Here is a 137,745-nt window from a genome sequence, read left to right as displayed (position 1 = left end):
TGTCATTACTAATGACCCAGCCTTGTGATTAAGCCTTGCAGTTATTAAGCAGGCAATGATAGGTGATTTAAATAACGTTGGGAACTAAGTCAAGAATGAATTAAGAGATTACACAAGGCAAATTCACAGTGCTACTTTTCATTTAGAGGTGGTACTGGTGCTTCATACTACTGGTGTTGCTTCTTCTTCCTCTGATGATAGTGATTGTGTTTTTTCTTCTTCCTCTGATGGTGGTGGTGGTGCTGCTGCTTCTACCCTTCTTTTGCCTCTGCTGGTGGTGGTGCTGGTGCTGTTTCTCCTTCTTCCTCTGGTGGTGGTGGTGCTGCTTCTTCTTTTTCTTCTTCTTCTACTGACCCTGGCAATTATATGAACCACCTAACTAAACATATCCTATTCTATCCAATCCTACCCTATTCTAACCTAGCCTATCCTAACCTTCCTATCCTTAACCTGCTTGAGTCAGTCAATTTGGTGGTGCTTAAAGTTGTCAGGGCCAGTTCGGTGGTTCATCTTCCTCCTCTGCTGCTGATGATAGTCCTTCTTCTTCCCCTGGTATTGGTGGTGATGATCCTTGTTGTTCTTCCTTTGGTACTGCTGGTGATGCTTCTTCTTCCTTCTCTGCTGCTGCCGCTTCTTCTTCCTCCTCTGCTGGTGGTGGTGCTTTTTCTTCGTCTGCTGGTGGTGGTGGTGCTTCTTCATTCTCTGCTGCTGCTGCTGATGCTTCTTCTTCCTCTGTTGCTGCTGCTTCTTCCTCTTCCTCTGTTGGTGGTGGTTCTGCTGCTTCTTCTTCCTCTGCTCTTCTTCGTCCTCTGCTGCTGCTGGTGGTCCTTCTTCTTCCTCAGCTACTGGTGGTAGTCCTTCTTCCTCTGCTGCTTCTAACATCCCTATACTAATTCCACTATCCAAGACACTGATATATATTAAAAACAACAGTGGCCCTAATACTGATCCCTGTGGCACCCCACTAATTACATGACCCTACTCGGATTTAGAGCCGTTTATTACAACTCTTTGTCGCCTGTCGCTTAGCCATGACCTTATTTAGCCCAACACTTTCCCATCTATCCCCTGTGCCCTAACCTTTCTCAGGAGCCTTTGATGGGGTACCTTGTCAAATGCTTTACTAAAGTCCAGATATAAGATATCATAACTATCACCATTATCTACTGCCTCGTAAACTTTACTGTAAAAATTTAACAAGTTCGTCAGGCAAGACTTCCCCTTCGTGAAGCCATGCTGTGATTGATTTATCAAGTTATGTTTGTCTAAATGCTCCCTAATGTTCCTCGCTATTATTGACTCCAGATATTTTACCCACAACTTCCTCTGCTACTGGTGGTGGTCCTTCTTCTTCTGCTGCTGCTGCTGCAGGTGCATCTTCTTCCTCTGTTACTGTGGTGAGCCTTCTTCTTCCTCTACTGATGGTGGTGGTGGTGCTGGTGGTGTTTCTTCTTCTTCTTCTGATGGTGGTGGTGGTACTTTTTCTTCTTTCTCTGCTGGTGATGCTTCTTCTTTCTCTACTGGTACTGATGGCGCTTCTTCCTCCTCCTCTGCTGCTGCTGTTTCTTCTTCCTTTGTTGGTCGTGGTGGTGCTGCTTCTTCTCCCTTTGTTGCTGCTGGTGGTGCTACTGCTACTGGTGGTCCTTCTTCTTCTGTTTTATCTGCTGGTGCTGCTTCTTCCTCTGCTGCTGGTGCTTCGCCTTCTTCCTTTGCTGCTGGTGGTGATCCTTCTTCTTTCTCTGCCGGTGGTAGTGGTGGTGGTCTTCCTTCTTCCTCTGCTGCTGATGGTGGCTTCTTCTTTTTTCCTGCTGCTGGTGATGGTGCTTCTTTTTTCTTCTTCCTCTTCCTCTGCTGGTGGTGATGGTGCTGCTTCTTTCTTCTTCTTGTTACTCTTACTGCTGCTGGTGGTGCTTCTTCTTCTTCCTCTGCTGCTGCTGTTGGTCCTTCTTCTTCCTCTGCTGCTGCTGGTGATGCTTCTTCTTCTTCCTCTGCTGTTGCTGGTGATCCTTCTTCTTCCTCTGCTGTTTGTGGTGGTGCTGCTTCTTCTTCCTCTGCTGGTGGTGGTGGTGCTTCTTCCTCTGCTGGTGATGGTGATAATACTTCTTCTTTCTCTGCTGGTGCTGTTTTTTTCTTTTTTTCCTCTATTGCTGGTGCTTCCCCTTCTTTTTCTGCTGCTGCTGGTGGTCCTCCTTCTCCCTTTGCTGTTTCTTCTTCTTCATCTGATGATGGTGTCTTTTTCCTCTGGTGGTGGTGTTGATCCTTCTTCTTCTTCTTCTTCTTCTTCTTCTTCTTCTTCTTCTTCTTCTTCTTCTTCTGCTACTGGTTGTGGTGGTCCTTCTTCTTTCTTTACTGCTGGTCGTGGTGCTTCTTCTTCTTTCTCTGGTAGTGATAGTGGTGCTCTTCTTCTTTCTCTGATGGTGGTGGTGGTGCTTCTTCTTCTTCTTTCTCTGGTGGTGAAGTTGGTGCTTCTTCTTCTTCTTTCTCTGATGGTGGTGGTGGTGCTTCTTCTTCTCATGACCCTGGCAACTAACTATACGGACCACCTAACTAATCCTATCCTATCTTATCCTATCTTAATCTAGCCTCTCCTAGCCTTCCTATCCTTAAACTGCTTGAGTCCATCAGTTTGATGGTGCTTGTCAGTTCGGTGGTGCTTCTTCCTCTGCTGGTGCTGTTTCTTCTTCCTTTGCTACTGCTCCTTCTTATTTCTTTGCTGCTGCTGGTGGTCGTTCTTCTTTCTCTGCTGCTGCTGGTGGTCCTTTTTCTTCCTCTGCTGCTGGTGGTGGTCCCTCTTCTTCCTCTGCTGATGGTGGTCCTTCTCTCCTGTTGCTGCGTCTTCTTCCTCTGCTGCTGGTGCTTCCTCTTCTTCCTCTGTTTCTACTGCTGCTACTTCTTCTTCCTATGCTGCAGGTGCTTCTTCTTCCTCTGTTGTTGCTGGTGGTGTTGCTTTTCTTCCTCTGCTGCTGGTGCTTCTTCTTCCTCTTTCCTCTACTACTGATGGTGGTCTTTCTTTTTCCTCTGGTGGTGGTGATGATGATAGTGCTGCTTCTTCTTCTTCCTCTTCTGGTACTGCTTCTTCTTTTGCTGCCGGTGGTGATGGTCCTTCTTCTTCCTCTTTGCTGGTAATGCTTCTTCTTCCTCTGCTGCTGGTGATTCTCCTTCTTTTGCTGCTGGTGGTGGTCCTTCTTCTTCTTCCTCTGCTGGTGGTGGTGCTGCTTCTTCTTCTTTCTTCTTCCTCTGCTACTGGTGGTGGTGCTTCTTCTTCTTCTGCTGCTGCTGATGATGGTGCTTCTTCTTCTTGCTCTGCTTCCTGGTGGTGGTGGTAGCTCTTCTTCTGCTGCTAGAGGTGACTTTAGTGCTCCTTCTTTTTCTTCCTCTGCTGCTGATGGTGATGGTGGTGGTCCTTCTTCTTCCTCTACTGGTGGTGGTACTACTTCTTCCTCTGCTGCTTGTGGTGGTCCTACTTTTTCCTCTGCTGCTGGTCGTTCCTCTTCCTCTGCTGCTGCTGCTGATCCTTCTTCTTCTGCTGGTGGTGGTGGTAGTGGTGCTGCTTCTTCCTCTGCTACTTTCTCTTTCTGACCCTGGTCACTACATGGACCACCCAACTGAGTGCTTCTATGCCAACCTATCCTACTTGAATAAGTCAGTTTGGTAATCCTTGTAGTTTCGAAGGTGGGACAAAGGGTGTTGAGGGCAGTTCTCCCCTGGGCAGCTCTCTCCTGAACAGTTCCATCACCATACTGTGTGTCTTGTAGGCACACATGGTGATGGAATGGATGCTCTTTGAAGTTTTTTTGCAAGTTCCGAGTGGAGTCCAAACCCATGCTTCCTTTCTCGCCTAAATCATATCCTATCACTCTACCCACTGGGCCACGAGGACCCAACACTTTTTTTTTTTTTTTTTTTTTTTTACAAAGTTGGCCTATTTCCGTATCTTATGTTCATGTTAATTCATATCAAAGGAAAAATGTTGTCTATTATGATGTAAATATTTTTCTGCCATTTTTTTTTTTATTAATCAATTTATTTATTTATTTATTATTATTATTATTTTTTTTTTTTAAGTTCCGAGTGGGATTTGAACGCTGGTACCCAATATTCAAGTTCTCAAGACCGTCACTCTATCCACTGGACCATGGGACATCCATCCAATCAAGAGTAAAGAAGATATATTTGGACACAGTATTACCATGTGTTCATCCCGCGCCAAATGTTCCACAAGAATAACTGCTGTCGATTTCAATGTGAACATTCACATTCACAACGATAATAAGATATAATTAAATATTGTGGACTTGTGGGAGTATAAATCATGGCGTGAAAATAATAGTAGGTGAGATTAAAGAGCTTCAGAGTGGTGAGGATTCCTTGAGCCTTGTGGGAACCCTTCCTTGTGTTGCACCACCATTACACCATTACACCTATCCATTCTGCAGCACGAGAAGGACTCAGCCGAGAGATCCACGGATTGCTTTATTTGTAATTCACGCCGTCTCAACATGGAAATAAATTTAGGTCGTTCAAAAAAAGATGGGTGATTGTACCTACAGCTTTAGTTACTGAAGGGAATGGCGGTATTTTACTCATTCTATTAAACTTAAACTTAATGCATAGATCTATTATTTTTACAGCCAAGTAATACACAGCGAAGTTAGTGAGCATGATAACTCAAGAAAATGAGCTCACAAATGGTGCAAGTAATGGTAAACTTACGCGAGCGTTACTAAAATTTCCCTTTGCCGCTGAAGGCGTCACCGTCGCGGCAAGAGCAAAAATGTAACATTAAGTGGACCGTTCTCCTAGTACACAGTCCTTGGTACAACGTCTAAAATCAGGGTTAGCCATCCACGAAAATCAACTTCTTCATAGGTTACCTGTATCAAATAATTAAATTATGAGCAGCAGCAAAAAAATATTTTTGTACCAAATTAACATGCTGTACTTGAGTAGCACTGAAAGGTGAAAGAGATAAATGAATGAGAACTAATCCACCATTACCGCTACTCATAATACATGCACTTTGTCGTTTTGTCTTTTTAATATGATCTACTGCCCACTCTCGTCTTTCCTCACATGCGTAGATCTTTGTACCAGTTTATGAAAATTACATGTTAAGAGATTAATCATTGTACCGAACACCGCAGCTGCTCTGGTGGTGATATATTCGTAATACCCAGGAGGTCAAGGTACATGAACATCAGAAAAGAGAATAAAGAGAATATAATTGGTTTGTCGCTTCCGTTGTGAAATATTAAGTGAGTCTCCGGCGATATCGTTTTCCTATTATGAAAATGTGAAAGTGCCCATCTCCTATTTTTAACTGAGAAGAAAAAAATGAAACGAAAGAGAACGGGGAAGCAGGAAGCAGTAGGTGAAAAACAGAGATTAATAATATAATAATAATAATGTTTGAATGATTATTGAGATATGTAAAAAAATATATTTTTGGACTTGAATCCTGTCACATTATGATGATTAATGAGTTAGTTATTAGCCACACTGACTATGAATGATTGTGATTATAACCACTCTCTCTCTCTCTCTCTCTCTCTCTCTCTCTCTCTCTCTCTCTCTCTCTCTCTCTCTCTCTCTCCATTTGGCCATATCATATATCATACAAGTAAAAGGTTTATTATCTCAGTTATTTCAAGGCGGATCTCCTTGAACGGATAATCATTCTTATTTAAAATTTCTTTTAATTAAATTGTTTTAGGACACCACGATATTTTACTAAGATGGACCAGTGAACAAATCCACTAACCATACAAACATGTAGTATATGAATGTAACAAATATAAACATTTAAGAAAACTATCGTTCACTGTAAATATGTAATATGACAAATATATGTTATAAAATCACATAATTACATAAGTAAGTAGTAAAATCAGGCGGAAATTTAGATGTAATTGTTAAAGATATGTGTCTTTACCTTCAATTCAAATGTTACATTATTTTCTATGGATCTCAATTTTTCTGGTAAACTGTTCCACTTAAGACATCCTAAGTAATAAATCTTTTAGAAGTTTCTGATCGCGGTTGTGAAAGTCTTAGTAGATTTTAATTTATTAGTGTTGATTATGTGCAGTGAATATTCTATCAAATATTACAACGCATGGTGTTTGTAGTTAACTAGCGCTCTCTCTCTCTCTCTCTCTCTCTCTCTCTCTCTCTCTCTCTCTCTCTCTCTCTCTCTCTCTCTCTCTCTTTGAACAAATTAATAATTTCAGCTTCCTCGGAAAAGAATGAGTGATCACAAGAATACAGTAGAATAAATTAATGGATAAAAGACAGAAACAAAAAAGCATGATAACCGAAAAAGTCAATTCGTTATTCAGTCACTTAGTATGCCGCTACAAACATTCGCATCTCAGCCAAGGTAAAAAAAATATGGATACGTATAAATGAATAGATAATGATGCAGATGATTACCCTTTGCAGTATAATTGACTTTAAGGAGCTTCATAAAATCAAGGCCCCGTCCCACATGCAATATTTGAGGGAGCCTTGATATCGGGATACAAAATGCTTTTTTTTTTTTGTCTATGCATGTAATTGGTTTCAAGACATTTATTTTCTTATTATAGATAATCACTGAATTTTCCTTTAGAGACTGCCACCTCAGTGTGTTTTTTTTTCTCTCGCCCTTTCAATACCCTATGCCAGTGTCCTTAAATAAAAAATGTAAAAAATTAAAAAATCATACCCATTTAAAATTCTAGCTCCAGCCCTCACGCGGGAGAGGCTCAGGACCCCGCCGCTACAGTCACTTGTCATAACACTTTCACGCCATCTCGGATACTCACCACTGCATCAAGCCACTTCAGAAATAATCCAGATATCACCACACCTCAATCCTTTCACTTCTGACAGCCACAGGCACCATCCCCGAACTCAGTGCCTTCCTGGTATGTAAATCCATCTCATGACATTACCTCCGCCGCGCTACGTACCAGGGAGTTTTGCCCGCCACCTGACGTCATTACCAGTGCCGCAGACGCTCTTACTGATGACACAAACTCAAATCATGTAAGAAATTTTAGAAAGTTAAGAGTAACTGAGTCTCAGAGGGTCACATAACGCGCAAGATTAACTTAACTTGATGCACAGTGGTCGCTTCCCTGCCACCCGCAACCTAATATTGTCGAGCGACGGGGCGCCCTACCAGTTTCTGCTAACGCGGCCAATTCGCCTCACCGGACGGTATAATTATCCAACAAGCCCGAGGCGGAGGTAGCTCAGCTTGGTGCTGACTCGGAAGCATTAAATATTCGAGGCAACACTGCCACTGCACGCTCGGGGACAGAGGCGGTGAGGCGGCGGCAGGCCGCAGTGATCGGGGCAGGGAGTGGGGTGTCTACGGGCTAGTCCATTATTAACTAATTTAGGCGCGATCCGGCACTGTACATGGACAGGAAACTATAAAGAACTCTGAAGCCGATATAGCATTTCCCATCGCTTGATAAGAAAGGACGAAATCAAGGTCCGACTTTTATGGGAAGGAAACAAAAGAGAAGAAGAGCTTTTTTTTTTTTTTTTGTCAGTATTACACTACCAAAAATTTCCTCACGCTCATGCAAATGGAATTTTCCACGTTCTCACTCACACTTAACATTCCTCTCTCTCTCTCTCTCTCTCTCTCTCTCTCTCTCTCTCTCTCTCTCTCTCTCTCTCTCTCTCTCTCTCTCTCTCTCTCTCTCTCTCTCTCTCTCGTGTGTGTGTGTGTGTGTGTGTGTGTGTGTGTGTGTGTGTGTGTGTGTGTGTTTGAGTGTGTGCGTGCGCGCGTAGGTGTGGGTGGATGTGTTAATTAATTAATTAATTAATTAACAAATAAATAAATAAGTGATCCTCTCGCATCTCTCCGATTTATGGTTGCAGCATAAAAAGCTCGTGATGATTTTTTTCATTGCTAATTTCTTATACATATCGAATTCTGTCTATAAACGGGAGAGTATTTGCTGCATGAAATATTTGGACTCGCTGCATGAAATACTCGCCTTGAAAACTAAAGCCACGGGGCGCCTCTGTACTGCGTGAGTTGAACGGCGCCGTGGACACAAGTGAGGCCTAGATCCCTTTTCACAGGACCCCAGTGCTGAGTGGCCAGTCATGTTCAGTAAGAGTGATCTCACTGACTGAGCAGCCCTCGGCCCCACCAGTGAGACATGCTGCACCGCCGCCAGAGTACAGAATGCAAGTTGCGCCACATAATCATTTGTCGCCACCATATTTGCTCGTGAGGCAACGAAGAGACATGTACTACGTCAGACACTTCCTCACGTAGTGATATCACACGAACACACCAAAACATACTTGCATGAGACAATGAATTTACACACACACACACACACACACACACACACACACACACACACACACACACACACACACACACACACACACACACACACACACACACACGTAATTGTTAGATATTTCCTAAATAATTTTGTCGCTAAGAATAATCACTGTTCATTACTGATGGTAAACCAACTTACCTTCCTATTCCTAGTTCCCTATGTTTTGTGTATGGTGAGTCTGAAGTGAGTTTAAGCTTATCAACAGCTATTCGAAGAGCAATGGGTTCAGTGGCTACATTAACCAAACAAGTTTGCAGCAACTCAAGTAAAGAAATGAAGAATCAGCAATTTTTTTCCTTCCACTTACAGTCACCAAGAAACAATCATCCCTTCTAGTTTCTTAATTAGTAGTACATTTAATTTTTCATAATGAGGTTCTTGGGCATAAACTGTTTGATGTGTCAGAGGACCTTCTAACCATCCTAATAGTTACTGATTTTACGAGTTGTATGAGCTGTATTGCAGCGGCGGGGGGAGGTAGCAGTGTTTGTAGTAGTAGTAGTAGTAGTACTAGTAGTAGTAGTAGTAGTAGTAGTAGTAGTAGTAGTAGTGGTGATGGTGGTGGTGGTGGTGGTGGTGGTGGCGGTGGTGGTGATGGTGGAGGAGGAGGAGGCAATGATTAAATTTACGTTTCGCTGGTAGTGGAGGTGTGGAGAGGTGGCGTTACCGTAATGACTGACTATCTCTTTGTCTACCTGGCTATTTTACTCGTATATTTTCCGCGTTTCTGTATGTTTGTTTATGTGTTTCTGTTTTATTGGCAGTTTGTTTCCGTTTCTTTGTATGGTTGCTTGTCTGTTTGTGTTTCTGTATCTGTCCCTCAAGGTGTTCCTTCCTTCTGCTTATCTATCTTTGTGTTTAGTTTTTGTGTGTTTAGCTAGCTGTCTGCTTGTGTGTGTGTGTGTGTGTGTGTGTGTGTGTGTGTGTGTGTGTGTGTGTGTGTGTGAACATATTTTGTTGTCTGAGTGCCTACTTTGCATGCCGACTGTCTGCTTGTTTGTTAGTTGTTCGCGTCTTCATTAGTGTGTGTGTGTGTGTGTGTGTTGATAGTTATGTATTATAAGAATCAAAGACAAAATACTAATATTTCACCATTTCAATTCTCCATTTTTAAAGCACAACGAAAAAGTTCCCGCTGATATTTCTTTAACTATGTACTATATACATAGTGCACAAAATAAAGTAAAATAAATTACATTACAAGAGCATATTCCAGGGCAAAACCCTCATATTTCTAACTAAACTCTGCCTCACACTTTAAACTTTATAGCACAGTCCTGGAGCCTAGAGCCTCACATTCCGTAGAGAGAAGGGTCTGAGCCTGTCTCAGCATCCAGCAACGTAAAAGGTCGTGTTAATCGATTTCCCGAAAGCTTACCACTGGCGCAAACCTGACTAGTTGCGTCACTTGGGTCTTGATATTGTCAACAGTAATAATCTGATTCAGGAATTTACATGAATATTTGAAAAAGGTAATCTTGCAGACTCATAACGCTGCACTTAATCTTTCATTAACTTATTGGCATATTTATTTTTACTTAAATTATATTTGTTACCTGTATAACAAAATTCTATAGACAACAAAAACTTTTAATTAGTCTCTAACTTAATGACTCTTAAACTGAATCAAAGTCGACAATTTTTTTTTCTAGTTCATAACGAATCATTTATGCAATAAGATAATAATGTAAAATACCCGTTAATTCTCTAACATAACAGTACAATCCACAACTACACCAATGCACTGCCTCACACACGAACCCAGCCAACACACCACCAACCACAACCACTCCCCCTCGAGACCTCCACCAGCGCCACATTCGACATAATTCTGAGAAAAGCATTAGTGGGCCCCTTAAACCTCTTGCTGCACCATTTACTTATTTGCTACAGGGTCCCTATCACCTCCTGCTCCTCCTCCTCCTCCTCCTCCTCCTCCTCTTCCTTCTCCTTCTCCTCCTCCTCCTCCTCCTCCTCCCCACTCTCGGCCTGTATTTTCAGTGTGGCGTTTGCAATAACTTGAAATAACTCGCGCCTCTCTGTAACGACGCACTATGTCCTTCGTATCGCGATGGCTTCCGCTCACACTGACGCGCCCCATTACACTCGACGCAGAAACCCGGACGTTTTCACTCCTCGCCCCACGTGCTTTCACTTCTATAATGCTTTTTTTTTTTTCATCTCTCTCTCTCTCTCTCTGTCTCTCTCTCTCTCTCTCTCTCTCTCTCTCTCTCTGAAAGAGCGCAAATGGATGAAAGGAAATCTAGAAAAGGACCCTCGATATGAGAGAGAGAGAGAGAGAGAGAGAGAGAGAGAGAGAGAGAGAGAGAGAGAGAGAGAGAGAGAGAGAGAAAGTGTGTGTGTGTGTGTGTGTGTGTGTGTGTGTGTGTGTGTGTGTGTGTGTGTGTGTGTGTGTGTGTGTGTGTGTGTGTGTGTGTGTGTGTGTGTGTTTATGTGTGTGGCTGGGTGGGTGGGTGGGCATGGATGAAGAAGAATTTGTAAGCTACAAGGAAAGCAAGGGATCAGAATTGTCCTCAGGCCGGATTACTCTTTTGGTACCGATTCAAAGTGCCTTAACATACGCTCCAACTTTTCTGCATCAATTTTGCAGCACTCGTAGCCTTGGATCTAATTTTCAAACCTATCGAACATCAACCTTCCTCTATTAAACCACATCTTCTTTACCTCACCGAAACGTAGGTATCTTAAATAACTAACAATAGCCCCTTCTCTGTCCCCTCCTAATTTATCTATCCTCATTTTCAATCCGAAGCTGGAAGTTGCTTAATGTGCCCAACGACCTAACTTGCTCTCATGCCCATTCTCTTAAATCTTTCGAATTTTCTACCTCCTGGCTACGACTGCAGAATTACTCTCAAACTAAATATATATGTGTTGTATACCTCTCACCTAACTCCTCTGATTATAAAAGAATCTCTGACTTTTCAACTTTCAAAGTGGAACACATCCTGACTCTTTCCTTTAGCAGGGATCTCCATTTATGGAAACTTCAATGCTCACCGCCAGATTTGGCTTTCCTCTCCCTTTACTGACCAATCTGATTAAATAGCCTTTAACTTTCCTATCATTCTCGTGCTGTACATGATAGAGAGGCGGCCCACAAAATGTACTCGAACCTTCCATCACGTGAATCTCATGCACTTTATATTTCGACCCGGAATCATGCCAAGTCTGTTCTCCAACTTGCCAAAACTCTTTCGTCAATAATAAAAAAAAAAAATCCTTCTAGATTAAACTCTGCTCGTGTCTCCTGGCATCTAGCCAAAATTATCTCTAATAACTTTACTTATTTATCTTTCCTTCCTCTGTTTCAGCCTCATAACACCACTACCATCTTATCTCTAAAGCTGAACTCTGCAAAAAGCCCTACATTATATGATTCAGGGTTTGTTCCTAACTCTTCTCCACCCTCTTACTGTTTTTTGCACCCCATTAAGATTTTTCCATGTCCTTGCTGGCCTTAACCCTCGAAAGGCTTATGGATCTGATGAGATCCCTCCTATTGTTCTCCAATACTGTGCCTCCGTGCTTGCACCTTGCCAATTCAAATTCTTCCAACTCTGTCTATCAACATCTACCTTTCCTTCTTGCTGGAAGTTTGCCTACATTCAGCCTTCTCCTAAAAAAAAGGGTGACCGTTCTAATCCCTCAATGTACCGTCCTATTGCTTTAATTTCATGCGTCTCTTAAGTTTTGAATCTATCCTCAACAGGAAGATTTTTAGACATCTATCACTTCACAACCGTCGAGACCGCTCTACCAGTGATCTTCTGGCTTTCCTCACTGAGTCTTGTTCATTCTCTTTAAGAGATTTTGGTGAAACTATGTAACTACCTATCCACTCATTCACACACGCATACATTCGCGTGCGCTCACACACACACACACATACACACAAATATCCATTCATCCATCCACCCATTCATCCACTAATCCACTGACCCATCCATCCACCCACCCACCCACTCACTCACTCAACCATCCACCAACCCACTTAACCATTTATCCAGCCTCTCTCTCTCTCTCTCTCTCTCTCTCTCTCTCTCTCTCTCTCTCTCTCTCTCTCTCTCTCTCTCTCTCTCTCTCTATATATATATATATATATATATATATATATATATATATATATATATATATATATATATATATATATATATATATATATATATATATATATATATATATATATATATATATATATCGCAATTGAGGTAATTTCAAAGAATTAATATTAATAAAAATTCTAACATATACAAGAACTTTGTTACAATTCTAATGGCAGGACAGCGTCTTGTAGCCTTTAACTGCCTTGCTTTTTCCAGTGGCTAAAGCGTTGAGCCAAGGTAATGGTGACATCACCACTCTTCACGTGTGTGTGTGTGTGTGTGTGTGTGTGTGTTATATTGTATATACTATCCTGAATGCTTAGGTGAGAGAGAGAGAGAGAGAGAGAGAGAGAGAGAGAGAGAGAGAGAGAGAGAGAGAGAGAGACTGCGTGTGCTGTGTTCCACGTCCCTTCTTCACATTCACTTTCTGTCCACCACCTTTACCTATTAGCTAATCCACGTGTTTTATATTTGCCTGGTCATCTTTTCCATTCTGGTCTGTAATATAATGCATGTACGGAACACTAGTGGGATTTGATATACATACAGTCTGGGATGTAATAATGTTATTGAATGTAATAACGTTATGGTAACGTTATTACGTTACCATAACCAGTTGTGCCGGAGACAGTCTTTAGTCCAGCACCGCTGGCATGCCCCACCAACAGCTGTGAACCCCCTGCTCTGCCAGCAGTCCCCGTGAAGTCGTCTGAGCCTATGGCCTCCTTCTCACTTCCTGACACACTGCTTCGGGAGGCCATCAGGATGCGGTCACTCGCTTCACACACCTGCACTGGAACCTTCATCATGTCTGCTCAACCAACTCGCGCTCATACTATGGGAGTCTTAATAGCGCAGTGCCCTGCCTGACCCCACACAGCACACACGCGGCAGGCAGCAGTCGTCACCCCCAAGACCGACAGGAAGGCGGCCCATCACTCAGGCGCCACCGCCACCCCTTCTCTCATCACGGCGGTGGCGAGCCGCTTCTCCTCGGGGCCCAAACCAAACTTTCTTTCTCTTCATGACTTTCCCTCCTCCTTCACTCCTTCACTTCCTTCCTCATTCTCACCTTCCCCCGGCACCTGCTTAAAACCAGGAAGTGACACCTCTCTTTCTTTCCTTCATTCCTATACCTATCCCCCGCCTTGACACGGTGGCGGGGCTGGATGCGAGGTGGGTAGCATCTCCTTCGGCGGCTGCTACCTCTGAAGGGTTCGGTGTCACTCGCCTCGTGAACCAAGCACTCCCACACGCGGCGCCACGCCACCTCGTTGTTGTGGCGCCAGTACCAAGAAAACAGTCTGTCATCACCTATCTTTGACTACATGTATCGGAACAAAATTATGAAACTCAGTCCCCGTACAACTTATCTTTCTCTGTGTTTGTCTCAACTTTCATTTGCTTCTTCTACTAAGTAGTCAAGCTTTATTACTTTTCCATAAGCCAGCACTGTTCCCTTTACCAAGGGCAGGCACCGCTTATGCACTTAAACGCTTCGAAGTCTTATCACGACAGCTTTAAGCAGCTGTTTGAGGAAAGTTTTGGTATCTCCAAGTGTGTTTTTATGATTCTGACGAATTCCATATCTTCAATTATAAACACAAAACGGATCCTGACTGGTCATCTTTGTGGCCTTTGAAAAACAGTTCTTAAGAGACAACGAAGCAAAGCAGAGGTTCTGCATGGAATAGGGAGTGAGACGTACCTATATATATATATATATATATATATATATATATATATATATATATATATATATATATATATATATATATATATATATATATATATATATATATATATATATATATATATATATATATATATATATATATTTTTTTTTTTTTTTTTTTTTTTTTTTTTTTTTTTCTCATACCCTTTAACTTTGCTATCAACCACGACTTTGAGCAACTACTGCAAAAACCCTACTCGAATTCATGACCGTGTTGGAGATACGCCCAATATTCTTGACCTTTTCCTAATTTCTAACACTTCTGCTTACGCTGTCACTCTGTCATCTTTGTTGGGCTTCTCTGATTACAACTTCATATCTGTACCTTGTCATTTCGCTCCAATTCCTCCTCAGGATCCCCCAAGATCGAGGTGCCTCTGTCGTTTTGCCTTTGCTAATTAAGGAGACCTGAGGAGATATTATTCTGATTTTTTTTTTGGAATGACTACTGCTTCCATGTCGGAGACCCGTTTCTGTGTGCTAAGCGCATAACAGAAGTGATAGTTTCTAGCATGGAGGCGTACATTCCCCTTTCTTTACCTCGCTCTAAACCTTCCAAACCTTAGTTTAACACGGCCTGTTCTTGCGCTATACATGATAGAGAGGCAGCCCACAAAAGATACTTGAGCCTTCCATTACCTGAATCTCATGCACTTTATATTTCTGACCAGAATCATGCTAAGTCCGTTCTCCAACTTGCCAAAAACTCCTTCATCAGCAGAAAATGTCAGAATCTCTCTAAATCTAATTTCCATCGTGACTTCTGGAACCTCACCAAAAATATTTCTAATAACTTTACTTTCCCTCATCTGTTTCAACTTGATGGCACCACTGCCATCTCATCTATCTCTAAAGCTGAACTTTTCGTTCAAACCTTTGCTAAAGAAGCTACATTGGATGATTCAGGGTTTGTGCCTTCCTCCTTTCCGTCCTCTGACCATTTCATTAAGGTCCTTCGCAGTGATGTTTTCCATGCCTTGCTGGCTTTAACCCTCGGAAGGCTTATAACCTGACGGAATCCCTCCTATATAGATTATTCTCTGCAACTGTACCTCGGTGCTTGCACCTAGACAAGTCTAACTCTTGCAACTCTCAATCAACAACTACCTTTCCTTCTTGCTGGAAGTTTGCTTAAATTCAGCCTGTTCCAAAAATAGATGATGGCTCTAATCCAATCCCTTTAATTTCCTGCCTCTCTCTCTCTCTCTCTCTCTCTCTCTCTCTCTCTCTCTCTCTCTCTCTCTCTCTCTCTCTCTCTCTCTCTCTCTCTCTCTCTCTTGATATATATATATATATATATATATATATATATATATATATATATATATATATATATATATATATATACGAGTATATATATATATATATATATATATATATATATATATATATATATATATATATATATATATATATATATATATATATATATATATATATATATATATATATATATATATATATATATATATATATATATATATATATATATATATATATATATATATATATATATATATATATATATATATATATATATATATTTTTTTTTTTTTTTTTATCCATTTATTTATTTTTTTTTTTTATCTATCCCTAACATAAAAATTTTTAAACATCTATCACTTCAAAACCTTATATCTGATTGCCAGTATGGTTCCGTCCCGGCCGGCCTATGGGTGATCTGACTTTCTATACTGAGTCTTGATCATCATCTTTTAGGGATTTTGGTGAAACTTTTTAACTGTTGCTTTAGACATATCAAAAGCTTATGATACAGTCTGTCACAAAACTTTGATTTCAAACTACCCTCCTACAGCATCTACCCTTTTCTCTGTAACTTTATCTCAAGTTTCTTTTCTGGCTGTTCTATTGCTGCTGTGGTAGACGGTCACTGTTCTTCCCCTAAGTTTATTAACAGTGGTGTTCCTCAGGGTTCAGTCGTATCACCCACTCTCTTCCTGTTATTTATCAATGATCTAAGACAAACTTCTTGTCCTATCCACTATTATGATGATGATACTACCCTGCATTTTTCCTCGTCTTTTCATAGACGTCCAATCCTTCAGGATTCAAACAGCTCACGCAGGGAAGAACGCCTGACTTATGATCTCTTTAAAATTTCTGATTGGGGCAGAGCAAACTTAGTAATTCAGTTCCTCAAAAACTCAATTCCTCTATCTGTTAACTCTACACAACCTTCCAGAGAACTATCATCTCCTCTTCAATGACACTCAACATCCTGAACATCCTCGATCTGTCCTTTACTTATAATCAAAATTGGAAACTTCACGTCTCATCTCTAGCTAAAACAGCTTTTATGAAGTTCGATGTTCTGAGTCATCTCCGCTAGTTTCTCTCATTCTCTCCCCCCAGCTGCTAACTCTGTAAAGGGGCCTTATCCGTCCATGTATGGAGTATGCTTCACTTGTATAGGGGTTTCACTCATACCGTTATTTTAGACAGGGTGTAATTGAAAGCTCTTCGTCTTATCAACTCCTCTCCTTTAACTGACTGTCTTCAGCCTCTCTCTCATCGCTGCAGTGTTGTATCTCTTGCTGTCTTCTACCGTTATTTCCATGTTAACTGCTCTTCTGATCTTGCTAACTGTATGTATCCTCTCCTCCCGCGACCTCGCTGCAAAAGACTTCTTTCTTTCATGCCTTTTTTGTCCACCACCAGTATTTTCAGTCATTCATCCCTTTCTCTGATAAACTCTGGAACTCCCTGCCTGCTTGTGTAATTCCTCCTTCCTATGACTTGAATTGTTTCAAGAGGGAGGTTTCAAGACACTTATCCTCCATCATGTGACTTTTCTTTCGGCAGTCTTTTGGGAACCGGCACATAAGTGGACCTTTTTTTTTTTTCCTAATATTTCTGTTGCACCCGGCCAGTGAACCTCTTGCATTAGAAAAATAAATAAATAAATAAATCTCTTGCTAAAACAGCTTCTATGAAATTAGGCATTCTATTCACCTCCGCCAGTTTTTCTTACACCCCCCAGCAGCTAACTCTGTACAGGAGCCATACCCGTCTATGTATAGAGTACGCTTCACATTCATGAGGGAGTTTCACTTATACCTCTCTTTTAGACAAGGTGGAATCAAAAGCTTTTCGTCTTATCAACTTCTCTCCTCTGACTGTCTTCAGCCATTCTTATTGCCACAATCTTGCATCTCTTGCTATATTTTACACTAATTTCATGCTAACTGATCTTATCTTGCTAACTGCATGCCTCCCCTCCTCTCTCGGCCTTCCTGCACAAGACTTTTTACGTACTTTCTCTCACCCCCATTCTGTCAAACTCTCTAATGCAATAGTTGACCAGTATTCTTAATCATTGATCCCTTTTTCTGGTAAATTCTAGCACTCTCCCTGTTTCTGTATTTTCTCCTTCTTATGACTTGAACTGATTCAAGAAACTTACAGCCATAGCATTAAATTCCCCTTCCCCGTCCCATCCCCGATCTCACCCGTGAGGCTGGAGCAAGTAAGAACAACCTTGCCCCCTTCCTGTGTTTGGGGTTCACCACAGTGGCCAAGACTAATTCTGGTAACCCTTTCAAATCAATAATTCTGAGAAATGAGACAATGAATGTATTCTTCGCTTACATTTTCACTAATATACACTATATAATGCAAAATATTCCATAAAGTTGATGATGTACAACAAAATAGCAAATTAAAAATTCAAAAATTTGTTGGTGACCTTGAAGATCACTCGCAGGGGTCTCAGAGGCTAGCTAGGCCTACCGATATGAGTTGCCAGTTATGCCACGCTGGGTGGTTTATGCATTTATATACACCATTGTCTATTGTTTCCCAATCACGCTTTGCCATAAACACTACTGGCAAGAGGTGCTCACTGTGTGTGTGTGTGTGTGTGTGTGTGTGTGTGTGTGTGTTCTTTGAGAAGCTGCACACCATTGTCTGGTATAATGTTCCCCCCACTCTCTCTCTCTCTCTCTCTCTCTCTCTCTCTCTCTCTCTCTCTCTCTCTCTCTCTCTCTCTCTCTCTCTCTCTCCAGGCAAGATCGAGATATATGATTACGTTTATGTCGCTAGATGGGCATATTGTCAGTGTGTGTGGTGTGTGTGTGTGTGTGTGTGTGTGTGTGTGTGTGTGTGTTATCTAAGGAAATGTATACCATTCTCTCTCTCTCTCTCTCTCTCTCTCTCTCTCTCTCTCTCTCTCTCTCTCTCTCTCTCTCTCTCTCTCTCTCTCCAGGCAAGATCGAGATATGATCACGTTTACATCGCTAGATGGGCATAGTGTGTGTATGTGTGTGTGTGTGTGTGTGTGTGTGTGTGGTATCTATGGAAATGCGTACCATTCTTTCCAGTGTTGGAAAAAACCCGGTTTAAAAAAAACCCAAGTCACTTTTTGGGGGGATTATTGTTTTTTGGGAGATTTTACTTTTTTTTTGTTTATTCTTCACATTTATATGTAAATCAGTTTAAAAAAAAACTATTAAAAAGTAATCTAAGAATGAAATAAAAAGGCTGAATTTTTTTTTCTTTCATGTAGGAGGGGACCGGCCAAAAGCAACAAAAATATAATAGAAAAATATCTACTGAGGTGCCGGTCGTCAAAAATTACAGGATAAATGTATTGAAACCTCCCTCCTGAAAGAGTTCAAGTCATAGGAAAGAAGAAATACAAAAGCAGAAAGGGAGTTCCAGAACTGACCAGAGAAAGGGATGAATGATTGAGAATACTGGTTAACTCTTACATTAGAGAGGTGGACAGAATAGGGATGAGCAGCGAGGCCGCGAGAGGAGGGGAGGCATGCAGTTACCAAGATCAGAAGAGCAGTTGGCATGAAAATGACAGTAAAAGATAGCAGAAGATGCAACATTGCGGCGATGAGAGAGAGGCTGAAGACAGTCAGTTAGAGGAGAGGAGTTGATAAGACGAAAAGCTTTCGATTCCACCCTGTTTAAAAGAGCGGTATGAGTGGAAGCGTACCTCATACATGGATGGATAAGGCTCCTGTACAAAGTTAGCAGATGGAGGGTGAAAAAAAAAAAAAACTGGAGGAGCCAACTCAGAACACCTAACTTCATAAAAGCTGTTTAGCTAGAGATAGGATGTGGAGTTTCCAGTTTAGACTATAAGTAAAGGGCAAACCAAGGATGTTCAGTGTAGAAGAGGGGGACAATTGAGTGTCATTGAAGAAGACTGGATAGTTGTCTGGAAAGTTGTGTTGAGCTAATAGATGGAGGAACTGAGTTTTTGAGGCATTGAGCAATACTAAGTTTGCTCTGCCCAAATCAGAAATTTAAGAATGATCATAAGTCAGGGGTTCTGTGGCTTCCTTTCGTGAGCTGTTTAAATCCTGAAGGACTGAACGTCTATGAAAAGACGAGGAAAAGTGCAGAGTGGCATCATCAGCGTAGAAGTTGATAGGACAAGAAGTTTGGTTTAGAAGATCATTAATTAATTAATATGAAGAGATTGGGTGACAGAACCCTGAGGAACACCAATGTTAATAGGTTTAGGAGAACAGTGACCGTCTACCACAAGAGCAAAAGAACGGTCAGAAAGGAAACTTGAGATGAAGTTACAGAGAAGGATAGAAGCCGTAGGAGGATAGTTTGGAAATCAAAGCTTTGTGCTAGACTCTGTCAAAAACTTTTGATATGTCTAAGGTAACAGCAAAAATTTCACCAAAATCTCTAGAAGAGAACCAGTAAAGAAAACCAGATCACCAGTAGAGCGGCCTTGACGGAACCCATACTTGGCGATCAGATAGAAGGTTGTGAAGTGAAAGATGTTTAAGATTCCTACTATTCAGGATAAATTCAAAACTTTAGAGAGGCAATAAATTAAAGTAATAGGATGATAGTCTGAGGGATTAGAACGGTTACCCTTTTTAGGAACAGTCTGAATGTAGGCAGACTTCCAGCAAGAAGGAAAGGTGGATGATGACAGACAGAGTTGGAAGAGTTTGACTAGTTAAGGTGCAAGCACAGACACATTTTCGGAGAACAATAGGAGGTGTAGTCGCCAGCTGTTTCGCCTCACAAGGTCCTGTGAGGCTGGTGGCGAGAGACTAATATGAAGCATGTGTAACACTAAGGAAAGAGTAGAAATTAAGGAAACTGCATTCATTGCAGTAGTTAATTGCAGTAGTGAAGTTGTGTGAGAGGAACTAGCTGTGGAGAGCTTAGCTGTTGAGAGGTAGTGAGGGTTGTGTTTACGTGGAAAAGTTGATGACATAGCGCGAAGGGTAGATAAGACACAGAGGGATCTCTGTAGAGGTATGGGTCAACCGGGGTCGCATATCTGGCCCAGCGGCCTCAGAATGGGGCAGATTGTGCCCAGTCTTCAGAAAGAGGGGTGTTGCGACTTGCTCTGTTTGCTCCATAAACCCTAGACCCTCAAACGCCGACCCTCATAGTCGTAAGTGTTGCATCGTGGTTAATTAGCAGTAACTGCTACATGTCAAAATGCACTGAAAATTATTATACATGTATCGCATTTGTTATTATCGCACTTTATTATGATAGAATTCTGTCTCTTTATGACGTCTATGTGCCTTAAGTGCATGCGAATGTTTTATTGTATTTCAATACTCCTCGCTCTGATGTCAAATTAATTGTCACTACAGGTTAACCGCATTAAAGCGAGTAAACGACTGGCTCGTTTAACATCCTGATTCCTTATAGGCGTGACGGCGTCTACAGAGGACCATTAGGTTCATAAGCTTTCTGAGGGTTAAGACAAGCGAGGGCATGGAAAACATCGCTGCGAAGGATTTTAATAGGTAGCATGAAGTAGTCGTCAAAGGATGGAGGAGAGGAAGGAGCAGGCCCTGAATCATCCAAGGTAGATTTTTTAGCAAAGGTTTGAGTGAAGAGTTCAGCTTTACAGATGAAGGAAGTGGCAGTGGTACCATCAGGTTGAAATAAAGGAGGAAAAGATGAAGAAGCAAAGTTATTGGAGATGTTTTTGGCTAGGTGCCAGAAGTCAAGAGATGAGTTAAATCTTGAAAGATTTTGACACTTTATTAATGAAGAACAGACACTTGCTTGGGTCATACTGATACAGGTTGGTCCAGTTTGATAAATCCTGTGTTAACTTGTGCTTTACAGGAAATGAACGGGTCAGACTTAACTAATTTTACACTTTTTATGTATATGTACATACGAGTATATACACCTTATTTATCAATATGATACACAAATAAGTTTTGATATGTAAAATAAAAAAAAAAATAAATAAATAAATAAAAAACCTTGGGCTGTTTTTTTTTTGTGGGGGGGGGTTTGGAGGGATCTCTCTCTCTCTCTCTCTCTCTCTCTCTCTCTCTCTCTCTCTCTCTCTCTAGCAACTCATACCGGTGTAGGTTCACTCGAAGGTCTATCCAGATCTCGGGATCAGCGCATGCGTGAATAGCCTGCCAGATGTACGGTTCGATGCCTTATTTGCGCCCTGCCGTCACGGAGTGAATGAACATCCTGCTCTTCTGTGGGTTAATTCGGTAGATGTTATATTCGGCTCATGATTTCTTAGGAAGATTTGAATACTAAGATACATTGTTTTAGTGTCTAATGTTATTGTTCTTAAATTTATGCCATCATTGTTGCCTCAATAAAGTCCTCTCTTGATGTCCAGTGAACCACACTCGATAAGGGACGAATTCACCTGTAAACACTATCACCTCTGCGCTTTTGCCATGTTTAGTGTTTACAAGCGAACTCCTCCCTTATCAAGTGTGGTCCATTGGAAACCAAAAGGAAGACTTTATTGAGGCAACGAAGATGACATAGAATGTAAGAACAATAACAGACACGAAAATAATGTATCTGAGTATTCAAACAGTCCCAAGAAAAATATCATCTACCGAATTCATCCTCAGAGCAGCGAGATGCTCACTCTGTGACAGCTGGGCGCAAATGAGGCATCGAACCGTACATCTGGCAGGCTGTTCACGCAAACGCTGATCCCGAGTTCTGGATAGACCTCGAGTGAACCTATACCGGCAGCTGGAGGCTGCACTGCCTCGGGGTATGTGTACAATCACATGGGAACACCAGTATCTCCAGAAACATTACAAATATATCCATTTAAGCAAAGTCTGAAATGTTTTTCCATTATTTTTCACTACTAAAAATGCATTTCCTTTTATAAAAACCGATAAATAATTGTATTGTTTCCAAAAAAAAATACGAAGGGAAGGCGAAGGTGTCCTCTCTCTCACACTGTCCAGTCAAAATTTTTTCTACTCATTCCCGCTTCATCGCCACAGTTTTAAACACACTCGCGGGGATGGGGGAAATTAATATTATCACAAACGGCCAAGGCAAAGGGAGGGGGACAGGAATGGGAAGGGGTATTTTAATACCATGGCCGTCTCTCTCTTCGTCGGTACGTTTCATCTCTTGCTATCTTCTATAGCTACCTTCAACTTCACGCTAATTCATCTTTAGATCTTGCTAATTGCATGCCTTCCCTCCAGCGGTTTCGTTCACAAACCTTTCTCTTCTATCTCACACCTATTCTATCCATTTTCCTAGTGCAAGAGTTACTGGGTATTCTCAGTCTTGCATCCCTTTTACTGGTAATCACTGAACCTGCCTGTCTGCTTCTGTATTTCATCCTACCTATGACGAACTCTTACAAGAGGGAGATTTCGAGACACTTATAATATTTGGATTTTCCTTTGTACTCTTTAGAGATTAGCGCCTTCGATGGATTTTTTTTTTTTTTTTTTTTTTTTTTTGCTGCTCTTACCCTGATTCCATCTTACACAAAGAAAGATGATAAATGAACAAGTATACAGATCGTCAGATGAAGAGCACCAGTCTTGCCCATTCCCACGCCATTCAGAAACAGGAGCGCTTCGGAATCTGAACACAGTTTCTCATCACACCTAAATACCAATTCCTGCTGAATGAGACTTTAATTAGCAAATGAAGTGCACAGATAAATAATAATTAATTAAAGATATTATGTATTATGGATTATCTGTGTTCTAATTGCTGCGCGTGCCGTTGTGAAATACTTACATTATTGCCTTTGTGACAAGTAATTATCATAAGAATTCTTACAGAGATTACCTAGTGAGTATATGTTTGTACGCACATGTATCCTGCTGATTTCATGTGAAAAAATACATTAACATCTTTGTTTTGTCAGTCAGTCTCTCTCTCTCTCTCTCTCTCTCTCTCTCTCTCTCTCTCTCTCTCTCTCTCTCTCTCTCTCTCTCTCTCTCTCTCTCTCTCTTCTATGGGCTAGATAAAGCACTTTTGGTAATCACAAAGGAATACGAAGGAAAAGCAAACTGCAACAAACATGACTGTTATCCTTTCCAAGGCAATTTATTACAAGCTACATTGTCTAATCTAAAGTGAGAAATGTAGCATATTAAAATTTTAAAAAAATGGCGTGTACAATGCAAAAACCTCCTCTGATCCTACAATGACACGAGTGAGGTTGCTGTCATCTGTTATCGTACTTCTCACCTTGTTATTTCATCCTTTCATCCGCGAATAATTTGAAGGGGTTGAACTGCATTCCGAGTCCCTATTACTAATTCGTCTATCTTTCAATTTATTTTAAAAAATTGTTTATATGAAGATCATGCTTGCAACTATTTTTTTCTTCTTCCTTTCTTCGTATTCTCACACTTTGCTCCTACAGACTACAAGAAAAGACAGCTAAGTGCCCTATTACCTTATAAGGATCCATATCTCCATGAATATTTCACACACAAAATTCTCCCCAAAAATAATTCTTCGTGACAAATTCGATGACGTTAAGCAAGGTTAGATTTTTGGTCGAGGGGATTATCACGGTAGGAATAATTTTGCATGAAAGTTTCATGGAAGAATCTCAATGCCAGAAGGACTAACGATGCGTGCACTGATAGTTAAGCCGTAGATAAGGGTGCCTCCGATCTTTCAGTTACAAAGCAGCCGGTGTGGTTCAGCAGTTAAGACACTAAAGTTTTAAGTTCGTACAAACAGCTAACACACATCACCTTCCCTTGCAACTTGATCGGTAAAGGACATTTTTAAGAACCTAAGAAACGGTACACTGGTTGCCCGGACGCCCGAGCTGATCTACTGTAAATAATCTTTGCAACTTAGTTGTTGTGGCATTGCCAAGTTTCACATGCACACACACACACACACACACACACACACACACACGCACCTCAGTTTTACCTTTTATTCGAGGATATGTCATACAGAGGAGCAAAAGCGACGACACTTCGCCTTCAACTTAAATCTCTTGGGAATTAAGCCTGACACCCTTCTTGTGACTTTAAGACAGTTGCGACGTTTTAAAACCAACCAATCAACAAACCAGCAAACCAATCAACCAACCAGCCAACCAATCAACCAACCAACCATCCAGCCAACCCACCTACCAACCAACCAATCAAACAACCAACCAACCAAAGAACCAAACAACCAACCAACCAGCCAGTCAACCAACCAATAAATCAATCAGCCGACCAACCATTCATCCAAGCAATCAACCATTCAACCAAGCAATCAATCAACCATTCATCCAAGCAATCAACCATTCAACCAAGCAATCAATCAACCATTCATCCAAGCAATCAACCATTCAACCAAGCAATCAATCAACCATTCAACCAAGCAATCAATCAACCATTCAACCAAGCAATCAATCAACCACCAAAGTAATCAGCCAAAGAACCAAACCAACCAATCAGTCAGTCAACCAACCAACTAACCAATCACTCAGTCAATATATATATATATATATATATATATATATATATATATATATATATATATATATATATATATATATATATATATATATATATATATATATATATATATATATATATATATATATATATATATATATATATATATATATATATATATATATATATATATATATATATATATATATATATATATATATATATATATATATATATATATATATATATATATATATTTTTTTTTTTTTTTTTTTTTTTTTTTTTTTTTTTTTGCGAGACAAGTAAACAATTAAACTGAATGAGACATATAATTTAAGCTTTACATAACCCACACAACATTCTAAGAGTAATCATCCGGGTCGAGTGAAAGTTTTTTTTTTCATTCCTTATAAACTATTAGCTCTCTCTCTCTCTCTCTCTCTCTCTCTCTCTCTCTCTCTCTCTCTCTCTCTCTCTCTCTCTCTCTCTCTCTCTCTCTCTCTCTCTCTCTCTCTCTCTCTCTCTCATGGAAGATCCCGTCATTATGATGTGAAGCAAACGTGCTTTGCTAATCATGAGCGGACTTATTTAAAGTGCCGCGTGTTGAGTGGTCAGAGGTGCAAGAGAGGGGAAGCTTTTACATTCATTAATTTCCAACTATTTTCTTTTCACTAAAATTGCAGTATGTACAAGTATTTATATTTTCTTTGCTCCTAAATAACTTCATTCCACCCATTCTGGCACAATAAGTCTTTGTGCTGTATGTTATCGCACATCGTAAGTTCTCTTTCTTCCACAAGCATTTCATCAGCAACATTTTTCCTAAAGTAATTTCCTCTAGTAAATTATGTAAGCTTACCTTAAGTTAGGTTGTGAGAATTTATCATTGAGGAAATAGCTTTGAGGGAAATTTTTAAGAAGCAATTTTCATGGATGGAATTTCTCTGGACGTAATTTACATAAATGCGATTAACATTGCACTTTCTTCATTCAACATCAACTCTGTTAACTTTAAAGTGTCATTATAATGTTGGCAGGCTTCTTTCACCTTTCCCAGCAACGTCTCACCACAAAGGACATACTAATGCTTTCTTCTTTATACAGAACTGTAATACGAATGGGTAAAATCTGGCTTGATTTTCCACTGATATAATTTTAGTTAGTATATTGTTTTACAGTATAAACTATAAAACCTCTTTTTGACCTTTGAAAAGTACAGTACTCTACAAAAGTAACCATTCAAATACGTTTTTCGGGTTAAAACTTTTCTTGGCTAGATTTCTACTTATTTATTTATCTATTTATTTTATTTATTTATTTATTCATTTATTTATTTATTTTACCGAGTAACACAATAACCTTTTCGACCGTTGCCAGCTCTTACTTGTGTTCACATCTACCGTCACCTTTCCCCTTACACTCCCCACCCACTAGCCCACACCTCAAAACCCCAACAAGCTCACTCTTATTCCTCTTCTCCCTCTTCCCTTTAATGCTTCACTTTGATTCACGCTGTATTTGGTACACAGCCTGTTTTGTGCCTTTTGATATGCCACACTCATGTCCTCCTACTCAGAGTCATTTCTCAAGCCTCTTTCTCCATGTCACCAGCATGCTGTAAAGTTCCCTTCTCTGCACCCGCGACGTGACCGGAATGTTGTTGAACTCTGGCGAAAAGAATAAAACAACGAGTTGTAAACTAAACTCCAATTACACAACTATTACAAGGAACTACGATCCTGTCTTTTATAATTAAGTGCCTTCTGTTCGTAACCCTGTGAGCTATTGCGTGGAGGTTTAAGATCTTTACACGCGGCAATGAATCTTCCTGTAATGTTGCCACTGAGGAAAATGAAAATATACCAAGGTTGCTTTGCATAAAACTACTAGGTTACCTTAAAAAATCCAAGGTTCCTAAATCTACCTCTAATAATGTCCTAATACAAAATAGGTGAAAATAAGTTGTACAATTACCTGTTCCGTCTTTCTCCTTTTATCTTCGTAACGCTTTCGACATTTACCCATTCTTAACCTCTGAGATTTTTTTTTTAGATGGCTCCCATTCATAGCAAGGCACATCCTGTCTTGCTATGGACTGTATTGCCAGAAGCCTGTTTGCTACCGTGCTAGTCTTAAGTCTGTTTGCTTGCTTGGTTTCCATGCTATTTAGTTGAGAGAACACTCTCTCAGTTAATGCTGAAGAATGAGGCAGTGCCATTAAATCACGCATAAACCTTGCGTTAGTCAAATTTAAAATAAGAGAGAGAGAGAGAGAGAGAGAGAGAGAGAGAGAGAGAGAGAGAGAGAGAGAGAGAGAGATGCAGCTGTCTTCCGACCGGAGTTATCATGTCGCCACCCAGGAGCCGTCATTCTATCCGGCAAGACAAATTTTCGCGCATTTTTTTTTTTCTTTTCAAATCATCAAACTTTGACTACCTTATATTTGCTCTAATAATTTATGTACCACTTTCATCTTTTGTCATATTTCACATAAGAATATTCTAATTTATTATATGCTTTCAGATTTTGATTTTCGCCCTTTTTATGATGTCTATTTTTGTCTGAAGTTTGTGGGTTAAAACTCCAAGATTTACTGGATTCTGACATTAAAACTCCAAGACTCCAAGGTCAAGGTAAAAACCCAAGATCTTTTATATAAAAAAAATAAAATAAATAAAATCTGTGGCAATACTGCTCCTGCACTTCTACTGTAGCGCTCAGGTAAGGCTTGAATGTTGGACTTTTTTTTTGTTGTTGTTTTATGGTTACAAAGTCCGTAACGGCTCGAAATAAAACTTTTGTCGGCACCAAGATTATTTTCACGGCACTGCAGTGGTAGGGAGGCAAAAGAGAGGCTGTATCCCTTGAATCACCACTCCAGTGTACACCCTCGTCGCGCTGTTTTTTTTTGCGAGGCTCCCGAAACCGAATTACACTGGCAAGGATGAAGAGACATTTCTGACACACACACACACACACACATATCTAAGTCTGAGTGAGCTAGGTTGCGCGATATGCTGATGGTACTCGCATAAGGTGAGATTCAGTTATAATATAGTAAGTCACTACAGGGAGTCCTGTCGGTTAACCAGAGTGGTGCGAGCGTCATACACATACAATGAATGTATGTGTATATTATATATCTATACTATGTACACTGAATGAGAATAATGCTTCAAAACGACCTGCTAGTCTTCTGTTATACAAACTGTCGTGATACAAAAATGAAGCTGCCTTCGTCAATCATGCTGTACATTCGAACAAGTGAAAACAAAAGTGATCCATCCTTAACATTTCAACTTTGAGGATGATCAGTTCCTACTCTGCACACTCCTCCCGTGCACCAGTCACACCAAAACACACCTCCCATATACCGCGGTCACACCACACACTGCTTTCATACACCACAGTCACACACACACACACACACACACACACAGTCACATCAAACACACCTTCCACACACCACAGTCATACCACACACACTCCCATACACCACAGTTTCACCACACCCTACTCCCACACACCACAGTCACACCACACAATGCTCCCACACACTAAAATCACACCAAACATACCTCCCACACACCACAGTCACACCACACACTGCTCCCACACACCACAGTCACACCAAACACACCTCCCATACACCAGATTCACACCACACACTGCTCCCACACACCAAAGTGATATGGTGGGTTCTCTCCCCCCTTCTAAAGCAGGCTATAAATACCTGCTTATTGTAATGGCTGTCACAACAAGGTACCTTGAAGCCATAATCCTTTGGAACACTCACTCCAAGGTAGTGTTTAAGGCCCTATTCAATTTCTTTACTTATTTTGGACTGCCTTCTGAGGTACAGTCAGACCAAGGGATCAAATTCACTTCAAAAGTGTTTGCTGAAACCATGACAGAGTGGGGGATTAGGCATGTTCTCTCCAGTGCCTTCCACCCTCAGTCACAAGGGACCTTGGAGAGACATCATCAAACTTTGAAAACCATGTTGAGATTCTTCTATTTGGACCATGATAAGGATTGGGATGAGACAATCTCTTACATAATGTTTGCTGTGCGAGAGGCACCCACCATTTTGTTGGGGTTCTCCCTGAATCAGCTTATTTTCGGGCACCATGTGCATGACCCATTAGATGTGATTTGGGATGCCTGGTGTCACCCCTGGTCTGGCCTGTTGGAATCTCTGTTGGAAATGGGGATGTGCACTCAGGAGCAGGTGATGAAAGCTCTTGAGGTGGCTCAGTTGCACCTGGGCCAGGCTCAGAGTAATATGAAGATGTACTATGACCAGAAGGCTAAGTATCAGTGTTTTGCTCCCAGGGATGAGGTGCTAGTGTTACTCCCAATCCAGATACAACCACTGGCTGCACGCTACAGTGGTTCCTATGTAGTGGAGAGGGGAGTGGATGAGTTAGATTATTTGGTTGCTACTTGTGATTGGCAAAAGCAGGCTCAGCTTTGCCATGTCTATATGATGAAGCCTTATTAACATAAGAATTGCCAGCAAGACTACTTAGTTTCAGCCATGGAAGAGGTGCCCTTAGCTATGTTTCTGGGAAGTGATGGAGAAGAACCTGATAATTTTGGCCCTGAGCCTGTTGTGCCCATGGAGTATTGAGAGCAGAATAATGCTCAGCTCCTTAAGAAGAGAACAGAGTCACCTGGACCTAGCATGCCAGCATGAAATGTTAAACTGTTTTGGGAAAATACCCCTCAGTCTTCATCAGTACTCCTGGAAGGACAGCTCTGGTGAAGCATGATACTGATGTAGGGAATGCTACCCCTGTCAAGCTATCTCCCTATTGGGTGAATCCCCATAAGCAGCAGCTACTGGAGGAGGAGTTAGACAACATGCTAGATCAGGTCTTACTAAGTTGAGCTATAGTAAGTGGAGTTCACCTGTCACTCTCCAGCCTAACCATAATAGCCGGGTCAGGTTCTGCATTGATTTTAGAAAGGTGAACTCCCTGTCTAAGGTTGCCACTTACCTCCTGCCTAGAGTAGATGACTCTGTGGACTGAATTGGGGCAGCCACATTTATAACCAAAATTGATCCTGTCAAGGGGTACTGACAGGTCCCCCTGACTACCTGGACAAAAGAGATTGCTAGTTTCGTGGCCATTGGTGCTGTGCATCAATGCCTTATAGCCTGAAAAATGCCCAGGCCACCTTCCAGTGGTTAATGGAGTGAGTAGTAGAAGGCTTGCTACACTGCATTCTCTATATTGGCGATGTAGTCATTTATGACACCAACTAGCATGACCATCTCACTAACATGGAGGCACTGTTTGCATGACTCCAGAAGGCAGGCTTAGTCATCAACCTTGATAAATGTGAGTTTGTTAAGGCCTGAGTCCAGTAGCTAGGATATGTGGTAGGTCACGGCTATGTGACCCCACCCAAGGCCAAAGTGGAGGCGATCAGGCGATTCCCGACCCCAACCTCTTGCCGAGCTCTCCAGAGGTTCCTCGAGGTAGTTGGATACTACCACCAGTTTGTCCTGGGGTATTCTATCGTAATGGCCCCCCTGACAGACCTCCTGCAGAAAGAGTGTCATTAGGAGTGGACCAGAGAGTGTGAGGGAGCTTTTATGAAACTAAAAGCTGTGCTGTGCAACCTACCAGTGTTGAGGGCACTTGACTTTTCATGACCCTTTGCTTTAGCCACTGATGACAGCTAAGCAGGAGTGGAGGTTGTGTTGCTGCAGCCAGATGATAATCAAGTCAGCCATCCTGTTTGTTATTTTCCAAGAAGTTTACCCAAAAGAATTACTCTGTTATTAGATAAGAGCTCCTTGCTATAATTTTGGCCCTGCAGCCTTTCAAGGTTTATGTGCCTGCTTATGGCCCCAAGGTGACTATTTTCCTGGAACATACTCCCTTGCAGTTTCTGAGTCACTTCAAATTTAAAAACATAAAACTTACCTCGATGTCAGGCACATTAAGGGAGCCAACAATATTGTAACTGATTTGACTGTCACAGGCCTGGACCTAAATTTTGTTGTCAATATATTCCAAAAAAATTTATTAAGTCCTCAGACTTCTGAAATTTTTTGGGGGGGAGGGGAGAGAGAAGATGCAATGAGCTGCATAAATTATTAGAAGATGAGTAAAGATGAGATGAGATGAAGAGAGAGAGAGAGAGAGAGAGAGAGAGGGGGGGGGGGGGGCTGGTGAGTCCAATGCAACAGAAAGAGGGGAGGTGGGTAGGGACTGTCTGTTGAGTAGGCTACAACAGTTATTTTGTTTATTTCTCCACATTCCCTTTTCAACATCACATAAAAAGTACTATAATTTCGAAGAGTAGAAGCTTGTGCACATCATGAGACAGTTAGATTGTAACCAAGCCCTTCAGGGAAATACACCAAGCAAAAGTAACATTACTGTCACTGTTCCCTTGTAGTGAGTGAGCAGGTGGGTGGTGTTACATCATTCCCCCCAAACAGTCTCCTATTCCCCCCTCTTCTTTGTCATGTGACTTCCCCCCACTTTGTGAAAGGCATGAGTTGAGAGAGGCATTCCATTGTTCTGAGGAGTCAGTTGGGTCTAGACATTCACACAGACAACAATTAGTGAATGCAGAGCAAATCCCTGGCATGAGATAAGGTGATGTTTACCTGTTTAGCGGGTGCTTGTTAGTTAATATTATATATGAGATTGCAGCAGCACCGCCCTGGCGAATTAAGTAGGTAATGCATCAGTCATAAGGGTTGTGACTGAATGTGAATGTGCCAGAGAAACCTTGTGGTAGTTGCGAGCTGTTCCATGCCTGTCATTGTGCGGTGTTTTTTGTGTAACATTTTGTTGTATCGTTAAATGCTATTGAGTTTCACAGTTCTTTCAGGAGCTCTGAATCAGGGGATTATAGTTTGTTTGTTGTACAGTGACATCTGTTACCTCCTTGAGGTTGTATGCAACCTGAGAGGTTGCGTACAATACTGCTCATCTGTTGGATGCGATATTCTATAAGCGCAGGTGGATTTGTTTGTTGTTTCTGTGAGGGCGGAAGCTTGTAGAATATTATAAGCCTTATGACCATTTCTCAGTTGTTGTAGCTGTGCTTCCTAGAACGTGGCTTTTGATTCTTTCCCAGCAAATGCATGTTCACTGTCTGTTAAGATGTATTATACCTTTCTCTGTGCTTGTGTTAAGGCAGAGTGGCAACCTCATTGTTTAATTTTTCTACAGGAGAACAGATGGACCCTGCAAGTGATTGTAACCCTGCACTAGTCTATGCTGGAGATAGACTAGAGGTAGTGGCAGCCATCAGGGTGGTTGAACCTGGAGTTGCAACCATCTCTTTAAGTGGTGCAAGAGACCAGAATGACCTTGTAACCTGTAGTCTAGCCCTGCACTAAATACATAAGGGGTAGTTTAGAGAGGTTTGACGAGTTAAAGGCTGCTGTGAGAAGGACAGGATTTGTAGTCATAACAATAAATCTACACACACACACACACACACACACACACACACACACACACACACACACACACACACACACACGCACAGTAAAATCCCTCTTATCCGGCATTCGAGTATCCGGCAGCCTCAAGTATCCGGCACAGTTTTCCCCGAGCCTTAAAATCAATAAAAAAATCAATGTGTACTCATAAAATCATGCGTAGGCATACTTTATCCCTTCGCCACCAGAGCGCACTGCTTCGCGCCACCCGCAGCCCACTGCATTGTGTTTACTCAGTGACTCAGTCCCGCGTGTGCACTGTTTATCGCTTGACGCCTTCATCATGCCTAAAGTTGTAGAAAAGAGGAAGCATGTTGTGCTTACACTTAAGCAGCTGATCAGATCAGTTGCTGATTAAGATCAGCTGATCTTTGTTATGGTAAGATGCGTGAGTGTAGGGTGGTGATTGTGGACATAATTTCACTTCTATTCAAGTATCCAGCAATATTCAAGTATCCGGCATGTCGGTGGTCCCGTTGATGCCAGATAAGAGGGATTTTACTGTATGTATATATATATATATATATATATATATATATATATATATATATATATATATATATATATATATATATATATTGTTGTGTAAGGTGTAATTAGAGAGAGAAAGGCGAAGGAGATGAGAGGAAGAGGAAAGAGAGAAAAAAGGTTAGAAGGGACGGAGATGCACAATGTACAATAAGTGTTGCTTGTCCTAAGGTGAGGCAAGTACCACGATGTTGGGTGCTTACAGATTCTGTGACTCCTAGGGTCAGCTGCAATAAGGCAGGCCCATCACAAGATGAGTGCCATGTTAGTATTGATGTTGCAGTGGGGGAAGAGTGCCCAGAGGCCTGTCCTGCTGCTGATGAGGATCTGCACAAGTCAGAATTGGTCTCCTGTCTGAGTCAGTGTGCTGGGGCTGACTGCAGAAGTGCAGAACCCCCACAGAAAGCACCTGACTTTGTTGAGAGTGTTGCTGAGGGTGAGACCGAAGGGCTGAGTTTGGATTGTTTGTTCACTGGCTTACCTTAACCTGTGAAGCCTCTCAGAGGTGATCCTCATGCAGAGTTGTCACCTGGAGTTGAGGGTGTGGGTGCTAGTACTCAGTCTGCACCCTAGCCTGTTGTGTCTGGTGTATTAGGGGTCACTGCCAAGGGCACAGAGACTCCTGACCTATGCTGAGGAGGTGGGAGTTTCCTCCCCTGCTGAGTGTACCAGAGGAAGGGAGCAGGCTGCTCCCTTGCCAGAACCAGACATGGTGGGTGCTTGCTCACAAAGTGAGCTACCCATGTTGGTAGCTGTTGATAGTGCAGCTGCTAATGTATCCAAGGAGGGTTCTGCCCCACAAGGATTTGATGCTCCACTACTTGCCAAGGCAAGAGTGAATGGCAAAGAAGCAGAGGGTGATAGCTATAATTTGTCTAACCCATGGAGAGAGGAGGATGGAGGTTTGATGCTCCATTTTGATGTGACATCTGCAGTTAAGGAGGCACAGGTGTTAGGAGCATGTAGCAGCCTGGTATTTGGTAGTTTTGAAGCCAGGATGACTCAGGAGCAGTTAGCATGGTTCTGGGGGCCAGGTGTGGTCCTATTTGTTGAGCGTAACCACTTGGATCAGGCTGGCAAGCCTGATGACCCCCTGTCTGGGAGCTCTCTCCATTGTGATATGGCGAGTGTCATTTTCCCTAGTGTCAGGTTTGTGAGGGAGTGAATTTCAATATGAAATACACACCAATCTGATGAAATGGTATAGCATCTGTATAATCTATATAGTATAGTATATATATATATATATATATATATATATATATATATATATATATATATATATATATATATATATATATATATATATATATATATATATATATATATATATATATATAAACACACACACACATATGCACACACATAAAGGTAAAGAAATAAAAGAAAAGAAAATAGAGAAAAATAGTAAAAATGAGGGACTAAATGTGATGTATACCAACATAGACGGATTGATACACAGAAAACTGGAATTACGAGACTTGAAAAGAGGAAAATCCGAATGTGGTGTGTTTAATGGAAACAAAACTAAAAGAAGAGAACCAGATAGACATTAACTACAATAGTCATTAATTAGACAGGGCACAGAGACAGGATTGATAAAGCAGGTGGAGGTGTAATGATAATAACAAGAAAAGAGGTGAAGACATAAATAATGAAATATGGAGAAGGAAAAGCAGAATTAGTGAGCGTTAACTTGGAGGACAGTAGTGGAGAAATACTAACGGTAATTACAATCTATGTACTACCCAAAACAAATTCTTGGAACAAGCAAGAACACATGAAAATAATAGAAGATACCATTCAGTGTTTGAGTAAATTAATCAAAAGTAATAAAAGAGTGGTATTGGGTGGTGACTTCAATTGCAAAGAAGTAAATTAAAGTATTTAAATCAGGAGGAAATGAGACTGCGTGGAGAGAAAGATTTCTGAAGCTGACAATGGAAAACAGTCATGCAGTGGGTGATTGAAAATACAAGATATAGGAGAGATGACAAACCAGCAAGACAAGATCTAATACTAATGAAAGGAATTGACCTAACTAAAGTACTAAGATATGTGTGCCCCATGGGAAAAGTGACCATGTAATGATAGAAATAGAAACTGATAATGATGTTACTGAAGAGGATGAATGATGGAGTGGAAGGCAGAACCAGAAGCAGGGGTGATACTGAGAACTTTATTCCAAAGCCTGGATAACAATAGCCTGGCCTGACTGTGGCTGGCCAGAAACTGCCTGCCTGGTTGCACCCCTCACTGGTGCTGCCGTATGAGAAAACGTGTTATACAGGAAATACAGACTCCTGCACTCCCCCTCAATTACAGACATGTAATGATACCCATACATTGGAGTAAGAAAATAGCATGAACTAAAGGTGGAAAAAGTGAACGTAACATAAGACATCCCTGGGGGAAGTTTACAGTTATGACCTAAGTGCCTTGGGGAATGCCTGGTGCATGTTGGTCTGGGTGAGGTGGCTTGGGCTGGTGTGGTGGACCCTGGCGACACCTGTACTGTGGCCAGTGGTTAACTGATGAGTGGGTGGATGTGACATCTGTTTCTCACTGTCGTTTTGCCATCCTGCTCCATTAGGTAATGCCGTGGTGCCATCAACTCCACCATGGTACCCAGACAATCCCAGCACCCCTTTGTTGGGTTTTTTGAATGCGAGCTCACTGCCCAGGTTTCAGAGGAGTGATGCTGTGGGCTCACTGGTTGTACTGGAGTGAGACACTGGTTGCTGTGCAAGTCATGACCCGTTCTTGGATGCACAGCATTTTGTCCCAATGTTCGTCGATAAGATATCAAAACCTCTCCACAGGTATGGCATTCCTCAGCTGCCTGCCTGTTAGCAGTTGAGCAAGGGATGCCTGAGAGTCCTGCAAGGGCATGTTAAGGTATCTAGGGAGCCTTCACAGGTTAAGTTGCCTCACAGTAGCCTCTTTACTGACTTGATAGCTGCTCCTGCACACCTGTTAGACTGGGCATAGTGGGTGGAGGAGATTCACTTCACTAATCACTGAAGAATTCCTTTGCCTTGTGACTTCTGAGATTGGTGCCTCCATTGCATGACAGCTCCTTGGGGATGCCGAACTGAGTGAACCACAGCCAGAATGACGTAAGAAGGCAGCGAGTGGTGGTGGCACCACCTGACAAGTGGTCCACCTCAAGCCAGCCTGTCAGCCTGTCGGCATAGGCAATATAGGTGTTCTCTTCTAGTTGAAACAAATCCAGCACCACTTGCTGGAATGGAAACTGGGATGGTGGGGTGGGCAGGAGCAGTTCAGCTGGTTGAATGTGTGTCTCACACACCTGACACTGATGACACTTTTGTTCAACTTCTGCATCTATGCCAGGCAAGTATACGGATTGCCTGACCCTGCAGAACATGGAGTCTCTGCCCTGATTTCTGGTGTGAAGGTTGTTGAGCACCATGCATCAGAAGGTGGCTGGGATGATGAGGTATGGGAATCTCTTGTCACTTGTGTATAACCTGGCAAGACAAGTGGCACCACATCCTGAAATAAGGCTGGAGGGCAGCTGGTTTGGAGTACTATTCAGTCCAGCCACTGTTGGACACACATTCATGTAGCAGCTGGTATTCCTTGTCCTTGAGTGCCTCCACCTCTACTTGACATAGATCTACCATGTGGCCATTGTCATCCTCAACTGCCTCTGCAGTCATGATTATCATAACTGCACACACCACTTCATCATCAGCTTCATCAGACTCTTCCAGTGTGCTGGCTAAGGCTGGATAACGTGAGAAGGCGTCCGCAGCACAGTTGGCTTTGTCCTTGACATATCTGATGCAGAAATTGTACATGAGAGTCCTTTCCTTCATGGTGAGAATGCAGGGGTTACTGATGTCTTTTAATTCCTTGTCACCGAAGATTTTGGTAAGGGCTTTATGGTCTATAATGAAGGTTAGGTTCTTGCAGTCCTGGAGGAATGGGACACCAGCTAATCCTGAGTGTTTCCCCCTACAGTGCCCTGTAGTTTTTCTCTGCTGCAGTGAGGTGCCAGATGCTGAAGAGAACCAATTTCCATCTCCTTGTGCAGCACATAGGGGCTTCCAAGGAGACATACTACCAGTGCTGCTGCATAACAACGAATCTTACCTCTTGCCGGCTGTAGTCTGTGAGCACAGCTGTGGGGCAGGAAGTATCATAGTATCCAAGTCCTTCTGCTGCCAGGTTCCCTATCATTTCTTTTGTCCCAATATATTGTCTTTCCAGAGGTTTTTCTCTGGAGCTCTCTGAAGGGCTCCATGAGGGGGCTACTGCCAGGAAGGGCACCACTTGGTTAACAAGGCTGAACCATGATTGCATGTCTGTCAGGGGCGAGTTGGGGGCTGTGGAGAACTCGGTGGTGCTCCTGACAAGGTCATGACTGGGCTGGTATATATATATATATATATATATATATATATATATATATATATATATATATATATATATATATATATATATATATATATATATATATATATATATATCCCAGTCCAGGAGGTACCTGGCAAATGTGACGCTCCTCCTGCAGAAGCTGAACTTGTCAGGTCTGAGCATCATTCTGTTGTACAGGCACCCCTGCAGTAGACTGTAAGTATGCCAGGCCTCCTCAACGCTGTTGTCATGCAGGAGTATGTCATTGATGCACTTCAACTTCCTGGGGATGCCAGTGATTATGTTGTCAAACCACTTTGTGAAGGCATCCTGTGCTGCACAGTATCCCATGGGGGTCTGGTAGTACTGGAACCGTCTCCAAAGGGTGATGAACGTTTTCAGCTTGCAGCTTTCACTGTCAAGAGGAATTTGGTGGTACCCAGAGTAGTGTCCACCACCGTCTTGAATGTGTGTTTGGGGACGCTGGTGATGAAGTCAGATGGGGGCCTGGTGTGGTGAGTCTCAAGGAGGCATGCTTGGTTGAGTTTTTGGAAGTCTACTGTTCTGCATGGCACACCATTTTTCTTGAGCACTACCACCATATGTGCACACCACTCAGTCAGTTCCCTGGCAGGCACTTCCTCAATTATGCCCCTGGTGATGTCATCGTTGAGCTGGCACTGCACCTCATTATAGAAATGGTGAGGGATGGTGCAGGCACGTGTACTGCATGGGGAAGTGCACCAGACCATGGATGGATGTGATGAGTGGGCTCATGTATTTTTGGCAGGGATGTGCACTCCAGAGCAAACACCGTTCACACAAACTACTCCAGGAACCACTTCTCAAAGCATTCCACATTTTCTTCCACCACCTTGTATGGCAGCATCACTGGGCAGCTTCAATAATTTCACACATGCTCACTTTGTCACTCACAGAATGAAGACGTGGGAAACACCATAGCATTTCCTCTTCCATGTGGTGATCACTTAGCCCCATGACCACTTTTCTGCTCAGCATTTACTCGGTGAGTGACTTATCACACTCAGGGCACCAGAAAGTGCACTCGGCCACCATGGCCTGACGCTTCACCACTCATGCATCAACACTGTTCCCAGGTGCATGGGGATACAAGAAGAAATCCGTCCATGCCTCCACCTCGCACCAGGGGCTGATCAATCACTATGCTTCTCACCATGTCTATCGCTGCTGAGGTTCAGAGTTGTTTGAAGATCTGCTTGTCAAGGCAGGCATCGATGCACTGCTGGAGCTCTCCACTGCACAGGAGTCTCATGTATGAGACCTGCAGATAAGGCCATAGTCCTCCATGCTCATGGCCCATGCCTCAAATGCTGTTGGTGACATGCCTGGAACTGCAGTCCCCAGTCCAGATGGAGGGACTGGAGAGTGGGTTGACTGTGGTGCCACCCAGGGACACAGACCCTACAGTCCCTATGGCTGTCCTGTGGTGCTGCCCAGGGACATGGTCCCTATGGCTGTGTTGTGGACATTTGTAGCCCTGGAAAGGGAGCCAAAAGCATGTCCTGGGAGCCAGGATCCCTGGGACTGTGTGGACACTGCTTGGTGGAATGTTGTGCTAGAGGGAGACTGCTGCTGGTAGCTTGGTAGTAAGAAGAGCACATGGCCACCAGCCAGCATGCCTCTCTCTCCCGATCTCTCCCTGTGGTACTTCCTCGGGGTTGGGTGTTCATGTGTTGCTTCTCGGCACCTACCTCAGATTGATACAATGCTGTGCCATATTGAGGTGGAAGGAGGAACCAGAAGCAGAGATGATACTGAGAATTTTATTCCAGGGCTTGGTATAACAGCAACCTGGCCTGACTGGCTAGCTACACCTTTCACTGGTGTTGCTGTGCAGGAAAACATATTGTGCAGGAAATACAAACTGCAACAATGAATCATACAAAGAAAATGGAAGGAACTATGGAAAAGCAAATATAGATGATCTTAAGAAATTTTATGAAGAAATGGACTGGATAAAGCTGAAAAGAGAAATAAATGATGTATTAGATAAGTATTTTTCAATTTTTTATTGACATCTTGACGTCTCTTTTAGGACTGACGCCTAAGTGGAATTTTTTTTTCCAGTTTTGTTTCCCTTGCCCAGTGATCCTTTTGCTAAAAAAAAAGAAAAAAAAAAATTTTATGGAAATACATGAGAAAGGAATAAATAATTATGTCCCATTATACAAATCTAAAGAAAAAGGAAAATGGGTGGTTCAATGCAAGATGTACAAGTACAAATAAAAGAGACAAAGCATGGATAAGAATGAAAAGAAACTGAAACCAAAAAATAAAGACTTTAAGATAGCAAGAAATGAATATGTGAAAGTAAGGAGAAAGGAAGAGAAAGGGTATGAAAAAGATATAGTTGAAAAGTGCAAGAATGAACCAAAACTGTTCTACAGATTCATAAATGGAAAAAATAAACTAAAAGGAAAAGTAAAAAGATTGAAAGATAAGAATGAAATATAGAGAAGATCCAAGAGACATGAGTGAATTGCTAAACAAAAAAATATCAAAAAGCTTTCACAGAAGAATCAGAATTTAAAGAATCACAAGATGAGAAAACAAAAAAAACAAATAAAGGAAATTATAGTATTTAAACAAGTTTATAAAATGACAGAAGAACTGAAAGAGAGGATTGCAACAGGACCATATCGTGTATCAGGATTCATCCTAAAAGGGTGCAGGAAACAATTAAATGAACCAGTATATGACATAATTAAGTGCTCATTATCAACTGGAAGAGTGTATAAAGAATGGAAGAGAGCAGACATAGTGCCAATTTATAAAAGTGGAAGGAAAGAAGAACCACTAAACTATAGACCAGTATCAATGATCAGCACAGTAAGTAAGATCCATGAAAAAGTGATGAAGAAGCAGTTTCTAAAGAAAAAAGTGATAAAGAAGTAGAAGTTCCTAGAAAAACATGATATAACAGAAAAACAGTATGGTTTTAGACAAAAGCAATCATGTGTAACTGATTTGATGAGCTTTTATTCAAGAGTGACTGATATAACACAGAAGAGGGATGGATGGCTACACTGTGTGCATTTTGATCTAAAAAAAAGCTTTCGATAAAGTTCCCCACAACAGGCTATCATGAAAGCTAGAAAATATAGGACGATTAAATGAAGAAAAAAATGGATGGAAAGTTTCTTAAAGGGAAGATAAATGAGAACGGTAGTAAAAGATGTAAAATCAAAATAGAGAAAAGTAGATAGTGGAGTACCATAAGGATCAGTGCTGGCACAAATACTTTTCCTGATTTACATAAATTATATGCCTTTTTTTTTATGTAGGAAGGACACTGGCCAAGGGCAACAAAAATCCAATTAAAAACAAAATGCCCACTGAGATGCCAGTCCCATAAAAGGGTCCAAAGCAGTAGTCAAAAATTGAAGGATAAGTATCTTGAAACCTCCCTCTTGAAGGAATTCAAGTCATAGGAAGGTGGAAATACAGAAGCAGGCAGGGAATTCCAGAGTTTACAAAAGAAAGGGACGAATGATTGAGAATACTAGTTAACTCTTGCATTAGAGAGGTGGACAGAATAGGGGTGAGAGAAAGAAGAAAGTCTTGTGCAGCAAGGCCACGAGAGGAGGGGAGGCATGCAGTTAGCATGAAAGATCAGAAGATCAGTTAACATGAAAATAGCGGCAGAAGACAGCTAGAGATGCAACATCGTGGTGATGAGAGAGAGGCTGAAGACAGTCAGTTAGAGGAGAGGAGTTGATGAGACGAAAAGCTTTTGATTCCACCCTGTCTAGAAGAGCGGTATGAGTGGAACCCCCCAGACATGTGAAGCATACTCCATACATGGACGGATAAGGCCCTTGTACAGAGATAGCGGCTGGGGAGGGTGAGAAAAACTGGCGGAGATGTCTCAGAGTGCCTAACTTCATAGAAGCTATTTTAGTTAGAGATGAGATGTGAAGTTTCCAGTTCAGATTATAAGTAAAGGACAGACCGAGGATGTTCAGTGTAGAAGAGGACAGTTGAGTGTCATTGAAGAAGAGGGGATAGTTGTCTGGAAGGTTGTGTCGAGTTGATAGATGGAGGAATTGAGTTTTTGAGGCATTGAACAATAACAAGTTTGCTTTGCTCCAATCAGAAATTTTAGAAAGATCAGAAGTCAAGCTTTCTGTGGCTTCCCTGTGTGAAATGTTTACTTACTGAAGGGTTGGACGTCTATGAAAAGACATGGAAAAGTGCAGGGTGGTATCATCAGCGTAGGAGTGGATAGGACAAGAAGTTTGGTTTAGAAGATCATAAATGAATAATAAGAAGAGAGTGGGTGACAGGACAGAACCCTGAGGAACACCACTGTTAATAGATTTAGGAGAAGAACAGTGACCATCTACCACAGCAGCAACAGAACAGTCAGAAAGGAAACTTGAGATGAAGTTACAGAGAGAAGGATAGAAGCCGTAGGAGGGTAGATTGGAAATCAAATCTTTGTGCCAGACTCTGTCAAAAGCTTTTGATATGTCCAAGGCAACAGCAAAAGTTTCACCAAAAGTTCTAAAAGAGGATGACCAAGACTCAGTAAGGAAAGCCAGAAGATCACCAGTGGAGTGGCCTTGACAGAACCCATACTGGTGATCAGATAGAAGGTTGTGAAGTGATAGATGTTTAAGAATCTTCCTGTTAAGGATAGATTCAAAAACTTTAGATAGGCAGGAAATTAAAGCAATAGGACAGTAGTTTGTGGGATTAGAACTGTCACCCTTTTTAGGAACAGGCTGAATGTAGGCAAACTTCCAGCAAGAAGAAAAAGGTACAGTAGATGTTGACAGACAGAGCTGAAAGAGTTTGACTAAGCAAGATGCAAGCATGGAGGCACAGTTTCGGAGAGCAATAGGAGGGACCCCATCAGGTCCACAAGCCTTCCGAGGATTTAGGCCAGCGAGGGCATGGAAAACATCATTGCGAAGAATTTTAATAGGTAGCATGTAGTCAGAGGGTAGAGGAGAGGGAGGAACAAGCCCAGAATCGTCCAAGGTAGAGGTTTTAGCAAAAGTTTGAGTGAACAGTTCAGCTTTAGAAAAAGATGTGTCTGAAGGAGTAAAGAGTTACATGAGCTTGTTTGCAGGCAATTCAAAATTAAAAAGATATATAAGAAACAACAAAGGGTATGAAATTCTAAAAGAATATTTGAATAAAATCTGGGACTGGAATAAGAAGTGGGAGATAGAATTTAATGTGAAAAATGTCATGTAATGGAAATGAAAAAAAAAGTTGAAACCAAAATGAACATACAAAATGGGAAATAAAAGAATAATAAAAGTACAAGAAGAGGAAGATCTGGGAGTGATAATACAGGATAGTCAACAGTCAGCATATAGATTTTTTTTTTTTTATGTAGGAGGGGCACTGGCCAAGGATAATAAAAATTGCAAAAAAAAAAAAAGTGCTAGTCCCCATAAAGAGTTGAGAGCGTCAGTAAAAAATAAAGGATAAGTGTCTTGAAACCTCCCTCTTGAAAAAGTTCAAGGTAGAAACACAAAAGCAGGCAGGGAGTTCCAGAGTTTACTAGAGAAAGGAATGAATGATTAAGAATACTGGTTAATTCTTGCATTAGACAGGTGGACAGAATAAAGGCGAGAGAAAGGAGACAGTCTTGTGCAGCGAGGCCACGGCAAGAGGGGAGGCATGCAGTTAGCAAGATCAGAAGAGCAGTTGGCATGAAAATCGTGGTAGAAGATAGCAAGAGATGCAGCATTTTGGTGATGAGAAAGAGGCTGATGACAGTCAGTTAAAGGAGTTGATAAGAGGAAAAGCTTTTGATCCCACCTTGTCTAAAAGAACAGTATGAGTGGAAACCCCCCTCCCCGCCATACATGTAAAGCGTACCCCATTCATGAACAGATAGTAGGGGGGACGGGGGGAAGAAAAACTGGCGGAGGTGACTCAGATATTCAGAGATACAAAATTATGGGAAATATTGGAACAGCATTCCACTACTTGGAAAAAGATAGGGTGAGAAAGATAACTACCACTATGATTAGACCAAAGTTGGAACATGCCGAATCTGGTCTCTCCAGAAGAAACGTAAAAAAAAAAAAAAAAAAAAAAAAAAAAAAAAAACTAGAAAGGATATAAAGGATGGCAACGAAGATGGTTCCAGAACTGGAAGAATTACGTCATGAGAACAGGATAAAATAAATTAAATTGGCAACATAGAAACAAAGAAGAGAAAGGGGAGATTTAATACTAATTTATAAATTGCGGAATAGAATGGAAGAAACAGGTAATTAGAAACTACTGCTAAGAGAAATAGGAAACACCACTTACACACAAGGATCCAGAAAAAAAAAAAAGATGCTTGAGAATGTAGTATTGCCAACGAGTGTGCACAACTTAAAAATAATGATAATTAAATGGAGATGGGACCACACAAGCTTATTTCAGGCCCTGTAAATTACAACTAGGTAAACACAACTAGATAAATACATCCTCGAACTCTTTTTCTCTTAATAACATTTAGGCGTGTAGCCTTCGCATGGACGGTTTGTTTACATATCTTTTGTTACTTGAAAGGTGTTGGCTGTGGCTGAGGCAACAAACAGAGGCAGTAAATATACACGTATCACGTAAGTACTGTGGATAGAACATTGTGTGGGTGTTGATGTTGTGCACCAGGATAATGTGTAATGGCTATCATCATCAATCAATAAGACAGCTAGGAGAAAATTAGTCTTCCCCGCAACACGTGCCACACTCGTCGGCAGGTAATAGCTGCAGGCAAGACAGCTTGATGAGAATATGCTAATTATTAGTTTTATTAACGCACTTGCGTATTTTTCAAAACTATATTTTCCTGATATATATATATATATATATATATATATATATATATATATATATATATATATATATATATATATATATATATATATATATATATATATATATATAATGTAAATATTTTCATTTACACCATAACCTCCCCCACTGAAACTAATCTAACCTATCTTAGCTGGGAGGTAGTGGACACCTATCAGGGATACTAATCTAACCTACTGTAACCTAACCCCTGGACACTCCCCCTGCCATCAGGGATACTAACCTAACGTATCTAACAAGATTTGGGTCTAGGGATTTTATTGAGGGGAAGTGCCATGTCTATTTAAAAAACAACTGATCTCCCACAGAAACTCAGCGATAAAATTTCTTAGAATTCAATAAGGTATGCAAAAATCACATTTCCAATGTTGTAGAATATGATGCTATAAATCTAAATATAATATCATGTTTAACTTTGCTTTGAAAAAAATCAAACTGATCTGCCTCACCTGTATCTTCCTTAAGACAGGTCAGCAGCCATGTCTGTGATTGCATCATAGGACATCACCAGGACTCAGATTACAATCTCATAGTCCTGAAGAAAGAAGAAAGAATCAGACTTCTGTTTCTCTGAGAAACCACCATTTTTCCCTATGTTCATATGATCTTTTATAGGAAGAAAGTCCTTCTTTCCAAAAAGAAACATACATATTCCTTCAAAACACAGCAAAATCTATAAAAAAGATATAGTTTCAACCTTTTAGGTGATAAGCTTTATTAATCTAACATAACTAACCACTAACCCAATCAAATTTTTGCAATAAACATAACTTATTGAGTAACATTAGGATGCTTACAGAACAGTCCTACATTACATGTTCCCCCCAAAAATGTAACATTTGATAACCTTTATCTCCACTCTGTCACACATGAGCAGATTACTGTTCTTGGTGGCACATAATGCTCGAAAATACTTTTATATTCCTATAACTGTGTTTCACCACATCTAAGAAGTGCACCTTGCAACCCCTGTAAGCCATAACTCGCACTGAAAGCAGAATCCCACCCCGCTGGTCCCTCAGGCTGGCTCTTTTAATTGCTTGAACATGGTTTGCAAAAATAGTTATGTAGCATGAAAAATTAATTATATTGTTTCTTTTGTCTCTGCTAATTCTGTCATTTGCATGGTGGCATGCATGGCAAGCAAGGGGAGGCAGGATCCCTCAATGGGCCCTGCCATGGGGAAGAATGGCTGCTGCAGAATAACATATTTATATTCATCAAAAAATTAAACTGCAACTTTTAACAAAATAAGAGTTTCCAAGAGTGATGGAAGTAGGTAGAATGCATATATGAGTAAAGGAAAACAATAAATAAGATAGTAAATGATTGTACATGTCAGTACATATAACGAATAATAGCCCACCTATTTATTACTATAGTGTATTTACAGGATAACACTAGCTCACAATCAATACTTACTGTTGCAATTAAATTTTGTAATTTCAGATATAATTAGGAGCACAGTGCTTTAAAACTTTGATAGTGGAAATCATAACTCATTGGTAAGGATCCCAGTGAAAGGGAACAATTATGAAATTGGCCTTAAGGATTTCATTTATATATTTATTTATTTATTTTAGGGAAAACCACATTTTGATTTCAAGATGACTTTTTTTCTTATTGACAAATTTTGATGTTTTTTTTAAATAAATATGATAACAATTGAAGAACAAAAATAACCTATATATATTACCAAGATGATAGATATATTTCATGATGGTCTTGCTCATCACTTGTAGCACCTTGTCTGAAATCCATTATATAAGTTCTTGCAATTGCCACACTGATCCCCCTGACTGCCATATCACAAACTCCCAAAAGCCATCCAGTTAAAGACATTTCAGAATTAAATAAATCCTGAACCAGCAAGCCCCCCACTTGGGGTCTTTGACCATTATGTTTCCCTATACATTCAAAATTTGATATTACTGTGTTCTAAATTTATTGACCTGGTGCAACTATCAAAATGCTTGGAATGAAATAGGGGGGATCTAATGTCTTGAAAATGCTGTTTACCAACTAATTTGCCTAACCTAGCAAGGAGTTGTGCCTTACCTGCATGCCCTTGCCTGTTGGCCTTGGCCGGTGACCCTCCTACATATAAGAAAAATAATAATAATAACAAAATAAATAAAACAAAATAAATAAATAAAATAAAATCACAGTTGATGTGACAGTCAGTGGATAAGTATACAAAATAAATAACCTAAGTCAAGTTTCATAACCAGACAAATAACCATTCCATATTGTTGAATTATACCCTATTTTATGGATTTTCTCAATTTTTAAAAACTAACTGAACATAACATTTGTAAATAAATCTTTCTTACTCATTAAAAAAATATTTGTCAAAATATTAGCATGTATAACAACAGAGTAAATATACAGTGTTGTGTAGTAGAAAAGCTTCATCAGCCTGAGATGAGTATGATTCTGCAATGTTGCCAAGTATCAGATAACTGGAGCTGATATGGATTTGGTAAAGTTTGGTTCACTTGTTTATTTATTTATTTTTTTTCTGATAAGTTTTCATATATCTTAAATTAATATGCAAGGTATTATTTTAGTTGAGGCACTTCCTCCATATACTCAATTCTTGCAAATTTCATTATATCTCATCATTCCAAGCATTTTGATAATTGAATTGGATCAGTTATTTCAAAATTTCCAGGAATATATAATTTCTGGTGTTCAAGAATTTTCTAGGAATTATTGGTGAAAAGAAACAGCAGTTTTATACAGGACATTAAAACCTAGAAAATTCTTGAACACCAGCAGTGTTTGGGTTTAGGACAAATGTTGAGTGAAACAGCAGTGTTTGCGTTTAGGACAAATGCTGAGTGAAGCAGCAGTGTTTGGATTTAGGACAAATGTTGAGTAAAACTGTAGCATTTGGGTGTAGGACAAATGTTGGCTCACAAATACCACTTTTTCTGTTGGATGATCTAAAATCTCTGTTGTAATTTAGTTAGGTTCTTGTATTGATTTAATCTAAACTAGCCGAACTTTTCCTAGCTATACACTTTGATCTTTATCACATTGCCTACTGTCCTGATCCATCACTGTATAATTGGAACAATTTTATATAAAAATCATGATTAATTTGTAATTTATTTATGAGATTCAAAACAGATAAAGCATAATAAATTATGTAGACAACTATTACTATTTTTTCTCATCTGCATCCTGCTTATTTCAAAAGGATTTTATTTTTCTCTGGTGGATTTGTTGTGCTTTGAACTGATAGTTGTTTTTCAGTTAAACTGCATCAGCAAATTGATATTCCTTTTTATTAACTTATATTCTATTTACTTTTATTTATTTATTTATTTTTTTTCTGTGCAGTGGCAATAATTCATCTTCACAGACTACACAGAAGTTGCACAATGGCCCCTGAAATAACAGGTATTGAGCCATCCAGCCTTAAGGGAATGAGCCCTGATAATCCCGATTTGTGTACGCTGGAGGCCACGGTTGTTACTGGACTTGAAGATGTAAGTACTTTAGTGAAGTATTTAGTCATATTTACTCTCCATGTTTATTTTTATATCAAAATTTAGATAAAAAAATTCAAAACTCATTAAAATGGATGTAGTTTTATAAGTGAAAATGGATGTAGTTTATGAATGATATAAGACTGGCAGTTATTCCAGTTTTCATCAATCTTCTACTTAGGGGATTAGAAGACATTGAAATACACCTAGCTTTCAGTATTCACAGACTCATTAATTTGTAGATTTGCACCAGAAATGGAATGAACTTTTCATAGGTTGCCACCAATTTAAATCTTGTGTCCAGTAAAGCTTCCGCCCCTCCCCTTCTGCTCCCCAACCCAACCCAACCACACACACACACACACACACACACACACACACACACACACTTGAAAATAGGAGAGAGAGAGAGAGAGAGAGAGAGAGAGAGAGAGAGAGAGAGAGAGAGAGAGAGAGAGAGAGAGAGAGAGAGAGAGAGAGAGAGAGAGAGGATTTAATAAACACCTATAGAATGATAAATGATATAGAAAATGTGGACAAAGAATGTTTTATAAATTTAGACACATAGAGTACAAGGGGACACAATAAGAAGTTGAAGAAAGTTAACTGTAGAAGAGACATCAAAACGTATAGTTTTCCTCACAGAAGTGTGAACAAATGGAATGTACTCAGTAAAGATGTTGTCAGTGCCATAACTGTCCATGCTTTTAAGACCAAACTGGATAGATATAGAGTTGGGATACTATGAGATTACTCCCCTCCTGTAAACCACAACTAGGTAAATACACACACACACACACACACACACACACACACACACACACACACACACACACACACACACACACACACACACACACACACACACACACACACCAACAATTTGGATTTAGGAGAGGGAGATCATGTGTTATAAACTTACTGAGTTTTTATTCTAGAGTGGTGGATATAATACAAGAAAGAGATGGTTGGGTAAATTGTGTTTATTTAGACCTTAAGAAAGCCTTTGATAAAGTGCTACACAGGAAATTACTGTGGAAGTTTAAGCATGATGGTGGGCTAATGGATGGCCTGCTAAGATGGATGGAAAATTTCTTGACTAATAGAGAGATGAGAACAGTGGTAAAAGGTTAAGAATCATTGTGGAGAAAAGACACAAGCAGAGTACCACAAGGTTCAGTACTTGCACCAATCATGTTTGTGGTTTTTGTAAATAATATGACAGTGTGAATAGCTATGTGAACCTTTTTGAGGATGATGCCAAGTTGCTGAAAAAAAAGTTGAGAATGCAGAGAATTGTGGAGTGTTACAGGATCTGAACAAGATATCAGAGTGGAGTCATACATGGGAAGTGGAATTTAATCTAAAGAAATGTAAAGTAGTAGAATTTGGAAAGTGTGTGAGGAGAGTAAAAGGAAATTATGTTTGAATGGTGAAAGGTTAAGTGGAGCAGAATAGGAAAAGGATCTAGGTGTTTCAGTGACTGGGAATTTGACCCCGGAGAAACACATTAGCAAAATTACTGGAGAAACCTATAACTTGTTGAGAAGAATAAGGCTGGCTTTTGTGTATGTGGATGAAGAGATGATCAGAAAGATGATTATATCACTGATTAGACCTAGACTGGAATATCCAGCAGTAGTGTTGTTGCCATACAAGAAAAAGGACATAAGGAAGTTGGAGAGAGTTCAGAGAGCAGCAATGAAAATGATGCCAATTATCAGGGGCTTGACATATGAAGAGAGACTGGAAAGGTTACATCTACCAGTGGTGAAAAAAAAAAAAAAAAAAGAGAAAGGAGAAACCTGATTGCAATAAATATATAAAGCATATGAGGGAGTGGAGAAGGTGGACCAGAATGACTTGATGGTTTGGGATACACGTGACACTAGGAGACTTGGAAAGAGGCTGAAGAAGAGTGCTTGTAAAAGAGATGTCAAAAAAGTATAGTTTCCTGTATAGAAGTATTGATGTATGGAACAGTCTGGATGAGGAGACAGTAAATGTGAAAAGTATACATGGATTCAAGGCTAAGTTGGATGTTAAAATATATGTAGATGGGATGGCACAAGCATAGCTCTTTTCCTGTAAAGTACAAGTAGGTAAATACACACACACACACACACACACACACACACACACACACACACACACACACACACACACACACACACACACACACACACACACACACACACACACACACACACACACATCACCTGCCTCTCCAACCCACATTCCCTTCACTGCCCAGTAGTGTTGTCAGTTCAGCATATTTTTTTTGACAATCAGTTGTGTACAATTCCCACTTTTCACTCATTTTGTGATCATATGTTAACATCACTCATATTTTCACCAAGGCTTCTAAGAAACTTTCCGAGACAACTGCCATGTTTGTAAAAAATGCACAGTAGATACTAATTTAAGAAAATAACTTTGTTTTCTGCAGTAGTAATGATATGGAGGTGGAAGTGTGTGGCAATGATGGCAGTAGTGACAGCATTTGCAGATGATACTGAGGAGTAGGAAGGATAGAGTGAAAGGCCACACCACAATATTTATAATTTTAATTACAGTTATATAGTGTTATTTTTAACATGTAAGGATAATACTGAGATTGAAGAAAAATGCATTTTATTAAAATGGAAAAAGTGATCTTTAAAAAAATAGATATTTTATTTGAAATGTCATTATTTTCAAACCTTGATAGAAAATGATGGCATTTTTTTTATTGCCTTGACCATTTGTTGCATGGTGGTCTGTCAAAAATGTGTTCTAGGTCTCTATGTGGTCCATTTACTTTCCTTTCTTCCTGATCTATCATCTATTCCTGTATGTTCTATTTTCCATTATTTCTCATGTATTGATGGAATTTAATTTGAAAAATGAAAATGTAATCATTCATGAAAATTACAAGGTGAAAAGATTTAAATATAGTAAAGCTGACTTTGAAAAATTAAGAAAGTACTTTGTTGCCATGGACTAGAAAGACTTTGAAGATGCAGAAGATGTTCAGAAAAAAATGGGATGAATTTATAAGGATATACAATTCTGCTGTGAAGAAATTCATACGTAGAGGAGGAGTGAGATGTAGAAAGGGTAAAGAATGGTTCAGTACAAAATGCAAAGAGGCTAGAAATCGTAAGTCAAATGCTTGGAATAGATGGAAGAAGAGGAAAACTGAGTAGATGGGAGGAATATATTGATGTTAGAAACAAGTACATTGAGATAATAAGAATGGAGAGGAGAAACTATGAAAGAGATATAATAGTTAAGTGGATAAATGAACCCAAACTTTTCTTTAGACATATTAATGGAAAGATGAAGAAGAAGGAAGGTGTATCAAGATTGAAAGTTGAAGGAAAAATCTGTGAGGATGCACAGGACTGTGGAACTCCCTGCCTGTTTCTGTATTTCCACCTTCCTATGACTTGAATTCCTTCAAGAGGGAGGTTTCAAGACACTTATTCATCAATTTTTGACCACTGCTTTGACCCTTTTGTGGGACTGGCATTTCAGTGGGCATTTTTTTTTTTTTATTGGATTTTTGTTGCCCTTGGCCAGTGTCCCTCCTACATAAAAAAAAAAAAAAAGGACATAGTGGAGGTTATGAACAATAGTTTCAGATGAGTATTTACTGTGGAAGGGGAGTTTGATGCTGGAAGGGTTAAGTTGGTGAGGAATATGCTAAGTACAGTCCTAGTCAGTCATGAAGAAATACTTAAGATGATGGAAGAACTTGAAGTAAATAGAGCAACTTGTCTAGATGGAGTATCAAACTGGATATTGAAGGAATGTAGAGAACAACTGGCTGATAAAATTCACTGTCTAGTGGTGACATCATTATCACAGGGACGAGCACCAAAAGATTGGAAGAGAGCAAATATTACTCCATTATTCAAAGGAGGAAATAAGGAAAACACACTAAATTATAGACTTGTGTCCTTGACTAGTGTTGTAGGAAAACTATGTGAAAGAACAATAAAGAAAAGATGGATAGAACATTTGGAAAGAGATAAAGTTTTGGTAAATTGTCAATTTGGATTTAGAAGGGGAAGATCATGCTCTATGAACTTATTGTCTTTTTATTCAAGGGTAGTCAATTTTGTGCAGGAGAGAGATGGATGGGTGGATGGTGTCTACTTAGACTTGAAGAAAGCATTTGACAGAGTACCACACCAGGGATTACTATGGAAGATAAAATTATAGAAAATTTGGAGGAAGACTGCTGGAGTGGATGGAGGATCATCTGGATGACAGAGAGATGAGAACTGTAATACAAGACCAAAATTCATCTTGGCTGAAAGTAACTAGTGGTGTCCCACAGGGGTCAGTGTTGGGACTGATAATGTTTGTAATATATGTGAACGATATAAATGAAGAAATAGATAGTTATATGAACTTATTTGTGAATTGTGCTAAGTTGATGAGAAGGGTAGAAAATGTAAATGACTGTATGATACTGCAAGATGATTTAAATAAGATAAATAGGAATAAATCTTGGCAAATGGAGTTCAGTTTAATTAAATGTAAAGTAATGGAGTTTGGTAAGAGTAAGAAAAGAATACAATATCATTATGAGATGGATGGTGTGAAGTTAAAGAAGTCAAAAGAGGAAGTGGATTTGGGAGTAACTTACTGAAAGTTACTTACTGAAAGTTACTGAAAATTTAACTCCTGACAGACATATTGATAAAATTACTGGAGAGATGATGAATTTGTTAAAAAAGAGTAAAAATGGCATTCTCATATTTGATGAAGGAATGGTAAAAAAGTTGTTGATTTCCATAAGACCAAGATTAGAATATGCGGCAGTGGTGTGATCTCATACAAAGAGGAATATTGTAAAATTAGAAAGAGTACAAAGAGCAGTTACTAAGATGGTTCTAGAGTTGAGCAAGTCAACCTATGAAGAGAGATTAAAAATGTTAGAAATTCCTACCCTTGGAAATAGGAGAGAGAGAGAGAGAGAGAGAGAGAGAGAGAGAGAGAGAGAGAGAGAGAGAGAGAGAGAGAGAGAGAGAGAGAGAGAGAGAGAGAGAGAGAGGAGATTTAATAAACATCTATAGAATGATAAAATTAATGATATGGGAAATGTGGACAAAAAATGTTTTATAAATTTAGACACACAGAGTAAAAGAGGACACAGTAAGAAGCTGAAGAAAGTTAACTGTAGAAGAGACATCAAGAAGTATAGTTTTTCTCACAGAAGTGTGAACAAATGGAATGAACTCAGTGAAGATGTTGTCAGTGCCATAACTGTCCATACTTTTAAGACCAAACTGGATAGATATAGAGACAGGATACTGTGAGATTACTCCCCTCCTGTAAACCACAACTAAGTAAATACAACTAGGTAAACACACACACACACTATATATATATATATATATATATATATATATATATATATATATATATATATATATATATATATATATATATATATATATATATATATATATATATATATATATATATACATACAGTAAAATCCCTCTTATCTGGTATCAACAGGACAGCTGACATGCCGGATACTTGAATAGAAGTGAAATTATGTCCACAATCCCCACCCTACACTCACGCATCTTACCATAACAAAGATCTTAATCAGCAGCTGATCTGATCAGCTGCTTAAGTGTAAGCACAACACGCTTCCTCTTTTGTACAACTTTAGGCATGATGAAGGCATCAGGCGATAAACACTGCACACGCGGGACTGAGTCACTGAGTAAATACAGTGCAGTGGGCCACGGGTGGCGCGAAGCAGTGCGCTCTGGTGGCGAGGGGACAAAGTATGCCTTGTGCGGGAATTTTAATGAATTTTATGAGTACACATTGATTTTTTATTGATTTTAAGGCTTGGGGAAAAATGTGCCGGATACTTGAAGCTGCCGGATACTCGAATGCCGGATGAGAGGGATTTTACTGTATTTATATATTCCCAAAGCAGAATGGCATGTCTCAGTTTTTAACCATTTTGAGATATTGCCACCATGAAAATCATTGCAGTGAGATTTATCTTTCCTCAAAGTGGTGTATCTCTGAGCTTTAGTTTCTGAGATATAGTACCTGAAATATTTCAACTTGTCTCATAAAGACAGGAGAATTCACATGATGTAGAGACGTACATTGAGTTGCGCCTATTTGTTGTGATACAAGACAGACATTGTCAGCATGTTGCATGGGCATAAGTTGAGATATATTTTTTTGTCTTGCATCAGATTGTTATTGATATATTTTTGACTTAACACATATGACATGTATTTGTCTCACTTCCTCTTATAGAGATGCAATTCTGGAACATAAATATATTCTCAAGAATAGAGTCACTATATTTGCCTAGATTCTAAACCAGATAATCTGCACCCTAATCTTAATAAATAGATAATATATGAAGTGTTCAGTGATAACATATAAGAGCGTCCAACCCCACTAGAAGAAGTATGAAGTGTTCAAAGAAGAGTATACAGCAAAAGGAATTTCTGCATCTTAATCTAGTGCAGTGTCTTGAAATTGCAAAAATATTATGTTTCACAATCCTAAAATAGGACATGAAAGATGTGAAAATTACAGTGCAGGGGACACAACAGGAAAAAGAAAGCTTGAGCTGCTGTTTATGCAACACAAAAAGGAAAAAGAAATTGTATGACTCATGAATAATGAAAGAAAAAAAATGACACCAATGTAATGACAGCAGCATTTGACTTGCAAAAGATTATTTACCTTACTTAGCATAAACCAAGGGGAATCAGCTGTTCTATAAAGGGAGGTTGGCAAACTTTAAACTGACTGTATATGAACTGGAAAGTAGAGAGTGCCATTGCTTTGTCTGGCATGAAGGATTGGGAAAAGGAGATTCATCTGAAATTGAATATGTCTGAAATCTATTTAGATTATCAGAACACTTCTGAGAAAAAATACCTGTTTTTGCAGATGGATACCCTGGACAGAACAGAAACTCAATTAATGCAACAGTACCATTGTATTATATCTGGTATTCCTACTCGTCTCCTGACTGTCCTGGAGATACACCCAACATTCTTGACCTTTTCCTAACCTCTAATCCTTCTGCTTATGCTGTTACCCTCTTTTCTCCATTGGGCTCCTCTGATCACAATCCCATATTTGTATCTTGTCCTATCACTCCAATCCCTCCTCAGGATTCCCCTAAGTGGAGGTGCCTCTGGCATTCTTCCTCTGCTAGTTGGGGGAGACCTGAGGAGGTATTTTGCTGATTTTCCTTGGAATGACTACTGCTTCCATGACAGAGACCTGTCTCTGTTATGTGCTGAGCACATAACAAAGGTGATAGTGCCTGGCATGGAGGCATACACTCCTTACTCTTTTTCTTGACCTAAACTTTCCAAACCATGTTTTAACACAGCCTGTTCTCATGCTATACATGAGAGAAAGAGGTGGCCCACAAAAGGTACGTGAGCCTTCCATCACCAGAATCTCATGCACTTTATATTTCTGCCTGGAACTATGTCAAGTCTGTTTGCCAACTAGCCAAAAACTCCTTCATCAATAGTGTTAAAATTTTTCAAGATCTAACTCCCCTCGTGACTTTTGGCATCAAGCCCAAAACTTATTCAATAACTTTGCTTCTTCTTCTTTCCCTCCATTATTTCAACTAGATGGCACCACTGCTCTTACATCTATATGTAAAGCTGAACTCTTTGCTCAAGCCTTTGCTAAAAACTCTACCTTGTTCCTCCCTGTCCTCCACCCTCTGACTACTTCATGCTACCTATTAAAATTCTTCACAATGATTTTTCCCATGCCCTCGCTGGCCTAAACCCTCAGAAAGCTTATGGACCTGATGGGGTCCCTCCTATTATTCTCCGAAACTGCACCTCCATGCTTGTACCTTGCCTAGTCAAACACTTTTAACTTTGTCAGTTAACATCTACCTTTCCTTCTTGCTGGAAGTTTGCCTACATTCAACCTGTTCCTAAAAATGGTAACCATTCTAGCCCCTCAGACTACCATCCTATTGCTTTAATTTCCTGCCTATCTAAAGTTTTTGAATCTATCCTCAACAGGAAGATTCTTAAACTTCACAACCTTCTATCTAATCGCCAGTATGGGTTCCATCAAGGCCACTCTACTGGTGATCTTCTGGCTTTTCTTACCGAGTCTCAGTCATCCTCTTTTAGAGATTTTGGTGAAACTTTTGCCGTTGCTTTAGACATATCTAAAGCTTTTGATCATTCTCTTTTAAAGATTTTGGTGAAACTTTTGCTGTCGCCTTAGACATATCATAAGCTTTTGATAGAGTGGCACAAAGCTTTGATTTCCAAACTACCCTCTTACAGCTTTTATCCTTCTCTCTGTAACTTCAACTCAATTTTCCTTTCTGACTGTCCTATTGCTGCTGTGGTAGATGGTCACTGTTCTTCTCTTAAATCTATTAACAGTGGTATTCCTCAGGGTTCTGTCGTATCACCCACTTTCTTCCTGTTATTCATCAATGATCTTTTAAACCAAACTTCTTGCCCTACCCACTCCTACACTGATGATACCATGCTGCACTTTTCCACATCGTTTCCTAGACATCCAACCCTTCAGGAAGTAAACAGTTCATGCAGGGAAGCCACAGAATGCCTGACTTCTGATCTCTCTAAAATTTCTGATTGGGGCAGAGCAAACTTGGTATTGTTCAGTGCCTCAAAAACTCAACTCCTTCATCTATCAAGACAACTATCAGACAACTATCCCCTATTCAATGACACTCAACTGGCCCCTCTTCTATACTAAACATCCTTGGTCTGTCTTTTTCTTATAATCTAAACTGGAAACTTCACATCTCATCTCTAGCTAAAAACAACTTTTATGAAGTTAGGGGTTCTGAGACATCTCCACCAGTTTTTCTCATACCCCCAGCTGCTAACTCTGTACAGGGGCCTTATCCATCCATGTATGAAGTGTGCTTCACATGTCTGGAGGGGTTCCACTCATACCACCCTTTTAGAGAGGAAGGAATCAAAAGCTTTTCATCTCATCAACTCCTCTCCTCAAAATGACTTGTCTTTAGCCTCTTTCTAATTGCTGCAATGTTGCATCTCTTGCTATCTTCTACTGCTATTTTCATGCTAATTGCTCTTCTGATCTTGATAACTGCATGCCTTCCCTCCTCCCATGGCCTTGCTGCACAAGACTTTCTTTTTTCAACCCTATTCTGTCCATCTCTAATGCAAGAATTAACCAGTATTCTCAATCATTCATCCCTTTCTCTGGTAAATTCTGGAACTCCCTGCTTGAATCTGTATTCCCACCTTCCTATGACCTAAACTTCTTCAAGAGGGAGGTTATATATATACACTTATCCTTCAATTTTAGACCACCGCTTCAGACCCTATTCGGTGACTGGCATCTTAGTGGGATTTTTTTTATTATTTTTTTGTTGCCCTTGGCTGGTGTCCTTCGTACATAAAAAAGAAAAAAAAAATCAGCAGAGTGGAAGTCTCCCTTGAAAAGATGCTACTGGTATATTTTGAGGTTTATCATAACTAAAATGAGGGAGATTCAGCACACAGCACAATTAAGGCACCAGTAGACAAAGCTGAAATTTGCATATACCCTCACAGCTTTTCTGAGTTTTCAAGCTTGTAAGGAAAAAGCATTTATATATTGTCTGCATGACACACAGTGCTGATTTTCTTGACTTCAAGCTACTGTCAAAAGATCCTCACATCTCCATTAGATTTGATGACCAAGGAGGAACAGTGGACTAAACAAAGATGAGATAATGGTGAAGAAAGCTGAGACCTTTAGAACCTTCCTCATAACCAGTCATTTGCAGAAGTACAGGACTCGTATTCTACAAACCGTCATAACCAAGTCCATCAGTCATAGTGAAACAAAATGGTGCATTTCAGACATAACTCAGTCAGAAAGTCTTATGGTCAATCACAAACTCCTGCAGATGACCATAAAATTATGTGGGATGCTATGACAGGATTCATCCCATCTTAGTACTGCCTATGACCATCAGAAGTGTTTCAGCATCATGACAACATAGCCGTACATACCATAATATGATCCTCAGCTGTTTTTTTTATTAATATAACAATAAGTATTAGTAACTATGAGTACATAATATCCTTCTTTGAGGCAGTAAAGTATTATTATAAATCATTGCCAAGAGTAGTATGATCAGTTTTCATACATAAACAAACCTTGCCTTGCATTGCCTGCATGTGTTGGATTGTCAGCTTGTGGTCTTCACCTATTTATCTTTTTTTTTTATTAGATACACTGTCTGACTTCTCTAAAAGTTGTAATATGAAGTCAGAACAATATAAATCAAAGAAAATAATGTCAAGAACTTATTTAATTCCATAAATTTAAAGCTGACAAATTGTGACCATGCATTCAAGTGACAGACAATGACTGAGATATAACCCATGACTTTTGGCAGCCATAAGACTGATGGTCATCAGTTCTGTTAGTTATGACAGTTAGCTAGGGGTGACTATAAGCACTGTGTAGAATATGGGCCCAGGTCTCTAACTTTGAAACAGAGACACCCACAGATTGTAATAGTGGACCCCCTAAATTTGCATTCACATACCCCCAAATTGCCAAACACAAATATAATGACTTACTCTCAGTGTGCAAGGGTGCCATTCCAGTGGTGAGGGAGAGTGTTAATTTTTTAAAATCTCTGCCACAGTGAGAATTATGGCAGGTATATCTAAAAATGGTTTTCATTATATGTTCTAAAGAGATCTGATGAATATTTTTTTTTTTACTCAGTGAATTTCACCTTATTACACTGCTCAGTATGAAAATATCAACAGGCAGTGAATTTCTCAAGTGTTTTCTTTATAAAATTCTTTCAAAGCAAGAAATGGGTCTAATTTCTGGTAATATCTCAGGCAAAAAAAGGAAGCATGAATGTTCTTTTTAATTACACAATTTTTACATTAAATTTCTCTCAGTATTTTTAATTTTTTAATTTTTATTTATTTATGTTTATTTATTTATTTGTTTATTTATTTTATTTATTTATTTATTTTTTTTGTACTTGCAAAAATATTAAAAGAAAAAACATGTACAAAAAATTATAACCCATGTTTGTGTTAATTATGGTAAAAGATAAGTGGACAAACATTTTCTTAGAAATAAACAGATTTCTGGTCAATTTGGTAATAATTTCATTTTGTTTTCTTTCATAAAATAAGTTAAAGGAACCTGGATGTATTAAAGAACATAACTGGAATACTGGTGAAAGATGAACAAAGGCTTTTTTATAACAGAATAAATGTGTAGTACTTAATTTGGTAATTATGTTGATTTTGTTATCTTTTTAAAAAACTGTCGTCCTTCCTCAACTTTTTATCATCCCATTCCTAATCTCAAACATGCAGTTTGGTACAATATTTATATGGCCCAAGCATTCAAAATTTTATATGACTTACGAATACATCAGTGATAACCTGCTGTAAAGGAAGTAATAATTTATCAGTTCCAAAGAATTTTTATTAAAACACAAAAAAAAGTATATGTAGTGTAAAGAGCTTTCAGGTAAAAACATATTTTAACCCTCTCCCTCAAAACACCTTAAAATTTAAATAAATCTTACTTGAGCATGCTCATCAAATATCCTCACCATGTCTATCAGTGTACATTAAAAGCATCTGCATACTTTTGAAACAAATAAAACAGAGAATGAAAACTTTAAATTCCTCTCATGAAAAATGGTAAAAAATGAGGCATGGTTTGATAGCATCAGTATATTCAGTTTCAATGTTTGTAATATGTTTTCTTTTCTTTATATTCTCTCTCTCTCTCTCTCTCTCTCTCTCTCTCTCTCTCTCTCTCTCTCTCTCTCTCTCTCTCTCTCTCTCTCTCTCTCTCTCTCTCTCTCTCTCTCTCTCTCTCTCTCTCTCTCAGGTTCATTCCTTGTTAGCTTGTGTTCTGTCTCTTTTCACAGGTTGCTGCAGAAGAATGTAAAGAAAAATTGGGAGTTACATGTGTGCAGGCAAGAGGCAGAATATTTATTGATGTGAATATTGCTGATGTTACAAAGGTAATTTTTTTTATTTACTTATTAATTTATTTCTTCTCTGTTTAGGAACTTTTCCACTTCCATCTCCCTTACCATCTTGTGCATTTTCTCTTATATTATTAATGATACATCTAACTGTCTCTGATTAATTCTTTGTTCTGTTCCAACTGTGACAGTCTTACAGCTCATATCTTATGCACTCAGCTTCTAAACCAAACTTCTTGTCCTATCCACTCCTATGCTGATGATACCACTCTGCACTTTTCCACGTCTTTTCATAGACGTCCAACCCTTCAGGAGGTAAACATATCACGCAGGGAAGCCACAGAATGCTTGACTTCTGATCTTTCTAAAATTTCTGATTGGGGCAGAGCAAACTTGGTATTGTTCAGTGTCTCAAAAACTCAATTCCTCCATCTATCAACTCTACACAACCTTCCAGATAACTATCCCCTCTTCTTCAATGACACTCAACTGTCCTCCTCTTCTACACTGAACATCCTCAGTCTGTCCTTTGCTTATAATCTGAACTGGAAACTTCACATCTCATCTCTAGCTAAAACAGCTTCTATGAAGTTAGGTGTTCTGAGACGTCTCTGCCAGTTTTTCTCACCCCCCCCAGCTGCTAACTCTGTACAAGGGGCTTATCCGTCCATGTATGGAGTATGCTTCACATGTCTGGGGGGATTCCACTCATACTGCTCTTCTAGACAGGATGGAATCAAAAGCTTTTCGTCTCATCAGCTCCTCTCCTCTAACTGACTGTCTTCAGCCTCTCACTGTCTTCTTTCTCTCACCCCTGTTCTGTCCACCTCTCTAATGCAAGAGTTAACCAGTATTCTCAATCATTCATCCCTTTCTCTGGTAAACTCTGGAACTCCCTGCCTGCTTCTGTATTTCCACCTTCCTATGACTTGAATTCCTTCAAGAGGGAGGTTTCAATTTTTGATCACTGCTTTGACCCTTTTATGGGACTGGCATTTCAGTGGGCATATTTTTTTAATGGATTTTTGTTGCCCTTGGCCAGTGTCCTTCCTACATATAAAAAAAAAAAAAAAAAAAATCACTCAAAATACTTTGTCCATGTTTTCCCAGTAGCATCTCCATCTTATTAACCTCTGATTTTACTCTTTCTTCTTTCTTGATGTTACTTTTCACATCATTTGCTTCGCAGAACATGTTCATATTCATTTGAAAATTTTCCTTCAGCCTCCTGTCTCATTTCTCATCTGCATTCACCTTCACATCATCACATCATACGATCCTTTTGCTCATTTCCTTTTCTTTAGATGTTTCTCATATATTCTATATTTTTTCCATAGCCACATCTCTTCTTCAGCTCTACTCTCCCCAATATCATCATTCATCTTCCTCTACCCACTACTCGGTAATTTTGCACACGCAGTTTACCAGTGATATTACATGTGTAGTAGTGACTGAATTGTGATTGGAAATAATTAGTATAATGAATGCAATTTTCTTCTGCACAGGTACTTTTGTTGCGCTCCATTGACAATGTCAACATTGTACTCACCATGGTAAAGAATTTCTGTTTTGGAGATCAAAGGGTAAGTTGTAAGTTTCCTCTGTAATTTAAGTTTTTACATGTTCATAATCAGTGACTGATTTTGAATACACTGCCTGAAGTATGTTAACAAAGGATTTAGGTATTAAGAAAAAATAACCACTCTTAACATTTTGTTAAAGTAAAGTCAGGTTGAATATCTAAAGATTTATTCATCCATTCATCAGGAACGTTGTTTTGAGCAATTGTACAAGTTTGCTGAGAAGCAAGATTGGAGAAAAGGAATGCGAGTATGGAAGGATATCTTCAGCTATCCCGAGGAGCCCATTAAAAAGGTAGTCCCTTTGAAGAATGAATATTGTTGTCCTCGGCCAGATGTTGATCTCAAAAGGATGAAACTGTCATCACCAATTTTGGAGAATTTACCTGAAAGTGTGGTGCCAGAGCACCTGCGAAATGATAAAGGATTATCTTTTGTGGATGATTCTCTTAAACAGGAAGGTTAGTTATCCTTTAGTAATGTGAATCTTTCTGTGGTAACTTTCTAATAAGATTCTATTGGCAATTTTGCCATTTTCATGTCTCTTTTGCCTCACTTATTGTACTGTAAAATGACAGAAGTATTTTCTGTTGTGGATGTATACCTATTTCTAATGAAAGCATGTTCATGTAAGACATTTTATGTACTTGAGTTCAGATATTATTTATATTTCTCCTCAGAAAATTCTAAAGAGCCATCATCCACTGCTGCAGTTGAGGCTGTTGCTAGTGGGCCTAGGTTTCGAGTCTCATGCAGTCGGTAAGATCGTTTTCTTTGTTATGCATGTAGATAACAGGTAGATTTTACCTACTGTTCACTTGAATATGGACTGTATGATGGTAAGAGATTGTAATATAAGTGAGTTACAGACTGTTCTACTGTGTCTGCATTGGAATACTTTGTAGGATGCTGCCTAGATGGGAATATGGCTTAATGAAAGTAAGTGTCCAAGGCTCAGTAAAATGTAGATTATGCAGTCAAGTATTTCCACCTTCAGTGTGTATGTGGGGGGATGGATGAATGTGATTTTCCTTTCAGTTTCTGGTAGGTTAAGTGGCAAATAAATATGCCTACTATACTATGAGGAAGTTATGCTTCTGGCAGCTGGGCAGTGCTTGTAATAGTTCTGATTAGCTACATCCTTCCCACATTCACCCACAGTTCCCTATTACTAATGCTTGCGTCAACAGTACAGTAGGATACGCAACAACAAACATGATTCATTCCAGTGTAGTGTTTGTTATGGCAAATGTATGTTATGACAACTGAAGAACCTATGGGAAAAAATTAATTGGTCCCAGGGAACCAGAGAATAATATAAAAAATTCTGCAATTTTGGAAAAATATATGAAAATGAGCACATTTGCCCTACTAAATTTGAGATAACACAACGGATATATACAGTAACCTCTCAAGTTTCACACATTATTACCCTGAGTTTTGCACTACTAATATTTTGCACTAATGTATTGGTCACATTTACCTACCATTGGCATCACGCATATACATACAGTAAATCCTGCCTAAGTTGGAGCGCTCTCTCTCTCTCTCTCTCTCTCTCTCTCTCTCTCTCTCTCTCTCTCTCTCTCTCTCTCTCTCTCTCTCTCTCTCTCTCTCTCTCTCTCTCTGAAAGTAAGAACAATCCTAAGGATTACTAAATAGAATGAGAGTAATTGAGAATGAAATTGGAATTATGTATATGAGTGAGAAAGAGTGAGAAACAATGAAGCTAAAATGACTTAGAATGAATGAGAGAGAGAGAGAGAGAGAGAGAGAGAGAGAGAGAGAGAGAGAGAGAGAGAGAGAGAGAGAGAGAGTCCCTAGTTCCTTATCTCTGACAGATAAGAGGGAGGAGAGGTGAGAGGGAGGCAGGTTTGAGACAAGACATAAGAAAGTGTTGAAAAGGAAAAAAAGAGAGGAAGGGACAAGCAGCAGATTGGTGAGCAGCGGCTTGCACAGCTGGTGAATTAGTCTTGTGAGTTTTAGTTTGTTATTCTGATTAAATTTTTATTAAAATTTCAGTTATTGCTAGAATGAGAAGTTTGCTCCAATTAAAGTTTGTCCCAATTAAATATTTATCAGAATTTCAGTGCTCACACTAGTGGCAAGTTTGTTATGCTAGTTTTCATTTGTTATTCCAATGAAATATTTATTGAAATTTCAGTGCGTTATTGCAGTTGTACATTATAATGACCATGGGTTGTCGTGTACTCTACTGTATGATTTTGTATATCCTTTGTTATAACTCATCTTTTATTTGAGATGGACCATTTTACATGGTACTGTTGGACTCCACAACTGAGATGTGGTTGTCTTAACTAGATAAAACATAAAGGAAATGTGACAAATTAAATTTACAAGGAAACATCAAAATGTTTAAAAGATTTATTTACCATGACTATTTTCAGCAGTCTCGAACACTATGTGTAGTGTAATGAGATCATAGATACAACATAAGTGTAACAGAAAATGGTTTCAGAGGCTGTATATGCTCATTTGTCAGAGCATTTTGCCTTTTTCATCCTATTTTACATCGAACTGACAAGCTACTGTGAATCACAGTGTGTAATTGAAGAATTTCTTGTGAATATGAGTGTGCTCAGATTTTAGATAATGCAGATAAGAGCGAGAAAGGCATCTAATTACAAAAAGATTACAAGATGTATGTGGTGGACAACTGCTGTTATACAATATGTGGTTATGTCTCTTGTTATTCTGCAAAACATCTGTTGTCCATTGAGTACATTTTGTATAAAGAAGGTGCCTTCCTCAGTTCTTTCCTCCATTATTTAAAATCTTAGTAGGTACAATGTTATCTTAAATTTTCTAGTACACCATATTCAAGAAAAAATCTTCTAGTACACGTCCCATTTTGAAATAATAGCAGCGTGTCTATTTCATGAAAAATCAGCACAGAATAAAAAGTGGTAATAATATATATAATGTAGTTTTCTTCAACTACATGATCTCATTTATTTTTAGTCACTGAATTTATTTCAACACATTTGCAATCTATCATTATTCTAATGTTCTTTGGTGAAAGGATCTAATATGTATTACTTGAAATATGTGAACTACCAAGAAAAGTCAAACTTTTAGAGCAGAAAGACCTAAGTGGGAGAAGAGCTGGCTCAAACTGTTATTCAATCACAGAACTCCCTGCCAACCAGACAGAGGCACAGGAATTCAGTCATTGTGCAATGCATGACAGATTAGGTTGTATATCCTCAAAAAACATTTTGTGATACACTTTTGTCACATTTTATCTGTGATCTAATTACATAGTAGCATTCAGAAGACTTTCTTTATATGATGCAATGATTTATTTCACAATTTGTTGAATAGGACTGGAAAATAATGGTAACAAATAAATTTTGTTGTAAACAGGATGTAAACATGATGTAAACATGATTTATTTCACAATTGGTTGAATAGGACTGGAAAATAATGGTAACAAATAAATTTTGTTGTAAACATTTTAAAGCCACCTTGTAATTTCAACTTACCACATTTAACTTTATATTTCACCAAGTTAGGATGGCCATTATCTGAGCTGTACAATTGCTGTTGAGTCTACATAATGGTACTAAATGAGATGGTCTATCTTGAACAAGAGATGAGTAATGACAAAGAATATAAAAAAAATAAAATAAAGTGCCAAGGCAATCCTGAGTGACAGGAAAACTGATGGGTGGATGAGGAAAGGGCACAGCCAATCTGGAAAGGTGTTACAAACCTTTCCTAGGCTTCAGATGAATAGCCATCCCCAATGGAATTTAGTATCACTGCATCTCAATTAAATATCTCAAGATAAAAAGCTATCCTGAGTGGAGTTTAGTATCACTGCACCTCAACTAAATATGACAGCTTACTGAATACGGAACTGAAGTTATGGTCTCCTACAGGACAGGTGCAACCCACAAATTTGGTAGTCCAGAGGCTGCTCGACAGTTTGGTGCTGGCGTGAATGAAATGTTCACGTGGCCAGTAGACCTAACCAACTTTGACTTAGAAGTCCTGCTCTGCATTGACAAAGGTAATGTAATTGATTTGTTCAAGGTGCCCCATGCAAATTATTCTCTGTTTAGGCTATTGAAATTTGAGTTGGGCAATCATATAATCCTTAGTGTGAATACTGAATGGAATGCAAGATTTGAATAAGTCTCATTGTCATGGTACTTAACTCATATAAATATGAACTGCATCTTTCTCTTATTTTGAACATAATTGTATTGTGTTTATATCTTTTAAGATGAGTTGTAGGCATGCATTTAATCTTTCCATCATGGCTGGTAGTGATCCAGACTTTAATTTAAAGCATAATAGTGATACCTAAGTAGGATGCCTAATTTAGTCACAAGACAAAATTTTATTTTGTATGTATGAATCATCAGAAAAATTACTAAGGAGGTGCTTAATGTGTAAAAAATAGTGACAGTAATAACAGTAGAAGTGATAGGGTATAAAAAGGTTAGGGGTAGGAGGATAGATTAAAAAAACATTAGAACCTGGCCAAGTTAGTAGTTTGATTTGTTAATTGTTTTTACGAACAGGTTGGATGTGGGCAAACTTTCAGCAGGAAGAACAGGTAGATGTTGATAGAGTTGGAAGAGTTTAACTAGACAAGGTGCAAGTACGAGTATAGAGGCACAGTCCCAGAGACCAATACACAGGTTCACAACCCTTCTGAGGGTTAAAGCCAGCAAGGGCTGAAAAAATCAGGAAGAATCTTAATTGAAAGAATGAAAAAGTCACAGGATGGATGAGGGAGAGAAACAATACCTGAATCATCTGGGGTTGAATATTCAGCAAAGATCTGAGCAAAGACTTCAGTTTTAGAAATAGATGAGATGGCAGTAGTGCCATCAGGATGAAATAGAGGAGAGAAAACAGAAGACAAGTGGTCCAAGATATTTTTGGCTAGATACCAGAAGTTACAAGAGGAGTTAGATTTGGAAAAATTTTAACATTTTCTATTAATGAAAGTTTTTTGGCTAGTTGAAGTTTTGGTATAATTTTGGGCAAAATTCTTAAATGCAAAATTATAGGCTAGTTCACCAGATTGGTCAGAGATGGGAGATGAATACCAAAGCTGGTGGTGAACATTAAATCCTCAAAGAATGGTGACCTCCACAAAAGGGAAGTGAGTCAGAATGTTTCAATTTGAAAATAAGGCAGTCAGAAATTTTTCCATAGTTAGAGGAGTTAGATGAGTTATATAAAGCACAAATGAATCTAGTCCAAGAATGGTTTTGAAGTTGAAGCCAAATGGTGGAAAATTCAAGAGTCAAGAGCATGGGTATGAGAAATTAAGTTGTGTACAAAGCTTTGGAATGAAAATGAGAACAGGGAAAGAAACAGAAAGGCTTGATGTTAGTAGTTTCAAACACCTGTGTTTCAATAAAGAAAAGATGAGGTTTTGTAGAGAAGAGGTGATGTTGCATAGATTGAAAGTTAAGTTTAAGACTGTGAATGTTGTATGTCTAACAGTTCACACAGGGAAACCACAGAATGCCTGACGTCTGATTTCACTAAAATTTCTTATTGGGGCAGAGCAAACTTGGTATTGTTCAATGCCTCAAAACTCAATTTCTCCATCTATCAACTCGACACAACCTTCAAGACAATTATCTCCTCTTCCTCAATGATACTCAACTGTTCCCCTCTTCTACACTGAATATCCTTGGTCTGTCCTTTTCTTATAATCTAAACTGGAAACTTCACATCTCATCTCTAGCTAAAACAGCTTCTATAAAGTTAGGTGTTCTGAGATGTCTCAGCCAGTTTTTCTCATCCTCCCGCTGCAAACTCTGTACAAGGGCCTTATCTGTCCGTGTATGGCGTATGTTTTACGTGTCTGGAGAGGTTCCCCTCATACCGCTCTTTTAGACTGGGTGGAATCAAAAGCTTTTCGTCTGATCAACTCCTCTCTTCTAGCTGACTGTCTTCAGCCTCTTTTTCATCACTGCTGTGTTGCATCTGATGCTATCTTCTACTGCTATTTTCATGCTAACTACTCTTCTGATCTTGCTAACTGCATGCCTCCCCTCCTCCCGCAGCCTCGCTGCACAAGACTTTCTTCTTTCTCTCACCCCTATTTCATCCACCTCTCTAATGCAAGAGTTGACCAGTATTCTCAATCACTCATCCCTTTCTCTGGTAAACTATGGAACTCCCTGGATGCTTCTGTATTTCCACCTTCCTATGACTAGAACTCCTTCAAGAGGGAGGGTTCAAGACACTTATCCTTCAATTTTTGACTGCTGCTCCAGACTGTATTTGGGGCCGGCGTCTTTTTTTTTTTCTTTTTTTCTTATTTTTTTTTTCTCTCTCTCCCTTCTTGGCTGGTGCCCCTCCTACACATACAAAAAAAAAAAAAGCTTATGTAGAAATAGTTTGGGAGGTGTCAAGACACTTTTGGGTTAATACCAGAAGGGGTCTGACCTCGGGACATTTCTGGTACCATTCCCAGATAGGGACTGCAACACTGAAAATTGTAATGGATTTTAATTTTTAATTTGAGTGAAAAGTGCAGATGTTTAAGGTACAGGGGGGAGGGGAGGCAGTGAGAAAAACTGGTGGAGATGACTCAGAACAGCTAACTTCATAGATACTGTTTTAACTAGAGATGAGATATGAAGGTTGAATTTAAATTATTAGGAAAGGATAGACCAAGGACGTTGATTGTAGAAAGAGACAGTTGAGTGTCATTAAGGGAGAGGAGATATTTATCTAGAAGGCTCCGTTGTTTTGAGTTAATAGATGGAGAAATTGAGTTTTTGAGGCTATGAACAATACTAAGTTTCCTCTGCTCCAGTCAAAACTTTAAGGTAGATCTGAAGTCAGGTATTCTGTGGCTTCCTTACATGACCTGTTTGATTTCTGAAGGGTTGACTATCTATGAAAAGACATGGAAAAGTGCTGGGTAGTATCATCAGTGTAGGAGTGGGTAGGACAAGAAGTTTGGTTTAGAAGATCATTGATGAATAATAGGAAGAGAGTGGGTGACAGGACAGAACCCTGAAGAACATCACTGTTAATAGATTTAGATGAAGAACCATGACCATCTAGCACAGCAGCAATAGAGCAATCAGGAAGGAAACTTGGGATAAAATTACAAAGAGAAGGATAGAAGCCATAGGATGGTAGTTTGGTAATCAAAGTTTTGTGCTAAACTCTATCAAATGCTTTTGATATTTCTAAGGCAACATTAAAAATTTCACAAAAATCACTAAAAGAGGATGACTAGCACTCAGTAAAGAAAGCCAGACTACCAGTATAGCAGCCCATACTAACAATCAGATGTAAAGTTGTGAAATTAAATAATACATGTTTAAGAATCTTTCTGTTGAGGATAGACTAAAAAAGATTTAGAGGAAGGAAAATTAAAGCAATAGGACATAGTAGGATGGTAGTTTGAAGGATGAAAGTTATCAGCCTTTTTAGGAACAGGCTTAATGTAGGCATTTTTCCAGCAAGAACAAAAGGTAATTGTTGATAGACAGAACAGGAAGAGTTTGAGTAGGCAAGGTGCAAGCATAGATGCAGTTTTGGAGAACAATGGGAAGGACCCTGTAAGGTCCATAAGTTTCCAAGGGTTAAGGGCAGCAAGGTCATGGAAAACATCACTGAATGATCTTAATGGGTGGTGTGAAATAGTTGGTGGGTGAAAGTGAGGGAGGAACAAGCCCTAAATATGAATCATCCAAGGTTAGAGTTTTTATCAAAGGTTTGAATAAAAAGTTCAAGTTTAGAGATGGATGAGATGGAAATGATGCCATCAAGTTGAAATAAAGGTAGGAAAGATGAAGAAACAAAGCTATTAGAGATATTTTTGGCGAGGTGCTGGAAGTCACAAGGGGAGTTAAATCTACAAAGATTCTGACATTTCCTATTGATGGAGTTTTTGGCTAATAGGAGAACAGACTTGGCATGATTCCAGATAGAAATATAAAGTGCATGAGATTCATGTGATGGAAGGCTCAAATATTGTTTGTGGGCCACTTCTTTATCATACCTTTATGCATACTATGAGAACAAACTGTTGTTGAACATTGAAGTCTCCAAGATTGGAGGTATCTTCAAAAGAGAAGAGAAGAGAGTCAGGACTCTCTTCTTATTTAACTTCACTTCGGAAGTTAAATAATCAAAGATTTTTTTTGTAGTGGAGTTAGGTAAGAGGTATACAGCACAGATAAATTTAGTTTGAGATAAATTTAGTTTATCTCAGTGACTCTGCAATCATAGCCTGATAGTAGAAAACTTGGAAGATTCAAGAGCATGGGCACGAGAGCAAGTTATGTCATTGTACACATTGACACAACACCCAACTTTGGATTGAAAATGAGAAAAGAGAAAGTAGGAGGGTACAGAGAAGGGGATACTGTCAGTTGCCTCAGACACCTGCAAATTAGTAAAGAAAAGAAAATGAGGTATAGTAGAGGAGAGGTAAAGAAAATGAGTTATAGTACAGGAGAGGTGGTATTCCACAGATTGAAAAATTAGATCTAAGGCCACAAATGTTGTATAAGTTAATGAGGAAAAAGTTGAAGGGGGTGTCAAGACATTTAGGGTTGACATTAAGAGAAGAGCAGTCCGACCTGGGGGACATTTGTGGTCCCCTCCCCAGATGGGGGCTGAGAGTTCCCATATTGAATTTTTTATTTTGAGTTTGCATGTATTTGGTGTTGGAATTGTGTGAAGGAAGAAAGTTGTCTGTAGAGGGCAGGCTGGTTGTGTTGTGAGACACAAAGGGAAATGTTTAATGAAGTCACAGCTGAGTCATTGATCCGTAGCTTGAGACTTCACTGGGAGTAATTATCATTTTGGCAGTTGTCTACTTTCTTCTCCATAAACAGGAACAAGTGTAATAATTATTGATGAATAGGTTTGCTTAGTGTCAGGAAAAGTCATGGATAAATCTTGAATGAGAGACTGATAGAAGTGATTGAGATCAGTGTGGAACAAGCAGGATGCAAGATAGGAAATCATTGTGTGGACCAGTTTTTTACAATTACAATAGTAATACAAGAGTACTTGGGAAAAGATGAAAAGCTGTATGCAATGTTCATAGACACAGAGGAAGCATATGAAAGGGTAGAAAGGAAAGCCCTTTGGAATTTTCTTAAAATTCATGATGTAGGAAAATAGTTGCTGGAAGGAATTAAGACTTTATAATGATGAAAGTGCATGCATGGAGTCAGAACTCGGAGAGTTTCTCCATAGCATTGGTTCCCAAACTGGGATAAATTATCCTTTGAGGATAATATAACAATTTTTCAGGGATAATGAAGGGATGACAGGAAATAAGTGAATTCTTGAAATTTAGAAAATATAACTAGCATTAGGATTAATGCTAACTTGGTTTAAGTATGTAAAGTTGTAAAGTAAATCTATTATAATTAAATCAATTAGTTAAACTGAATAACAATAAACATGATCTACTGTACAGAATTAGAAAATAAGAAATATGTATAAGTGTGTGGCAAGCCAAGAATATTTTGACAGGTATGCTTCAAGACAGTAACTCTGCAACCCTGACTATGACATATCCAGCATTGGACACATATATTGACAACATTTTGTGAAGAAGTAATGCACTCAATGTGGCATGTTAAATTGGGTAACAAGCTGAAAAAAAAAAAAAAAAATCCCTGCACCACTGTTCTATAGGAACAGGGATGAGACAGATTTGTTATGAATTCATGGTTGTTTACTATTTTCATAAGTGGCTGTATAAGAATGATAAAGCTGAAGTAGGAAATGTTGGTGCAAGACTTAAATGGAATGGAGTGGGATGGGGCCTATTAACATGTTTCTTTGTTCACAAATAGGGTTGTAGATGAGTGGAACTAACTTAACAGAAATGTAGTAAATGAATAGACATTAGTCAGTATCAAAAGTGTTGGTGCGAAACATTTTTGCTTACACTCAAGAGATTAAATATGGAAAATGAAAGATTTGGGGGAACTTCTTCAGATTTTAATGTTTTGTGGAGTAGCACTTTCTCGTAATACAGCTCTGAAGATGATTGGGGACTGATATGACAAGACTTAGGAGGAGAGAGGGTTCAAAGTGTGCCCAGATGTCCTGGAGTTCCTAGATCAGCTTTGGGATGGTGGAGGTGTCATGGCCCCTTAGAGTAGACGATGCTTCATTATAGCTCTCAGGTTTAACATTATGGGTTAAGATCAGGGCTGTTCCTTGACCAGTCCCTAATATAGTTTGTTCCCACCCAATGTAATTAGTCATGGACTGTTTTGGCTGTGTGAGCTGGGGCACTGTCTTACTGGAAGGTTTCATTTTGGCACTAAGTAAAGCAGTCCTCCAGGTGATCAGCAAGTACAGTACCTAGTTCCAAATATCTGTCCTTGTTTTTTTGCTACATTTCTTGGAAGAGCTGCAAGTGTTCTGACTCCATGGTAACCAAATGACCCCCATAACATGACATAATCGAGGTGCTTTACTGTTGCCTCTGTGTATATTGGGTAGAGGGCATCTGAGCCTTACCACAACCTCACCTTCCTCCCACAGTTCCCAGTGAGAGAAAGTTGCCTTATCACTCCACAAGACAGTTTTTCATTTCTCCAGTTCCCAGGGAAGGTATTTCTTTGAAAATCCTTTTCTTACTCTGCTTGTTTGTTGACACTGGTTTTCCTCATGGGGCACAGTGTTGGAAGCCAAAGGCCATCACAGAGATGACTTGGAGAAGTTGTAGGTTCATTCCCTTGAGTTCCTTTGCAGTAACTCATGGTGCTTGGTTCACTTGATGTTGGAGAACCTTCATGGTTCTCTTGGTGCAGACATATGGCCTCCAAGACCCCTTCTTGTGGAATGGTGAATCTCCATCGCCCACCTCCTTGGTTTTCTTGATCCAGCTCTGGACTGTATGGAGTTATATGCTGCTCATAATTATAGGTGGGCATTATGATTTATCACAATAATGATATCAGGTCATCAGTTATCTAATTATTATTTTCCCCACATTATCAATTCATTGGTATTGCCGATATTTTTGGTTCCAAAACTAACAATAATCGATAATTTTAGTTTTTGGAGCTTTAGCATGTTGAAGTTTTAAACTTTCAAAATCAAATGTAGTTATTTTACTGAAAACAGTACTTTTCATTAGTGAAGAGACAAAATAAACATTGAGTTTGAAGTTTTCCAAGTTTTTCTAAGTTTTCTAAGATAAAGATAAAAGTAAAGATTTGAATTTATCAATTTTTTTATTTAAAATATCAATATTGTTATTGCTAGTATCGGAATTTTGGATTTATTGATTTATCGGTTATCGGGTGATAAATTATTGCTAGTTATCGATTATTGGTTATCGCTGATAAAGTTATCATTGATAAGGTTATTGTTATCAATTTATTGGGAATCACAAATTTTTTTATCATGCCCAGCTATGCTCATAACAGCAATCTCCTTGTTAGACTTTCCCCAAGGTTTAGGGAAGCTATGGTATCAATTTGTTCTTTTGTAAGTTCTTTGCCACCTCCCATTGTTCCACACAAGGCAAGACAAGGACAAAGGGTTGTGGTCATCTCCATAAAAGGAATCAGTTCAAACTGGTCACAGCTAATTCAGCCCCGCCCACTTTACCTGTTGTCTTGCACCAACACTTTAGTTGAATTTGAACCAGAGTTGTATGGGGTGCTTGATAAATCATCATGTCTTATCGTGGGATTTTCATGCCAAGACTTATGGTGCTGGCTGTAGATAGTTTCAAGATGAGTTTGGATAAATGTATGGATGAAGATCACAGTAGTAGGTTTTTAAGTACTCAGGAACTGCCACGTTTAAACTAACTGGTCTTTTGCTGTTTTCTTATTTTCTTATGAGTACTGTTGTGTTCATGTTCAGGACATATTGCAAACATGTTTCTGATACATTCCTACCATGTCTTTGGCAGTGTGTTGGTGAAAATTAGTTGTTCATTCTGTATATGATTCTTTAGCATTTTTTTTTTCTTTCAGAATTTGTGTATGTTGCAATTAGTCTTACTAGAGAGCCATTGTTTAAGCGAAATCTCACCAACTTTGGCCGCACCAATCTGCGGGCAACTATCTGCCACAACATGGTTCGGTTAGCAACTCCTCAACTTGGGGAAGTGGTACTAGATCCCATGTGTGGAGGAGCAACCATTCCAATGGAGGTAAAATGGAAGACTGGATTTGTTTTATACCTAAGTTAGCATCAAAGTACAATGGACATTTTGAGTTTCATATCTTACAAGTATGTACCATATTTGATGGCTTACAAGACACACCTCAGTTTGGGCAGGCATTGAAAAAGAAAATTGATAAATAAATCAAATAAATAAATAAATAAATAAATAAATAAATAAGTGGGTTTAAGCTCTGAATAAGAAATTATGGTTTTCACCTGACATTTGAAGTCGTCTCATATTTATTCAGATCTTTATTAGATCACAATATTTTACATTTAAAAACTTTAATATTTGCTAGGACTTACCAACACTGGTCCTTAGACCAATCTTGCTGTGAGATATAAACAAATATGACATAGGGAGTGACATTGTCAGAGCCTAGAGGGGTAATAAAGCTTATATATCATATGTTTTTATGATCATTCTACATATAATTCTAGTTTTAATATTTTATTACATAAGGACATGTGAAAATAGATTTACCTTATTCTCTAGATATGAATTTTTATTTGAAATATCCAGTACATTTCTAAAACAAAAGAAAGTGTGAAAATAAATTTGTTCGTTCATCATGAAATTTAGTATGATTGCAGTTTTTTTATTCAAATTCAAATCTATAAATATAAATTTGTTCTATTCATGTCATACCTCAAGGAATACTGGCATTATACTAAGGAACGCAATGAATCTTGTGCATGTCACCAGGTTTGGTGTGTAAACGACAGCAAGTTTGTTTTGGTACATGCAATGTTAAGCATCGTCACTTGATTTCTTCCTGATTGGTGTTATTTTATGTGGTAAAGCACGGTAAGCATGACTTGTTATACATTATTACCTTGCAAAAAAAAAAAAGAGTTGTTTTTGTGGAGTAAAAGCAATCATCACTTTGTTTACATTGCAAAGATATTTGAGGTTTCAATATAAGGGCCACTGATGGCACTCCATGGTCTCCAGCATCACTTGACAGGCACTCCAGGACAGGATGTTACCATAGATTTACCATTAACCACTGCCCCCAAAGCTGATCCTTGGCCTTATAAGACACAGGCTCATTTTCCAAGACCTTTTTTTTTTTTTTTTTTATTAAGGTGCGTCTTATAAGCCATCAAATACGGTATATTGTCTTATAATATTTGTATCATTGCCAGTGTTATTGCATCCTAGTCTTGTATTGCCATTCATCACTGCCAGTCTTGGCAAGTGTCAGTCACTAAACCAAGCCAAATCAAGATGTGTCCAGTATGCAGTCCTACTGTACACTGCTGGCTTTGCAATTAGACAGATCCATCACCTTACAGTTAACAGAGGACATAAATGTGGAAGAAAGAGGTTTATCACAATGGACTTGTGGGCAATTCAGGAAAATGTACTAACAAAAATGACTTGATGGTTTATAAATGGTACATTCCTTTTAATGTTGATAACTGTAGTCATACACTTTCAGTGGACCAGTAAATATATGTATACTTTGCATAAAATAAGCCACTGTTATTGTAGGGTACACAACAATGCATGGTCATTACAACGTACAACTACAATAACACACTGAAATTTTAATCAATATTCAATCAGAATAACGAACCAAAACTGGCATAATGAACTTGCTACTCATGTGAGCACTGGTATCTTAATGAAAATCTAATCGGAATAACAAACCAAAACCAGCATAACGAACTTGCCAGTATTGCGAGCACTGAAATTTTAATAAAGATTTAATCGTAATAACAAACTAAAACTCACAAGACTAACTCAACAGCTGCTCACCTATCTGCCACCTGTCCTTTCCTCCCTTTTTTTCCTTTCCTCTCTCTTATTTTGTCTTGTCTTAAATCTCCCTTCCTGTCACCTTCCCTCCCTCTTTATCTGTGAGAGATAAGGGACAAGGGAGTGAAACTCACTTTCTCTCTCTCTCTCTCTCTCTCTCTCTCTCTCTCTCTCTCTCTCTCTCTCTCTCTCTCTCTCTCTCTCTCTCTCTCTCTCTCTCTCTCTCTCTCTCTCTCTCTCTCTCCCTAATTCATTTTATGTTGTTTTTGCTTCATCGTTTCTCCTTTTCTTACTCTTGTATATCTAATTCCAGTTTCATTCTCAATCAGTCTCATTCTATTTAGTGATTCTTAGAATTGTTCTTGCTTTCACAGAGAGAGAGAGAGCTTTGACTTAGGTAGGATTTACTATATGTACAGTAAAATCCCTCTTATCTGGCATCAACGGGACCACCGACATGCTGGATACTTGAATATTGCCGGATACTTGAATAGAAGTGAAATTATGTCCACAATCACCACCCTACACTCATGCATCTTACCATAACAAAGATCAGCTAATCTTAATCAGCAGCTGATCTGATCAGCTGCTTAAGTGTAAGCACAACACGCTTCCTCTTTTCTACAACTTTAGGCATGATGAAGGCATCAGGCGATAAACAGTGCACACGTGGGACTGAGTCATTGAGTAAACACATTGCAGTGGGCCGCGGGTGGCGCGAAGCAGTGTGCTCTGATGGTGAGGGGACAAAGTATGCCTCACGCGGGAATTTTAATAGATTTTATGAGTACACATTGATTTTTTATTGATTTTAAGGCTTGGGGAAAAATGTGCCGGATACTTGAAGCTGCCGGATACTCGAATGCCGGATGAGAGGGATTTTACTGTATACACATGATACTGACAATAGGTAAATGTGACCAATACTTGTCAAAGCAACGCAAAACTCAGGGTGATAACGCACAAAACTCAAGATGGTAAGACTGTAGGACAAGGTGTGAAACTTGGGAGGGTACTGTTTATATTTGTTATCTCAAATGTAATGGTGCAAATCTGCTAATTTTTATATACTTTTTAGAAAAATTATTAAATTTTTTATATTATTCTCTGGTCTCCTGGAACCAATTATTTTTTCCCATAGGTTCTTCAGTTGCCATAATGGATGTTTGCCATAGCAAACACTACATTGTAATGAATCATGTTCATTGTCACATACTCTACTGTACTTGTGTTAACAAACAAACTGAATAGCTATGTCCAATCTGTGTATCAGTTTCTTTGCTCCATTGGAAATACTCTTTGTTTAATAGTGGTTTTACCAGCTGAGAATGAATTAATATATGGATACATATGATCATACAATGAAATAGAGACCCATGCAGTATATTCAGTCTTTAACTTTATGTTGCACCTACTTCCCAAATTATATCTAGAAGTTGATCTTCATAGGGTTTTTATTCTTCTGCATTATTTGACAATTTTTTTTCAAGAATGTAAATTAAATTGAGGATTTGAACTTTTTTTTTTTGCCAGGGCTCTCTTACACACAGTCAAGCTTTCCATCTTGGTGGAGACAACTATGGTCAAGCAGTGAAACGCAGCAGAGACAATATAAACAATTTGCTGAAAAAGGGAAAATCTATGGTGGTTGATGTTGCCCAGTGGGATGCCACAAAGTTGCCACTAAGAAGTCAGTGTGTAGATGTGGTTGTGTCAGATCTGCCATTTGGGAAACGAAGTGGAAATAAAGCTGACAATCGTGTTCTTTATTATCGTTCCCTGGTAGAGTTGGCCCGGGTCACCAAAATGAAGACAGGTCGGGCTGTTCTCCTCACATATGATAAAGGAAGCATGATAAAGGTGAGTGAAGCTTCCATGGTAATGTACTAATATTTTATTTCCTTTATACAATATACACTTGGCATACTAATCCAGTTTATTTTAAAGATTAATATCAAGTATAAACTCATTCAAAATCTTCAAAATATTGTAGCTTTAAAAGTATTTTTTCTCTCATCTTTGCTATAGGCTCACTCATATTGTTTCAGTTAAATATTAACATTAATTTTATAGAATATCAAAAGGGTGCATACTTTGTGGAAAAGTGGAGCATCACGTACTGTGAACATTGGTGGACTGCCAGCAGTGATCTATACCCTATATCGGACCTCACAACTTAGTTTGAGTGACTGCAACAAGGACTCCAAAGCTTCTGAGACCTGCACAGATCCCAATTTAAAATAATCAGAAAATTTCAGTGCAAAGGTAAAAACTATTTCTCTTTTAATAATTAGATTTCAAGACTGCAAAGAGATGCTTTGAAGTTTAATCACCAAATTTTTCCTTGATTGAAATCATTTGTTGTAACCTTTTCTACTGATTTTGTGTTATTCATTCATTTACTTTGGTGTTTATGCAGAGTATACTTGCATGATTTTGGTGAAGCAAAAAGTTTCCTCTCCTTTCCTCTGATGGAAATAAATTAGATTTCAGGGTAGTTTGGGTGGCTGCTGACCAAGACTGTTGAGGCCACATTGTTGGACTCTTCTCAGTATTACATGTAGAGGGCTGTGGAGCCTCTAGATTACCATGTCAATGCAAACATTGTGGTATTCAGTCATGATAACCTGTCCAGTTTTTACAGCTTTGATTAATCTGTGTAAAGTGTATACCTGACAGCATTCCAGATTATCAGAGTAACATGTGAACTATATTTTTTTATGTAAAGTGCATTTTTATAAAAAAATATACTTAAAACAGTACAGCAGTGAAAAATAGTTATGGTCATAATAGTTGCTCATAATGATAATGGTTTATATAAAAAAATAATAGTAATGCTACTAATATTTACTAGGCTCTCATTCTCAAAACAGTCTTAAACTTGCTAGCAAATCTATGAAAGTGTAAAGTCAGGATTCAGATTATGAATTTGTGATCCATCCAGAAGACATTAAATAATAACTATGTAGAAACTGTACCTCATTCATGCATTAGCAGTGATCTGGCTGTATATTCATCACTACATGAAATATAGGTACTTCATAGTAGTAATTCTTACTAGCAACAATGTATTAGGCATTTCCAGTATTTTCATAAAGATGAAGATTTACTCTGTACTGTGTTGGTATATTTACATTAATGATATGAATTAATATTGTATGAATAGTTTGAAATAAATATAAAGGTTTATTATTTACAATATTTTGTGGCATGTTATGGAGTGATTCATCAGATGCAGCTACTTTCAATAGGTTTAATTTTCTGGCATTGGTTGTGCATTTATTGTGCAGCAGAGCATTTCATGTATTAGTGTGTCTTCCAGCACTGGACAGGTTATTGCTTGGTTTAGTTATGTTCAAAGTAATAGTATTTTAAATCCCTCCGGTTTTTTATTTTTTTTTCCATCCTATAGATGAGTGGCTTGTAGCTCAGGAGCTTGAGGTACAGTGTGGTATGATTAATAATTTCACACCAAACAAAATATATAGCACTGTACTTGTGCACTTAACCTGTATGTAACTTTAGTACTAAACTAGTAAATTAAAATATTACACTGGTTTTGCACCTGGTGCCATACTGGTTCGAGTTAACCCTAAAACTGCTGAGATCACTTAGGTATATAATCAAGCCTCTCTGATCATCTGGTGCAGTGATTGTTTATATAATCATGAACTTTCCCAGAGTATATTTTGAATTTTCATGGCACCCTTCCTTTCAAATATGTTCTAATGATAACTGGTCATTTTCTCCTTTCATCAAGAGTAGCAGAGAGGCCTGCCACTGAATTTTTCTGAGATGTAGGAGATATCTGACCTGCTGTGTAGGAAACCCATTTCACATATTAAAAAACAGAGGTGGAAGAGAAAATGAATGTTGTAAAGGCAAACTAGAGAGTAAAAAATCTTGGATCTTTACATAAACCTGAAACTTGAAGGAAGGAATTATTGTGTCTGTGCATGTCGTCTTCTGGTCACCCAGCCACCCCTTCCCCTGTGGAAAGAGCTCAAAGCATATAGTGTGTGTGTGTGTGTGCATCCATGCTCATGCACGTCCACATGAGAGCCTCTTCCATATCGCTCTTACCTATGGGTCTATTTTCACTACCAACATTATCTCCATACATATATGGGAGGGGAAGTGGATAGGAGGAAGTATGTATACTTGTATCAGAAGGAAAGAAATAAGAGAGAATATGCATTTGAATTTTTTCACTACTATTGTGCCTCTCCTATCATGTCGGCTAATCAAATTTTACACTGCTTTGAATCAAGCACCATGTCTAAATACTCATTCTAAAGGAAGCTCTCACGATGGAAGGATCACAGAAAAAGCATGACAGCTTCATAAGTATGACCATGGTGTGTGTACACACCATGGCTGAAACAGTTGTTCCTTACAGGTATAAATTTGTATGAAAGGTATGAATGAAAATATTTATGTTGTGTATGAAAATCATAAAAAAAAACAGGTTTTGTACTCTAAGTGGTATTTAATAAAAAAAAAAAAAAAAAACATGAAAGCTAATGAATTTAGTGCATTTTTCCAGTAGGTCATTGGAAACAGTTTTTCTGTTAAATTTTCCTGTTTTTCAGATATCAAATTGGAACTGATGCATCTTTTTGGTAAGACAAAGATGATTTAGTAATAAACTAATTATTGTAGAATAATTTTTTTCTTGAGCCTTCAGAATTGTGATGATCTGAACTGATAAACCACTCTAGACTTATATACTCTTTTAGTATGGACAGGACTTTAAAAATATGATGCATAGTGCAGATAAGTGAGTTAGTCTGCATAACAAGTTATAATGGACAATAGTTGAGTAAAATATGATTTTCACTGTTTTGTGTTTTCTTTCAGTATTATGTTCTCTTGATCTAAGAATCAATTAAACATAAAGATTTTCAGCAAATCAAAAAAATTAGGATAAAGATTGTGGGACTAACACAAAACTCAGTGGGAGTGAAAGCAGATTACTTTACTTATAACCATGACTGTACATACAAACTTTTCAACTTGTACTCCTCACTCATGGGGCTTTTTCACTGAATTCTTGATGATACACCTGATCACTGCTTTAGCTTGAGAACATTCATCATGATAAAAATTTGAATATAATAACATGTATGCACATTACAGCTGAAGGTATATATGTATTCACAATATCATATAAGACTATTTCAGAAACTATAAAATGTTCACCTGGGAAAGGTTTGACATTTTTCATCAGCACTGTAACAATATGGAAGATTTAGAGTCAGCAAATGATGACCTTGCATTTGGGCTGCAAAGCCTGCTTGGGGAGTACGTTTTACTTAAGGCCCCCCAGCAAGCATGAAAAATGGGCTGGAACAAATTAACTTATTGGCATCTCATGTGCATCTCTCCTCCTCACTTACACCCATGGCAACAATGATCAGTATTAGTTACCAGTGTCAATATTCATTGTGTCTTTGGTGATGCATAATCAGGTTTTTATCTTGGGTTAGAATGCATTTTGTTCTTTTCACTTAATGGTGCTTGTTGTGATGAGTGCGAGAAAAAACAAGTCACGGTGATATCACTCAATCATAGATCTTCATGTTGGGCTTGAATGGTGATGATGTAGCAAAACATGTTAATTAGAATACGTGAAACTTTGAGAACCTCATACAAAAATTCATCAAGTGAGGCAGTGAGGAACTGTCTTTACACAAGCACAGTGGTGATATCTCCGCTGCTTCCCTTTAGCTGCTTTGCTATAAGAGTTGGAGGCACAGTGCTGGCATCTCTGGTGTTTCCCTTCACCTGACTCACCATAAGAGTTGGAATAGAGTTCAACTGCCTTTGCAAAGAAGCTAGAAGCTGTTGGATAACAATAAAGGAATGCCACCACCATGTTTGTAAAAAGACAATTCCTCACTGTCTCCCTTGATGAATTTTGGTATGAGGTTCTGCAAGTTTCGTGTTTTAAATCCAGATATTTTACTATTTCGACACCATTTAAGAATAACATGCAAAGATCTATGATTGAGTGATATCACTGTGACTTGCTGCCTTACACTCATCATTACCAACACCACAGCATGAACATAAATAATATAATGCGTTTCATCCCAAGAACAGAGCTGATCATGCGTCACCAAAAAAATTAACACTGACACTAGTGACCTACGGAATATTAGTCATTGTTGCTATGGGTGTGAGTGAGGAGGAGAGATGCATTTGAGATGCCAAAAATTTAATTTGTCACAGCCCACTTTTTCTGCTTGCTGGGAGGTCTTGAGTAAAATGTGCTCTCTGAGATTGGGATTTGCCGACTGTACACCATGAAACATTAATCTGAAGCTCTGCAATTTTTAATGAGTAAATTATACAATAAATCTCCCAATCATTGAGGTGCATACATATATAATACAAGAAAAGGGAAAGCATAGTAATGGAGGAAAAAAGAAAAAAAAATCTGTACCTTCATAAAAAATAGACTTCTACTTGCTGTAAAGTGCAGAATAACAAGTCTTCAACAAAATATCAACCTTAAGAAATCCATGAACTAGAAAATGCTGAAGCATATAACTTCATGCATCCCATGACAATATAGAAAAATGGGTAAAACAAGGTATATAGCAACTACATATATACACGGAAGAAAAAGGAAACACAACTAATTTAATTCACATCCGTTAAAAATAGAGTAAATGAAAGATCCACTAACTGAAAGCAAATATTACTAAAAATGGTATTTAAGCTACATGTAGTATAAGGACCTCATTTTGTTTTTAACATAATGAATGAACCACAACTAATTTTCCTAATCATCTTCATTACAGATAACATTTTGACAATCAAAGCTAGATTCAATAAAATAGCATGACTTCATCTAAAGAGAGAGAGAGAGAGAGAGAGAGAGAGAGAGAGAGAGAGAGAGAGAGAGAGAGAGAGAGAGAGAGAGAGAGAGAGAGAGAGAGAGAGAGAGAGAGAGAGAGAGGAAAAATAAATGAATAAAAAAATAAGAAACATTTGTGCATAGTTAGTGGTCATATCTAATTTAATGTTCATTATCTGAATATCTTTGCCAAATCTCTCTTACTTTGTATTTTTCACTTAATTTTGTAACTGTAAGCTTTCCTTATTATTCATTACATGTACTTGTATTCATCAAATGGTGGCACTGATCTTTTCTTGCACTGTCTTCATTCTTGAAAAATACAAAATGATCTTCCTTCATTCCATATTTATCACTAACCACATAAATCTAAAAGTTTTCTTAGGATTTAATTTTTACAAGGTTTATAATGATTTCCTTATTTCCATTATTACTGAATGACGTAAATGTTTAGGCCAACTCATTTTAAGTTTTATAGGGAATTTTATGCAAGTCTTTAATATCAATATCTGTAATATACAGTAATTATGTGCTTCAAATGTACTTGAATGCTTTCTCCTTCATATCTGATCATGCTTTTGAAAAGAAGTATCTTGCTTATCTTTATTCTTTGTTACTATTTATCTTGCTCTTCAAAACCATATCCCTTATCATCATTATATTTCATTTTCATAATATTCTTCACAGTCACTTTCACCTTCTTCAGAACCACAATTATCCAGTTCTTCATAATCATTCTGTTCTTCACTACTGCATTCACTGTCTTCACACACAGTGTTATCTTGTTCTTCAAAGTATTTTTGTTTTTCAATATTTCCTTTATTATCTTCATACTCAATGTTATCCTGTTCATCATAATCATCCTCATTTTCATATTCAACATCATCATTACTTTCATAATTCTGAACTTCACAATCACCTCTACTGTTGTGTCTTTCGTAAGTCTCTCCATTATGCTGTCCATAATTACTGCCATTATTATATGTTTTTTGTGACTCACAATCATCTCCTTTGTCTCGTTCCTCATAGGTCTCCTCATTATATTGTTCATCATCCCCTTTATCATCATAGTTTTTTTGTGAGTTACATTTTTTTTCATTATCCAGGATTTCATAGTCATTATCCTGTTCATAATCATACCCTGTATTATCTAATTCTTCACATTTATCTTCATTGTCATCCTGATCATAATCACCATGATTCTGTTCTTCAGTATTTCCTGTACCTTTGTTGTTATTCCATGCATGTGTTTTACAGCTGTCTTCAGTGTGAAGTTGTTCATGACTTCTTTCATTGTCATATCGTTCAGGACTACTTTCATTGTCACTATGTGCATGACTGACATCAGTTCCTATATGATACTCCTCATAACTACTACTTTCATTGTCATGTTTTTCATCCACATATGCAGTATCATAGGGATTCTGATTATGTTCTTTGTGATCTGTATAGTTTTGGTCATCACCTGTATCCTCATCATTGCTCATATTGTCTGTTTTTCCTTCATGAGTATCATCTTGCTCTTTGTTTCTCCCTACATACTCAGAATTAAAAGAATCAAACTGTTCTTCATTTTCATCATATTGTGTGTGTGACATTATGTGACTGTTTTTACTATCTAAGTTTTGGTCACTTTCATGCATTTCTTTTCCACTGTCACTGATTTCTTCACTTTTCTCTGAACCAGTTCCTTTAGTTCCTTTCGTTTCTTTAATGGTGAAATGTTTCTGAAAAGTAGCAGAGTTGTTACCACAGATATTTTCACTTTCAAATGTTTTTTTATTGCCTGGGGTATTTTCCACACCATTTCTACAAGACATTTTAGTGATATAATATTCATCATCTTTCTGTGCCCTGTTGCTAGTATTATCAGAACTATGAGTTTCATGAAATTCATCACTTTTCTTTTGGTCTTCACTACGGCCACCTAAGTTACTACGTTCCATCTTGGAGGTTATCTCTTTGCTGGTACTATTCATGATACCTTTAATCTTTCTTACTTTTTTTTCTGAGGAGTTCCATTCATTGAGTTTACAGTCTGAATTTTGTTTTTTTCTTGTACTTTTACAATAATTTTCATTGTTATCTGTATTTTTAGCACTTATATTATCATGGAATGGTTCAGATTGTATATTCTTTTTGTAGTCAATTACAGTACTATCTCTCACCTGAGCTGAACTGGGTTGGCCAGCAATTGTGAATGCTGTGGAATGTAACTGTTTTGCTTCTTGCTGCTGTTTCCTCTGTGCCAAAGTCATTTTGATAGGAGATGCTGTCTTCATATTATGAGTTTCTGAAATAGTAGTGCTATTACTTTACCACATAAAAGGCTGAGTGTGAAAAGAATGTTGGCCATGATCTTAAAAAAAAAAAAAAAAAAAAAAAAAAAAAAAATCCTACTAAGTATACCTTCTCCTCCCTTCAAATAATCCAAGTACAGATTCCTTTCCCTGCTAATGATACTTTTATTCCTGCTGTCCTTTTCTTGCTCTCTATCCTAATTGTATTGATGAAGAAGGTCCTGCAAGATGAGGTAAGAAGACAGGAGACAACAGCAGTTGTTTTCATTTAATCTCTTGTATTTTCTGCTGTTTTGAGACATCATCTAACTTATTTATTTATTCAGGATGTCTTTTCCCCTTTATGTTGTTTTGACATACTAAGCTTCAGTGGATGGAAGACAGGTCAGCAGGTAGGGATGAGATGTAAATTTTTATGAATAAGAAAGTGTTTTAGGAGAAAGCGAACAGAATGCCCTTAACTCTTACTTGGGATTCTTCCCATTAAACTTAAGTTCTTTATTTTTTCTCTTCTCTTTACATTCTACCTAAAAATTGCATCTGTTTCAAGACATTCTCTTTTGATACTAATCCTCCTCAGGACTGTCGTCATTTAATATGAGGCAATGATTCAGAGGTGGTCGTACACACCATCTCAGCTGAAATTTAGATGGTACTTTCTTCCCCACCAACCAGAATTCAGGTTGTAAAGGTATCCTTGGGCTACTCTAATGTGATGGAAATTGCTGTAGAATCCACATACAGCTGGTCCCTCAGGTCCACACGTGACATGCTGTATTTTCAGTAATGGGAGGAAATAAAAACCTGTCCTTTATATGGCATGTCTCAACCAACCACAATGCAGATGGAGGAGCAGGATGCACCAATAAGAGTGCGTTGACTACAAGCAGTGGATCAAACAAGCCAATTAGCACAAGCACAGGACCTCAGGGCTAATGGGTACCTATCTCTCACACCATATAGCTTGCCTTGATGTAAATATTGAAGATTTCTCTAGTATGTGCCTGCCAGCTGCAAATGCATATCTTGGTTCTCCACTATTTAATCAACAATAACAGTGCTTTTTCCTGTTTTAAAAGGTAGTGATAGTGATGGTTCTGCTCCTATTGTACACATTAGTGGTGGAAGAAGAGGTAGAGCCTTCACATTTGCAGGAAAGAGTGATAAATGTGAGTACATGAAAAGAAGAGTTTGGTAAGACCAAGCAAAACCATGGGGAAAGAGTACACGAGTGTTAAGACCAAAAAACTTGAGACATGAAAAAATGAAAATTGGTCAGAATGTTTATTCTTAAGAATAGGTTAATCATAAAAAAAAATACTAACAGTAATAATAATAATAATAATAATAATAATAATAATAATAATAATAATAATAATAATAATAATTATTATTATTATTATTATTATTATTATCATAATGAAATAACAATTAGTTACTTTCTTAATACATGACAATAATTTTTAATTTTTGGTCTTTTCAATCACCCAGACTATTATCCAGTTTGAGTAAGCATCTGTGTTGCCAAGGAAATCATAATAAATTTTTTAGAAAAGACTGTTAACTGATAGTAGTAATAATGACATTCATACACCTAGAAAAGATCTATGATGTAACTGATGGGAAAGGGCTATGAGATGTTCTAAAAATATATGAAGTTGAAGGCAGATTGTTGGCAGGAATGTAGTTTCTATGTAGTCTCAAGATTGGAATAAGTACAAGGTAGGGAACAATCTCATTATGAAGGGACAGGGGTGAATCAGTGTATGTTGTCAGGCCCTGCTATGGAAATATGTGGCCAGTAGCATTACGCCAAAGTATCTGGGGTCCACAAGATTACCCCTTTCCACCAGGGGCTGACGGGGATGGCCGGCCTAGTATATAGATACATACAGAGATAGTAGTAATGATGATATTATTAATAATAATAATAATAATAATAATAATAATAAATATTAATAATAATAATAATAATAATAATAATAATAATAATCATCATCTCTATCTGTATACCAGGCTGGCAATACCACAATGGGTGCCCCATGCTCATAAGACACTATACAGAGAAATGAGTGCCACGGTATACGCCACACACTCTGGCAGTGAGGTCACAAGCCCACAGCTCACATCCTGTACCTACTTGCTGCTATATGAACACAGGTTACATATTTGTCTCACAGCACCCAGGACTTAAACTCAAGCCTTCTTAGTATGAGCTGAGCATGCTGACCACTACAAATAATAATAATTGATCTATGTAGCATATTTTCTGCCATATAAGACACACTTTTTTCCCAATGGTTAGGTTTGGGTAAGCTTATGGGTTATGGTTACCGGTACTAGAGTAACACCTAAATACCAATGTTTGACCCCAGCCAGAATGAAATATATGTTTATATATTATTAGATATTGATTACAAATAGAAATAGTACTTAAAATTACTAGATAATGATTATGAACCAAATTAATGCTGCAACATAAAAGCTGATTGCTGTAACTCTGAAGCACATCACTCGATGGCCTTACCTTGTATGAATAAAATTTGTGGTAAATTTATTAAGTAATGAATAGCTTTATGCTGAAGTCATAGCAATAATTTGTATGAAGAAAGTGGCCTTAGCTGGTTATGCTTCATGCACTTACCACGAAAAACAGCTGTGTGCACAACCTTAATATACACAGGGAGTGCTTTGTTTGCCATTTCAAGTTAACAGCTGCTCAGGGTAGGAGCACTGTAACTCTTCAGCCAATAGTGGAACATCTTGAATACAGAGAAAGGCAGAAAGCAATAAAAGGTGCTATCATTGTCATAAATATGATATTTTCTGCTCTTCTGTGTTGGTTTGAGCTGCAACTTGGAGCAAAGCTTGATTGAGGCTATGAAGTTCAGGGAAAAGTGGGGTTTATTTTATTTTTTCTAAATATCCCCTGCCAAATTATGTGCATCTTATATGGCAGGAAATACAGTATATACCAGGCCAGTAATCTCACATGGAGTGCCCCAATCAAAGCACCACTCACTCACACACATCATTTATGCTCTTAGCTTTGTTGGCCCTCAGTGGAAAGGGACAGTTGTGGCTCACTGTACATTTCAGGAGCACAGGGATAGCATAGCTGGCCACACACATCCACAGCAAGGCCCAACAGCAAACACTGTTAACCCCTGCCTCTTCATAATAAGATTGTTCTCTATTCCACACCTACTCCAATCCTGAGACCACAGTAGATGCAGGGTACTTTCCTATGGAGTGCCCTACATCCTAACTGGGTCCATATGCCAATGGGCCCTATCATGTGCACCCACACCTATTCACTGTGGTCAATGATACTGCATCATTTTCATGTACTCACCACTGTTGCTCTCTGTTCACCTTTATCATGCACAACTGCTCTTGCTTGTTGCAGTCATTCCTCTGTCATTCAGTACTCTCTGAATTCAGAGTTCATCCACTCCAGGCATGACTTTCCTCTTAACCTTTCACTATGCATATCTGATTACAGTATTCTTTTATTACTTTATTGTCCTCCATTCTCTATAAGCCCAAATCATCTAACACAAACTGATCTAAAAATAATAATAATAATAGCAATAATATTATTATTATATAATAATAATAATAATAATAATAATAATAATAATAATAATAATAATAATAATAATAATAATACAGTAAATCCTCGGTTTAACAGACCTGCTTTTAATGGATGAGGTCAGAGGGTCAGAAATCCACAGGGACTGACTGAGAATAGTTTTAAAACCAACCGTGCCCAGTAACTGGAATAGTGTCTCCCGGTTACATTAATTCAAACACTGGTTGCCAGTTTTGATAAGAACATGTCAGCTTTGGTACTTTTTCTCAAGTACCATATTTGATGGCTTTTAAGATACATGGGCTCTTAGGACACACCTCACTTTCAGGAGGGGGAAAGAAAAAAAATAAATAAATAAAAATAAATAAAATAAAATAAAATAAAATAAAATAAATAAATAAATAAATAAATAAATAGATAAATAAATAAATAAGTGGGTTTAAGCTCTGAACATGAAGTGAAGGGTTTTCACCTGACATCTGAAGTCCTCTCGTATGTATTCAGATCCTTATTAGATCACAATATTTTACATTTAAAAACTTTAATATTTGCTAGGACCTACCAATACTGGTCCTTAGACCAATCCTGCTGTGAGATGTAGACAAATATGGGGTAGGCATTAACATATCCCAGAGGGATCATTCTACATGTAATTGTAGTTGTAATATTTTAGTACATTTTCAAAGCATAGGGATGTGTGAAAATGGATTTACCTTATTCTCAAGGACATTTTTATTTGAAATATTCAGTACATTTATAAAATAAAAGAAAGTGTGAAAATAAATTTGTTCCATTCATCATGAAATTTAGTATAATTATAGATTTTTATCAAATTCAAATCTCTGAAAAAAGACTGTTCTCTTCATGTCATACCTTAAGGAATAATGACATCATACTAAAGGAATGCAGTGATTCTTGCACATGTCGCCAGGTTTGGTGTGTAACCAACAGCAAGTTTGTTTTGGTACATGCAATGTAAGTGTTGTCACTTAATTTCTTCCTGAATGGTGTTATTTTATGTGAATTACTGGTAAGTACAACCTGTCACACATTGTTACCTTCCAAAAAAGTAGTTTTTTTTTTGTGGTGTAGAAGCAATCATCACTTTGTTTAAATGTGCAAAGATATTTGGGGTTTGATTTAAGGGCCACTGATGGTGCTCTATGGTCTCCAACATCACTTGACAGGCACTGTGGGATGGGACGTTGCCAAAGACTTACCACTACTAGCCACTGCCCCAAAGCTGAACCTCGGCCTTGTAAGACACAGGCTCATTTTTTGAGACTTTTTTTAGAAAGAAGGTGCATCTTATAAGCAATCAAATATGGTTCGTTTGGTAAAACCATGGCTGCCAATTTTGATAAGAACGTACCATCTTTGGTACTTTTTGTCTCAAGTATGTTAGGTATGTCTTTTTAGCTCACCAGTACAGTAAGTTTTAACATCCCTTGGATTGTCACTCCACACTTATCTTTAAAGATAGGAGCAGGTTGCGGTCACTGTATAAACATGACCAAACAATATTTGGTAGACAATCTGATGCAGCAAAAAATGCCTTGAACCTTTTCTTGGTTGTAAATATCAATATCAAAATTATTCTATTATAAATTAAGCTAAGTATGAAAGTTCTTTGATATCTGAATTATTGGAAAAAAGTCCAAAATATTTCACTCATATAAGAAAAAAGAAGATAAATGCACCAAGTACTGAACCGCTTAAATTTTCAAGATAAATTATTTATGACACTTTACACAGCCGAGACATTTGATGCATACTTTGCTTCTATATCTGCTCCTTCCTCTCCAGAATTTCCAGATCCCCATCAGATGTGGCAAGGAGACCAGATTGCAGATCTGTTTACATCAATAGCTGATATTGCATCAGTTCTTCCTAATCTTGACCCTTCATTCTCATCTCTTAAGGGCATGTCCACAGGAACTGGCATACCCACTCACACTGATCTATCAGGCTTCACTTGATGCATGATCGCTTTCCAAAGGAAACAATCCTTTGTGGTACCTCTTTTCAAAAAAGGTTCCAGATATGATCCTTTGATGTACAGGCCTGTCACTCACTTCATTCTGTGCTGAGTCACTTGAACAATTTCAGTTTAATACTATTTATGAATTTATTGATAATGATTTTCTAGACTCAGCTCAATTTGGTTTCAGGCCAGGAAAATCTACAGAAGACCAATGATCGCTAACTTAAAATGATATAACTAGATGTGTTGATGAAGGTTTTAATGTTGATTTGATACTTTTTTATTACACTAAGTCTTTTGATTTGGTATGCCATGACATATTGATTGATAAATTGTACAGTGGAACCTAGGTTTTCAAACTTAATTCGCTCCTGAATGCCGTCAAAATCCGAAATGTTTGAAAATTGAAACTATTTTCCCATAGGAATAAATGTAAAATGAATTTGTCCATTCCCAGACACCAATCTATCTGTCTTAATGGCTTATGACAGACACTCCACACAGCCAAGATGGCTGCTTCACAATATCTCCAGCTCAAATTATATTATCCAGAAAGGATGTACTGAATGAACTTAGTGACACAGAAATCATCAGAAGATACTGTTTAGACCATGCAGGTATTCTCTTTGTCACTGATCTAATTAAGGAAGCCTTACAGAGGGACACAAAGAGGACCAACCCACTTATTGCCAAAATGAAAGTGATCATAACACTTAGACATCTTGCTGCTGGGGAAAGCTAATGGAAAAATGCAGTTGTGCAGTAGTGATGACATTGGGTCAAGAGAACCACAAGTGGCTTGGGATTACTCTGAGTGCTGAAAACTGTTTACATCGAGACTTTTCAACAGGATCACATTTACTGTATTTCAAAGATTGAATTACTGTCTTACACTGTGTCTCTTCTCCAAACATATAAAAATGAAATATTTACAGGAACTATAAATTAGTAATAAACAACAGCTTTTGTTATGTCTTTTGATATATGAAATCAAGTAGCTTTGTTCTAAAACTGAATTATGGTACAGCAACCAAAGCAATAATTTATTCAAAATTTTGTTTGAAAACTGACTTGTTCAAAAAGGGAAGTGTTCAGTAACTGAGGTTCCAATGTATATGATTAGGGTAAAGAGGAAATTATTGGAATGGATTAGAGATGTTTTAACACAAAGAAGAATGTTAGTCATAGTAAATAACTGGTTCAGTACTTGCAGGGAAATGCTCAGTGCCCCAGGGCTCTGTACTAGGTTCCTTGTTATATACTAACTTTGTGGTGGATGGAATAGCATCATCATATAAAATATCTGCCGATGATTTAAAGCTCTATTTAAGGGTGAGAACCAGTTCATATGAGAGTACTTTATAGGATGTGGTTTCCTGTCAGAAAGACATTAATTGTTTATGTTGCATTTCAGCATCATGAATACTTCTAAGTCTGTAGTGTTAAGATTTCAAAGGAAATTACTGGATAGAGAAAACTTATCGAGAAACAATAGTGCATATTAGATAGATAGTACACCTATCCCCAAGCAAATTACAGCCACTGATCTCAGTTACAATAGACACTTCATTGAAGTTCCATCAAATGCTGTTAATGAGGCAGGTGGACTTACTAATAACTACAGTCAATCGTAGTCCAACATTTATGGTAACTTTGTTTTGTTTCTCATGTTTGTCCTATATTAGATTATGCATCATGCCTATGGAACAGGAGATCTAAATGCTCTGGAATCAGCACAACGATGATGGACTAAAAGAGTTGAGGGTCTGGAACACATGGAGTATTTTGAGAGATTAAAATAACTTTATCTTTTCTCTATTTATGGTAGATTAGTTTGCAATGATCTTATAGAACATTTGAAATTTTTTTTATAATAACTGTACAATAGAGCCAAGTGACATTTTTGCCAGACAACTTCATGAAGGTACAAGAGAACATCAATATAAAATTGTTCATACATGAATCCAGTTAGAGTGTAGGCAAAGGTTTTACAGCAACAGATAAGTTATACTATGGAATTCTCTACTTCAATCAATTATTTCCATCTAGATCTAATCTTAGTAGATTTAAAAGAGCTCTGAGATTTTCTTGGGGAAGAACAATAAAAATATTTCTAATTTGTTGGATATGATGCACCATCCAGCTTGTAGTATTGATGTTTTTTTAATGTAATTTTTGTTTACAAGAGCTGGTGCACTAGTGGAGTGCAGCTTCCCTGCCTTTGTCCATGGTAGTAGAGGACAGAAAGCCCACCAGGTAAGAAGACCAGGTAAGGAGATGGTACCTCTTCCACATGCTTATTACAAAACACACACACACACACACACACACACACACACACACACACATAGAGAAGGAATAAGCAGATTGAAGGTGAATGGTCAAATGTGTGAGGATCCAGTTGAATTGGCAGAGATAATGAACATGAGTTTTCAATCAGTATTCACAAAAGAGAAAACATTTGTGTGGCAGAGTGAGATGAGTGAAGAAATGGGTCTAGGGGAAATCCAAATGACTGAAGAGGATGTCCAGAAACAGATGGAGGGACTAGACATAAGGAAGGCCCCTGGACTTGATGGAGTGTCAGGATGGATACTAAAAGAATGAAATCAGCAATTGACATGGGTAATACATAATATTATTGAAAGCTCCCTAATTGAAAGCAGTCTCAGTTGAATGGAAGAGAGCCAACATAGTGCCAATCTACAAAGGTGGTAGTAAAGAGGAGCCCTTAAACTATAGACCTGTCTCTAACAAGTGCGGTGTGCAAAATGTGTAAAAGATTGGTGAAGGATAAATGGATGCAGTACCTAAAAGGAAATTAAGTGATAATAAAGCAACAATTTGGATTTAGGAGAGGGAAATCATGTGTTACAAACTTATTGAGTTTTTATTCTAGAGTGGTGGATATAAAGCAAGAAAGAGATGGATGGGCTGATTGTGTTTATTTAGACCTGAAGAAGGCCTTTGATAAAGTGCCACACAGAAAATTGTTGCGGAAGTTAAAGCATAATGGTGGGCTAAGGGGGGTGGCCTGCTGAGATGGATGAAAAATTTCTTGACAAACAGAGAAATGAGAATGGTGGTAAAAGATAAAAAATCATCATGGAGGGAAGTCATAAGTGGAGTACCCCAAGGCTCAGTACTTGCATCAATCATATTTGCAGTCTATATAAATGATATGATGGAGAGTGTGAGCAGCTACATGAGCCTTTTTGCGGATGATGCAAAGTTGCTGAAGAAAGTTGAGAGTGCAGAGGACTGTGGAACGTTACAAGACCTGAACAAGATATCAGAGTGGAGTTATAGATGGGAAATGGAATTTAATTTAAAGAAGTGTAAGGTAATAGAATCTGGAAAAAGTACAAGAAGAGTAAAAGGAAATTATGTGTTGAATGGTGTAAAGTTGAGTGGAGCAGAAGAGGAAAAGGATCTCAGTGTTACAGTAAATGGGAACCTGCCCCCGGAGAGAAACATTAGCAAAATTACAGGAGAAACCTATAACTTGTTGAGAAGAATAAGGAAGGCCTTTGCATATATGGATGAAGAGATGATCAGGAAGATGATCGTGTTGCTGATAAGACCTAGACTAGAATATGCAGCAGTAGTATGGTCGCCATACAAGAAAAAGGATATAAGGAAGTTGGAGAAAGTTCAGAGAGCAGCTACGAAGATGGTACCAAGTATCAGGGACTTGTCATATGAAGAGAGACTGGAAAGGATACATCTACCAACACTAGAAAAGACAAGAGAAAGGGGAGACTTGATTGCGATATATAAAGCATATGAGGGAGTAGAGGAGGTGGACTGGAGCGACTTAATGGTCTGGGATACACGGGACACTAGAGGACATGGGAAGAGGCTGAAGAGGAGTGCTTGTAGAAGAGACGTCAAAAGGTATAGTTTCCCATATAGAAGTATGGAACAGTCTGGATGAGGAGATAGTAAATGCAGAAAGTATTACATGGATTCAAGGTTAAGTTGGATATTAAAAAATATAGAGATGGGACAGCACGAGCATAGCCCTTTTCCCATAAAGCACAACTAGGTAAATACAACTAGGTAAATACACACACACACACACACACACACACACACACACACACACACACACACACACACACACACACACACACACACACACACACACAAGGAGTATCTCCACAATAAGCTTGTTGTACTACAGGAAGATGGAGATGGTGCAGTACTATCCCTGTCTCCATTAGGAAAAACAGTAATACTGTGGTGGAAATTATTGTTTACACCTACCAAGAGATCAGCTGATAATATAAATAACACGAATGGAAGGTCATTCTCAGGATTCGGAGCAGAGGATAGAGGTAAAAAAAAAAAAAAGTGGCAGAGAAGTATAGTTGCCTACTCAAACTTTCACAAGATGCTTGATTTGTCTTCAAAAGCAATAAACTTTTCAAACAAGAGGCAAAAAAATAAATAAAAATACTAAACTTTTAAAAATAACCAGTTGGTAATATATATATATATATATATATATATATATATATATATATATATATATATATATATATATATATATATATATATATATATATATATATATATATATATATATATATATATATATACATACTCATCCCTTCCAGATCATGCACTCATTAAAATCTGAACTTCCATCCACATCATGCACATGCCCTTTGCATTGCACTCCCAAGCTCAGTCCATGCACAAACACACAAACACACACCCATTTCTCATGAAAGCACTGGCATTGTTATCATACACTGGCTCATAAGTTTGAAGAAAACCAACCTGGATTCAATGCTTCTAAGGGCTGGATGAAAAACTTCAAGGCAAGATACAGTGTGAGTATATACACATAACAAATATTCAATATGGATGAAACAGCTTTTTATTGGAAAACAATGCCCAAGCAAACTTTAATTACAAAGCAGTGAACAAAAGTAAGAGGACAGAAGCAACAGCAGGAATGTTATACCATACTGTTCAACATAAATGCCTCTGGATCTTGCAGAATGAAACCAGCTATACCATACTATTCACCACAAATGCCTCTGGATTTTGCAGAATGAAACCAACAGTTATTCATCATGCCGAACAGCCTAAACTAGAGCCTACAAGCAGCAAAATATGAATAAACTTAGTGTTCACTGGCTAACAAGCCTGAAAGCCTGGATGTCAGCTCAACTCTCACCTGACTGGTTCAACTATTTTGTTCCTGATGCAGGAAAATTTTGTAAAGAGAATAACATTGGTTTCAATATCCTTCTATTGCTAGACAATGCCCCCAGTCATTCTCCACTCCTTTACACAGCACATCCCAATGTATATGTCAAATTTCTGCCCCCATAACACAACACTGCTCATCCAACCAGCAGATATGGAGATAATCTCAAGTTTTAAGGCTTGCCTACTCCAGGAAGCAGTTTAGGAAAGTGAGGCTTGCAACAGAAAACCATGAAGATATCCAACAAATGGTCAACAGTGAAGAAGAGGAGGACAAGGAAGGGGAGGGCATCCTGACCAAGGCAGAGCAGTGAGTCAAACTGTACTGATGGGCATGCAACATACAGCAAGCAATCCATCTGATACGAAAAGATGCCAATATACTTTTACAACCTTCCTTTTCAACAACAGAAACAGGTTTAACAATGCATGTTTTTTTTTTTGTGACTCACATTAGCATTCCCTGAGTACTGTACTGTACTGAGTTGGTCTAAATTATGAGAATTGTGGGAAAATTGTGGGTGGATCTTGAGTGGCAGGAACCAACTGGAATTAATCTCATATGTTCAAATATTTCTACATTGCACACCACATATAATCCCAATTATGTGTGATGTGGAAGAAATATATATATATATATATATATATATATATATATATATATATATATATATATATATATATATATATATATATATATATATATATATATATATATATATATATATATATACAGAAGATGTTCGAGTTACAAGCGAGATACACTCCAGAGGGCTGGCATAAGTCCTTTTGTTTGTAACTCACCATCATAATTTTTCAGAGAGAATAAGAAATCATACATTCTGCAAACAATGTATTGCTTCCTTACCATATTTGCTGTCACATTAGATGGACTTTTTCTTGAAAAAAAAAAAAAAAAAAAAGTATCAGATAATTACCATGCATCTAATGTGACCTTAGTAGAGACACCTAGGTCTGTAAGCTTAGGCCTCAAGGTGTGGAGTTCAAGCAGTAGTAAATGTACACTAAGCACAAATATTGTAACTAATAATATTACTACTAATAAAATTCTCTCTCTCTCTCTCTCTCTCTCTCTCTCTCTCTCTCTCTCTCTCTCTCTCTCTCTCTCTGTGTGTGTGTGTGTGTGTGTGTGTGTGTGTGTGTGTGTGTGTGTGTGTGTGTGTGTGTGTGTGTGTGTGTGTGTGTGTGTGTGTGTGTGTGTGTGTGTGTGTGTGTGTGTGTGTGTGTGCGTCCTCCCTCTTCATCCCTTGTCCCTTATCTTTGACAGATAAGGGGAAGGGAAGGTAACAGGGAAGGAAGTTTGAGACAAGAGGAATGAGGAAGGGAGAGGAAAGGAAAAGAAGGGAAGGGACATAATTGAGGAAGGAGAGTCCATTGGGTAAGGAGGTGGAGGAAGGGTGAAAGGGGACAATGGGAGGATGGGGAGAAAGTAAAAAGAATAACTGTAAGCAGCAAGGCTGAAGGGTGAGTGAAGAATTAGAGGGAGAGAGGAAGTATTGGGAAATAAGTATTCTTTTCCTGTCCCCTACTCCTTTTAATTTTTCCTCCATCCATTTCCTTCACATTTATATTCCTTCCATACATTTTCATTCTCAATCAGTCTCATTCAACTTTGCAATCCTCAGGATTGTTCTCTCTCTCTCTCTCTCTCTCTCTCTCTCTCTCTCTCTCTCACACACACACACACACACACACACAAACAATGGCTCAGTACTTGCACCAATCATGCTTGCAGTCTATATATATGATATGACGGAGAGTGTGAACAGCTACATGAGCCTTTTTGCGGATGATGCAAAGTTGCTGAAGAAAGTTGAGAGTGCAAAGGACTGTGGAACGTTGCAAGAAGACCTGAACAAGATATCAGAGTGGAGTTATAGATGGGAAATGGAATTTAATTTAAAGAAGTGTAAGGTAATAGAATTTGGAAAAAGTACAAGAAGAGTAAAAGGAAATTATGTGTTGAATGGTGTAAGGTTGAGTGGAGCAGAAGAGGAAAAGGATCTCGGTGTTACAGTGACTGGGAACCTGACCCCGGAGAGACACATTAGCAAAATTACATGAGAAACCTATAACTTGTTGAGAAGGATAAGGCAGGCCTTTGCATATATGGATGAAGAGATGGTCAGGAAGATGATCGTGTCGCTGATAAGACCTAGACTAGAATATGCAGCAGTAGTGTGGTCGCCATACAAGAAAAAGGATATAAGGAAGTTGGAGAGAGTTCAGAGAGCAGCTATGAAGATGGTACCAAGTATCAGGGACTTGTCATATGAAGAGAGACTAAAAAAGATACATCTACCAACGTTGGAAAAGAGGAGAGAAAGGGGAGACTTGATTGAGATATATAAAGCATATGAGGGAGTAGATGAGGTGGACTGGAGCGACTTAATGGTCTGGGATACACGGGACACTAGAGGACATGGAAAGAGGGAGAAGAGGAGTGCTTGTAGAATAGATGTCAAAAAGTATAGTTTCCCATATAGAAGTATTGATGTATGTCTGGATGAGGAGATAGTAAATGCAGAAAGTATACATGGATTCAAGGCTAAGTTGGATATTAAAAGATATGGAGATGGGACAGCATGAGCATAGCTCTTTTCTCCTCCTGAAGATACAAGCTACTGGATCTGGACAAAACAAGGAGGCCTAGTAATGTATATGAAGGGATGAGAGGGGGTTACAGAGTGTCCTGTCTCCAAATTTAATACATAAAGGAGTATTTTGAGGTTAAAAGAAATGGAAGGAAAGGAAGATCTAGATGGTGCCACTGGTTGTGATGTGTTTGTAAATAAACCAAGTGAGGAGGTGAGACAGAGGGCACATTTTATTGAAACCCCTGTGGGCTTGAGACAATTGATGGAGGCAAGTGGAGAAAGGTATTTTTCAGGATTCAGAGAAGAGAAAAGAAATATGAGGAGGATAATCAGTGTAGAGAAAGAAATAAGGTGCATGAGGGAACTAATCTCTGGCATTCTGGAAAAGCAGGACAAACTTATTATGAAAAACAAAGAACTGAGAAAGAAGTATAGTGAATATGAGAGTACTCTAAAGATAAACAGTGAGATGAAAGAGGCAATGGAGGAGCTAAAGAAAGAAAATGAGATACTCAAGACTTAGTGTAATAAATATGAAGTGACTCTGCAGGGGCTGCAACAAAAGATCGGGGATAGTGCAGAAAAAGTGAAAGGGGTAGTATATGAAAACACACTGGAGGGACTGAGAAATGCCTGGAAGAAAGAACATGAGGAAGAAAAAATTAGCTTCATAGAGGTGGTTAAAAAACAAATAAAAGAAAAGACCAAAGACACAGTAATTCAGGTAATTAAAGAAAAGGAGGTTTTGGTGAGAGACACAGTGGATAAGAAGAAATGTATGGTCTTTTTCGGACTGCAAGAGAAGAAAAACCCAGTAAATTCTGTCAGAGAGAGAGAGAGAGAGAGAGAGAGAGAGAGAGAGAGAGAGAGAGAGAGAGAGAGAGAGAGAGAGAGAGAGAGAGAGAGAGAGAGAGAGAGAGAGAGAGAGAGAGAGAGAGAGAGAGAGAGAGAGATGGTAAGGAAAATTATTACAATGGTCCAAGATGAGGAACAGGGACTGGAGTGAGAAGTGGTAGAAACACAAAGAAATGGAAAATATAGTGAAGGAGGTAAAAGACCATTAAAAGTGAGAATGAGATCCCAAGTTGCAATAGAGGAGATCCTAGCAAGAACTGGGAAGCTGGCTGAAAGTTCTGAATACAAGAATATTTGGGTAAAAAGAGATATGAACTTGGAAAAAAGGGAAAAAGAGAGGGATCTGAGAAATGAAGACAAGGAAAAAACGAAAGAACAGAGACCAAGAAGAGGAAATCTTATTGGAGGGTACTAGATATGAGACTAAGGAAATGGTATATTCGAGAAAGGGAACAAGAAATGAAAGAACCACTGCAGCAGACAGACAAATTGCATGTGGTGGGAGAAGTAGTACATTAAGAGTAATGTATACAAACATAGATGAGTTACTTTCAGGTATACTGTAAGTGAGAGACTACTTAAGGGAAAATAGACCAGATGTCTTGTGCCTAACTGAGACAAAGTTAAAAGAGGGAGTCCATTTAAGCTTTAAGGAAGAGGGATATAATTATTGGAGGAAAGATAGAAAGGGAAAAGAAGGAGGAGTACTGATAATGGTTCGAGATGATATATGTGAAGAAGAAGTGCAATATGGAGATGACATGGTGGAGGTCATAGGTATAACAGTCAGGACCAGTGGGTGAGAAAAGAGGAGGATCATATTAACACATGTGCCACCGAAGACTAATACATGGAGTCTGGAGGATCACAAGGAAATGCAAAAAGAAGTGTTGAAGTGCCTAGACAACACGATAAGGAAGGATAGTAAAATACTACTAGTGGGAGACTTTAACTGCAAAAATGTAAGCTGAGAGGAGATAGAAGTTAATGGAAATGTTGGACCATGGAGTGAAGAAATGCTACAGTTAGCTATGGTGAATACAATGGATGGAGAAATTTACAAGATACAGAGGGGAGGAGGAACCATCTATGCTAGACCTGGTATTCACAAAAAAAAACAGAGCTCCGTCCAACCATTAAATACTGAAGCCCAATGGGATAAAGTGACCATATGGTGTTAGAAGTGGTACTACAAGATTAGGAGGTTCTACTATGTAAGGAGGATTATAAAAATGGGAGACTAAATCATGCAAAGACAAATTTTTACAGTTAAGAAAATTCTTTGGAAGTATTGATTGGAAGGGACTTATGGAAGGCAAGACAGTGCAAGAGAAATACAAAACATTCCTGAAAAAGTACAGTGAGGATGTGCGTAAAATAAGTACCTGTATATATAGTAAGGAGGAGCAAACATATTTGGTATAATGCTAGATGTGCAGAAGCTAAAAAGAGAAAGGATATAGCTTGGAAGAAACTGAAGAAACAAAGAAATGAAAATAATAGAGAGCAGTATAAGGAGGCAAGGAATGAGTATGTTAGAATAAGAAGAAAGGAGGAGAAACAATCTGAAAAGGATGTGGTCAAGAAATGTGAAGAAAAGCCCAAGCTTTTTTACAGATATATCAATGGAAAGATGACAAGCAGAGAGTAAAGAAAGGAAGGATATATCAAACAACAGATGAGGTGAGTGAAATTATGAATGAGAGTTTCAGGTCTGTGTTCAATGTCAAAGCGGGTTCTGCAGAACCAAACGAGGTGAGGCTTGGGGTTATGGGAAGTCTTGATGCGAAAACATGAAATTGGCAAATTATTAGAGAAGTTGGATGTCAGGAAAGCAATGGGGCTTGATGGAGTGTCAGGTTGGACACTAAAGGAATGTAGAGAACAAGTGGTGGAGCCAATCTGGAATGTGATTAACAGCTCATTGATAGAGGGAAGAATACCAAGAGAGTGGAAGAGAGCAAATATAGTGCCAATACACAAAGGAGGAAAGAGAACTGAGCCAATAAATTATAGACCGGTGTCACTAACTAGTGTTGTGGGCATGATCTGTGAAATAGTGATCAAGGAAAAGTGGGTGAAATATTTGGAAGAGAACGAAGTTATAACAAATAGTCAATTTGGTTTCAGAAAAGGAAGGGGACTATAAATGTCCCCAGGTTGGACTGCCTTTCTGTCGACGCCCTAAGTGTATTGACACCCCCCTCAACTTTTTCTTCATTAACTTCTGCAACATTCACGGTCTAAGATCTAATTTTCAATCTGTAGAACATCACCTCTCCTCTTCTAAACCTCATCTTCTTTTCCTCACTGAAACTCAGGTGTCTGAGGCAACTGACAGTAGCCCCTTTTCTGTTCCCTCTTACTTTCTCTATCCTCATTTTCGATCCAAAGCTGGATGCTGCGTTTATGTGCGCAATGACTTAACCTACTCTCGTGCCCACGCTCTTGAATATTCCGAGTTTTCCACCATCTGGCTACGACTACAGAGTCACTCTCATACTAAATTTATCTGTGCTGTAACTTAACTGTGCTCTCACCTAACTCCTCTGACTATAAGAAATTCTTTGACTACTTAACTTCCAAAGTGGAGCACATTCTGACCTTCTTCCCTTTTGCAGAGATCTCCATTCTTGGAGACTTCAATGTTCACCACCAGCTTTGGCTTTCCTCTCCCTTCACTGACCATCCTGGTGAACTAGCCTACAACTTTGCTATCCTCCATGACCTAGAGCAATTGGTGCAATACCCTACTCGTATTCCTGACCGTCTTGGAGATACGCCCAACATTCTTGACCTTTTCCTGATCTCTAATCCTTCTGCTTATGCTGTCACCCTTTCTTCTCCGTTGGGCTCCTCCGATCACAATCTCATATCTTTATCTTGTCCTATCACTCCAATCCCTCCTCAGGATCCCCCTAAGCGAAGGTGCCTCTGGCGTTTTGCCTCTGCTAGTTAGGGGGACCTGAGGAGGTATTTTGCTGATTTTCCTTGGAATGACTACTGCTTCCGTGTCAGAGACCAGTCTTTGTGTGCTGAGCGCATAACAGAGGTGATAGTGTCTGGCATGGAGGCATACATTCCTCACTCTTTTTCTCATCCTAAACCTTCTAAACCTTGGTTTAACACAGCTTGTTCTCGTGCTATACATGATAGAGAGGTGGCCCACAAAAGGTACTTAAGCCTTCCATCACCAGAATCTCATGCACTTTATATTTCTGCCTGGAACCATGCCAAGTCTGTTCTCCAACTAGCCAAAAAGTCCTTCATTAACAGAAAATGTCAAAACCTTTCAAGATCTAACTCCCCTCGCAATTTCTGGCATCTAGCCAAAAATATCTCCAATAACTTTGCTTCTTCTTCTTTCCCTCCTCTATTTCAACCAGATGGCACCACTGTTATCACATCTATTTCTAAAGCTGAACTCTTTGCTCAAACCTTTGCTAAAAACTCTACCTTGGACGATTCTGGGCTTGTTCCTCCCTCTCCTCCACCCTCTGACTACTTCATGCCACCTATTAAAATTCTTCGCTATGATGTTTTCCATGCCCTCGCTGGCCTAAACCCTCGGAAGGCTTATGGACCTGATGGGGTCCCTCCTATTGTTCTCCGAAACTGTGCCTCCGTGCTTGCACCTTGCCTAGTCAAACTCTTTCAGCTCTGTCTGTCAACATTTACCTTTCCTTCTTGCTGGAAGTTTGCCTACATTCAACCTGTTCCTAAAAAAGGGTGACCGTTCTAATCCCTCAAACTACTGTCCTATTGCTTTAATTTCCTGCCTATCTAAAGTTTTTGAATCTATCCTCAACAGGAAGACTCTTAAACATCTATCACTTCACAACCTTCTATCTGATCGCCAGTATGGGTTCCATCAAGGCCGCTCTACTGTTGATCTTCTGGCTTTCCTTACTGAGTCTTGGTCATCCTGTTTAAGAGATTTTGGTGAAACTTTTGCTGTTACCTTGGACATATCAAAAGCTTTTGATAGAGTCTGGCACAAAGCTTTGATTTCCAAACTACCCTCCTATGGTTTCTATCCTTCTCTCTGTAACTTCATCTCAAGTTTCCTTTCTGACCGTTCTATTGCTGCTGTGGTAGTTGGTCACTGTTCTTCTCCTAAATCTATTAACAGTGGTGTTCCACTCTCTTCTTATTATTCATTAATGATCTTCTAAACCAAACTTCTTGTCCTATCCACTCGTACGCTGATAATACCACCCTGCACTTTTCCACATCTTTTCATAGACGTCCAACCCTTCAGGAGGTAAACATATCACACAAGGGAAGCCACAGAATGCCTGACTTCTGATCTTTCTAAAATTTCTGATTGGGGCAGAGCAAACTTGGTATTGTTCAATGCCTCAAAAACTCAATTCCTCCATCTATCAACTCGACACAACCTTCCAGACAACTATCCCTTCTTCTTCAGTGACACTCAACTGTCCTCCTCTTCTACACTGAACATCCTTGGTCTGTCCTTTACTTATAATCTGAACTGGAAACTTCACATCTCATCTCTAGCTAAAACAGCTTCTATGAAGTTAGGTGTTCTGAGACGTCTCTGCCAGTTTTTCTCACCCTCCCAGCTGCTAACTCTGTACAAGGCCCTTATCCATCCATGTATGGAGTATGCTTCACATGTCTGGGGGCGTTCCACTCATACTGCTCTTCTAGACAGGGTGGAATCAAAAGCTTTTCGTCTCATCAACTCCTCTCCGCTAACTGACTGTCTTCAGCCTCTCTCTCTCATCGCCGCAATGTTGCATCTCTAGCTGTCTTCTACCACTATTTTCATGCTAACTGCTCTTCTGATCTTGCTAACTGCATGCCTCCCCTTCTTCCGCGGCCTCGCTGCACAAGACTTTCTTCTTTCTCTCACCCCTATTCTGTCCACCTCTCATATATATATATAGGCATTTTGTTATTTTTTTCCATTTATTGAACATGAAAGATATGTATGGAGTATGCTTCACATGTCTGGGGGGGTTCCACTCATACTGCTCTTCTAGACAGGGTGGAATCAAAAGCTTTTCGTCTCATCAACTCCTCTTCTCTAACTGACTGTCTTCAGCCTCTCTCTCACCGCCGCAATGTTGCATATCTAGCTGTCTTCTACCGCTATTTTCATGCTAACTGCTCTTCTGATCTTGCTAACTGCATGCCTCCCCTCCTTCCGCGGCCTCGCTGCACAAGACTTTCTTCTTTCTCTCACCCCTATTCTGTCCACCTCTCTAACGCAAGAGTTAACCAGTATTCTCAATCATTCATCCCTTTCTCTGGTAAACTCTGGAACTCCCTGCCTGCTTCTGTATTTCCACCTTCCTATGACTTGAATTCCTTCAAGAGGGAGGTTTCAAGACACTTATTCATCAATTTTTGACCACTGCTTTAACCCTTTTATGGGACTGGCATTTCAGTGGGCATATTTTTTATTGGATTTTTGTTGCCCTTGGCCAGTGTCCTTCCTACATAAAAAAAAAAAAAAAGCTAAAGATGAGATGAAGTTTCTAGTTTAGAATATAAGTAAGGAACAGAGCAAGGATGTTCAGTGTAGAACCAGGGGACAGTTGAATGTAATTGAAGAAGAGGGGATAGTAGTCTGGAAGGTTGTGTCGAGTTGATACATGGAGCAATTGAGTTTTTGAGGCATTGAATAATGCTAAGTTTGCTCTGCCCCAATCAGAAATTTTAGAGAGATCAGAAGTCAGGCATTCTCTGGTTTCCCTGGGAGAACTGTTTACTTCCTGATGGGTTGGATATCTACAAAAAAGAAGTGGGAAAGTGGAGGGTGGTATTATCAGTGTAGGAGTGGATAGGACAAGAAGTTTGGTTTAGAAGATCATTGGTGAATAATAGGAAGAGAGTAGGTGACAGGACAGAACCCTGTGGAACACCACTGTTGATAGATTAAGGAGAAGAACTGACCATCTACCACAGTAGCAAAAGAATGGTCATAAAGGAAACTTGGGATGAAGTTACAGAGAAGAGGACAGAAATTGTAGAAGGGTAGTTTGGAAATCAAAGCTTATGAAGAACAGGCACTTGTTTTAGGTCATGCTGATACAGGTTGGTCCAGCTGGATGAAACCTGTGTTAACTTGTATTATACAGGAAATGAATGGGTCAGGCTTGGTTACTTTTACATTTTTATGGATATGTATATATATAAATATCATTTATTAAAACAATATAGAAATAAATTTTAATATGTAAAATATTTTTAGTGAACTCCAAAACCCACTTAGTTATTTTTTTTCAGTGGGTTATTTTATTATTTTTTTGGGGGGGATTTCTTTGGGTGGCTTTGTTTAATACCAACCCTGGTCTTCAGCCACTCTCTGATTGCCGCATTTTTTATTTTTTTATTTATTTATTTTTTTTTAGGAAGGACACCAGCCAAGGGCAAAAAAAAGGCCCACCAAGATGCTGGTCCTAGAATAGGGTCCAAAGCGGTAGTTGAAAATTAAAGGATAAATGTCTTGAAACCTCCCTCTTGAAGGAATCATAGAAAGATGGAAATACAGAAGCAGGATGGGAGTCTGAGTTTACCAGAGAAAGGGATGAATGACTGAGAATACTGGTTAACTCTAGCATTTGAGAGGTGGACAGAATAGGGATGAGAGAAAGAAGAAAGTCTTGTGCAGTGAGGTCACAGGAGAAGAGGAGACATGCAGTTAGCAAGATCAGAAGAGCAGTTGGCATGAAAATAGCAGCAGATAGCAAGAGATGCAACATTGCGGTGATGAGAAAGAGGCTGAAGACAGTCAAAGGAGAGGAGTTGATGAAACCAGACTTTTGACTCTAACCTTTCTAGAAGTGGAATCCCCCAGATATGTGAAGCATACTCCATACATGGACAGATAAGGCCCCTGCAAAGGGTTAGAAGCTGGAGTGGTGCATAAAACTGGTGGAGACATCTCATATTACCTAACTTCATAGAAGCTGTTTTAGCTAAAGATGAGATGCGAAGTTTCCAGTTTAGATTATAAGTAAAGGACAGACTGAGGATGTTCAGTGCAGAAGAGGGGGACAGTTACGTGTCATTGAAGAGGGGATAGTTATCTAGAAAGTTATGTCAGGTTGATAGATGGAGGAAGTGAATTTTTGAGGCACTGAACAATACTAAGTTTGCTCTGCCCCAATCAGAAATTTTAGAGAGATTAGAAGTCAGGGATTCTGTGGCTTCCCTGTGTGAAATGTTTACTTCCTGAAGGGTTGGACATCTACAAAATGAAGTGGAAAAATGCAGGAGGGTATCATAAGTTTGGTTTTGAAGATCATTGATGAATATTAAAAAGAGATTGGGTGACAGGACAGAATCCTGAAGAACACCACTGTTAATAGATTTAGGAGAGGAACAGTGACCGTCTACCACAGCAGCAATAGAATGGTCAGAAAGGAAATTTGAGATGAAGTTACAGAGAGGATAGAAGCCATAGGATGGTAATTTGGAAATCAAAGCTCTGTTCCAGACCTATCAAAAGCTTTTGATATGTCTAAGGCAACAGCAAAAGTTTCACCGAAACCTCTAAAAGAGGATGACCAAGACTCAGTAAGGAAAGGCAGAAGATCAGTAGAGCAGCCTTGATGGAACCCATACTAACAATCAGATAAAAGGTTGTGAAGTGATAGATGTTTAAGAATCTTCCTGTTAAGAATTGATTAAAAAAACTTTAGATAGGCAGGAAATGAAAACAATAGGACGGTAGTTTTGAGGGATTAGAACAGTCATCCTTTTTAGGAACAGGCAAACTTCCAGTAAGAAGGAAAGGTAGATGTTGACAGACAGAGTTGAAAGAGTTTCACTAGGCAAGGTGCAAGCACAGATGTGCAGTTTCAGATAACAATATGAGGGACTCCATCAGATAGATACTTTAGATAGGCAGGAAATGAAAACAATAGGACGGTAGTTTTGAGGGATTAGAACAGTCATCCTTTTTAGGAACAGGCAAACTTCCAGCAAGAAGGAAAGGTAGATGTTGACAGACAGAGTTGAAAGAGTTTCACTAGACAAGGTGCAAGCACAGATGTGCAGTTTCAGATAACAATAGGAGGGACTCCATCAGATCCATAAGCCTTCCAAGGGTTTAGGCCAGCAAGGGTATGGAAGACATTATTGCAAAGAATTTTAATAGGTAGCATGAAGTAGTCAGAGGGTGGAGGAGAGGGAGGAACAAGCCCTGAATCATCCAAGGTAGAGTTTTAGCAAAGGTTTGAGCAAAGAGTTCAGCTTTAGACATAAATTTGATAGCAGTGGTACCATCTGGCTGAAATAAAGGAGAGAAAGAAGCAAAATTATTGGAGACGTTTTTGGCTAGTTGCCAGAAGTCATGAAGAATTTTGACACTTTTTATTAATGGAGGAGTTTTTGGCTAGTTAGAGAACAGACTTAGCATGGTTCCGGGCAGAAATATAAAGTGCATGAGATTCTGCTGATGGAAGGCTCAAGTACCTTTTGTGGGCCATCTCTCTATCACGTATAGCACACAAACAAGCTGTGTTAAAGCAAGATTTGTAAGGTTTAAGTCGAGAAAAAGAGTGAGGAATGTATGCCTCCATGTCAAACACTATCACCTTTGTTATGCGCTTGGCACACAGAGAGAGGTCTCTGACACAGAAGTAGCCATTCCAAGGAAAATCAGCAAAATACCTCCTTAGGTCTCCCCAACTAGCAGAGGCAAAATGCCAGAAGCACCTCTGCTTAAGGGGGGTGCTGAGGAGGGATTGGAGCAACAGGACAAGATACAGATATGAGATTGTAATTGGAGGAGCCCAACAGAGAAGACAGGTTCACAACATGAGCAGAAGGATTAGAGGTTAGGAAAAGGTCAAGAATGTTATATATGTTATGTCAAGAATGTGTATCTCCAAGACGGTCAGGAATACAAGTAGGGTAGGGTGTTGCACCAATTGCTCTAGTTCGTGGAGGATAGCAAAACTAAAGGCTCGTTCACCAGGATGGTCAGTGAAGTGAGAGGAAAGCTAAAGCTGGTGGCAAAAATTGAAGTCTCCAAGAATGGAGATTTCTGCGAAATGGAGCAGAGCCAGAATGTGCTCCACTTTGGAAGTTAAGTAGTCAAAGAATTTCTTATAGTCAGAGGAGTTAAGTGAGAGATATACGGCACAGATAAATTTAGTTTGAGCGATTTTATAGTCATAGCCAGATGATGGAGAACTCGGAAATTTCAAGTGTGGGCACGAGAGCAGGTTAAGTCATTGTGCATGTAAGAGGGTTGAGATACACAGGTTGGTGCATGTGTCCTTTACTGAGGCCTTGAGGTGACTGTTGGGTACAGGGATGCCTGGTGCTGATATGGCCGGCCCAACATGTCGCACATCTCTTACATCTCCCCTCCAAGATATAGTGTACATCACACACGCATGGACAGTGTAGTATCTGAACGTAGGAAAAGAAAACAGAAAGCCTTATACACATACTCCTTCTGCATAAAAGCATACATGCATGCATACACACATACACATGCCTGAAACAGAAAACTATATAAACATACTCCTTCTGCACAAAAGCATACATATAAGCATATACACATCTACTGAGTGGGTGTGTTACTGATGTAGTCTGCCATCCATGCTGGCTGCCTAACACTCCTCTGTGGGCAACTCAGTGGATCTGGTTGTGTGGTGGGGTAAAGCTGCAGTCATGAGGGAAGGGGTGTCATGGCCAGGGGCTGCATGGAGCACCTCACTGCCCGGAGATGCCTCCGAATACGTAGTGTGAGGTGCCCACTACCGTCAAGCTTGATCATATACTGGTGGTATGGCAACACTTCAGTGACCACGCCATGCATGTCCCACAATTTCGTTGCCTGGTTTTTTTAGCCATACACAGGTGCCGAGTGTGAGTGGGGTAAGGGTTCTGGGTGTTCCTTGCCTCTCAACCCAAGCATCCTGCTGCCATCCTGCCTCATGCTCCCTTGCCCTGAGTGCTTGTCGCCAGTGAATATCTACCTTGTAATGCTGCTTGTGAACTGGAACACCATCCTGCAGCTGCCTGCCCATGGCCAGTTGTGCTGGTGACTTGTTCACCTCACGCAGTGGTGTGTTCAAATACTGCTATAATGTCATTGCTGCCCTGTCAGTGTCAAGGCTGCCTCTGGCACCTGTGTTTGCGCAGAGCAGCCTCTTGACAGACTTAAATGCTGCTTCTGCAAGGCCATTTGACTGTGGGAAGTGGGCGGACGTGACTCTTCTCTCTACTCCGCACTTCCCGAAGAAGTTGCACATCTCACATCTCACTGGTTAAGTTGGTCCCACCATCTGTGGAGACTGACTCTGGTGCACCCCAGCGATGGAAATACTGATGAAGCACTGATGTCAGCTTGCTTGATGTAGCTCCACTTGGAAAGTGTGCTATCTCCAGCCACCCCGTGAACCTGTCAGCATACACCAAATACACGTGTCCGTTGAGCTGGAATAAATCTGCCACTGTATGTTGAAAGGGGTACTGGGATGGGGGAGTCAGGGTGAGGGGCTCAGCTGCTTGCGAAGGTGAGTGGGTGTTGCAGATGACACAGGTGTCTCTGTGATGTTGTAAATCACCTCCTACACCAAGCCAGTACACTGCCTGCCTCGCCCTCCTTAGCATCCTGTCTAGACCTTTGTGGCCTGCGTGAAGCTTTCCCACCACCTGTCGTCTGAGCGCTGTGGGTATCACCAAGCGGACAGATCCTTGCTCAAACATATACGTCACCGGCCCTTGCGACACAACCAGCCTGTCCCTGACTCCATAGAATTGGCGCAGGCAGGTCGGCTCCTGGACCTGATGTGGGTGCCAATCTCCTGCTGTCACTTTAGTGATGAGTAGCTGATAGTCCTGATCCTCAGCAGGTGCCATTGCAGGGCAGAGATGGCTTCGGTCTGTGCCTGGAGCAGCATATGAGCCTGCACCATGGCGACAGACAGCTTGACCTTGGAGTCTGGGTAGGTAAGCAGGGGCGACGTCCAGGCATGGTGGGAAGCGTAGGCTTGTCAATCACTGTGCCATGTAAGAGGGTTGAGAGATACACAGGTTGGCACAAGTGTGTCCTTTACTGAGGCCTTGAGGTGACTGTTGGGTACAGGGATGCCTGGTGCTGGTATGGCCAGCCCAACATGTTGTACATCTCTTACAGTGCACAAAGACAGATCCAGCTTTGGATTGAAAATGAGGAGACAAAGTAGGAGGGAACAGAAAACAGGCTTCTATCAGTTGCCTCAGACACCTGTGTTTCAGTGAAGAAAAGATGAGGTTTAGTAGAGGAGAGGTGGTGTTCCACAGATTGAAAATTAGATAAAAGATCACAAATGTTGCAGAAGTTAATTATGAAAAAGTTGATTGGGGTGTCAAGACACTTGTGGTCGACACCGGAAGAGCAGCCTGACCTGGGGACATTTGAGGTCCCCTCCCCAGATGAGAACTTTGAGGCTGGTGTAGGAGTCGCCACGATAATTTTGAATTTTGAGTGAAGGGTGTGTGTGTGTGTGTGTGTGTGTGTGTGTGTGTGTGTGTGTGTGTGTGTGTGTGTGTGTGTGTGTGTGTGTGTGTGTGTGTGTGTGTGTGTGTGTGTGTGTGTGTGTGTGTGTAATTAGGTGCTTATAGTTTTGTGTGAAGGAAGAGAGTTGCCTTTAGAAGGCAGGTTGTGACTACCCTCTTGTGTTGTGAGACACAAAGGGAAACTTTCAGTGAGGTCACAGATGGCTTTAATAACAGGTTCACAGCACCTCCCTGATCCAGTGCTTTAGACCTCACTGAGAGTAATTATCTTCTACAAGTATTTTCACACTAACTGCTCCTCTGATATTGCTAACTGCATGCCTCCTCTCCTTCCATGGCCTCACTGCACAAGACTTTCTTCTTTCTCTCATCCCTATTCTCTCCATATCCTTCCAACCCTGTCCATTATCATATTAATAATTAAGATCTATATATGTACATATACATAAAAAAAGTAAAAGTAGTTGTCTGATCTGTTCATTTCCTGTAAAGCAAAAGTTAACACAGGATTTGTCCAACTGGACCAACCTATATCAGCATGACCTAAACAAGTTTAGGACTCATTAAAAGTGTTAAAATCTTTCAAGATCTAACTCCCCTTGTAATTTCTGGCACCTTGCCAAAAACATCTCCAAAAACTTTGCTTTTTCATCTTTCCTTCCTTTATTTCAATCTGATGGCACCATTGCCATCTCATCTATTTTTAAAACTAAACTCTTCACTGAAACCTTTGCTAAAAACTCTACCATGGATGATTCTGGGCTTGTTTCTCCCTCTCCTTCACCCTCTGACTATTTAAAATCCTTCACAATTATGTTTTTAATGCCCTTGCTGACCTTAACCCTTAGAAAGTTTACGAACCAGATGGAGTCCTTCCTGTTGTTCTGTGAAACTGTGCCTCTGTGCTTGCACCTTGCTTAGTGAAACTCTTCCAACCCTGCTTTAACATCTAGCTTTCCTTTTTGCTGGAATTCTGCCTAAATTCTAATCCCTTAAACTATCATCCTATTGCTTTAATTTCCTGCCTCTCTAAAGTGTTGGATCTATCCTCAACAGGTAGATTCTTAAACATCTATCACTTCACAACCTTCTATCTGATCACAAGTATGGGTTCCATTGAGGCCACTCTGCTGGCAATCTTCTGGCTTTCCTAACTGAGCCTTGGTTATCTTTTATGGATTTTGGTGAAAATTTTGCTGTTGGTTTAGGCATATCAAAAGCTTTTCATAGAGTCAGGCACAAAGCTTTGATTTCCAAACTGCCCTCCTATGGCTTCTATCCTTCTCTCTGTAACTTCATTTCAAGTTTCCTTTCTAACCATTCTACTGCTGCTGTGGTAGACAGTCACTGTCCTTCAAAATCTATTAACAGTGGTGTTCCTCAGGGTCCTGTCCTGTCATCCACTCTCTTCCTAATATTCAATAATGATAATCTAAACCAAACCAATTATCCACTTCTATGCTGATGATAACACCCTGCACTTTTCCATGTCTTTTTGTAAATGTCCAACCCTTCAGGAAGTAAACAGGGAAGTCACTTCTGATCTCTCTAAAATTTGTGATTGTGGCAGAGCAAACTTAGTATTGTTCAATTCCTCAAAAAACTCTCAATTCCTCCATCTATCAACTCAACACATTCCAGACAATTATCCCCTCTTCTGCACTGAACATCCAAACTGGAAACTCCACATCTCATCTCTAGTTAAAACAGCTTCTATGAAGTTAAGCATTCTGAGTTGTTTCAACAAGTTTTTCTCACCCCCCCAGCTGCTAACTCTGTACAGAGGACTTATCTGTCCATGTACAGAGTATGCTTTGCATGTATGGGGGAGGGGGTTGCATTCATACCTTTCTTTTAGACAGGGTGGAATCAAAAGCTTTTCATTTAATCAACTCTCCTCTAACTGCCTGTCTTCAGCCTCTCTCCTATCTCCACTACGTTTCATCTCTTGCTATCTCCTGCTGTTATTTTCATGCCAAATGCTCTTCTGATCTTGTTAACTGCATGCCTCCCCTCCTACGGCAGCCTCGCTGTTCACCCCTATTTTGTTCACATCTCTAATGCAAGAGTTAACCAGTATTCTCAATCATTCATCCCTTTCTCTGGTAAACTCTGGAACTCACTTCCTGCTTTTGTATTTCACTACATGTGAAACATGGAGTATACCTGGAGGATGGGTTGGTGTATGACTGAAAGCCATTACCAATGGCCTTAAATTCTTACAGCTTGTGTCACTGTGGTGCAGTCTTCTGCTGACAATGAGCTGGGGCAGGGCCTAGTCCTAACTTCACTCATCAATGTCGTGGATTACCCAGAGCTGAAGCACTTGTTACTGGATCTTCTTGAAGAATACCACGATGTGATAGGGTATAAATTGTCACATTATAATTTTCTATTATAATCTTATATACTTATATATTATATATTTTCTTTCTCTCTTTTCCCCTCTTTTCTCATGTACAGTGTGGGAGCCAAGCTGAGGTCAGCCAGGTTTCCCTATAAATTTTCATCTCTTTTTCCTCCTCTCATACCTGCAGTGTGAGAACCACACTGAGTGCAGCACTGTTCTCATGGTTCAGTATGGGAAATGCATTGCTGCCATACATATCTATATTTTATCCTAGTTACTGTCATACCTATATATGTATATAGTATCATAATATGTTCTATTTAGTACTATCATGTATTATATACTTATCTAATATTAGGAAGAGTCTATATATTGGTTAGCTGGCCACCATGATAGGAAGCTGATCCTGGCACAGAGAGTGCCAAGGGATGAAGTGGACAGAGAGAACTCACGAGTGTTCTATGCAGGATGTGGTGTCTCTATACATACTCATATCTAAGGAAACAATAGAGTGTAAAAACCACAACACGTTTGACATAACACCCTGGCAGAGCTCCTGATCCCTCACAGAAGCAGAGACAGTGAGTGCAAGAGAAACCTGAGTGAGAGTCACATTAAGTGGGTAACACTGCATCTTATTGTAACAAAAACAATGACCTTAAATTTTTATGCAAAATACCACTGTAAATAAACACTGACCTCAAAGTGCTGGGTCATCAAAGGTTCCTGCTGTCTTCAGTCTTGAAAACAGTTGTCATGTACATAATTTTTATTTTGCACTAAAATTCTCTCTCTCTCTCTCTCTCTCTCTCTCTCTCTCTCTCTCTCTCTCTCTCTCTCTCTCTCTCTCTCTCTCTCTCCCCTCCCCCACATTCCGCACCCTCCTCAACTCCCATCCCTCCATACTAATAATTACATAATCATCAACAATACAATGCCAGTGAGATGGTGTTAATCTGATATTCCCTACCCTGGACTACTCAGGTCTCAGAGTTTATCAGCAGCACTGCAGGACACGAGATAACAAAGGAATGCTTATCACCTTTAAACCTATCAGACTGGTGATGCTGGCAAAAGATGGGCAAGGAGAGATGCAGCAAGAGGAAGTGGAGGAGTGGATACAAGAGAATTTTGGTGTGCCACACTATCACCACCTGACCAAGAAGAAATAATGGAGAAAGTAAAAGGTGCCAAGACACCAGTCGAGGAAGAAGACAAGGAGGAAAAGATAGCTAAAGAAATTTCTCTGGCAGCTGTACTGGATGCAATCGACATCTGACATTAACAGTTATGGGCCGCTACTTGATGAATTCTATCCAACAATGAGGATTATGCAAATGATGGTTAAAAAGAAAGGGCAGGAGTGTCTGATGCAAACCAAAATCTAAGAACTTTTCAAGCCACTGTTATCTCCAGCCACTAAATCTAAGTGCAGTGTCAGAGTTGTCTGCAGCATCCACCTCCTCCTCTGTGCCATCCACATGAGATTCCCTGGCATATAAGTGGACTTATTTTTTTTTATCTATTTTTTATTCTAACCTTTGTTGCCTTTGGCAAGCAGCCCTCTTACATTAACCCTTAAACAGTGGAATGTGTTATAACTTGAAGGTTTCCACATAAGGTGTAAAATAGAGTTATCAATATAAGAAGATATTACATGTCTACTTATTCCTGCATATTTCAGTAATAGAGATAATGAAAATAAACTTGTATTTTCTGTGTGTGAGCTGAGGCAAAATCTATGGTCAGAAAATGAAGAAAAGATTTCTGGGCATGGTGACACACCGTGCTGCAGGAAGATGTTCATACGTTGGTCTCTCTCTCTCTCTCTCTCTCTCTCTCTCTCTCTCTCTCTCTCTCTCTCTCTCTCTCTCTCTCTCTCTCTCTTCTTCCCATCATTTATCACCTTGCTATTTCATTTTTCTTCTCTCCTACCATGAACTCCCTCCCTCTCCTCACAAGTACATGAAAAATAAGAATACTAAAAAATAATAATAATAATAAAAATAAAAAATAAAGAACTGTGTAGATAATCTCTGTCTGTCTGTCTGTCTGTCTGTCTCTGTTTCTTCGCTGGTGTGCCAACCCTCACTGACCTATTCATTATCTGTTCCCCTTATCTGCCTTTCTTGTCTTTTCCCTCTTACTTCTTTCTCCAACCTTTCCCTATATTTATAGTAAGAAAGATGATATGAGAGAGAGAGAGAGAGAGAGAGAGAGAGAGAGAGAGAGAGAGAGAGAGAGAGAGAGAGAGAGAGAGAGAGAGAGAGAGAGAGAGAGAGAGAGAGAGAGAGAGAGAGAGAGAGAGAGAGAGAGAGAGAGATGAATGTTTAGAATAGTTGGTTTGAAAAACTAGAAGAACAGTATTTCAAGAAAAATGAGATGTGTTAGAAGGGCAACATGTGTGTATGAGGCTACAACAGCAAGAGCAGTATGAATAAACAGGAAGGCATGGAAGTACAAGATGGGTATATAATATCAGTTCCCAGCCAACCCAATAAGTCAGTACAGATAGGCCCATAACTACAATTGCAGAATGTACCGGAAGCACAAACAATATCAATACCTCACATGAAGTTAATGTTACACTACAGTATGAGTCAGACATACTGGATCATGATTTAAGCCTATCATCACTTAAGTCTGTGAACAGCATCACAGAATGAAGTGTTACTGCAGCACTCAATGTGGCCATAAGTACAGTTACACTGTACTTTCAGATAGTATTAACATAAATACTGGATACAGTGAAATAGCATGTCAGTTTCAATCAGACACATCAGTAGGTAAAGTGGAGAATACTAAATGTAATAAGTACCTCAGTTACTTCTATAATGGCTGATATCAGTTAGGAATATATTAATTCTTTTGAACTTGAATGTCAGTTAGTAAGAAATAAATATCACAAATCAAAAGCAGAAAATGGTAGACTATCAGACTGAAAAATCATTTGAAGGTAATGTGAAAGTTAAGCACTACACCAGGCTACCAACATTTCATATTTTAATGTACATTTTTTATTTCATGAATTATTAGAAGGAGACATAATGTATAACTAGATTTCAACAGTTTATTATAACCTTCATGAGAATCAGGCTCAATCTATATGTCCAGGACTGGAGCTACAGATTTAATGTCAGTAGTTCAACAGTCTCTCACCCTTTTAATCATGTTATTCATGTATGCTCCTCTCATCTGATGCCATCATTAGTTTATTGGCCTGACAGACAACATGCTAAAAATAACCTTTCCATGGTCATTAAAAATAAATTTCCAAGGTATATTGCAGATAAATACTGAAAGTCCAAGTTAGGTTTATCAAGAACAGGACTCTTCCCCTATTAAATAAGGGTCACAGCCATCAAAAGATTTATTTTAACAATATACCATTTCTAAATATCATCATCTAGAATTTTATCACAACCACTTTAAAACAAGAGATGAAGAAGGGGCATCCATCTGTCTCACTAGCTCAAACCACAAGACAAATGCATTCTGTTTACATTCACTTGCTCTACACATGGCTGATAGTGTTATCATTCCAGAACATTTGATGAACAAAAATAAAGCACTGTGTGATCACTGCAACCCCTCTATAAAAGCTGCACTAATCAACAACAGCAAAACCAAGAAACATTATATTTCTTTGTTCTTACCTGAATGACTGTCAGATGATTTCCCAATTTTACCAGTGTATCTGTGAAACCATGAATTGAATTAGTATTTCATTTACTACTAACTACAGATAAACATGCATATGTAAAATCTAAGAAACACACCAAAAGAAAAATCATCATTATGCACAATGGGGAACTTATATACAGAATCTTCCACCAGATGTCTCACAAGTCACTGTGCTGTTGGGCTTAAAAGAGTCCTTAATTATCTTGACTTTCCTGCATTGTGCAAAAAAATCTTTGTCAAATTACCAGCACACACAACTGATGAATTGATGTAGTCAATAAACTTTATGGCAAAAGTGCAGATGACCACAGTTATTACAGTACTTTCCCAAAAACTAATCTAGATTGTTCAACACCTTACAACACAGCAAAGTTTTTAATCTTACATATATGTCTTTTGAGGAGAAAAAGAAAAAAAAAAGAAAAAGAAAAAGAAAAAATAATAAAAAAAAAAAAAAAAAAAAAAAAATAATAATAATAATAATAATAATAATAATAATAATAATAATAATAATAATAATAATAATAATAATAATAATAATAATAATTCTGTCACTTAAGATTCAGGATAGAAGGTCATTTTGACTACAGATGAGCTTATTTCTGCTGCCAGCTCACTAAACCTAAATTGACAGCGAGGAGGGAAGATTCACAAACAGACTTTAAAAATCATATAACTTTGATGCAATATCCAATTTTAGTACGCCAGGGGCAGTGAGGATCAGGGGACAGACATAGGCAGTATAGTGAGTGAGACAGCATCTTTCATATGTAAATGATAATGAGCCATAAGTCATCTCTGGGTGAGAACTGTGCCTAACCTCAGTTACCTAGTCCACAATTCATGTACAGTGTATTACATGAACTTTATTCTACAAGACATATTGACATTCTAAAAATTAGTACATTTCTAAGATTAACATGACATGTAAGTTAAACATTTCAAAAGGCAAGTCAGAACTCGGTTTAGGCTATTTTTTTTTTTTAAATACAAGGAAACTTCAAATAGATATGGCTTGGTTTTCAAGGATATATAACAATTAAGGGTATTTTTACATGTCTAAATTTTTGCTGTGAAACTTATTGGCTGCATCAGTTTTGTGTGCACATACTTTGATGAAGTTTCTTGCACAGTGTAGCAAAGTCAAGGTAATTAGGTATGCAGTAAATTGGTACTGCGTAGTGACTAGGAATGTACTGATATCAAAATTTTGACCGATACTGATACCAATACCAATACCCCAATATCACATACCAATACCAATACTGATACCTGTGCACTGATTTTTTTTTTTAATACAACAATTCCAGCAGCTAAAGGGCATTATCAAGTGTTATGAAAAAAAAACAGATCCACTACTCGTTGTTACACTATAGAAGGGAAGAAAAAAAAGTAATTAGTGTTGGCCTGAAAAAAAAGGTGTCCATAATCATGAATTTCTTTTTATCAAGTTTGTTATTAATAAACTTAAGTCCCTTAAAGACATGGGTAAAAAAAATCAAATGAAAAAAATATTGATGAAAAGTAGTACTATTTATTTGATTATACATGGAGAACGGATGTTTCTGAGAGGCAAATACTGTAATTTCAATAGTTTTGATATCATTTTCAAAAAGCAAAATTTCCAAAACAACTCTAGAAGTGAACAATTTTCTTTAAAAAATTTACCCTTCAAAAAAATAAAAAACATCCAATGCAGTTTTGCATGTTTCTTAGTAACAGAAATTTGACATTCTTAAATTGTAATTTAAAAACATAAACCTTTCACCAATTTCAGCATTATGGTGATTCCTGTTAAGGGAATACACATTTCCCCAATACTAAACAGCCTTTCACTTTCAACTGAGGATGGTGGAACAGACAAGTATTTATTTGCTAAGGTACTCAAATATGGAAACCCACATATGTTTACTTTCTACCAATCTAAAGGATTTTCTCCACGTTGGCTGCATTCCCATGGACACATACCTTTCTGTTTCATTGCCAACAGCTGCAAAAATTGTCAGCAATGACCCCTTGCATTCTGACCACATTTGTGATGAGCATGATTGTGACGCAGTGTTTCCATCTTCACCTTTTGCTAGGAAGACAAGTTCATCATAGCATTTACCAAAATCAAGATAATTTAAATTGTCCTCTTGAAAATTGCCTTGCAGCTGCACATTTTCTATCTCAGAATCATTTCCACCAGACATTCTGCCATAGGAACTAGAAGCATCAGCTTCCTCTTCTCTGTACACCTCTTGCTCTGCCTGCACAACCTGTTGTCACTTCTCAAAGGTTTCCACCAACTCCTTTTGAATGTTTACTAGAGCAGTTTCAGATGTTCCATCACTGGTATCTAAGAAACAATTACCTTTGCATCATAGGTCAAGAAAAGTTGCATGAATCACGCTGCTGTCACTCACATACTTTGAAAGTCTGGTGTTTGCTGACACTTTGAGAGCAGTTAGCATGCTAATCCAGAAAACTGTGCATTAGTTGAAGCTTTTCCAATGAAGAGCATCAGGAACTTAATTTAAGGGATAATGTTAGATGCAGTGCTTGATCTTTTACTTAGTGAAACCGTCATTTTGTGAAATATCTTTAGCAAAGCTGACAGCTTTTTGATGATGATCCACTTGTTTGCATCAGACAGGAAGATTTGGGATGTCAGGGGTATAATTTGCTATAGCTGTCTTTTGTTCAGACATTTGCTCCAGCATTAAGTAGGTGCTGTTCCACCTTGTGGGAATGTCCTGTACAAATTTGTGCTGCAATTGTGCCAGCTTGCTGTAAGCTGAAGGAGAATGGCTGAAGTGACTAACAATCTGCTTGCATTGTGCAATGATGTCTTTTTATCACTTTTTGTTCAAATATGCTGTCATGTAATCACAAGTTGTAAGGTGTGCAGAAAGCATGACAAATTTTGATGCCCTGTTCCTTCAACGCTCTTTACTATGTTGGCACCAATGTCTCTTGTGAAAAGATGCACTTTGTAAGATGGTATGTTGAATTCTTGCAATGTATCTCAAAGGACTTTAGTAATATGAGCTGCAACATGTGAACCAGGGAATGGTCTTACTCTTAGTACAGGTCTTTTGTTCAAAATTTAGATTCAGTGACCAGTTAAACTAATAAAAGAATATCATGTTGCTTGTCCAAATATCAGTGGTGAAACTGATATACTCTGCTTCATTAACAGCACATCTCAGTTCCTCAAACATTGATCCATAAATGGATGGTACAATCAGTGCTACTTTGGCTTGTTATCTACAGGGAAAAAATATCTACACCATACTTTGGCTTGTTATCTACAAGGAAAAAGTATTTACACTGTACAAATTCTTATTTTGGAATGATATATAGCATAGAGAAAATGTAATTAAAATATTAAAAAAATTTCTTTTATTCATATTCTAGCGATGAACAGCACCTACAGTACATCGGCTAAAAATGCTAAATAAAGGTCAGGAGCTTCTTTTCTCATCATCTGCCAACAAAAGTAGTATTGGTAAGATTGAAATGCTCTTTGATTGATGCCTCACATTATTGTCAATATATGAATCTTCGCATCAAGCTAGGATCTTTCAGTTCCTTGAGTATGAGCTCCGATGTTAGAATCAATGTAACATTGCTGACGATTTACAGAAAAATGACGAAGTTCGAGTTGGTTTAAATCAGAATAAGCTGGCTAGTCATCAGAATGGATTATTGAGCCTTCAGCGACTCCTCTCTGAATAATTGGGTGAAGTGTCTCAGTCTCTTCTTTGAACTTCAACACTAGAACAGACATTCCACTCATGCTTCAGACTCTCTAACCAGACATTTTCTCTCGAAACTAAGACAAGTGTTTTCCTTGTTCTTGATAAGTACAATTTTACTATGTCAAATCACTCTCTGCTGAGTCGAGCTTTCCTATGAGATTCACTGCAGCCCACGCACCGTCAGTCGCTGGAAAGCTTTCGCGCCGATCAGACGTCAAGACCACACAGCTCCCGCCTTCACCGGCTCGTGCCACATCATCGCTACAGGTACACAGCTTTCTAAGGTGGATCTATGGTATGGGATGGGCCTACCATAGTGCCAATGATATGGGATAGGCCTACCATTGAGGAATGGCATGGGTTTGGGCCTGCCATATAGCCATTTTAACCATACATATGGGGCTATGCAACCTTTTGGCTTATGTTCTTGGTCGGCAGGCATGTCCGGCTCTGCCCCGCCACCTGACGCGGCCTTCCAAGGAATTAGGAGAAGGAGCAGCAGTGTTTCTTCAAGGACGAGGTCTCTTTCCTGGGATTGTAGCGGCAGTTCTTCCGATTTTTCGCCTCAGCACAGTTGGCGGCATAGGAGTCGCCGCCGTCAAGATCAAGAACACGTGCCGCCCCACCATGTCAACAAACCGACTCAACCACATGGAAGTGCACAGAATCTTCCTCTGCACCAGGCATCGGCTTCCGCGCCTACAGCTCCCGAACCTTCATGGCATTTAGTGTTGGATGAGTTGGCGGTATTGAAAGGTGAGGTAGCGAAACTTCATGCTAACACACATACTCACCCTCCTCCGTTACCTGAGGATCATCTTCCGGGTACTTCAGGAACACACCACACAGTTTCACCTCCATTCTCAGGCTTTAATGACTCCAGCAGCGAGGATGGGGAGATTAGAGAGGTGTCACAAAGGGGCAGTGTTTTGCAACAGGCAGCCAAGGCTTTGGGGCCCCCTGACAGTGTTTCTGCAGACATTGACCAACAGGTGGCAGTTATGGTTAATCAATTGTTTGACAACGGTATGCAAGAGGAAGACTACAGGGCCATCTTGGAGGAATCAGCCACCAGACGACCAAACAACTGTCCTGCATTGGCGCCTGTGGAATGTAACCCGCAGATTTTGGGTGCCTTAAAGACTGACGCGAAGAAAGCTGATTTTCGTCTTAAGGACGTAAGTGGTGACATTCTCAAGGCAGGTACCATTTTAACTAGGTCACTTCTAGCCCTGGATGTAGTGGCACAGGAGAGTGACCACCCCGCTGTTGTGCAGGAAGTAGGTATGATTAACGGCGCCTTGGCGTTGTTGGGTCATGCCAATCACAGGTTGAATTTGGCTAGACGTTTTCTTATGAAAAGGGAAATTAACCAGAAATATTCCCACTTATGTGCTGATAAGGTCCCCATGTCGCGTTTCCTGTTTGGGGATGATGTGTCTCAATCGGCCAAGCAGATCGAGGACACAGAAAAGTTAAAGAACAAGTTCTCCCTCAAGAAACCGGCATACCCTTGGAAAACCACCAGTGGCAGGTCACGTGGCTACTGGGGGCGAACATGGCATAGAAACTCTGCAATGAGGTTCCAACCCTATGGCCTGCAGAGGTCAGGCGCCAGGAGGGGACAACGTCAACTACCAGCGCGGCAGGACGCGGACTCAAAAAACGCCAGGAGCCGGGGTCCACAGAGACCCCGGCCGTAGTGGAGGTGAGTGACACCTTTGAAGCTGGTAGAATTCATAAATTCACAGCAGAATGGAAAAAACTGACACATGACCCTGTAATTTTAGACATTGTGCAACATTGTCATTTAGATATAAATGTTGAGGAAATTGGACATTTATTCTCAAGGGAGACTACATACAAGTTCAGTGCAGTAGAAAACCTTATAATCAGTGATGAAATTGAGAAACTTTTGGACCTGAAAGTCATTGTGGCCACACAGAGGGAAATGGGACAAGTTATCTCTCCAATTTTCCTAAGGCCTAAAAAGGATGGTGGGTATAGGATGGTGCTGAACTTAAGAGAACTCAATTTCCACGTCCCTTACAAACGTTTTAAAATGGAAAACTTTGAACAGGCTATTAGACTGATTCATGCAGGGGACTATTTAGCTTCGGTTGACCTTAGACATGCTTACTATTCTGTCAAGATTGCTGATGAACAACAAAAGTTTTTGTGTTTTAAGTGGAACAATACTGTTTATCAATTCACATGTCTTCCTAATGGTTTTTCAGAGAGGCCACGAATTTTCACAAAGCTATTGAAACCAGTTTTTGCAACACTGAGGGAAAGAGGGCATTCCATTACTAGCTTTATTGATGACACCCTCATCTGCAATAACACTTGGTCAGGATGCCTTGCAACCATTAAGGACACTATTGATCTCCTCCAGAAGTTGGGTTTTTGTATTAACGCAGAGAAGTCGGTGTTGACACCCACCAGGACCATTGAGTATTTGGGGAATGTGATTGATACTAATTCCATGATGATCACCTTACCGGAACGGAGGAGACACAAAATTATTCAGGCCTGTCGGAATCTCTTGGGTAAAAGCAAGGATAGAATTAGGGAAGTAGCCAGAGTTACAGGTCTTTTGGTCGCTGCCACTCCTGCTGTGGAATTAGGGAAACTGCACTACAGGAAGTTGGAGACGGAAAAGACGGCAGCTTTACAGCTTCAGTATGGTAATTTTGATAATTGGATGACTATTACTGCTGACATGAAAACAGACTTGAGTTGGTGGCTTGATAACATCTATACACAGGACAGGAAAATTTTTAGGGATGGCACGGATATTGATTTATACACAGACGCTTCCAGTTTAGGCTGGGGGGGCCATCTCAACAATCGAGCCACGTCGGGTAGCTGGTCTTTGGAGGAAAAATTACTACATATTAATGCGCTTGAATTGAAAGCCATTTTGTTTGTCCTTCAGACTTTTAGACGGGAGTTGAAAAGGCATTACATTAAGGTTTATTGTGACAATACCACAGCAATGACATATGTGAACGAGATGGGAGGTACTAGGTCTCAAGTGTGCAATGTAATTGCGGGACATATTTGGCAGTGGTGTGTGGATAATGGGGCTTGGATCACGTGTTCACACATCCCAGGCAAGGACAACACACTAGCTGATTTAGCCTCTCGTAAGGTGAATGACAGGCATGAGTGGAAAGTGGACATACACCTATTCCAACAATTGTGTGGCATCTTTGGTACTCCAGTGGTTGATTTGTTTGCATCTCGGCTCAATAGGCAGGTAGATTTATTTTGTTCTTGGAAGCCAGATCCAGAAGCAACTTATTTTGATGCCTTCTCTATGAACTGGGCACGGTTTGGACTATGTTATATTTTTCCTCCATTTTCACTAATTACTAGGTGTTTGCAAAAGATGCGTGCGGAAGGGGTGACAGGGTGGATAGTAGTGCCACTGTGGATGTCGCAGCCATGGATGGGCACCCTGCTCAGGATGTTGGTGGATCACCCAAGAGTAATCATGGAGAAACACGGGGTCCTTGTTCATCCATCCTCCGACGAAGAGCACCCGATCATGCGGCACACGCGATTGATGGCATGTTCGATATCGGGGAACACTTGCAGGAACAAGGAATATCTGCGGCAGGGGCAAACATCATCATGGCCTCGTGGAAAACAGGTACACGCAAACAATATCACCCACATATCAGGAGATGGTTACTGTTTTGTAGTAGATGGCATATCAATCCCTATAATCCCACTGTACATGACATAATCAATTTTTTGTCTGAAAATTTCCACAGGAACGTGGGTTACAAATCAATTAACACAACAAGAAGTGCTCTTTCGTCACTTGGTCTTGTGGTAGACGGGTGCAGTGCTGGGAACCATCCCCTGGTTGTCAGGTTTATGAAAGGAGTTTTCAATTTGAGACTGCCTCTACCAAGGTACACTGAGACCTGGGATGTACAACCAGTTCTGCAAGAACTAAGAGCTATGTACCCACTACATACACTAACACTTAAGGACCTTACACTCAAACTTGTTATGTTGATGGCCCTCACACAAGCTGCTCGGGTTCAAACACTCCACTTATTAACTGTTAGGGGCATGCACATTGAGCAGGACTCCATTTCGGTTCAATTAAGTGATAACATTAAACAATGCAGACGACGGTTTAACATTCGTACCATTACATTTCAAGCTTACTCGACGGACGCTAATCTGTGTGTTTGCATAACTTTACGGCATTATCTTGCAAGGACGGAGGAAATTAGACAGGGCAATTCACAGGCGACACACGCCTTACTCATTAGCTTTATCAAACCCCACAAAGCCGTTACTAAAGACACTATTGCCCGTTGGATCAAAACGATGCTTGATAGGGCAGGGGTGGACACAACTAAGTTCACAGCTGGTAGTGTGAGGCCGGCTGCAGCCTCGAAGGCCAAATCCATGGCAGTGCCAATTTCTTGCATCCTGGCTAAAGCAGGATGGTCTAGGGAAAGTACATTTGCAAAGTATTATGACAAGCATGTTATTAGGCCAGGTGACCCTTTCCAGGAGGCAGTACTGGGGTAAATGTTCAATCCTTATTTTGAGTAATAAGCATACATATTTGTGGTTTACAACTGAGGGTATGGTAATCAGTGATGCACTATGTGTTTGGAGGCAGGGTAGCTGGTATGGCAAGGTTTATTGGTATAAATATATGTAGAGGGGCATGTATACATCCTTTCAGTAGACAAGGCAATAAATTGGTATTTCAACAATGTACCAATATGCAAAGTGACACTGTTCAGTTGGGGAATAAAAATTTTTTGTGTTTACATCATACTTTACTGTTCCTTAGCTGGAAAATTTCTCAAGGCACGCCACCCACATGGCTTCGAAGCCTCATAGGAAAGCTCGACTCAGCAGAGAGTGATTTGACATAGTAAAATTATAAAGTACACGAGACTTACCTTTGGTCAGTTGAAGTGTGCTTGTAATTTTACGAGGCAAATCACCTCTGCTTGAGGAGAGCTTTCATATGCCCTCCTCTCCCTCCCTATTGTTTCGTTATGAGTACGTTTCCATGTAGTACTCAACTTTTGCCTGGTATTTATCAGTTTCTCATGTGGGTGGTCGTTGCTTCAAAGTCTGACGGTGCGTGGGCTGCAGTGAATCTCATATGAAAGCTCTCCTCAAGCAGAGGTGATTTGCCTCGTAAAATTACAAGCACACTTCAACTGACCAAAGGTAAGTCTCGTGTACTTTATAATTTTTCTTGTTGTAGATCACAATATAAAATGTAGATTGCATACAAAAGTAGATTCATAACACATAGATCGCAATATAAATTGTAGATCGCATACCAAAGAAGGTTCACGACATGTAGATAACAAGCCAAAGAAGCACCGCACAATTATCTCAGAAAAGTACTTCCTGCTTGGCAGCTGATAATTTTGTTTCAATTTTTTCATGAGCCTCAAAAATCCAACATCCTCAACTATGGAGTAAGGCTGACAGTCTACAACAATCATTTCCCCTATGGCATAGCATATAGCTTGAGACAGAGCACAGTTTATGTCCTCGCTTTTTTCAGCTCAAGCATTTGCTCCAAGGTAGGCTGAGTATCACTGCTACTACAAGAGAGTAAAGTTTTGTGAGTTTTGTCAGATTGACATCCATCTAATTTTCATTTGTTTTTCAAATGGTTATTTTCCTCAGTTACCAGCAATTTTTCTTTTCAATTTCTTGCTTATGCTTACTTTACAGGTGTTTTCTCAGATTGGTTGTATTAAATGATTTCTCCTCTTTACCACTTTTTGACAAAGATATGTTGCATAGTTTGCACTCAACCTTTACTCCATCATCTTTAGACACTGTGTAGAATTTCCATGCAATACTACTCCTGTGATGCCCTGTAACCATAATAATGATGGTAGTGAGGTGCAGAGCTGAACCTGCCCAGACAGATGATAGTGAGTTTGTGTCTTCACTAAAGAGTCCAAGCCAAACCTAAAAGAAATCAAAACAGCTATATCATATTTTGGATCTAATAACTCTCCCCTATACTTACTGTATCAATGTTAATAAAATTATGAATGAAACTAAACTTATTACAACGTTATTGATTTTACAGTTTCCTTCATAAGCTGATGTAGGAGCTAACTTCAGTATTAGACACAAAAAGAAGACTCTTAAAATTCATCTACCTATCTATAGCTCTGATGACCCACTACCTCTGGAACGTCCCTCCAGGGGGTGACCATGACAAAAGTATCTCCACCTCTCCCTATCCAACAACACTCCCTCCTTGTTTGTTCAAGCACTCTCTAAAAGGTACTCCACCCTGTCCTCTCTTTCAAGTGGTCTCTCCTATTAGGACCCTTGTGCTCACTTTCATACACCTCCACATCTTATTCCCCATCCTCCAAATATGACCAAACCACTGCAGTATACTTCTCTTTACCCACTCCACCACTCCCCAATTCACTCCATTTGCACATGTACTTATGTCACATCTCTCACTGCTTTCTCTCTCCCATCTGGTCTCTCCAAAGGCTCCTCTCAGATAGTTCATTTCCACAGCAAGCACTCTTGACTACTGTACCCTATAGTCCATGTCCATGTCTTTGATTCATATGTTAATATTGGCAGGAGAATACTGTTCCTCAAGCCTTTTAACCTCCATGGTCACATTCCTTCCTTCCATAATTCCTGCAAGTGATCCTGTGACACTCCTGACAGAGACTCCTCCTCCACAACTTTTATCTTTCTCCATCCATCTCTCCATGCTTGCATAACACTGTTCCTAGATACCTGAAATCTTTTACCACCTTCATCCTCTCTCCTATCACAATCCCACAACTTTTTATTTATAGCTCATTAACCCTATTGGTAAGGTAAAGTCGGGGCATACACAGTGGCAGTGTGTGGCCGTGGCACTCATCTCCATCCCACTAGCCCTTGAGTCTGAGGTGGGATAAGAACCTTCTAATCCGGGACACAGGGCTAGAATGACATCCAGGTTTCCAGTTTGCCTTCCCCAGGTTTCCCAAGGTACTCATCTATCGACCAACCCATAAGGAATGGATGAGCAGCTGGGTGGGCTATGAGCCAACTGCCGAAGCCGGGATCAAACCCAGGCCCACAGATTCGTGGCCAGACGTACTGACCACTGCACCACGGAAGTGCATATTAACCATACAGTAAAATCCCTCTTATTCGGCATCAACGGAACTGCTCACATGCCGGATACTTGAATATTGCCAGATACTTGAATAGAAGTGAAGTTATGTCCACAATCACCACCTTACACTCACGCATCTTACCATAACAAAGATCAGCTGATCTTAATCAGCAGCTGATCTAATCAGCTGCTTAAGTGTAAGCACAACACGCTTCCTCTTTTCTACAACTTTAGGCATGATGAAGGCGTCAGGCGATAAACAGTGCACAAGCGGGACTGAGTCACTGAGTAAACACCGTGCAGTGGGCCACGGGTGGTGCGAAGCAGTGCGCTCTGGTGGTGAGGGGACAAAGTATGCCTCGTGCGGGAATTTTAATCGATTTTATGAGTACACATTGATTTTTTATTGATTTTAAGGCTTGGGGAAAAATGTGCCGGATACTTGAAGCTGCCGGATACTCGAATGCCGGATGAGAGGGATTTTACTGTACGAGTATATGGCACAGTGAGGCCATGGTGAGTGCATGGTTAACCCACCACCATGAGTTTTGACAAGGGATGGAGGAGGAGGTGCCTCATGAGGTCTAGTTGACTCAGCTAGATTAGCTTTATCTTAATTGCCATACATTTAGGCAGAAGACTGTGAAGAAATCCCCAGACTCTCGCAGCGTGCCCCATTGCAAGGCAACTGTCTGACTGAGTGAGGTAGGCAAATGAGGTGAGTGGAGGGGGCTCTGCTAATCCCATGCCAAAACTACTTAACCTGTATTGTACACATCCATGGTACCAAAGGCTATACTGTATACTAAATATTATATACTTGTATTCAAAGTAATATGAATCTTATCATTTAAAGTGATGAAAATTAAATCGTGAAAAATTCCAATCTATGTAGTATCATGACACTAGATAATTACGCTTCTAATATTTTTCAACAATTTAGAAAATCCAATTTCTATTGAACAAAATTATTTGCAATGAGTGACATGCGATCTACAAAACTCTTTCATGTATGTCGTATATGAAGAAAATCAGCCGATACCAACACAGATACATTGGTACATCCCTAGTACTGAGAAGTTGAAAAGTCCATTAGAATGTATTCTATAAATACTATCATCATTATCATCCTCTTTAATAGATCACTCCAATTCAGAGAGCCCCACAAAAAAAATTATCATGGCAGAAATGTATTCACAGTGAGTTCATAGCCCTTTTCTGTCATACTCAATTATATTTTACTCTTTTCTCTATGCACTAAAATAAACTTCCTTTCTCATATATATACATATATACAGTGGAACCTTGGTTTTCAAACTTAATTCATTCCTGAATGCCATTCAAAATCCAAAATGTTAAAAAATCAAAACTATCTTCCCCATAGGAATCAATGTAAAATAGATTAATCTATTCTCAGACACCCATACACCATGTTTTAGAGGGTAATGACCAATGCTCCCACTGCTTAGATGGCCGCTCCACAACATCACCAGCTTAGAAATTTTCTATCCAGAAATGATGTACTGAATGAACCTAGTGACTGAACTCATCAAAAGATATTGTTTAGATCATGCAGGCATTCTTTTTGTCACCAATCAAGTGAGGGAAGCCTTACAGTGACACAGAGAGGAGCAACCCACTCACTGCCAAAATGAAGGCGATCATAACACTCAGACATCTTGCTGCTAGGAAAAGCTACAGAGAAAATGCAGTTGTGATGGCACTGTGGATCACAAAGAGAGTGACAGGAGGCTCAGGATAACTCCTGAGTGCCAAACCTTGTTTGTTTACATCGAGGTTCTTCAACAGAGTCACATTTAACTTATTTCAAAGACTGAAATAGTCTTACCCTCTGTCTCTCCTCCAAATATATAAAAACAAAGGAAATATTTATAGAAACTATAAATTAGTAATAAATGGCAGCTTTTGCTACATCTTGTAATATTTGAAATCAAGTAACTTTGTTTGAAAACCAAATTATTGTATGGCAACCAGTTACGAATTAAAAATATTGTTAAAAAACTGAGTTGTTCAGAAAGGGAGATGTTGGGTAACTGAGGTTCCACTATATATATATATATATATATATATATATATATATATATATATATATATATATATATATATATATATATATATATATATATATATATATATATATATATATATATATATATATATATATATATATATATATATATATATATATATATATATATATATATATATATATATATATAATTTTTTTTTGATTCATGATTTTCATTTCAACCTGCCAATTTAGGTCCTCTCAGGATATGTCCATACTAATAGCAATTTTACAGAGCATGTTAAGGAGGCAAGCAAGCCAGAGCCTTTTATCCCAGTGAGGTGGTCTACATTCAAGACATTTGAGGCACATAGTTCAAAAAGTCAATAAGCGCCACCCATGCGAAAACCTAGTTAGGCATACCACTGTATTCCCCATCCATCAGTCTATCTTAGAAGTACATGGTGACACTCCTCTGGAAGCGCTGAAATGGTTGAAATTCCCTTTATCTACAAGTATCACTGAACTCTGTTGCTGGGTGAGGAAAGGCTGTCATATTCTTAATAAAAGCAGGAAGTCAAAGAGCACCATGCTACATTAAAAAAAAATGGCAGCCATGCCTAACCAATCACATTGTCTGACAGATAGTGTCTGGTTGATTATCAGCCAATCACAGAGTGCACTGCTACACTCTAGTACACATTCAAACATCACGGTGTGCACACCTTCCCTGTATTACACTTATCTTGCCATTTTTTTCATTAGCATACAGTGTTTTGTGCTATCATGAATGATATTGACAGTGATATCAATCAGCCTAGTACAGTGGCACCTTAGGTTATGCCCACCCTGGTGTATACACCCAAACCATCTTACACCCTTTCCTGACGCCTAGATTTTGTATCAAAATGCAACCGTGAACCCAACTTGTTCCTGCGCTACCTGTGACACCACAGCATTTCCACCATTTGTCTTCCTACCTTATTTTACAATCATTCTACCCTGAAAATGTCTCCTAGGCAAGTGAAAAGTGATAGTGCAAGTGATGGGAAGAAGAAAAGTGTGATAACCATTGAAAAAAAGGAAATCATTGCAAAATATGAGTGATCTTGATCTTGATGCTACAAGTGACTTGGGACTACTTCTGAGTCAGGGATTGTCAAAGAGTCATAGTCAAAAAGAGAGAGAGAGAGAGAGAGAGAGAGAGAGAGAGAGAGAGAGAGAGAGAGAGAGAGAGAGAGAGAGAGAGAGAGAGAGAGAGAGAGAGAGAGAGAGAGAGAGAGTGTATGTATCATAACTGTGACATTACTTTATGACCTTTATGTTTCAGATACCTCATATTACTACTATTCTATACCCATTTGGTTGCAATGTAAGTATTAGTGGAAAATTTTTTAATTTTTTGCCCTGGAATGAATTAATTAATTTCCCACAAATTTCAATGGGAAATGAAGATCCGACTTGCGCCAGAATCAGATTGCACCCTGGATCATGAATTGGATTAGGGACATAACCCAAGGTAGCACTGTACATCCTCTGGCATGCCAACCATCCTGATAATTGGACAAAAGATGTCGCAAAGAAACAGAGAAATCTGGGTCAAGAATATACCATTTTTTTACTCTGGTAAAGTTGTGAAGGCAAAGGTCTATAGGCCCACATGAACAAAATTTTGTGTAAGTACATCATATTACAATTTCCTGGAAGCAGAAAATTTTGTAATATTCTTTTTATACCGTTATTGTTATACTGTACACTTATATTCTGTTTTATCCTGCTATCATTCTAACAGATTCTAATTTTTTTTTTATGTGTTGGCCATATCCAACAATTCTTTAGCATTATGTAAGAGTTTCATTGCATTCCATGAAGGGATTGATTTATTATTGATTTTTAATGAGGTATGCTAATGAATGCAATCATACTCAAATTGGAAACAGCCACACTATTGTTTCATCATTCAAAATACTGATAAAATGTAGCATTTTTGTGGGCTTACTTCATAATCAAGCCATTCAGCTATGTTTTCATGTATAATCCATGAAAATCATATAGTTGCTTTCAAAGATATACCATTAAGAACACTGCAAAACTTTGAATGCTATTTTCTCAGTTTTTTACATGTGGTGCTTATCAACTTCCTGAACAAAGCACCTCATTTGTGCTCTGGATTTTGGCAAAGGTTGTAAAGCTCAGTTCCTGCTCATAAATTTTTATCTTTAGTATAACTATCCTGCTGTACTACAATGATAATTTAGAAAACTACTCATCAAAATGCAAGAAAACTTTCTATATATAATGATGTGAAGATTAACTTTATGTCTCCTCTGGCTCAGCAGAAGAAAGTTATAAAAGGTCAACAACTCAGACTATTGCACACTGTAAGGAAGTACGAATCAAATCGTAATCAAATTTCCTATGCTTGTAAGGCACACTATACAAGTATGATGTAGTACTGATATTCCCACCAACTCAGCTCCTCGTATCTCTGTTGGCACAGCCCTCCATACCTCTGTACTTAAGAGTAACAACACTAACGACAATGCAGGTGAAGCCACAGCCATTTCCCTGTGTAGTAATCTTCCAGACAGCTCAGCCCCACAAGACAAAAAGTGTGTCTTGGACCCCAAGCACTGATGTTAATGTTAAGAACAGTGACAGTTCAAATGACACTGAAGTCGCTCTCCTTTGCCTTGGTCCCACAAAACAAAACTCACTCTGTTGGTAAACTGCTACCTTCCTTAGCAAACGTCTCAGCATGATATATGAGTGACTTAGTAGGTGGCGACTCCCTTGTTGGCATAAGGATGATAAGTGTGCAAACAGCTGAAAACTACCCTCAGTGACTTGAAAGCAACACCAACAACAGCATCACCTCACAAACAAGGATACTGGAAACAGCTGAATGACTTACAGCTGAGAACAAACTACCCTCACTGACTCCCTCATAGGTCTAAGTGTAATGAATGTGGAAACACCTAAGAAACAAGAATACTGAAAACAGATGAGTGACTTACAGTTGATGCTGACACCTACCTTCCATGACTTGTGGTTAGCAAAGTAGAAGGGCATAAGATACATCCATACCCTTTTGTAGGAGTGAGTATCCTGAGTTTCTTAAGTGAGATATAGACCATATGAACATAGATATACTATATAGCTCACCAATACTACAGTTGAAAGTGAATATAAGGTGAAGCAAAGGCAGATAGCAGACACTGAGAGAGCAGGAGACAGCAGGGTAGTGTGCCCAAGTGTTGCACACTTAGGTAGTGGAACCATGAAGACAGGTGGGTCGCTGATTGCTTTCTACTTCTTGATGTTCATGAGTAGTACATAGAAATTTCCTAGTACCTTTAATGTCATGACTATAGTTATGTCAAAGTATACTGTGGTTTTTCCATGTGTTTCATGTACTTATTTCATGCTCATAAGAAACAATAATTTTTTATTTTTTTATTTTTTTATGTACAAAGGACACTGGCCAAGGGCAACAAAAATCCAATAAAAAATATGCCCACTGAAATGCTAGTCCCATAAAAGGGTCAAAGCAGTGATCAAAAATTGATGAATAAGTGTCTTGAAACCTCCCTCTTGAAGGAATTCAAGTCATAGGAAGGTGGAAATACAGAAGCAGGCAGGGAGTTCCAGAGTTTACCAGAGAAAGGGATGAATGATTGAGAGTACTAGTTAACTCTTGCATTAGAGAGGTGGACAGAATAGGGGTGAGAAAAAGAAGAGTCTTGTGCAGCGAGGCCGCGGGAGGAGGAAAGGCATGCAGTTAACAAGATCAGAAGAGCAGTTAGCATGAAAATATCGGTAGAAGACAGCTAGAGATGCAACATTGCGGTGGTGAGAGAGAGGCTGAAGACAGTCAGTTAGAGAAGAGGAGTTGATGAGATGAAAAGCTTTTGATTCCACCCTGTCTAGAAGAGCAGTATGAGTGAAACCCCCCAGACATGTGAAGCATACTCCATACATGGACGGATAAGGCCCTTGTACAGAGTTAGCAGCTGGGGGGGTGAGAAAAACTGGCAGAGATGTCTCAGAACGCCTTACTTCATAGAAGCTGTTTTAGCTAGAGATGAGATGTGAAGTTTCCATTTCTAGTTCAGATTATAAGTAAAGGACAGACCAAGGATGTTCAGTGTAGAAGAGTGGGACAGTTGTGTCATTGAAGAAGAGGGGATAGTTGTCTGGAAGGTTGTGTCGAGTTGATAGATGGAGGAATTGAGTTTTTGAGGCATTGAACAATACCAAGTTTGCTCTGCCCCAATCGGAAATTTTAGAAAGATCAGAAGTCAAGCGTTCTGTGGCTTCCCTGCGTGATATGTTTATCTCCTGAAGGGTTGGACGTCTATGAAAAGACGTGGAAAAGTGCAGGGTGGTATCATCAGCATAGGAGTGGATAGGACAAGAAGTTTGGTTTAGATCATTAATAAATAATAAGAAGAGAGTGGGTGACAGGACAGAACCCTGAGGAACACCACTGTTAATAGATTTAGGAGAAGAACAGTGACCATCTACCACAGGAGCAATAGAACGGTCAGAAAGGAAACTTGAGATGAAGTTACAGAGAAGGAGAGAAGCTGTAGGAAATCGTTGGAGCTTTGGAAGTTTGGAGCTTTGGAAAGTTTGGAAATCAGAGCTTTGTGCCAGACTCTATCAAAAGCTTTTGATATGTCCAAGGCAACAGCAAAAGTTTCACCAAAATCTCTAAAAGAGGATGACCAAGACTCAGTAAGGAAAGCCAGAAGATCACCAGCCCCTCACATGCAGTGACCCTGTGTTTTACTATCAATTGTATTATGTTAAGATATTTTCTTGGATTTATTACATATGGTGATCAGAATATTTTATGCTGTTTGTGTTCAAACACGTTTAGTGATGGAGAGTGAGCGTTACTGTATTACCTGATGGACCAGGTTATGTGTGACTTTAAAGGAGTTCACTATTTTATTTAAAACAATGTGTAGTTAATTGTTTAGAGTAAGAATTAATGATTTGCTTGATTCTATTTGTGTTGACCTTAAAGACTGGAATAAGTTATAAAGTGGAGGTATTGCATTTTGCCTGCATGTGTAGTTGCAATAATCATTTACTGGTTAATAAATTATCATAGAACTTTTGGAGCTGCATTTATGGTATACCCCATTCAAACCCATGGCCTAACCACTCAGTAATTTGACTTGAGTAATGAGAGTGAAGTAGCACTGGTTGGTGAGTAAAAAGACTTGGTGGCTCTAACATAACCCATAAATATACTCTATTCATGATCACTAGAGGCACAAGCCCTTCCCTGTGGGTGGAGCACGTCAGGAGATCAACGCTCTGGCCTGCTACAGGTTAGCTGTGTTTAATGGAAAGCATACATTTTACAGTGCTTCACTGTTTTTTTACCAACACACAAACTATTCGCTTTGAGCACATGAAAACTATTCCTTCACCATCTATAGTAAGTGTCTTATTGCTCAAATACAAAAGCAAGTCAGTAGCACTTGATGAGAAGAAGACACAGAGTGAGAAATATATTGGCTTGCAAATTTCTGGGCAGCCAAGAGAATCATATTAGTCATCTTGAGGTGCTTAGGGGCACCTGGACTGCAAACATCCAACCCCTCACCTGAAACATGGGAAAGAAGGCAGCCGGATCAACATTAATGCCCAGTGGGACCATAAACCCCAGCCAGCCAGGCCTGTAGCTTGCCCTGGACCAACAAAATAGGTCCTTGACGACAGGTCAAACATGCTTTGCATTGCTAACATGGTGTTTTATCCATAAATTGTAATACCTGACCAGCATGTTTTTTCTTTCTGCTTTGAAAATAAAAAAATAAAATGCAAGAATTAGGTGATTATAATGTCTCAAGAATGTTACCATTGCGATAATGAATGGAAACATCACTGAGTGGGTCACACCACTCACTTGAGACATGCGTTAATGCCCTAAACAACCAGAGAGAGAGAGAGAGAGAGAGAGAGAGAGAGAGAGAGAGAGAGAGAGAGAGAGAGAGAGAGAGAGAGAGAGAGAGAGAGAGAGAGAGAGAGAGAGAGAGAGAGAGAGAGAGAGAGAGGAGGGATGTCTGGAGAAAGAGCAGAGATACAAAAAAGAAAGAAGGAAAAGAAATAAACAAGGAAATAAAAGGTAAGGAAAAGTGACCGGTGGCAACAGGGTAGAGCAGGGTGAGGCAGAAGGGACTGGCTGCACTCTCTGATGACACAGAACAGATATTTATATTATTGATTTTTCTCAATGAAATTAAAAGGTAAATTATAATATATATATATATATATATATATATATATATATATATATATATATATATATATATATATATATATATATATATATATATATATATATATATATATATATATAAATATATATATATATATATATATATATATATATATATATATATATATATATATATATATATATATATATATATATATATATATATATAATTTTTTAACAGAGAGAGAGAGAGAGAGAGAGAGAGAGAGAGAGAGAGAGAGAGAGAGAGAGAGAGAGAGAGAGAGAGAGAGAGAGAGAGAGAGAGAGAGAGAGAGAGAGAGAGAGAGAGAGAGAGAGAGAGAGAGAGAGAGAGAGAGAGAGAGATGGCCTGGGTGAGGGACTCAAGGGATTAGCAGTAACAAATGAAGGGTAGACCACTGTCTAGGAGAGTCAGGTGTCTGGCAGTGTTTATCAAGTCACCAAAACAACATCAAACCCTCTACCACACCTTGGAACACTGCCACCCAATGGGGATAGCATCCAGAGCCCACCACGCTCTACCATGAGGGAGGGACTTGTGCCTCTAGCGATTGTGAAAAGAGAATAATGAGAAGCTGGGTTACTACAGGTGTATAAGGACTTTAAGATTCTGAAATATTTAATGCTCCTAATTATAATGAACATCTAACTTTTCAATTAAATACGATAAAACATTTAAGCCTTGAAATCAAACTGTATTCAAGACTTAACACCATTATCAACATGTGTTACTTTGCGAGGGATCATAATTCTTTGTAGACTGTCTAAAGGGATGCACTAATTCATATTTTCACACCTTGGAAAGAAAACTTTATGAAAACTATAGAAATTAAAAAGGTTCATATATATATATATATATATATATATATATATATATATATATATATATATATATATATATATATATATATATATGAACCTTTTTAATTTCTATAGTTTCCATAAAGTTTTCTTTATATATATATATATATATATATATATATATATATATATATATATATATATATATATATATATATATATATATATATATATATATATATATATATTAGTGGTACCTTGACTTTTGAGTTTAATTTGTTCCATGACAGAGCTTGTAACTCAATTTTCTCGTATGTCAAACCGATCTTCCCCAATGAAATGAAATGAAATGCCATTAATCCATTACAGCCCCCCAAAAATCCACCCCAATCTTTTTGTTACTTGTTTTTGTTGATATAACAAACCTCTGTTTACCAAATTTCGGGTATAACAATTTTAAGGCTATCATATCAAACATTCATTTTATTTTACAAAACAGCAAATTACAGCATATTTCAAAATTACTGAATGCTTGCTTTAATTTATGAACATCCTAGGTTATAAAATGCTGGAAAGTTGGCTGACAAACAGTCAACCACATATTTGAGAAAGGAATTGTGGCATTGTGAGTCAGTGAATGATCTTGACAATGGCCAATGATGCAACACTCTCTCTCTCTCTCTCTCTCTCTCTCTCTCTCTCTCTCTCTCTCTCTCTCTCTGTGTGTGTAAGAGATACATGATAAGGAAAACCAAATTAGAATGCTGGAAATGAAAATGGGAATGATGGATAAAACGATAAAGGCTAGAGCAATACAAATGAATATGCTGGAGGAAAGGATGAAAAAGATTGAAGTACAAGAGAAAAACAGGGATAAGCAAATTAAGGAAAGCCAAGAACAAGTTAAGGAAATGGCAGAAAGACCGTAAATAAGTGCGAGGAGTTGGAGAAAAAAAGAGTTATACAAAAGTAGTGAAGGACTTGACTAAAGAGGTTATAAAGGTAATAAAGAAAAAGGAAAACCTGGTAAGAGACACTGTAGATAAAAAGAAGAGCGTAAGTAATGTTCTTTGGCCTGGAAGAAAATGAGATAGAAAATTGGTATAAAAGAGAAGCAGAACAAAGAAAAACAGCTCAATTAGTACTGAGTGTGATAAACAAAGGGGATACAAAGCTGGAAGATGAAACAGAGGAGGTGTACAGGATTGGTAAATACAATCAAGGAAAAGGTAGACCATTGAAAATCAAACTAAAATCCCAAACAGCAGCTAAAGAAACATTGGCAAATGCGCAGAAGCTAGCCAAAAGTAATGAGTTTAAATAAGTCAGGATTAGAAGAGAAATGAATGAGGAGGAAAGGAAGAAACTTAATGAATTGAGAAGTGAAGCAAAAGAAAGGAATGAACAGAGAACACAAGAGGAAAGGGAACTTTTTTTCTGGAGAATAATGGACCTAAGGTTGAGGAAGTGGTACATGCGAAGAGTGAAGGGTGCAGAGGCACAGCTGTAAGAGAGGGAGGGACATGGACAGTGGAGTACACTAATGTGGATGGTTTTGTTTCAGTGATGGAT

The 137,745-nt window shown here is 39.0% G+C and overlaps 2 protein-coding genes across 8 annotated transcripts in view; one reads left to right on the top strand and one right to left on the bottom strand.

Moving 5' to 3' along the window:
* Positions 1–27,928: 27,928 nt before the first annotated feature.
* On the top strand, positions 27,929–78,577 carry LOC135109076 (tRNA (guanine(6)-N2)-methyltransferase THUMP3-like). Of its 4 annotated transcripts, none has more exons than XM_064020118.1 (11): positions 27,929–27,949; positions 47,526–47,674; positions 59,619–59,714; positions 61,184–61,261; positions 61,446–61,719; positions 61,939–62,017; positions 65,164–65,294; positions 73,240–73,418; positions 76,731–77,057; positions 77,271–77,462; positions 77,684–78,577. In XM_064020118.1, exons 2-10 carry the CDS (start codon positions 47,567–47,569, stop codon positions 77,439–77,441), a joined length of 1,443 nt encoding a protein of 480 aa, XP_063876188.1. In that variant the 5' UTR covers positions 27,929–27,949; positions 47,526–47,566; the 3' UTR covers positions 77,442–77,462; positions 77,684–78,577. The 4 variants fall into 4 exon arrangements, 3 of the variants coding, with proteins under 3 accessions (XP_063876188.1, XP_063876187.1, XP_063876189.1); XM_064020117.1 differs by lacking the exon at positions 27,929–27,949 and adding an exon at positions 43,770–43,924; XM_064020119.1 differs by lacking the exon at positions 27,929–27,949 and adding an exon at positions 43,829–43,924 and having other exon boundaries at positions 47,548–47,674.
* Positions 78,578–80,160: 1,583 nt separating this feature from the next.
* Positions 80,161–137,745, bottom strand: part of LOC135109075 (uncharacterized protein DDB_G0284459-like) — a 169,270-nt gene continuing 111,685 nt past the window's right edge. For 2 of the 4 annotated variants that reach the window (XM_064020113.1, XM_064020115.1), the window contains exons 11-12: positions 116,137–116,177; positions 80,161–84,355 (exon numbers count right to left, since the gene is read on the bottom strand). In XM_064020113.1, coding sequence (XP_063876183.1) covers positions 82,719–84,355; positions 116,137–116,177 — 1,678 coding nt within the window. In that variant the 3' untranslated portion in view covers positions 80,161–82,718. Of the gene's footprint in view, positions 84,356–107,883; positions 108,034–116,136; positions 116,178–137,745 lie in introns of those variants that run through there. The other 2 variants (XM_064020114.1, XM_064020116.1) reach the window with 2 other exon arrangements.

This window comes from Scylla paramamosain, chromosome 18 (assembly GCF_035594125.1).
Source record: "Scylla paramamosain isolate STU-SP2022 chromosome 18, ASM3559412v1, whole genome shotgun sequence".
Taxonomy (NCBI): Eukaryota; Metazoa; Arthropoda; class Malacostraca; order Decapoda; family Portunidae; genus Scylla; species Scylla paramamosain.
The sequence above is the reverse complement of the archived record's forward strand: the minus strand, read 5'-3'. Positions and strand labels throughout refer to the sequence as shown.

Excerpts from the sequence above, each read along its gene's own strand:
- LOC135109076 (XM_064020117.1), top strand. The coding sequence starts at position 43,834 with ATGGACGGTTTGTTTACATATCTTTTGTTACTTGAAAGGTGTTGGCTG. Across the intron at positions 61,720-61,938 it reads TGATTCTCTTAAACAGGAAG|AAAATTCTAAAGAGCCATCA; the intron begins GTTAGTTATCCT and ends ATTTCTCCTCAG. Across the intron at positions 73,419-76,730 it reads GAGCAACCATTCCAATGGAG|GGCTCTCTTACACACAGTCA; the intron begins GTAAAATGGAAG and ends TTTTTTTGCCAG.